The sequence below is a fragment of the Carassius carassius genome, chromosome 33 (genome assembly GCF_963082965.1).
Source record: "Carassius carassius chromosome 33, fCarCar2.1, whole genome shotgun sequence".
In the NCBI taxonomy this organism is placed as follows: domain Eukaryota; kingdom Metazoa; phylum Chordata; class Actinopteri; order Cypriniformes; family Cyprinidae; genus Carassius; species Carassius carassius.
This window is the reverse complement of record NC_081787.1, coordinates 11,804,002-11,910,483: the sequence shown is the minus strand read 5'-3', so window position 1 is coordinate 11,910,483 and position 106,482 is coordinate 11,804,002. Positions and strand designations below refer to the sequence as shown.

The following is a 106,482-nucleotide window of genomic DNA, read 5'->3' as shown; positions in this document are numbered from 1 at the left end:
CCTTGAAAATGAAAATTCATGTTTTTGTCAAAAAGATAATAATAATAATTAAACCAATTATAATTCAGTTAAACTTATGCTTATAAGTTTTTATTTTATTAATAAGCTGTAATAAGATATATTAATAAATTTATGTTGCATAATAAATTGTTTCTATTATATAATACCAAACTAATTAAATAAGAAAAGTACATAGAAGCTTATTATATAACAGAAACTTAATTTCCTGTTATTTTACACCTATTTATACTATTTGCATTTTTAAAACATACAGCTGCCTTTATATTTTAGGAAGGGGGTCCCTCGTAAGTGGGTTATCATATTTGGGGGTCCATGACATCAAAGTTTGAAAACACCTGGTAACCCCAAGATTTTACACTAGTCAACCCCCAAAATACATACAAATATGGCTGCTGTAAATAGTGACTCCCTAAAAATATGTTGGCTATAATGGTTGCTACACCCCTGTCAATAGATATCAAACACAGATCAGTGTGTAAACACATCCGCGATGTCTTTGCTCTGTTCCTTCCTGTCCAGGAGAATCTATCAGATCACTGTTTGCTTTGTTATGTCCTCAGGTTTTATGGGTTAATGAACTGTCATCTTCATGACAACTTGTGAACCTGCATGAAGATTACCCCAGTGACGGCACGCAAAGCCCGTGTCATCTTAAGTCACCACTGATGTCAGTCACATTGAAAGTCATTACCCAGAAGCACTTAGGAGCACGCCTTCCATCTTAGCAGGTAAATCGTCTGTAATTGTGTCATCCGGCCGGTCAGACATAATGCTCATCCCATTTGTGCTTAGTTGTACTCATGCAGCTCACGTATGCCGAGTTATTTACAGTCGTTTATCTATGTTTGTTGCTTTTCGTTATTATCAATGCGGTTTCCTAGCAGTGGTTGAACTCCCTCATTTGTCTCTGTTAAGGATGAACTTTGATCTTGAGTTGTATCACATTCCTCTGGTTTTGCATTTTCATTCAGTAGCCAACTTGAGAAGGACACTTAAAGGAATAGTTCACTAAAAAATGTAAGTTTATACTTTCCCTGCTAAAAAAAAAGGCCACTGTAAACCAACTGTTTTTCAGGTTTAAGCCAGTCTTAGATGGTTTAAGCTTGGCAATCTAGTATTTAGCTGGTTGGCCAGCTGAAAAGTCTCCAAAACATTGTTCCTGGATCAAAATAACAGGAATTAGCAGGGTTAAGGGCAGGTCAGTGTTCTGATTGGTTGGCAAAGAACTAAGATCTGTTCAGAAGTTTGGATTGGTAGGTTTTGTTATGTTTTTTAAAAGAAGTCTTTTATGCTCAGCAAGGCTGCATTTATTTAATCATAAATGCAGTAAAAACAGTGTTATTGTGAAATATTATTACCGTTTGAAATAACTGTTTTCTATTTGCATAGATTTGAAAATGTAATTTATTCCTGGCAAAGCTGAATTTTCTGCAGCCATTTCTACAGACTTCAGTGTCACATGATCCTTCAGAAGTCATTCTAATTATGCTGATTCGTGCTTAACAAACATTTCTTGTTGTTATCAATGTTGAAAACAGTTGTGCTTAATATTTTTGTAGAAACTGATTTCCATTATAAATGTATAAATAAATGTATTTTTTTTTCCAAAACAAAAAAAACTTACTGACCCTAAACTACCTTTAAGAATTACTTGGCCAGTAATTATTTTCATGCGTCATGTTTGGCTAAAACTGTAAATAACTAAAACTAAAACTGTATACAAGAAAGTATATTCACCCAAAATCTCAGAAACTAAAAAAAAAGGCTAAATGGCTAGATGGGTGCTCACATGTCTGGGTGTGAAGCAGTGGCTAATGTGTGCAGCGTGTGAACATGATCTTCTCTGTGAGACAGCAGAGCTCTCTGCTCTGAGCTCTTATGAAAGCAGCACATTAGTGCTGACACAAAAAGAGGTAGCAGACAAGGAAAGAGCAGAAAGAATGACAGGAGAATCGCTCTCACCATCTCCTGCTCTTTCTCTGTGCAATGCCAGTGTGCTGCAGCTGCCTTATGGAGCACAGGTGTGACAGCACTGACAGTTTTATTACCACACCATCAGTTCTGTGTCATCTCCTCACATTTTTAGGTCTTCGCATCTCACCCCATCTTTCTCTCTTTTTTTCAGTACTTATTCGAGTGTTGACGGGTCACCTCTGTCATTATCAACTCACTACTTTAAACCCATTTTCGTTATTGTTTTTGATTTAACTCACCCATGCTGTAGTATGAGGACCACAATTTAGAGCCCCAAAACTGCCATTCTCTTGTTTTAACAATTGTGTAGCTTTGAACCTATTTTGGGTCTTCCCTTTACAATCCGTGATCTATCAGTCTCTCTCCCTCTCTCTCTGTAATAATTCTGTGCCCTGTGTTTAAGTTCAGTGGTTGGTGTATAATAAAAGCTATTGTCATGAACCTTCATGCTTTGTATACAATGAGTGTATATGTTGAGTGAAGACTGCAGGGAGGTCTGAACACATATCATGTCCTCTCCAGTCATTTGTAATAGACAGTCAGTATGAAGTCTCTCTTTTCCTTTCCCTCTCATTTTTGCTCACCCATTAGCCTAGTTCTCTCGGTTGAGGAGCAACATTGCCCCCTATAGACCAAGCACTATTATTTAGCATCAGTCTTTAGCTGGGAAGTAATGTGAGAGATGTTCATGTGTGAGCCTATTTCCACCACAAGACTATGCTTTGGTAAATCATGATTATGACATAGAATCATAATTATGACAGAAGTTTAAAAACACAAGATTAAAATCATCAATTTTTTTCATAATTAAGACTTAGTAACTCATAATTTTTACTTTTTATCTCATAATTATTATTTACCAAAGCATGATTTTTTTTCTTATGTGGCAGAAATGGGCTTTTTGATTTGACATTTCATTTGACTGTTGCTTTTATAGAGAGCTAATGGTGTTTTTGACCCCCACCCATAAATCTAACTTTCACATAAATAGTTTTTTTTAATTTAAATATGGAATTATTTAGTTTTTAAACTTGATCCTTACAATGTAGGTGATCTTTGTGGAGTCATTTGGTCCCCACAGTGTCTGCTAAACCTGATCCACACATACAAACACACTCACAGAGAGATGATGGGTATGCAGCAGGACTGTAGTATGTTCAGCATGCAAAAGTTTGAACACGAATACCTTCAGATAATGCACAATCTTACTACTTATTTGAACATTTATATTTTAAGGGTGATATTTCCCCCAAGATAAAACTTGTCATCATTTATACACTCTCATGGCATTCCAAACCTGTCTGACATTCTCCTATTTGTGGAACACTAAAGAAGAAATCTTCAGTGATTTTTATGATACATTTTTTTCCCATGCAGCAAATATCTATGATCCCATATATTCTTGAAGATGAGTAAATGATGACAGATGATTGCAGGCTGTGCTATTAACTGTAATGATGAATGGTGGAAACAGTGTTTGGAAATTAAACCATCGCTTTCAGACCCAAATCTGTATGTTCATTCAAACAGCTCTACTGAGAACAAAATGTGAAACCCCTAGAATAACCAGTGAGAGGTTAGTACAGACTTTGTTCTGCACATGCACTGCAAAGGTGCATTTCAGTGTTTAGATTGCACAAGTGAGCTGCTAGACAGTCGGTACTTTTTGCCCCAGACTTCAAGCTACAGTACAAGATTGTATTTTTGCAGATTGATCCTTGTAGATACAGTGACTAGAGGCAGTGCATCTTACATATCTGATATGGCTGCTGAACATTCAGCTTTGCCATCATAGAAATACCAGTATAACTATTTTTACTGTATTTCTGAAAAAATACAGCCTTGGTGAGCATAAGAGACTTCTTTCAAAAGCGTTAAAAATCTCACTGACCTGCTGAAGCTCTCATACAAGATTTATGAGGAATACAGGGCATATCCAGGTATTGACATTTATTTGGCTCCTTTTATGCATTTTAAGCTTAAGAGCAGATGTTCATGTAATAGACAATTGCATAAAAAGACAGCATGTATTTTGTCTCATTGACTACCATAAATACCTCTAAGACTCTGAAGTTTGGATTTTGCCAAGAGCAACAGCCAAGAATATCAAAGTGATGCTGTGATCTAGATAGTGAGAGTTCGAGAAGCATAGCACGCAGAACAGTGAACAGTCCATCACTTGTCCAACCTATTCTGTACTGCAGTTTTTTGATGGAGATGCTCATATTCAGCATCCGTTTCACATTGGATACAGATGCATAAATGCTGCTCTGCAGAGGATAACATAAACACAGAGAAATGCTAGGCAGAGAAAATGGTTTTGTTCTCCTTCATCCAGACAGACGTTTTGTTCGCCCAGTCACTGACACAAAGAGGGCAGAGAGCACAGAGGATCAGCTATCACAGCCATTATCAGGAAGCCTCTAGTTCTTCCTTGTCTGAATAAATGAAAACGCACCCACACATTTGTTATGTATCACTTGCTGTTGATAATAATATATTTTGAAAAAAGGAAAATGAAATATCTGCTTTTCTTGGCACACACATATGCATGAAAGCGCACGCTTTGTACTTCCCACAGCGTTTTGTTTCTCTCAAGTGTAAAGGAACATAATACAATGGCATACGTCAATCACATAAATAGAGCAGAAATATGTCAATTTGATTATTCTTTTAACAAGCCCCACAATCACTGCCTTATTTTCTTCTGTCAGTGTGACACTCCAAAATGAAAAATTACCAAAAATTAAACAATCAAAAATAATATGTGAGGTCTGGGTTTATTATTTATCTTTCAACTGAGCATAATAAGCAGCTTGCATTGTATGATTTCTTATCGTCTGCATGTTAGCAGTTGGTCTCAATGCTTTTTGTTTTGCTTTTGAACTGTGTCCTTATCAACAGAAATGCTATGGTCATGGAACACTTCACTCAAAAACTTAAAATTGCTGAAAATGTACTCACCCTCAGGACATCCAAAATGTAGATGAGTTTGTTTCTTCATTGGAAGAGATTTGGAGAAAATTAGCATTACTCACCAATGGATCCTCTGCAGTGAATGGGTGCCGTCAGAACAAGAGTCCAAACAACTGATAAAAACATCACAATAATCCACAAGCAATTCACATGACTCCAGACTATTAACACATATTTTGTAGTGAAAAGCTGCATGTTTGTAAAATACAAATTCATCATTAGGGCATTATTAAGGTTTTTATCCAGTGAATTAGGAGAGAAATATGCACAGATGAAGCACTGTTTATGGATGGACTTTTTCTCTGGAGGAAGCATTATTATAAAGTATGGACTGGCATTTTTGCCCGAAGCAAGAGTTTAAAATTAAAAATCCTTGATGATGGATTTGTTTCTTACAAAAATTTATTTATTTATTTATTTTTATATAATGCAATAACATTCAACATTCATGAAAATGTAAGTTTTTTTTTTTTTTTTTTTAACTAGATTTAATTTTACTATTGGTTTGAATAAATCCGTTAGCATTTTAGCAGGCTGTACTTATATACACTCAATGATTAAAAAGTTCATGGTTAATCGCAAAGGTCTTCTTATGCCTTCTGAAAACACAACAATGTTTTTGCAGGTTATGCTTCAGTGAAAAATTGACATATTTCTGCTCTATTTATGTGATTGACGTGTGCCATTGTATTATGTTCCTTTACACTTGAGAGAAACAGAACCATGCTACAATCAGCTCCCACATTCAGCTTGTGAGTCACGTTGAAAACCTTGAGATTGTGGATAGTGAATGCATTTCACATAAAAACAAAGAACACAATAGAGTGCATGAATACACAACCAAAACCACAAACTGAAATCAAATATTTGATAGAAATGTTAACCAAGGTAACAGGAGTTTGAGAAAAAAAAATATATACTTATAAAGCATTTGCTTTTGACACTGTCTTACATTTGACAGCTTGTGAATGAAACTTAAAAAAAAATCACTTATGACATTAACATAAAATTTTATATTTGCCTTACATTTAAATTTGACTTCTATCATCATTTACTGACCCTCATGTCATTCCAAGCTGATGTGACTTTCTTTCATCTGTATAAAACAAGAGAAATTCTGATAACTGTGATGGTCACTCTTTTTTTTTATCACATTTTTTATCTGTTTTTGTTTAAGTTTTTTGTTTGTTTATTTGTTGTTGTTTTGTTTGTTTTTTTTGGGGGGGGGGTATCCTTTTAAGAATTTCTCAGTTTGTGTTTCATGGAAGAGAAAAAGTCAAATCTTTTAAAACTGGGTTAATATTTTTAAGCAGCATCAATAGTCTGTATAACCATGGCAAGCACCATTGAAAGTGTGTGTAAACACTTGTCTGTCTGCGTCCATTGTGCGTTGTCTTCTATTACACTGTTATTTTTAAACCTTGGAGGCATCACATTATGTCTGTTTCTCTGTGTAATGTATTTAATGACACAGCACACTTTCTTTCCTTTTGAGCCTTTACCAACCTCTAATCCACTGAAGAAGCTCCAAAGGTCACAGCACCATGGCAACAAGGTCTTCCCCCAGCCCAAGGTCAGCATGCTCAGGGAAAGACTGTTAATGATGTGCTTCTTGTGACATTAATAATAAGCTTCTTATTTAGAGTTTTAACATGTAATTTAATGCTTTTCTCATCACCATGTGGTGCATCGTCGCATATAAATGTGATAATATTTTGTAAGATTGCAAAAAAAAACTGATCAAATGACCAATGTAGTTCCTTCAATAGGTGCTTAGTCAAATATTGACATCTTAAAGCCTTTTACTGTCCTGTGCTTTCCTCTGTCCATTTACTTATCTATTAACCTCATTTTGTCACTTCTTTGGACACCTTGGAGAAGTGGTTCTCTTTCTAAAATGGGAGATCTTGGAGAGGCCCAAAGTTGCATGCCTGTGACAATAAGAGATTTTTCAGCTCGACACTTGAGAAAAGTTTTTAAATGTTTGTTTTAAAAGAATAGAAACTTGCTCTAAATTCATGGAGTTGTCCAGGTTTAAAGACTTCACATTGAGCTCAGCAGGTTGGAAATCAGTGTTTTTCATTTAATTGTATTAACATAGACATTTAGTTTGGTTAAAATATAATTCAGAATATAATAGATAAAAATTCAGTTGATCTACAGTTTTCTTCAAATGAAACTTTAAAAAAAAGGAACAATTAATGAGTGCACACGATATTAAGGTTTGATTGCAAGTGTGATGATGTGTTTGTGTTTCAAGAGGTAATGAAGTCCTAAATGGCACCAGAAAACAAGTTGATAAAAATCATGTGAACTCTACTGAAGTTACTTTATCTTTTCCATATTACAGGGATTGAAGAAAACTTCATAAAGTGGTTGTTCTAATCAGTAGTGTGTTGATGAGTATTTTTTTACTTTGTGTAATTTTCTCCACATTGCTGAAATTCTCTACTCAGCTCCATTTCTTTTCGTTCTCTCTCCAATAGACCTGCCTTGAGGTATTCTGTAATAACAGAGAGGATGGAAAAAAGTGAACTGGAGCACCTGTCCCCGTTTCTTCTGCTCTCCTTTCTAGCATTCAGTTCATTTCAGAGGTAATGATCCCTCTTCTCCACTTTAAAGGGAGAGACAGAGAGAGGACAAGAGTGTGCTAGGAGCTCGCAGGGAGGCCAGGTTAGTAAAAAGACCTTATCCTTTTTTTGTACTGAGGTGAAGAGGGGCTGCATCTGCTCACATGTGAGCACGTCCATCCTTATTTCCCTGCCAGCCCATGCAGCAAGACTCCATGAAAGAGTAGGGAAGAGAAGAAAAGAGAGATAAAAGAGGTGATGTGAACAGGATGTCCTTGCATCCAAGTGGTCTCTGGTGCCCTTCTTCCCCTTCTCCTACTCTGCCTTATAGGATAAGAGCATGGCTCTGATTTAATGCCTGAGAAAAGATGTTGAGGAGGAGAGAATGAAAGGACAGGGATGGTCAGTGGGATACCTATGGCTCTGGAAAAAAAATTAATAGTAAAAATCCATGGTACCTTGTTCTATACAAAAAGAAAAAAATGCAGAAAGGAAGTTTCAGAGGAAGTTTGTGTGTGTGTGTGTGTGTGTGTGTGTGTGTGTGTGTGTGTGTGTGTGTGTGTGTGTGTGTGTTGATTTTTATGACAGTTTAGCAAGGGATAGCAAAAGGTTAAAAAGATAACTCATTTATAGAATTATGTATACATTTTTTGACAGTCAATTATATTTTAAACTGTGCTGCTCAACATACTAATTTAATATTCTGCAGTACTCTAGACCACTTTTGTAGCAGATTTCTTTTTAGCACAAATTTTGGCATTGATTTTTATGCTTTTATTCAGCAGCTTGTCCATTTACATTTACATTTAGTCCTTTAGCAGACGCTTTTATCCAAAGTGAATTACAAATGAGGACAATGGAAGTAAATCAAAAACAATAAAAGAGCAATGATATATAAGTGCTATACTGTAACAAGTCTCAGTTAGCTTAAACGCAGTACACGTAGCAAGGGCTTTAAAATAATATAATAAATAAAAAGAAAACAGATAGAATAGAAAAAGAATAGAGCAAGCTAGTGTTAGAGGTCTTTTTTATAACTGTTAGAGGGTCAAATAAAGAAGGAAGAGATGGGTTTTAAGCCATCTTGTTGTCATTTTTTGTCCATACACTCACATACTGTTCACTCTCTTTTTACTAATTTTTAATAGTTATGTTATAACTGACTTTATCTGTTTTAACTTTATTTGCAACATAACTACACATTTGTAGTATACAGGATAGAGACATTTTTACGGATTGTGCTTTAGGACTTCCACTAGACATGTAAGCACAAGATCACGCACACATTCACACTTAAACCTCTTTAATTATAGTTTGCATGGAACGGTGAGATTGCATTAGTAAATCACATTGTGCATGCTCTTGTGTGATCTAAGGTAGCGCTCAGAGCCCATGGAGAGCATTATTACACATGCTTAAAGCACGCATAAACTACCGGCACTCACCGTGTTCTGTTTCAAAACTAGTCCAACTGTGAGTGTCTCCGGGAGGGTAATAACATTCAGCCTTCATAAAAGGGCTCAGTAATGTGTTGTACAAGTCTTCATGAAGTCTCAAAAATGAAACCAGTAATGTGCATCACATTTCCATGTGAGTGGTGTCCACAATTGCAAACTGTTTCAGTGGACCATCTGACCTCGGTCTGGATCTTTAAGGTTTACTTTCTCTGCACACACACACACACATGTGCACATGTGCACATAAACACTCACATGTGCATATACGAATTCACAACAAATGTGATGCCATAAAGCTAGACAAATAAAGGCAGAAAGCAGAATGAACAGTGGGTTTAAATCAGAGCTGTCTATGTCCCTTGAATACAGATTTTCTTTTCAATCCCTGTAAAGAAAGGATGAAAGATACAATCCAAACTCAGTTTTGCTTCCAAAAAAAATACATATGAATGGATTTATATCATGATTAGATCTCACTGCCTCCAAAAGCTATGTGTGTCCGTTTGCGTGTGTGAGTGTGAGTGAATGCTGGATGGTTTGTGGGGTCTGAAATAGCAGTGCAGGCTGGGAAAGGCAAGCAGAGTTTATAGAGTGATATTATCAGTTTATGGCTGTACATCATCTCCCAAATCAAATCACCCCCCAGGGGGCTTTTCCCTGGCCTGCCACCCCGCCTCGGGCCCCTCTCAGAGATGGAGCTTTTTCATTTCCGTAATCGCCTCGCTGCCATACGCCGTCTCAGCTGCCAAGAGCCCACAACTCCATTACTGTGGTGACAATGTGTGTATATGTGCAAGTGTGTATATGTATATGTGTGTGACTGTCAGAGAATCAGTCTCACAGGAGACAGAAGCGATCAGTTTATGACTTTGAATACCTATAGAGTGAGATTTTCTGAGACTCATTTAGACAAAATGGGAATAGGAAGCAACATACCAAAAGACAATGGTTTAAAGTGTAGTTCACCTGAAAAAAATGAAAATTCTGTCATAATTTACCCACCATTGTGTCATTTCAAACCAGTATGACTTTATTTCTTGTGCAAAACACAAAGTAGGGGATTTTGCTGAGAGTTTTCCATCCTATCGGATGCAACAGCACCATAAAGGGTCCATATGATTTATGCTCGATATTCAAAGTCATCTGAAGTTGTACAATATCTTTGTTTGTGGAACATACTGACATTTAAGTTGACAGAAATTACATTAGAAAAGTAGAAATGTCCTATCTGTGAACAAATCTATTTGAATCTTTGCAAAAATATAAATTGACCCAGTTCACAAAAGTGGTTTGATTTCGATTCTGGACTGTTTCTCCTAGTGTTATTTTAATATTATTTATATACTAATATAGTTTTTTATTAATATTTCTAATTTTTACATTTTAATTTAATTATTAGTAATTTGTTGTTCTTTAGCTATTTTTATATTTTTAAATAGTCTTAGTTTCATATTTATTTAATTTGGTAATTTTAGTACTTTAGCTTAAACGTATTTAAAAGCAACACTGCAAAAAACAAAACAATTTTTAAAAAAAATGTTTCGTATATTTGTGTAATAGTCCTATTTTATTTTATTTCAGCCTTTTTTTATTTGTATTTATTTATTATACATTTTATTATTATTATTATTATTATTATTATTATTAATTGCAACACTATGGACTGGACTGGACTATAATGAAAGAGTCATGTGAGCCACTTTTATGTGTCTTTTTTGCATTGAAAATGCAGCACAGTCTTAAAAAAAATTGTTTTGTTTTACATGAAAGAAAGATAGACATGAGGGTGACTAAATGATGTCAGACTATTATTTATCAACTGAAATTTTCCTTTAAGGACAGTTGTCTGTGTTTACATTGTATTTATATGCCTCAATTGTTGGTCACTAATCTTGCAGAAGAAAGAGTTTTGCTATTCCCAAGTGGAAGTTCCTCAGGTTGTAGAATCCCCCTGGGTATTCAGACAGCCTCCGAAGCCAAGAAAGACAGATTGTGTCTCACAAACAAATGCTCTGAAAGAACAATCCTTTAATTAAACAGCTTGATATCTAATGGCTGGAAGTGTGAAGGTGCAGTGGATTCAAACTTTGAATTAAACTAGTTTTTCAAACGCTACACAGTGGCTTTTAATGGAATGAGCTGTCGTGTCCTTCAGGCACAAGTATTCTTCTCCAGCTTTGCAGAATTGTTTTGCAAAGGTGGCCCGAATGAAGATGGAGTGTTGTGTCAGGAGGAGCACTGCCTCATTTTTAGGGTTAGTAATTCTTATGGAGTTGAAAATGGAAGGCCTTTCCCATTCTTTTATACAGAAAAGAGCTCAGATAAACTCAAAGCCATTTCCTTTTATGCTCTAATGTGTAAAGCAACCTCCACTGCCTCCAATGGGTTTCTGGGTACTTTTCTTTCTGATTTTCTTAAATGTGCTCTTAAATTCAAAAAGTGTTTAGATAAATATTATTAGTTACTTATGTTATAAAAAATCTAATCTTAATCATATAGCCTGTGACATTATGAATTCAGAATTAGTTGTGAATAAATATAAAAAGACAGCAGTTGATTTTCATATCTGATCTCTGTCTTATTGAAACATCTATGGGAAAGTACATTGGAAAGTGTTTTTTTTTTTTAGATGCATTTGGCAGAAGCATTTTTGGCAATAACAAATGTTGTCTCTGTATGAATGTGAAAATGAGCTTTAGAAGTGTCAAACAATGTAATAACAATGCTTCAGCAATGTTTTGAAAGTCTTTTTTTAATCCCAAAATCAAGACGTCTCTTTTTAAGTACTAAAACTAGCTATATGTTTTTCAAAAAAAAAAAAAAACATTTTTGCAATGTTGTGCTAGCTGGCAAGATTGCTGTGTAGTGTTGTTCTGTTGTGACTTGGAGATGAATTTCTATTCTGCTGTGCTTTTTGACAGTTCGTTTCACAGTTGAACAATGTAGTTATGTGAGCAAGGTTAATGCTGATCAACCCTGTCAGCTGCTAATGCAGAAAAATCGCTGTCTGTTTTGGAGTATTGATTCTCCTCAGTGTCTCTCAGTGATTACCGCTCATCACGCTTGGTGGCTGTCTTTACAAGGGCTCTCCTGCTGAGCCTGGCAGGTGACATTTGAATATTACTATACCATGCATGTGAGGAAACAACAGCAGCACTATTGTATGATAGAAGATAAAGATACATTGTTGATTATTGCATGCAGGCTCTTTGCTAAACATCTCTCTTGAGTTTGTGCTAGCACATCAGATAATTGCATGCTGGCTTGGTTTGGTGGGTAGTGCACTTGAACCCTCGTAACATGGGTTGCAGTTTTAGATCTTCTAACACTGAAGTATTTTACATAGATTTGACCTCAGTGCACGAATATGTAAATCTGTTACTAGCAGAAATTGTCTCTATGCTGACAGTGTTGCTAAAGTATGCATTCTTTGATGTTAACAAACTGTAAGCACCCAAGCAGTATCCCAAGGTCATGTGAGGGATATCTTGTCCCATGAGCACATTTATGGTCTAATTAAGTGTTGTTGTTTTTGTTTTTCTTTCTGACAGTCATCAGCAAGAAAACATTTAAGAGGCGGCAGCCGTGAAAACCACGTTTGCTGGCTACCTAGAGACATGAAGGGGCTGGCGATGAGGCGTTTTATCTTTTAACATTACTTGCAAGACTTTTTTAGAATATAAAGCATAATCATTTCACTTTGATCATACACAAGGGTAGTCATTACTGTGGCCCTCTGAGAACGAATGTAAGAATATAACCAGACTGTGGCTGGATCGAAACCATTCACACATCAAAACATTGCCATACTCAAAAAATAAAAATAGATTGAATTACAAAGGTGAGCATTCATAAATAAGACGCTAAATGCCATACTAAATGCACTACAAAGCAATGAGATTGCTACATTCATGCTGGTTGATCTTTGTGCAAACAACACAAAGGAAAGGTGCATTATGCTCTTTTCTATTAAATAAAAGGTTTTTTGTTGTTTTTGAAGTGCTAAATTGGTTGAAGCACAGGTAAACATATATTCCACTATAGGAAAAAAAAATAATAATAAAATGTGGTCTTAATTTATATTCACAGATATTTATAGATATTTATTAAAACAATGGAGTAGGATTTATTAACACTGCTGAAACAGTTTTCACTTAAAAATTGAAAAAGAATGAAAAACAATCACAAGTAACATGTTAAAATAAACATGAAAAGTGGAGGAAGACTGAAGTAGTATTTTCTTGTAAAACATATTTGAATAATCTTTTTATTTTTTACAATTTCATAAAGGCATACCGTATCCATGTTTTGACAGCACCTAACATGTAAATTACTTTATTATTTATTAACAAATTTAGAAATGTTTGTGGATCTTAGTTTATTAAACCATATGTTATATTTTTTATAAATTAGGTTAATGCAATGACATTTATTTAACACATTTTGCTAATGTAACACTATGGATTAATGATTTTGACTACTGTGACATACACACAGATCTGTTCATGTTAATATTACGGGAGCATCAACAATGTTTTATAGTTTGTGCTTTTTGATTATGCAATATAACTTATTTTTTTCCCATTTATAAATACATTTGCCACTGAAAAAGTTTTTTCTATCATTGTGACCCTAGACCACAAAACCGGGCTTAAGTCACTGGGGTATATTTTTAGCAACAGCCAAAAAAAAAACAAAAAAACTATGTTTGTAGATTTCCTACCGTAAATATATCAAAAGCCTTATTTTTGATTAGTAATATAATATGCATTGCTAAGAAATTCATTTAGACAACTTTGAAGGCGATTTTCTCAATATTTCAATTTATTTTTTACACACTCAGATTTTAGTAGTCTCTTGGCCAATTATTCAGCTTTCAGATGTATAAATCTCAGTTTTGAAAAATTGACACCAGTTCTCTAAAAACAGGCTGTGAAGGTATTTAATTTGCTTGTGAAACAAGAACAGGTGGTATATACAGTACATACAAAGATACCGAATACACATACAGACTAAAATAAAACTAAACTGACCACAACAATAACAAAACCTTCAAAATGATGTATTACATATATGGTATTCATTTCTTTAATGCATTTTCCTCTTCTTCTTCTTCTTCTTCTTCTTCCTAATAATAATAATAATAAAGATATTGATATGATTTGTCCATCAATAAGGCTATCCAAAAACTTTCCTTTGTTGTACATAAAATAAAATATTAAATATCAAATATTTTTGACATTGTCAACATGATGATATTTTGGGTTTCGGTGTCTGTTTAAACTTAGAAAAAAGGTTGCTACGTTTTACATATGAATACCTACAAATAAGAATGAGAACATCCTGAAACTGATCACTTCATTTGTATAGAAATCACATCATTGCAAAGCACTAGCACATGTACACGTGTACTATGCACATCAATACTCAAATGTATCCGCCACACATTTTCAAAATGTTTGAGTACTCATGTGCACATCACAATAACGGAGTGTCTCTGAATTGATTAAGGGCTCACCAGCGTGAAATAAGAGATTAATTTGGTTTTGAGGTGAAAATCACGGTTACCATAATTATGGCAGGGTGAGTAATGGAGTGTGTTGTGTTTGGGAATTGCTCCACAGCTGCAGAGTACCTGCCAGGCCTCTAAAAACTGTCAAATCAACCTAAACACACAACACACATTATTGCTGCAATTATGAAGTACAGTCACTGTTATACATCAAATTATTCAGGAATCCCTAAATGGGAAGACAAGTCATGTTCTTATTGGGTCTTTGCTTATAGACACTTGGTTGCTGAAGTAATCTGTCAGCATTAGTGTGAAAAACCAATTAAGTGTGAAGATTTATTTTGCACTTTACACTGAAGTATTCCAGGTTTAAAACACGTTAAGATCAATCAACAGCATTTGTGGCTTAATGTTGATTACCACAAAAATAACTTTGACAAGTCCATTGTTTTCATAAAAGTGAAATAAAAATGGAAGCGTTTAATTTTACTAGGCATTTACATTAATTCTTTTGTTAGAACTTGTCTATTATTTATCTGTAAATAATTGTTTAGTAACACTTTAGAATAGGGAACATTTTCATTTTTAATTTAGTTTTCCCTGACAAACCCCTAAATTACTGCTTATTAATAATTAGTAGGTAAATGTTAAATTTATGTATGGGGCCATAGTATAGAATATGCTCATGCAGAATAAAGCATTAATATGTGCTTTATAAGTACAAATAAACTACCAGTATGCTAGCAATGTAAGCAGCAAGTCAATTAAAAATTTGTTCTGAAAATTAAGAAAATGTCTGAAAAAAAGTTATTCCACATTATGCTACAATTGCTGTTGATTGAGATTAACTTGTACTAAACTGGAATATTCCAGTTCAGTACAATAATAATAATATTTAAACCATACCTCAAAGAATGGAAATATAGCTCCTCCAGACTCTGTGAAAACATCAAAGAGTTCCAGAACATTAACCCAAACGCATTACTTCTTCCATTTAAAACAATCATAGACCTCCTAGGGTAAAAGAGGTACATTTCTGTCCTAATCTGAAACCATCTGAATAGTTCATAAGGTTTCATATTACAAGAATTGGGTTTTTCATCTCATCTTATTTTGGAGCTCCAAGGAGTAAAACTAACTTTGGCCCATACAGAATTCAGTGTTTGATTGTCAGCAGTACAAATGAGTTAATGTGACCGTTTTGTAAGTCAAAAGCAATGCATGACCCCTGACAGAGTGACACTGAACCACCGTTGTGGAAAAAGCCTGATGAAGGGGAATGTATGTGATTTATAATTTTATTAGAGTGACTTATTCATCAAAAACTTTTGTCTTGGCATATTCCCAGAAAATGGATCGTCATTAAGGTAACAGGAATAGAGAATAAAATATTTCAATCAAATATAGATTTAGGTCATTTGAGGTGAAATGGGGTGCATGATACAGTTCAAAAAGTTAGTTTGTGTGTGTGCATGAGTTGTGGACACATACAAGAGCATATGTGTGTCATGCATAAAAAGTTCAGGTGCTGAGAAAAGGAGAGGAGGTCACATTGTCCCAGTCTAACAGCCATCAGCCTAATGTGCTATGAGACATCATTAAAAACCCATCCTAGCGACTGTCAATCATACCACTAACATAGTGAGGGAGGAGAGAGAGAGTGAGAGGGCTTAGGGAAAGAGAGAAGCTTAGAGAATAGAAAAGGAAAGCATTTTCTGAAGGTTATTCTCCTCCCCTTCACTTCTTGAGAAATGATAGTGTGATGGCTTATGGCTTGAGTGGGCTGATCATCAGTCCATGTGAAAGGCTTAAGATGCCATCAAAGAAACAGATTGTCTTAGGTCTGATCTCTCCATATTCACAGAACTGCATAGTAGATGCTTTTGATCATTCAGACCCTTAAGAAAAACTACTCTAGTGGTAGCTTGGATAATCAGTGATGTTTCAGATGACATACTGACATATATTTTGAGTTAATAACTTCTCATAGTCACACAGCCTGGTAGGAGCTATAAATACTAAGTGTGAGAATTAACTTGCGCTACTCTACGGATGCATGCGCAAACGCTGCACATACTAGGTGCTTCAGATCAAAGCCTCAGTGGTCTAAGATCGAGATAACCAATCAAATCAAAGTAGGCGGAGTTTATTGTTCACTGAAGCAGAGCGCAAAGTCTGAAGTGCCAGTTAACGTTAAAGAGAGCGAGGTAAGATGAAGCTGCAAATAATTTAATATTAGGCAGCTTTTAACTGTATAAATGTTAAATGGCAGTGTGCGTGTGTGTGTGCGTTTGCATGTGCGCATCAATTAAAGCAGCGCATTAAAATAAAACGTGACTAAACTGAACTGAACGGGCAGTTGGCACAGTGGATAACCAGAAAAATTTTAAATGGCACGTCATGCCGAAAATGTTGCCGACCCCTGCTATAGTCTTTGCGTCAACCAAGGTGGTACTAAAAAAAAAGTACCAGGTACTGTACCCTGTGGAAAAAAACCCAAAAGGGAACTGTACCTTCCTGTACCATGCAGTGAAAAAGCACCATTAGAAAACCCAGACAATATTGACATTGTACTTTTATTGTATAAATGTTCTCCACCATCTCCAATTGTCAACCATGTTTTAGCATAGTACAATATATCAACCCTTATACCACTTACATTGTGGACTTGTTGGTCAGTTTGTAGAGGATTTAACAGGATAAAGGGCTTCCAGCACAAAACTTAGTCATGTGTTGTGCATTGTAAATGTCAAAAGGTCATGTTTTGTTTATTTGTTGACTGTTTTTGTGGGTTTCCCTCCATCGCACTTTCGAAAGGTGGTCCTTAATACAAGTTTTGCTCCCTGTCATTAAAGTTTATCTGCAACGTAATAAGATTTATTGCGTGTGTTGTATGTGTGTATGTGTGTGAGTGTGTGTCTGTTGTAAGCTGATATTGGTCTCATTTCAGCATGGTTGTTTGGAGGTGTCCACACTGTCACCTGGGAATCCCATTAACTTCTTATCATTCAGTGATTAATGTTTGCTCTCAGGCAATACAGGGATTTTTATATCCACGTTATCTGGTAAATCGCACAATATGTTGACATCGTCTTTGACATTCTAATAAACAAAGCAATTACATCTCTGTCAGTCTATGTATTGCGTATGACGGGATCCAAAATGGTGATCGGGTCCACTCTCAAACTCAAACTGGCATATCATAAAGAACTTCAGAAGTATTTTGTGCAGTGCAGATTCATGTGTGTTTGCGTGTGTTGGCCGAGAGAGGCAGAGAAGGATGGAGAGACAGGGACACTCAGCCACAGACTTTCTGGAATTTGAAAGGTCAACAATGACATCATTGATTACTATCGTCTGGGGAAAGAGACGCTCCAAGGCAAAGACGAGAAAGTCTATTACGAATACTTGCACAATGAAAGCCAGAGAATTTACATCATATACTGAGCACTCACTTCTAAACCTATTACTGTCAATGTACATGGATGCGCAAACACTAAACATGAGTAGGATTAGCTAATGTTCTGTTTAACTGGCAAGGCACAGAAGAGGGCTATAATTAGAATGAAAATTCCATGAATCATATAGAATCGATTAGACATAGGTATTCATTATAAAGGAGAAGAAGCAAATTAGCAAGCCATAATTAAATGTTTATTAAACTAATTGACAGACTTGGCGCTTAAGACACCTGATACTGTATCAAAGTCGCTACATATTAGATACTAAACATTACCGCAACTCTATTTTAAAAGGCTTGAAATATTGAATAGAGTGGGACGAATAAAGCCTTGCAAATATTGCAATGATGTTATCAGATGTGGTGCTATATGGGACTTAAATACTGTATATACTGTACCAAAGTACAATGTGGTCTAGCGTAGGGTGAAAACATTACAGTTTATAACAACGTCAACTTTGTGGGAGTGTATAGATAGCTTTAAACATTCTGGAAGGAAGTTTCTTAACTGATTTGTGAACTGGACAGATTGTTCCTGTGGACAATAAGTTGTTTACTGCATATATATACCCTGTAATTTGTGTGGTTAATAGAAGCACAAGCTAATAGATGTTAGTCTACTACATACCAAAGAAGTAATTGCTTGAAAACAGCAAGATATCCAAAGACCTTCATCTATGTTTTGGGTTAATAAAATGTCTTACAATCTTGCTTTAGAAAAGTATAAAGCACATAGTTTGTCCAATAAAAACTCTTGGTGGACACCGGATATTGGATCAAAGTCACTGCATATTAGATATTGAATGGAGTGGGAGGGATAAAACCTTGGATCCTCATGTTATTCTATCATTATTTAAGTGTCAGCATCTGATTTTTTAAAACTTTTAGTTTGTGCTGACCCACTGTTAGGCTGAAGAACACAATAAAAACAGAAGCAAAGGCTTTTCACAAAGGACTAAGTAAGTAAAAGATAACTTTTATTTGGTTTACTTTCAGAAAGAACCGGTACAACTGTATAACTTTCAAACAGTCTGGGGCTGAGTGTGTGTTCACTGTACTCTTAAACTTATTGAATTTCCTCTGTAGAAATAGAGCAACTGAGAAACACAAGTGCTTTTCCAGGCATGTCTCACTGCACCATACAGATATATACTGCACAGTTCAGTCATGTCTTTCTCTATCTGTCTTTCTCTCTCTCTAACACACACACTTTTTCTTTGTATCTCTCTCCGCAGGGGAAATTTAATTTTTGGAATGGAGGGGTGTGAGAATAGGTCATGCGGGTGGATAGGGTGATGTCGGGTGAAATGATGCAGAGCGGAAAGGCAGAATGGGATGGGAATTACAGCCGGACTTGGTAATGGGAAGCCTGGAAACAGACCAAGTTAATAAAGCCACCGGCACTCTGGCCTGCACTCGAGAGTGATTCAGGCAAACTGCCCAATCCAGTCATTAGGCTGATGATACAAATGAGAAGCGAAAAAGGAGTGTGCTCGTGCAAGTTACCTGATTGTGTATCCCTGCATTTGTGTGTGTGTGTGTGTGTGTGTGTGTGTGTGTGTGTGTGTGTGTGTGTGTGTGTGTGTGTGTGTGTGTGTGTGTGTTTTAGAGAGACACCACACAGCAGACTGATTGGTGCCTCTTCAGCGTGAGGAAGAATAGTCTTGATTCTGGCTCCTGTGCATGTTTTTAGCTTGTGCATCTCATGATTAAATCCAATTACACTCTTGAATCCATCTTCCTGCCCAACCATATACGCAATATCAAAGTGTAAATGGCATAAGATAAATCTCACTTGATGGGAATTCTTCTTCAGACATTAGTGCAATGTATTAATTGATTGATTGATGGATGGATGGATGGATGGATGGATGGATGGAAGGATGGATGGATGGATCTATAAGCTGTGTAATTTTTGTTTTCCCATTTTTTTATTTTATAACAATGAGTATATTTGTGTTCATACCGATGGTCAATAACTTTCTGTTTATTCTAAGTTTTGTCACCTGCCGCTTTAAATGCTCTAAATTGAGAGGACTTGATTGGCTCTGAATGTTTTTATTGAGTGAATAAATTGAGTGAATCATTCAACGTCTCACTCATAAACACTTCATTCATTCATTCCTGAAAGAATCAGTGTTTTTGAACAAACCATTTGAGCAGTGAATGAATCACTGACCCACCATAGACTGTCACTTAATTTACTTAATGGCTTAACAGTGTTTGCTGAAAGGTGCGGACAGAAAATATCACACCACTAATGCCGAGTTAACACTGCACGATATTTAAACTCGGATCTCCATTCTTTTTACACTGTGTGACTATCTGGGGTAGCATTCAGTTTGCTGCTGTGTTCACATTGCACGAGGGAGATGCAGGGAACAGGGATTGGGTGTCCTTAAACTGATGTTGTGGCTGGTCAAGCAAATGTTTGTGCTTCTTTCTGTATGAATAATTGTTCATATATCTATTAAAATACTTATATTCTATTCTATCTCCTCCCCGAACTTCCCTTTGCCCTATATCCCTCTGATTTGGTCTCTCGTGGGCTGTAGGTCATCGCCAATGTATTTTTCAGTCAGAAATCATTGCACACAGCATGATTGTGAATCGCCGACAGCTCCAGATACAGGTGCATCTCAATCAATTAGAATGTTGTGGAAAAGTTCCTTTTTTTCAGTAATTCAACTCAAATTGTGAAACTCGTGGGTTAAATAAATTCAATGCACAGACTGAAGTAGTTTAAGTCTTTGGTTCTTTTAATTGTGATGATTTTGTCTCACATTTAACAAAAACCCACCAATTCACTCATCTCATCTCGACATCTCACTCATTTCAACAAATTAGAATATGGTGACATGCCAATCAACCAATCAATTCAAAAAACCTGCAAAGGTTTCCTGAGCCTTCAAAATGGTCTCTCAGTTTGGTTCACAAGGCTACACAATCATGGTGCAGACTGCTGATCTGACAGTTGTCCAGAAGACAATCATTGGAGGGTAATGCACCCTTCACAAGGAGGGTAAGCCACAAACATTCATTGCCAATGAAACTGGCTGTTCACATAGTGCTGTATCCAATCATGTTAAGAGAAAGTTGAGTGGAAGGAAAAAGTGTGGAAGAAAAAGATGCACATCCAACCGAGAGAAACCAACTGAGGATTGTCAAGCAAAATCGGTTCAAGAATTTGAGTGAACTTCACAAGGAATGGACTGAGGCTGGAGTCAAGGCATCAAGAGCCAACTTACACAGACTTGTCAAGGAATTTGCTGAACCACAGACAATGTCAGAAACGTCTTACCTGGGTTAAAGGTGCCATCTGTCAAATACATGTCAAATCAGCCTTCGATACATTTCTATGTTATAACTTCCCGAAAAAAAATACACAAACATATAAAACAAACTTCTAGCGAAATACTATAATACTAACAGCATCTAACTTACCAATCCAAAAGAAATGTTGCAAGTTTGGTGTCGGACCTCATTTCTTTCAGGTCCATCAGTTGGTTTACTCTGTTGTTTACTCTGGTTCGGCTCCTTTTCTTATCGGATTTGATTTGTGATTCCGAGCGCGGTTGTTTCCCTGTAGCGGGTGGTGGTCTCTTGCCAAGGGCTTAAGTCACATGAAGTAGTGGGCTGTACTTTCCACATGATTGACATCAGGTTAGATTACGCCCACAAGCCGTGCGAGTTGTTCGTGTATTGCAGGTTTGCTGGTGGTTATGTTGCCCGCATACCGCCTCCCATGGCCGAAACTGGTATTACGACACCTGTCGGGCCGGGGCTAGTAATGCTACTGCTAATTAAGGTTGATATCTCTGCAGCACTATAACTTGACATTTTTTTAATGACATCATCACCCTTATTTCTCCTCATACTTTTGATGCGTGTAGGTCATTTTTTGAATATTTTTAGCTCAATTTTTTCACATGGCACCTTTAAGGGAAAGAAGAACGTCTCTAGGTTACGTATGTAACCCTAGTTCCTCGAGGGAACGAGACGCTGCGTCGAAGCGCTTTGGGGAACGCGTTCAACGTACGCGACTCTGAATATCGTGTGTAATCAGTCCAATGGAAGGGCGTGACGTCACCGACGTGGTGACGTAAGCGACCAGGAAGCTATAAAAGCACGTGCCACGCAGCTGGCGTCAGCTTCGAGTACCAGAAAGCGCCGGCAGGGGTGCCGGGGGTATGGCTCCGAGACGCAGCGTCTCGTTCCCTCGAGGAACTAGGGTTACATACGTAACCTAGAGACGTTCCTCTTCAGGAACTCGAGCTGCGTCGAAGCGCTTTGGGGAACGAGTCCTAACGCCACCAGACTACCAAACCCCTGCCTGGTGTGTATCCGAAGAGCACAGCTCAGGACAGGAGGACAGAAGCGCCTGGAGTGACTGGCGTATTTAGGCCATAGAACCTAACAAATGTAGAGGGCGTGGACCACCCCGCAGCGTTGCAGATGTCCAGCATGGATACACCTGCTAAGAAGGCCTTAGAGGCCGCCATACCCCGAGTAGAGTGAGCCTTGGCTCCCGACAGCGGGGGATGACCAGAGGACTCATAGGTGACGTTGATAGCCTCGACTATCCAACGACTAATAGTCTGCTTAGAAGCAGGAGAACCCCTCTTGGGGGGACCGTAGCACACAAGCAATTGGTCAGTTTTTCTCCACAGGGCAGCTCTGTGGACGTATGCGTCCAGTTCTCGAACCGGACACATACAGTTTAGCTTCGCCTGGTCGGGCTCCCGAAAGGGAGGAGGACAGAAGGCCTGCAGCACTACAGGTCGTGGTGTAACAGAGGGAACCTTGGGAACATATCCCGCTCGAGGGTATATGAACGCTTTAGTCATGCCTGGTGCAAACTCAAGATAAGAAGGGGCCACCGAGAGGGCCTGAAGATCTCCTACTCTCCGCAGAGAGGTAATAGCCAACAGAAAAGAGGTTTTAAGTGTGAGATGTCTGTCTGAGATATCTTGAATAGCTTCAAACGGGGGTTTGCACATAGCCTCTAACACCACAACCAAGTCCCACAGGGGAATACGGGACCGTACTGGAGGTCTCAGCTTCAGTGCACCGCGGAGGAAACGTGTAACTAGGGGGTGTCTTCCCAGAGACTGACCGCCGAGAAGGGTGTGGTAGGCCGCAATGGCCGCCACGTAGACCTTCAGAGTGGGTCAACCCTGCAGAGAGCCTAGCCTGTAGAAACTCCAGAACTGTACCAACTGGGCAGTTTGCTGGGTCTAGCTGGCGGTCTCTGCACCATGAAGTGAAAAGCTTCCACTTCAGGGCGTACAGTTTCCTCGTAGAGGGAGCTCTGGATTGGAGTAGGGTCTCCACAACCTCAGTTGAGAGACCAGCTGCTACCAGTTGTGCCCCCTCAGGGGCCACACCCACAGCTTCCACAACTCCGGGCGAGGGTGAATTATCGTGCCCTGCGCCTGTGAGAGTAGGTCTGTCCTGATCGGTATCTCCCACGGAGAGCCGTCGAGGAGCGAGACTAGATCTGAGAACCATACTCGGCCCGGCCAGAACGGGGCTACTAATTACAGACGGACCCCGTCCCGGCGTACTCTCGCCAGAACTCCCGGAAGCAGAGCGATAGGGGGAAAAGCGTACAGACGAAGCCTCGGCCAGGTCTGTACCATAGCGCCCAGTCCCAGAGGAGCTGGATGAACTAGAGAGAACCAGAGGGGACATTGTGACGTCTCCTGAGTCGCAAAAAGGTCTACTTGAGCCCTGCCAAACACTCTCCATATCTGATCTACCACCCGTGGGTGAAGTCTCCATTCCCCGGGCCTCGGCCCCTGCCTCGACAGTATGTCTGCTCCCATATTTAACTTCCCAGGAATATATACTGCTCTTAATGAGAGGAGTTTGTTCTGGGACCAGACCAGGATCTGGTGCGCCAGCTTGTACAAAGGGCGCGAACGCAGACCGCCCTGGTGGTTGATGTAAGAGACCACTGATGTGTTGTCGGTGCGCACCAACACATGGTGACCTCTCAGGTCTGGGAGGAAGTGCTTCAGTGCACGATAAACTGCTAGCATTTCTAGACAATTGATATGCCACGTTAGATGGCGATCGCTCCACAGACCACGGGAAGGGTGGCCACTCATGACCGCACCCCAGCCGGTGAGGGACGCGTCCGTCGCTAGTGTCACACGGCGACAAGGAGCTCCCAGCACCGGGCCCTGATTCAAGAACCAAGGTTTCTTCCACATGTCGAAGGCACGGAGGCAGCGCTGCGTGACCTTGATAGTGCGAAGCGGATTGCCCCTCGGGGAAAATCCCTTGGTCTTGAGCCACCACTGTAGGGGTCTCATGTACAGCAGGCCAAGAGGTATCACGTTGGACGCAGCTGCCATCAGACCCAACAATCTCTGAAATTGTTTGACAGTGAGTGACTGGCCTTCTCTGACTCTCTTGACTGAGATGAGGATCGACTCGATACGAGCAGGGGACAATCGTGCCTGCATCGCGGTCGAATCCCATACTACGCCTAGATAGGTGGTTCTCTGAGCCGGAGAAAGTACACTCTTCTTGGCGTTCAGTCTCAAACCCAGCTCCCCCATATGTGCGAGAACGACATCTCGATGTCGAACCGCAATCTGCTCTGACTGAGCTAAAATCAACCAATCGTCGATATAATTGAGAATGCGGATGCCCTGCGTGCGCAGGGGGGCCAGAGCCGCATCTACACACTTTGTGAAGGTGTTTATGTTTGTTTCTAGGAATGATTATATGGCTGTTGTGGGCCTGAGTATGTCAGGCAGACTGATGGTCACCTAATTAACTTTCTTTTACATGTTTAATGTAGTTTACTTGCCTCAGCAATTTTTATTTCATTACATTTTGATGGACTTTAACATATAACATCTACAGACTGCTTAAGGAACTTACTCTACACATGCAGTCAATAGAAATATTTATGGTAATTTAACAATACCAACACCCAATTAGTCTTAATTGTTATTGGGTTTTTATTTTTTACTTAGTTCAAACCAAAATCCTGGCTGACTTGCTCTAAATAAAACAAAGATTATTGGATTATGCTTTATAAGAAAATACTATTTCAGTCTTTCCGCTTAAAATGTGTTTAATGTGTTACTTGGCATTTCTTTTTGTAGTTAATTGTGAATTTCTAGCAATTCCTGAGCAAGCGTAAATCCTACTCCAATTCTACACCAGCAGTTTTGTGTAATTTTGAAAATGGATTACAGATATAATTATTAAAAACAGATGTGAGGTCAGCCAAGCCATGATTGTCATATGACAAGGTCAGTGTCCAGCCTTGAGATTCAGCCTTTTAAAAATCCCATCGTATTCAGAGAAAAGACAGATGCCACAGTGTTAACCTATGAGTGATTAACAATCGCCTGTGTCAATGATCACGCAATGCTGTTAAAGCTAAACTTTGTACGCTGTTGCTGCTGCTTTTGTCTGCATAGTCTTTTTGAAAGCAATTTTTTCATCAACTATGTTCTGTCAATTGAAAATATGGACCTATTTTACTCTTTCTTTGAAGCTACAATCATGTTCAGAGAAGGTTTTTTCTTATATTTTCCAGAAATAATGGGATAAACAGATGTAGCATTGAAGAAGAGTTAAATTACACTTGTGTTATGTGTATGCAAGTGCATTGCATTTAATTTTGTCTGTGAATTCCAGCAGCTTTAAACCTTGAATTAAAATCAGCAGATAACTAATGGTCTGGTGCAGTATATAGAAAACTTGGTGCCTAAGAAATGTGCAAAGGAGATGTGGCAAATATCTGCCACAAGTAATTTTAGGCAGATATGCCTCATATTTCATCTTATTAAATCTAAGGTCGTTGCAAAAACATGCAAAAATACAAAAACCTAAATTGTACCTATGCATGAAATACACTGCCATCTCCATCTTAAATGATTACTAGAGGCAGTCAGAAGCCAACAACTGTCAGGACTCCAGGCTGATCAACCTGGTTCTGTCTTTTTCTGTCTGCGTTTATGGTTGTCAAGTGCATCTAGCACATGGTTTCTGACTTGTTTGCCATGTGCTCCTTTGTTTGTCATGTCTTGGCCCCGCCCCCTCCTTTTTATTAGTCCATTTGCCTCACCTATCGTTGCTCATTGCCCTGCTCACTTGTTGCCCTACCTATTCCCTTGTGTGTGTTTTTCTGTGCCAGATTGTTGTTTGCTCTTGAGCTTTCAGCATCAAGTTGTCTTTCTATGTCAGTTTGTCCAGTCTAGTTTTTTTCCTGTTGGCTCCAGGATTCTCTGTCTGTCCTGCCCTCCATCTCTGTCAACCTCCTGCTGGGCTTTTCCATGCTGATTTATTCTCCTAGCCTGCCTGGAATCCGGAGGTTTCTTGTCCAGAACTGGTTCTGTTGGATTTGTCTTCTGGATCTCCCTCCTACCTGACTCTGGCCCTCCAAGCCTGCACATCTGCTTGTTCCTGGAGACTTCAGTTTGTGTCCTTTGCCACTCATGAGGTTTCCCTGCTATGTTGTGACTGTTGATTGGCCAGTGATTAATTGTTTTTTGCTGAGTTTGCTCTTTCAAATAAACCATATTATTATTCACCTGAATTTGGGTTCTCTTTCTCTGTTAGTGTTTGAGACAGAAATTTAAATTCTTTTTCATACAGATTATGGCTTTTCTGACACATTTAACTTGCTTAGTAGCTCACCTTGTACAAGCACTCAAGCACTTGGTTGTGTGTCCTGATAAACAAGGTGTGAGAAAAGAGTTGTATAAGACTTGTAGAAGCAAGCTAAAATGACATGGTTACTTCAGCAATTGTGCTTTTATCTCACATTTGCTGTTTCTAACAGTATAGGTTGGGATTAGGGTATCATTTGACATTTTTTACACTATTTTTAAACTTTTAGCACCATTCATGGGACATTTCATTTCCAAAATGCTACAATATATACAACAACCAATGTAATAAAATGTCATATTTGTATTTTGTTAATAAAACAGAAATGCTTTTAGTGACACTCACTGGAAATTTCCACTTTGAAAGTTTCACAAACTTGCTAGAAGCAACATAATATAATTGTACACGTTTTAACATGTTTTCCCAATTAACCTGGTATAGATGAGAGATTGGCAGATGGGTCCAGACTCTTTCTTTTTTGTCAGTCCCACGTTACATTTTCAGGGTGGAAAGAACTAAAGGGTTTAGACCAAGAGATAGCTCTACATTCATTGTACATGACTTACTATGTGGTTTAGAGTCATTCTTTATCTTTCTAAATTGCATGAGGTAAAAAAGTTCTGTACTTGAGATTTACAAAACTATTTATCTAGAGGATCTCTGGCGTTTTGTTCTGTCTCTGTGTATTGCCTTTCTGCCTTAGAACATATTTGTAATCTTGTATAAATGCCCAGTTATGCACATGGTGTCCACAGCCCTGAAAATGGTTCACAAGACTTAACAAACTGACAAATCGCCACATGGACCAACAGTGCCATCTACTGATGGGATGATAGATTATAAATTGTAAATAAATGCGCTGTCTGCTGTATGTCTTTTGCTTGTTATTTTGTGGTTTTACCCCTGTTGTATTGTCTTTTTATAAAAGAAATTTGCTTTGGGTGTGTGTTTATTGTAATTCACCTCAGTCTTGTCTCTACTGGTTTTTCTCCATACCTAAATAAATGAATGGTATGGTGTAAAAAGACAAAGTCTTCATGCGCATAGAGAAGGGAAAAACAAGAGGTCATTTGTTTATCTTTTTGAAACACTTTTTGAAACAAATGATTGCATATACTGAATGTAATGACATTCAATGTTATTGAGATGTAAGATGAGTGTTAAAGCAACAAATTATTACAGAAAAGACTGTATCCTCATGTTGTGCACCAAATTTTAACATCTGAATTTTCGCCTCTCACCACTATGCATGTTCCCTCATCACATTAATGCAATCAAAAGGAGCACTTGAAATCCGTCAGATGCTACGTTTAGTCCCATTATTCAAACTAGTCATAATGAGTTTTCATAATGGAAGTGTCAACTGAAAAAAAAAAGTAAAAATTGGCCCACTTGAGTTATGCCAGCCATCGGTTCAAGCGCATGGGAGCTCTTGAGGTCATAACTAAAACTCCTGCTGCATGGATTCATGCATATTTGTTGAGTGTTTTCTCTTTTTCTTTAATCCAGATTGTGTATGCATGAACGATGGAGCAAGAATGCAAGAGGAAGAGATGCAGCAAACAATGACACATGGAAGTTGAATTTAAGGACAGTCTTTAAATGTGAGTGTGAGACATTTTTTGGAAACTGTGCTAAAAAAAATAACTGTTTCAGAAGTTGAAAGACAAAATGGAATGCTTATCAGCCATTGACTCTCAACATGAGGTAGGTCATTGTTACAAGGGAAGGAAGGGTGTATGTGGAGTTTGTTGGGGATGAGAGTAAAACTCTGTAAAGTTCAGATTTATCACATCGGGCAGATAGAGACACCTGTCGCCTGTGAAACCAGCATGTGAAGCTAAGACTATCTATGAGAGTTGCTCTTCTCTGCCCTGAGGGACGCACATGCACAAACACATGCCACTGCCTTTTTCTAAACTCTGTCTTAGTTAATTCTTACTGTTTGAACCCAAGTAGATTATAAAATATAATTCCTTTTCTTAATCTCTATCCCTCTGTTTTTGATATTGTCAAATGACCTTAGAGAAGTTATATATAAACTACCATACAACTTTTAGTGTTGGTACATATATTTGTTTGCTTGTTTAATTCTCGCTCACCAAGGCTGCATTTTTATGATCAAAAAAGTGTAATCATTCCAATCACATGGAAGCAACTTCAGAATGGGGAAGAAAGGGGATTTAAGTGGCTTTGAACGTGGAATGGTTGTTGGTGCCAGAAGGGCTGGTCTGAGTATTTCAGAAACTGCTGGGATTTTCACGCACAACATTTCTAGGGTTTACAGAGAATGGTCCGAAAAAAAAAATTTTTCAGTCAGCAGCAGTTGTGTGCATGAAAATGGCTTGTTGATGTCAGAGGTCAGAGGAGAATGGGCAGACTGGTAAGAGATGATAGAAAGGCAACAGTAGCTCAAATAAAGTAAAAAAAAAAAAAGTGAGTGGGCAGCTATCAGTGGTGGATGAAGTACACAAATCAAGTACTTGAGTAAAAGTACAGATACGTATTATAAAATATTACTCCAGTAAATGTAAAAGTTCTCCTTTTTCAATTTTACTTTATTTTGTAAAAGTAAAAAATACTTGATTTTTTAAGTACTTAAGTAAAAAAGTACCAAAAATAGATTTAGCAATTTTATATAGGCTACTTAATTTAATTTTATGTTAGCACATATTTTTATAATCCTACTGCTCAAAATACCTGGGATTTTCCATGACCTCTTCAAGATATATTTTTGTTGTTAATATGGGCTATGTTGACAAGAGCACTGTGAAGCTTACACTGCGATTTACCTTTTTTGTTTTAAAGTTTGTTGTTTAGCAGAACATCACAATTATATATGACATGAGAATAAGGTCTGAAGTTAGGAAGAACAATTTAAGGAAAATATCATTATATTTTCCTAATGATTTTTTTCTTCTCAAACCAAATGCCCCCAGAGGGCATCACTTCCCACTTTGATAATTACTGTAGTTACCATGTTCTGAACATCACATCCTTTCTTTTCCCCCACATGTAATCTATCTAGGTGGTTGAATGAAAATATTTGGACTTTATTTGTAAAAATTACCTCAACTTAGCACCAGCAAGCTTGTTATAGCTAGACAGCATCAGATAACAATATTTACTTATTTCCAGTATGGTCTACTCGGCTAGTTAATCCAAACAATATAAAAAATGTATACTGTTGATAAACAATATAAGTCATGGTATTGAGCCTGGAGATAGCATTGTACATTCACTCCCCCCACCTACAATTCCTGCCGGCTCAAGACTCGAACTAGCAACTTTTGGATTATGAGTCCTTATCTCTAACTATTATACCCTGATATTTTGTGCAATAACCACTCGTTACAAACTCTTTGTTGCTATGCACACACTTTTATCACCATTGCAGTTAATTTTATATTGCTTGTGATAGATATGAAGGACAGATATGAAAGCCAATACATTTTTGACTGGACCCGTTGTTATTTTTGCACATTATTTTGGACTTGAATTTTGTGATAGTTTTTATTAGATGCTTTCCCAATTTAATTAACTGTGTAGAAGTTTTTAATTTTGCAACACAAATGTGACAAATAAGCTCTTAACTTGAAAAAACTTTCTATTAATTTATTTTATTGCGAATGAAATGACTTGATTTGGTTTGTGATTTAAACTTGCTATTCTACAAAAAAAAAATCATATTGATGAAAAATTGTGATTCTGTCCATTTAAAGATTTTTTTAGAGGACCAATGTTGTACTGAGTAGCATTTAATAAATTAATTCACTCATATTGGATTGACAGTTTTGTGCTTAACTTTAAACTGCTTGAGTAAAACCTGAAGTTCTGAAGCTGCACTGTAAAAACCAAAAAAAAAAAAGTTGAGAGCTCAAAAACCTTCGGAAGCTGGTTGCCTTAAACGTAAGTTTTGTCAACTTTTTTTTTTTTTTTTTTTTTTTTTTTTTAAGCAACTTCAATATCAGGTTTTGTAAACTTATGGAGTTTTTATCATTTAAAAATATATTTCTAGTCAACTAAACACAAAATTGGAAGTTTAACTAAAAGTTCACTTAACTTAATATATTATGTTGATTAAACATGCACAACTTTTGTCAAGTTTGTACAACTAATTGACCTGTTGAGCAAACTAAAAAATCTGCTGAAGCTGGTTGCCTTAGTCATAAGTTGGGCCAACTTAAAATTTTAAGTCAACCAAACACAAAATTGAAAGTTTAACTAAAAGTTCACTTAACTTAATATATTATGTTGATTGAACATGCACAAAAGTTTGTACAACTTATTGACCTTTAAGTTGAGCAAACTCAAAAATCTGCTGAAGCTGCTTGCCTTAAAATTTTAAGTTGGCCCAACTTATGATTTTTTGACGTGTGTGTGTGTGTGTGTGTATGTGTATATATATATATATATATATATATATATATATATATATATATATATATATACAGTACAGAACAGACCAAAAGTTTGGACACACTTTCATGACTATGAAAATTGTAGAGTCACACTGAAGGCATCAAGGGCTATTTGACCAAGAAGGAGAGTGATGGGGTGCTGCGCCAGATGACCTGGCCTCCACAGTCACTGGACCTGAACTCAATCGAGATGGTTTAGGGGTGAGCTGGACCGCAGACAGAAGGCAAAAGGGCCAACAAGTGCTAAGCATCTCTCGGGGAACCCCTTTAAGACTGTTGGAAGACCTTTTCAGGTGAATATATAGGCTGAATATATATTATATATATATGTATATATATATATATATATATATAATTACAATGTCAAACAAATGTCACCCTATCCAAATTTAGCACATACAGAAACAGCAAACATTTTATATATTTCAGTTTGGTTTACATGATGGACAGTGTATTAGATTAGAGCACTTTATGTCTGTCTGGACTTTGCTTTTAAACATGCACAGACACACTGCAGAGATTTCAATCTTCAAGTCTCTCTTATCTGCGTTTCAAATATCTTAACCTGATTTACCCTGCATTCCCTTTTTTTCTCAGTGGCTCAAGCCGAGATATCTGATGCTTTGATGTTTTGTCACACTTTTATTCTCTCATTTAATTTATTTATTTATTTTACAAGTAAACACTTCACGCATCATCGTGGGAGAGAACATTTCAAACCATCTCATGCCATCAATCAGTTGTGCACTTTTAAATGGGGCAGCAGCTCCTGCCACACTCACTGCCAAGGCTGCTCATTCTCTACATTACAAAACATTAGCTCACCAAGCCCACTTAGAAAGTTGCCTTTGTCTGGTGATTTTCAGCTGCTGCGATCCAAACTTCTCTCAGGTGGTCTTGGTGAGAGCACTGTCGATATTTACCAAGCCTGTGATAATTTGGATCAGTCTGCAATCAATCCCAAGATTTTAAATGCCTTCAAACAGCTCAAATTATTGTGTTCGTCTGGTAGTTTTGACATTTTCCTTTCAATGTGTCTATGTGCTGTATTGCCACAGAGTTTCAATTGAACATGTCAGGAGAGCAGACAGTTATGTTCAGTGAGTGTCTAGTCAGCCCAATGTGATTTGTGTTACCAAAACACCTCTGAAAAGCCATTTAAACACCATTGTAACACCACCAGACAATATAAGTGTGTGTGGTGTGTGTGTGTGTGTGTGTGTGTGTGTGTGTGTGTGTGTGTGCGTGTGTGTGTGCGTGCGTGCGTGCGTGCGTGTGTGTGTGTGTGTGTGTGTGTGTGCGTGCATGTGCATGCGTTGTTGTAAGGTACTGAGCCATGCAAGCACTTGCTGGGAGTAATAAAACTCCAAACGGAACTTTTGAGCAATCCAAGAAGCACAAGGAGAAAACTGCACGATGCCAGAGAGGAAATGAGCCAGACTGTCCTATGGCTACAAAGCACTGTTAAATCACCTCCCACCATCAGACTACAGAGTGGGTGGATGCTGAGGACATCATCATCACAGATATCTGAGCAGGACTGCCAGGGGGCCACGGGGGTGGTGGGAGACCAATGTGAGGTTTCTCATCCAGCGCCAGATCACTTTGGGAATCCGCATCATGTGGAAAGGGAAGGAGGAGAGGAAACCGTAGGCACCTCCCCCCACCCCCATGAGCTTCTGCACACCACAGAATCTCATTTTTGATTTATGAAGAGGTTGCCATGATATTGAATTGCACAACTACTGAGATACAAATGGAGCAAACCAGTTAAACATAACAGGTCTTGAAAAGTCAGCCACAGTGAAAAAAGCCCTTCGTGAAAATCTAAACTGCAGTCAAAACATGTTGTCTCCTAGAATCAGATCAAAGGGATGGTTCACCCACAATGAAAATCCTGCTTTCATTTACTCATCCTCACGTTGTTCCAAAACTATATGGACATTACAATGGAAGTCGGTGGTGTCCAAAACGGTTTGCTTGCTATATTCTTCAAAATATGTTCTTTTGTGTTCAGAAAATAGTTATACAGGGATTTGATAATAATGACTGAAAATTTTTAGTTTGGGTGAACTATACCTTTAACATTTTAGTGTTTTTTGGTGTTTGTTGTTTAAGTCAGAATTCAGGATTTTGTTTTATTTTTTAATACAACCCTAACAAAAAAAAAAAAAGCCAAAGAAATATAGAAAATAAATTTTGGTCTTAGGCTAAAATATTAAAATACAATGAACTTTTTTATTAGTAGTATCTAAGCTCTTTGGGGCCCTCCAACAATATGAAATGTGATGTCCCTCGATGGGAAATGAGTTCTGATGGAGATTAGAGACATCACAGATAGTTTGAGCACCATCTAGTGGCGAAGAATTGTAATAACCGATAAACCAAGCCTACTCTGCCTCAGAACATACTTGAGAGGTGATGGGCTTGGATAGGGTTAAATGTTGAACAAGAGGGACAAAGGCCATAAAGTTGATAAAACAAAATTACACGCACCTTGGTTTACCGTTAAATAAATAACAATTATCTCTTGAATTTTCTTTAAAGGTGCTGGTAATATAAAATCTAAATAAAATTATTAAATTGGATCAAACAATGAATCGTTTATATGTGGTTATAGTATAATAGTGTAACTGGAGAAATCTACTACTTAATTTATACGGTGAAGCTTAGAGAAAGAAAAAAAAAAGAAAACGTTGCATAATTAACCCTACAGAAACTGTTAATTGATTTGTAGTTTTTCTCTAATGGTTATTGATTGCCATGGTGCCATGTGGTGGAGTAGTGTTGTCATCTGTCCGCATACAGGGGGTGCTCGAGTGTAATTTCTGCCGCTCTCCAGCTGTTGGCGTGTGACTCACAGCTGTAGAGCTTCAGTTCTCTCCACGGTCAGGGATGCTGACGGGTCATGTCAAGAGAAGAGGCGAGTGGAACCTAAGTACTCCTGAACTTTTCTTCTCCTGGACAATATACTGAAAAATCTGAAGACATTTCAAAGAAGACTTTGCAGCTCAAGTGTGTTCGTCTATATCGTGCTATAAGAAACTGATTAATCAGTAGTATTAAATCGCTTTCGTCGGACATGTAAGTAGATACTCACTGCCTGTAACACCGCATTTACTTTGCAAACGAACGCCTAAACGCGACGAGACTAACGCGACTAAGATTCGCGTCGCAGTTTATATGTAACGGTAATGTAAAACTCTGTCGTTGTGGTTCTCATGGTTTCTTTTAGTGGCGGGTCATCATAAAATGTTTCCAGAGAGAGGAAGCTTGACTTTCCTCACTTGGGTTTTGATCGTGACGCTGACATGTGAAGCGAGAGGTGAGTAATGTTGTAGGCTACATTACGAGGCATTCATTCATTAGGACATAATTAGAGGCCATTTCCTTTGACGATACCGGCCAAATTTAGCAGTCTAATGCTGATTTTATATTCTTGGTTCATAAATAAGGCATTTCAGTGTAACTTTTAGAAGATCGTTATTTGTATGTTTCACTTTTTAACTCTTGAGCTATTGCGCATGCAAGTAAGAAAATAAATTAAAAAAAAAAAATAGAAGTGTTCAAATATTATTACAAATAAATAAATCAGTAAAAGCACATAATTATTCATTATTTTACACAGGACTTTTGGGGGAAAATGTGAATGTGTTTTGCCCTGTAAAAACTATACTTGACTTTAAATTGAAATTTAATTGTTGCATTATTATTATTATTTGTAATAAATTTTAACAACATTCTGTAGTTATAAGTTCAATGCACTTTTTCTTTTTTAGCATATTTGAAGTTAAAACTGACAATAAAAATGTGTAGAAATTATGAGTCAAATATTAGGCCTATTATAATTATTAAAACTGATCAAATCAAAAATGTTATTGTAGGATAACAATAAAACTTTTTAACAGTGCTACTGAACCAATTTTAGTATCTTGTATGGTCAAGACATTAAAAAGTTACCTTTTGCATGCCCAGTTTGTTTATTGTCTATTTTTTAAGCACATCGGGGAACGGGCCGACCGTGTTCTGTGTTTACAGACACAGCAGACTAACCGCAGACACAAATTAAGTTATTCTTTTGAAGTCCGACATCTATATCTGCTCTGAGGTGTCTCAGACCAAACAAGAGGTCCCTGTTCCTTGAACTGTAACAGAAATTTAGAGGGACATAATTCAGTGTTTCCTGCCAAGTTGAAAAGAAATGTACATAAATCAAAGCCTAACTAACTGTGCTGGAGATTGTGTATTGGACAGTTGAGTCAGGAACGGTGTTGACCTTCTGCACATGTTCCATCATCCTGCTGCGAGCCCAAAGGACATTTTACTGTCTCTTAGAGGAAAATAAATATAAAAAGCATTTAAAAGAAAAAGCTATTTGTGTGTGTTGTGCAATATCTTAGTTTATTTTATCTTTGATTAAAATTCCTTTAAAATTAATGCATTGACTCATACCGGGATGCCAGAGCTGTTTATCTTTTATGGTGGCTTAGTCATTTATGGTCTCATTTATGTCCCTATTATCTGAAACAATATTATTGGGTCTGGTATAATAAATCTGGAAGAGCTAACTGTGCAGTTTACTCTGTTAAAGGTGATTACTATTATTGTGCCCATAAGAATGCCAGGTTAACCCACAAGTCTGAGCCTGACCTCTATTAAGTAAACAATCCATTGTCTCCTCTGTTTGTTGGTCCATTTGTTGACTCTATCGCACATTGTGTGCTATGAGCTCTTCTTAAGGGGGGTTCCTAATCTGTGTTGTCCTTGGATTGCTCTTCCTTTTTCCCCTATCAGCCATTCTTGGAATTCTGGGCCCCAGATTTCTGTGTGTTAAAAGTAGTGAATAAGGGAAAGAGGAGTGAGTTTTATGGCATGTGAGTAAACAGCCTGTCTGTGGCTGCTGAATGAGGTGTATTTCAGTTGAATTGCTAAAACTGACATGCTTTAAGATGTCATTTTCAATTAACAATTAGGAAATGTTTGAGGAAACCCTTTGTGAAATTGCTTTAATAGATTGTGTCTATTATGTCTTTAATAGATCTATTCATTGTTGGGTGAAGTGACTATTATGTTGTGGAGAAACACAATATGGAGCTTAAGGCAAGACAGTTAATGGATGTGTTTCCAGTGACACTTTGGCACTGTGTGTCAAGATCAGTACTTCGCGACACAAACACTTGTTTCCCTAGAATTCTGGAAGAGCAGACAAATGACTTCATTGTAGAGAAAGAAAGAAAAAACAGATTGAGCAAAGCAGGTCTTTCCTGATTATATTTATATTTCAGTGCTACTTTATTTGCCTGTAGCTATTTTACTTGTGAGAAATGAAGTTGGTGGTGAATCTGTATGCTTTTAAAAATCATGATATTCAATAAAATCTGGATATAAAATTTTAATTAAAAGTAAAAAATAAAAATAAACTTCAAAGCATGACAAGTTCCCACAATTTTGCGTAAAATAAAGTGCAAAAGTTAATGTAGTGAGCTTTTGCCATTGATCAAGATATCACTGAATATATTTATTGAATGGTCAACTTATCATTTGAACAACAATTTTTCTGAAATTAATTTAATCTAAGTTAAATTATATTAAATTAATGTAAATTAATGTAGTTTTTACAGAAACCATATTTATTTAATTATATTTATTTTATTTTATCCGGACTGTCAGTGTTCATTAATTGTGTGGCTTTTTAGTGATTCTTTCTGCAGGTTACATCATTTCTCAAGTAGTTGTCGACAACTTACTAAGTGCATCACTGACCCGCTAGATCAACCAGTTTATTCAAAAATGGTGATTCATTCAAGAACGAAACAAGAGACTTCCATCATTGTAGTCACTGAATCATCTGTTCAGCCAATTCTTCAGTTCAGTTCAATTCAATTCTGTTTATTTTGGTCCATACAGACACCTTTTCACAAAAAAATAAATAAATGAACATCATTTCCGAAGAAGGAATAGGCAGAATCGTTGCTTATTTACCCAATCCTTTATACATATTTAACCGATGTACATCACTTTTTCACTAGATTTGATAATACAAGATAAACAAGTTACATAATACATTTTCCAAAATGTACATACTTAATTACAAACATACATAATTTACAGAAGTACACATTCCAAATATTACTTTAATATGTTAAATAATACGTACACTATTTATTGATGAGTCATATAATTATTTACCACCATCTTTTTATAAATTTTCTTAAATTTGCAAAGTAAATTACATAACTTGAAGTCTTATCACAATTATTTCATAGATTAATCCCTTTGACAGATATTCACTTATTTTTTGCATTAGTTTTTGCCCTTACTTTTAAATTTATACATTTATACATTCCTCTTAGTTTATACTGTCCTTCTCTTAATTTGAACAGCCTCTGAATACAATTTGTAAGTAAATTATTATAAACTTTGCCTGTGCTGTATATAAATCAACTAAACCAGCTAATTTTAAAGTATGAAAAACAATTTGTATGTTGGTTCGTAATAATCAACCTGTTTAACAGTTCTTATAGTTTTTTTTTTTTTTTTGTAACAGATTTAATTAATTTTGTATTAGTTTTATATGTATGACCCCACACCTCCACACAATAAGTAATGTATGGAACTATGAGTGCACATTACAATATATATATAATGTTTTTTCATTCAAAGTATGTTTTGTTTTAATTAATATTTCAGTGGATTTGGTCATTTTTGTTTTTACATAATTTATATGCAATTTTCAACATAATTTATGATCAATTATAACACACCAAAATGTATTTTCATTGTTTCTTTCTATTTCCTCATTGTTCATCCTTATTTTAACTTTATTGTTACTTTGTCAATTACTAAATATTATAAACTTTGTTTTACTTAAATTGACTGAAAGTCTATTATCATCTAACCATTTTTTTAAACTGATCAATTCGATTTCCACTGTATTCAGAAGCTGTTCCAAATTTTTCCCCGAACAATATAAATTTGTATCATCAGCGAACAAAACAATTTTTAATACCTCAGAATTTGTTTAAAACATTTTTTTCGGGAAAGAAAACAACACAATGTGTGTTGCAACTTGCAACAGTTCTGTTGTGGTTTTGACCTGACCTCAGTTTTGTTGTTAGGAAATTAAGTTGTATATGATTAACGTTGACTACTGAATACTAAAATTTACTTTTACTTGTCTGTTCTGTTGTGTTCTGCTGCTGTTTGTTTGGAACTATTTTCATTAACCCAATTTTCACAAAAGCAAAAACAGTAAACAATGACAATAATATGTGTAGAATAGAAGTCACTTAATATTATGGCTGTCACTTTTGTGAAAAAAAGCATTTTCGATTTTTAAGACATAAGTGTTCATTGAATCGATTGTAAAATCGATTTTCCATGTCAAAAAAAGACTTTTCCTTTTTCAACGCCAAATAACAGATGAACGTAAAGAGAGTGCTGGAAACAAACAAGTCAGCAATATTTCTTATTTATTGGCATTAGAGCTGTAATCGGGCCTTAAAAGTTAGGCCCGACAGGACCCTAGCCCGACAGGTTTTCGGCCCGAGCCCGACAATACATTTTGATTGACAGCTTTTTAAAAGCCCGAACCCATTTACAGTCCGACATTCAAATATGCGCGCGCACACAGCCCTTTTGCCTTTTGTCAAGAATGAGTCATTTATACATGTTTTAACATAATTTATTCATAACTAACGTAGACTAGGCCACTTGGAAGTTGGAATAAATAAATAAAATAAGTCCTCTGTAACATCTTAACATCTCAGCACTCTAAATAGGCATAGGCTCATTTAGCCTATAAATAGACCAACGCACCAATAAAACGAGTCTTCTTTAACAAATTAAATTAAGATAAATTTTAAATTAAGATGGGTATTTGGCAATAACGAAATTAAGATAAAGGCTCCGCCGGATTTGCTTCGCCACTAGCAGCTGACATTTAATAAGAATAATGCCAACATTAGCATATATAGGCCTACTCTGTCTACATTATGCATTTAGGACTCAATGAATATTTAGTTATCATTTAAAAAACCTTAACTCACAGAGATTAGGCTAAGCCTACATGTTTTTGTGGAGGAAAATTATTGAATCCACTGTAGATGTCTTCAGCACGTTCCTGCGCTCACTGATGGTGCATCATTATTCACTCATTATTCTCATTATAAACATGCAAAACTTTTCCAAACCTCAGACTTTGCTTTAGTTGCTGGTGCAACCAAAACATAATCGCCAGAGGCAAGCCTCCGTTACACCTAGGGAGACCGGGGATGGTTGTAACAATTTTGACCTTTCTGTCTATAGCTTGTAGTACTTTGAAGTCAGTGTGTTCAAAATGTGATCCAAACTAGTTACAAGTGTCTGCTATTAAATGACATAGCTATTATCTTTGCAACACAAACAGAAAATGCATGGTTTAGTTTCAAACACGAGGAGTGAAATGTTACAATTCACCCCATAGTCTGGGTTAGTTGTAACATACCCTGGGGTGAGATGTAACATTATGATATCCACCGGGGTGATATGTAACATAATGAAATAAGGATTTTGACAAAAAAAATATTTTGAAAGGTTTTTATTCAACACTGACTTTTCAATATAACTAGTCATAGTAATTACCATTATAAATTGAACTTGAACTCAAAAATTGTTTGTTTGTAAGTGTTAGTATTGGCCATAATAAAATTGAACACTTGAACATTGTGTGTGTGTGTGTGTGTGTGTGTGTGTGTGTGTGTGTGTGTGTGTGTGTGTGTGTGTGTGTGTGTCTGTTAAAGTAATTGACCATAGGAACTAAATTAAAGAACTAAATTAAAGAATTAAACGTTTGTGTGTTACTCTCAGTCATAGTAATTGACCATAATTAAACTTGAACACTTGAACATTGTGTATGTGTAAGCACGTTTGTTACTGTTTGAGTATTGGCCATAATAACATTTAAATTAAATGTGTGTGTGTGTGTGTGTGTGTGTGTGTGTATATGTGTGTGTGTGTGTATATGTGTGTGTGTGTGTGTGTGTGTGTGTGTGTGTGTGTGTGTGTGTGTGTGTGTGTGTGTGTGTGTGTGTGTGTGTGTGTGTGTGTGTGTGTTAGTCACCATCAGAATCACAGTGGTGACAGATGTATGGCACTCCTGGAGTGCAGGCTTCGTGGGCCCACAGAGCACAGGTCAAACACTGAACCCAACCTTCTTTTGGCTTTGAGTTTTTGAAGTGTTCCATGCACACAATACAGAAATTTTCTTCAGCATCTGAGGAATCTGTGTCCTGTGGCTTAATGTTATGCAATTTCTGTTTTTTCTTTCTCTGTGTTATCTTAGACAGCCTAGGGCATTGAATTGACTTGACGTGTTTGTTGCCCTTGTTACCCTTTTTGGGCAAGCTTATTTTCCGTTTCACTTTTTCAGATCTTGCTCTCTGCTCTTCTTCCAAGGCCATCTTGACAGGTGTATCAGTGAGTATTGCTGTATGTCTCCTCTTTCTTCCTGTTGCTGTGATTTTTCTTGGTACAGCTTTTGGTAAGGGTCGCACGTCACCTGGGCTAAAGCTTGATGAGGCAATAGAGAAGTGGCCTAGAGGAGTGGTAAGAAGGGCAGCTGGAGGAGTGGCCTGGTAGGCAGGTGAAGGAGCAGTCAGGTGAGCAGCTGGAGGAGTGGTCAGGTGGGCAGCTGGAGGAGTGGTCAGGTGGGCAGCTGGAGGAGTGGTCTGATAGGCAGCTGAAGGAGCAGTCAGGTGGGCAGCTGGAGGAGTGGTCAGGTGGGCAGCTGGAGGAGTGGTCAGGTGGTCAGCTGGAGGAGTGGTCAGGTGGGCAGCTGGAGGAGTGGTCAGGTGGGCAGCTGAAGGAGCAGTCAGGTGGAAAACTTGAGTTGCCGCCTTTTGGGCAGTTGGAGGAGTGGTCAGTTGGGCAGCTGGAGGAGTGGCCTGGTGGATGGCTGGATCAAGACGATCTGTGACTTGTGAAGGTGTAAACTCACTCTCACTGAATATGTCTGGATTGTACGGCCAAATTCCACTGCACTGGAATCCAGCTTGAATATTCTTTGGTGTAGCTGCAGATGGAGCTGCTATCCTCACAATTCCTGGTATGTCATAAATTGTCATGTTCTTTCCTGGATTCATTCTCATCCAGCAATCACTTGCACTGTTTACCATCCTCTTGAGTGGGCCATATACACTCCTGTCGAGGGGTTGGAGTTTATGACTACAGTGCGGGGGGAATGTTAGCATCACAATTCCATTGTTCTTGCAGAAGTCAATGGCTGTAATTGACAAGTGTGAGCAATGGTTATCCAGGAGAAGTAGCAACTTTTTCTCAGGGCTGACCTTGGTGTGGGTTGCGAAGTGCTTCAAAAAGATGACAAAATCCTCCACCTGCATCCATCCTGATTTATTTCCACTTCCAATACTTCCTATTGGCCCATCTCGTACAAAGTGGTCTGCATAACGAAGGCGTGGGAACACAAACATTGGAGGAATTGTGTTGCCAATAGCATTGACTGCAAATGCGAGACTGACCAGTTGACCCCTTTCGCCTGATGTCATTGCCCCAACCTGTTTAGAGCCACGTTTTGCAATCACACGGACCGGAGTTTGCACAGTAGTAATGCCTGTTTCGTCGACATTCCAAATGTCATTGGCAGTTAAGCTGTGCCGCCTTATTATTTCATCAAGTTTTCCAAAAAACATCGCCACATTGTGTTTGTTAAAACTGGATGCCCGTGCAAGGCTTGTGGCCTCAGGGCTCCTAATGGACAAAGTTGGGTTTCTTTTCATGTAAGCTGAAAACCAGTCTGCTCCAGCCTTTAAAGATTCATCCCATGTCTTTGGATATTTGCACTTATATTTCACAGCAAGCTGATACGCAAGTTCTCTCACCTGTAATTTTAATCACATACAAACTTCAGTATTTTCAATATTTCCCCCATCTATCCATCTCTATATTTTAAACACTGCCACCATTCTAAATTGATGATTTTCTCTGAACTCCTATTATATCCCTATTTCTACTCTTTATTCTACTTACCTCACGTGGACACAGTCCATAAAATGCATCAGCTGCCTCCAACAGATACTCAGTCCTAAGTTGTTTTTCTTGTTCCTCAGTGAAGACCCTCTTTCCACTGTGGTAGCCTACTCTCGGAAGTTCACCTGATCCCTTCTCTTCTAACATCCTCCTCTTTTTACAGAATCTGTACAAGGTTACATGGCAAATACCATACAACTTTGCCACAGATCTTATAGACTTTCCCTTTGTCTCATCTGATGCTTTCCTCAAAATTGTGAGAGAAACCCCTCTGTCTGTCTTTCTCTTCCAAGACCTAGGCATACTGAAATTCAAATAAAACATATATAAATTTAACTAAATTTTCTTGGGGTAGGTTATAACGTTTCATTGTTGTTACAACTAACCCAGAGTCTTGTTGTTACAACTAACCCAGAGTCTTGTTGTTACAACTAACCCAGAGTCATGTAGCCATGAACTAGCTCACCTTACAGCTAACAGGCAAAACATTAGCACTAACAACTTGCATGGAAAATATCTACACAGACAGACAATAAACATAATAAAAGTTTGAGGAGTTTAACTACAAAGCAGAAATTCCCATAACAAAAACAAAAAAAGTAAAAAAAGTTACTTTCATACCTCAAAATTGTTTTTTCCACTCTAACATGTGCTGTGTCTCCAACAGGGCTCTACTTTTTCACATGTGGAATAAGAACTAAACTGAGCATGTGCGAAGTGAATCAGGTGATTTGTAACTAGTTCCTGATTGGACATATTGGAGTTGTTACAACTGACCCGTGTTACAACCATCCCCGGTCTCCCCTACTCAGCATCCATTTTCGCATCTTTCTCGCGCTAATCGAAACACATCACATGACCGCTCGTTTACCTCACAAACCGGAGCGCAAGCACGAGCCCGGCCCGAGCCCGCGTAAGATTGTTTAAATAAAGCCCGCACCCGACCAAACCCAAGATCTTCAGCTCTAATTTGCAAGAAGGTTCGTGCAGAATAACAAACAGCAACAAGAGTGCAACATTCTCGAAAAAATATATATGCAGAGGGGACTGCTGCCATAACATAAATGAAAAACATCACTGCAGGCTTCAACCCAGCTGCATTTATGATTTAGGCAATTCAAGGCAATTAGGCTGCGCAAGGTGGGAGTATTACTGCCAATCTTTCACCACAAAAGCCGGTCGCTGTCAGATGGCAATGCTGGCTCCTTTTCATAACTCAGTATCTCCTGTAAGAGGTCACTTTCGACGTCAATGGGTCTTATAGGCGCGTATTTGCTGGTATTTTCTGTCTAGCTTTTGCAACGCATACTGCACTTTTGGAATTCTTTATTTTCTTTTTCTGCTTGTTTGTGAGTTTTTAATTGTTTAATTATTAAAAAAAATAATAATAGTGTACATATTTGGTTAAAATTGATTCCCTATTTTCATTTTTGAAACCTTTTTTGGTTGGTCCGATCGATTGTGCAATCGATTTTCGAACGAAAAGTGACAGCCCTACTTAATATTAACTACTCGTTTAAACTCAGAGTAAAATTTGCATTAGTACTATATATTAAAGTCAACCCGGGCGGGTTGGAGGGTATTAATGTCAGCATATTTTGATGTAGCAACTGCAGATCAATTATGTAAGGCACACAAGAGTGTTTTGGGGAGACTGTTTTTGGCTTTCCTTACTCATAAAATGCTGTTGAATAGCAGCCATGCTAAATTTAGGTTTTCTCACTATAGTGATTTTATTATTTGATTTATTAATTATTAGAATATATTCCTGTCTATAATTCATAGAATTATATAGTCTAATCCATAGCTTTGACCAGCATAATTATGTGAAAATGCCTATATTTACATAGAATATTTCAAGAATCAAATCACAGTTGGGATAAATGCTGGGTTATTTCAACCCAACTTTGGGTCAAATTTGGACTAACCCAACGGTTGGATTAATCGTTTTTTTGACCCAAAGTTGGGTTGAAACAACTCGGTATTTTTTAGAGTGTAATCTCAGTACCTCATTGGTTTCTATGAGTATGGTCAGCTCAGACTGGCATGACATTCCTCCAGCAATTCTCACTCACACAAACACAGCAGTCAGTCCAGACAAAGTGTGAACACAACGGTTTGAAAAATGCTCTTGTATCCCTGTTTTCTCATGTGGGCAGATATTTACTGTTTCTCACTAACTTTCCTGCTGGTGGAAAGAAGCTGAATGCTTTCTCCCAAGAAAATGAGTTCCTGTGCAACAGCACCTGGCTGTTATGAGCAGCACAGCTTGATGTTTGTCTTTTGTTGATGTTGTTGTTGTTGTTGTTGTTTTGACATTTTTTCTGATCTGGCAGATGATTGCTGCTGCAGAGCGTATGCTTGAAGTTGAAGTGAAACAAACTGTATCCAAGCTAATAAATAAAGCTATTCGATTTATGCACTCTACTGGTCGTAGAGTTTGAAGAAAGACAGAAATGTGTATCCAACAGTCGTGACAGTTACCAGCTGTTTAGAGTGGCACATGTATCAAAGGCTTTGATTGTGCTCTTTAAAGAGGTCAGATACAGTAAAACGTGGTATATTTTGTTATTTGCAGCCACAGGAACATCGGAAAAGGGTTTATTTTTCTCTACTTTCAGATATTTAAATCAGTTCCAGACTCTCGGGTTGTAAGCAGGGAATGTTGGCCCTCATGCCCCATTTACCTCAATAATCTACCTTTTAAAGTAGAAATAGCTTTGATAAGAACAGGGAAACAGGCTGCAGTTGTGCATCTCTCCCTTCAGCTGGTCTCTCAGCAGGTGTCAGGATCTCTGGGTTTATTAGACAGATAATGCAGCTCTGCAGGCAGGCCATGCTTATCAAACAAATGATAATGGAGCAGCTCTGTTGGAGCCATGCTGTGTCTGTGATCTGCCTCTGCAGGACAACAGTAATGCAGGCGTCAGTCTCTGGCTGTTTTGGCCAAGTTACAGAGAAGCTGAACACAATGGAAAAGCATAGGCTGCTTCTTATATTACGTTTTGAATGATTGGTAGGCCTGGGCTTTATTTTAATGATTGAATGATATAAATATGAATGACAAGCTCTGAATAAATGACAGAAAAATGCACCAGGGTCTATAGGGGTGTAAGAAACGGACGAGTATCGCGATATTTAGTTTGGCGATACTGTATCGATTCTCAAAAACGGAATATTGATATTTAAAAAAATAAAATAATAAAAGCATACAAGATTCATGGCATTTGTTTCATGGCATTTTGAATTAACATCCCGACTGCTACATGGCAGTCTTCATCTCTGAACAACAGTGAGAGTGACAGGAAATACTAGCGTTAGGGCACGCCACTAATGTTAGCATTAATATTGTTGCTAGTAATGGAGGATGAAATAATTGTCCCTGTTCCTGGTTCGGTGTACAAAGCTGAAGTGTACCGTCATTTCGCCTTTTGTGGTAACGTCCACCGTGGGACCATGGCGAGGGCGCCACCTTGGTCCCGCCACATCCCGTGTGAAAAGGGGCTTGCGGTAAGGTTGCCGCGCGGCAGCAGATTTCTCTCATTTTGGGGTGTTTTGTGCAGTTGGGACAGTGTTCGCGTCGCGATTCCACGCGGAACATAAATACAAAATGAAAAACCTGTGAAATCCAAGTGGAACGTTTCGAAATCTGTATCTATTTTAATGTTTTAGAATTGTTTTATTTTCTTTAGGAATTGTGTAAGCACTTTTTTATTGATGTTAAGCAGATGAAATTTTTTGTTCTTATCAAAATGTTATGACGGTGTATTTTATTTTATTTATATATATATATATATATATATATATATATATATATATATATATATATATATATATATATATATATATATATATATGGTCTTTTTATAAAATACATTTTATACGTATCATACATTTAACTAAAGGATCCTGCAAGCCCTTTAATTCCCATCCCCCCACCCTCCCAACCTTTACTCGTACTGCACAAAACGTGGTTCAATGACGTTGAATGTTACAGGGACTGATTATTGCAAATGCAGATCCCACTGTGTTCTGGTTAAATAATTAGTATTTATTTATTGCTAAGGTTTGCATATGGTGGTGTGTTCTTACAACATACAGAACTACCCAATTTTGCTATAAGTTTGATTGCATCATATAATAATTGCTGTTAATAGTGTTCATCATCTGTTTGATTACGTCTTTAATAGATTTTTCTGTACATTTCTGCCATATGTACATAAACTGACAGTCACCACTGATAAGCTACTACTAAATATTGTAGAAGCTTAATTTTCTGTAAAGTTGCTTTGCAACGATTTGTGTTGTAAAAAGCGCTATTCAAATAAACTTGAATTTTAATTGTGTTCTTAATGACAGCTTTCCTAAAAAAATATCCTATTCCTAAAATGAGAAATATCCCAATATATCGTCTTGCTGACAGTGGGTGTGTTCGACTTGAAGCAAGGCTACAGACGGCGATCGGCAAGAGTAGCCGCTTGCAGCCGGGGGCAGAGTTGAAAACAGACATGTCAAGCCGGACATCTTCAGCTCCCGTTAGTGACACTCACGTGGTGTTTGCATACTTTATCACAGATGAAGTGAATTAAATGCAGTATTTGTAAAATACACAGACGTTTTAGAAACCTTTTCATGAGCAACAGAAACCGTGTTTACATACTGCTTATATTTTCGATATAAGCAGCGCAAATTTTCAAGAATAAAGTTCAACAAACATATAATATTTAAATACTAATACATTGGGGCATATATGCTTTCATCAGTGTTGTATGATAAACAGGACTCAGTACCACAGTGCGACTACATTTAAAAGCATTTACCATTCTAAAAACTCAAATTTGTTGCCATTATTGGAACTGAAAAGGTTCGTCTAACCCGAAACACACGTGATCATTATCATGTGCTGAATCTGGCCAATCGTGAAACAGCTGTGTCATCATCAGCACTCCTGCAGCCGCTCTGGAGAAACTGCTTTCGAAACGCTCTCACTTTACTTTGATGGCACACGTGACAGTCATGTGGCGTCGGCACCATTTCAAGTCGGACAAAATTTCTAACAAGCATGCACTGCTTCAAGTCAGACTGCGATCGGTTTCCGCAATGCTGCGTTAAGTCGAACGCACCTAATATCGCAGCATATCGTATTGGAACCTCTGTATCGTGATACGTATTGTAACGCCATATTCTTGCCAATACACAGCCCTACCTAGCAGGCATAAAACTAGTCAGTGTTTGTGTGCTATATTTCAAGCCTTCTAAAGCCATAGGTCCAAGTCCAAAATGTTAATCTTGTAAACCACACATCATTCTAATATTGCTCACATATTATTAAAATATCATTTTTATTGGTTTTGCAACCAGATGTAGACCATCAAATTGACATGTGTGCATATGCAAATTGCATAAATAATTTTTTATAGTTACAACATTATACTGGCCATCCAGTCTAGAATGTTACTGTATGTCCACTGTGATGAATCTCTGTAATGTAGAACATCTTTGGTGTAGTTATTTTTATTCGTTCCTCTTATAAATTCTCAATAACTTTACTTACATATTACCACAAGCACATTTATGTAATTTCAATGAACTGCACCTAGCACTGAGTTGTACATGTATTCTGTGTTAGATAAATTATGTACTTGGCAGAGAGTTAAAAATGCCTACGGATACAAACAGCTGTAACCAGAGCTGTTCTTATCTGCCTGTCTGTCTGTGTGCACTGGAGTCAACACAGAGTCTGAAAGAGCTGCAAACTGTATCAGTTAAATGCGGCACTCTTGTAAAAGAAAACCTAAAAAAAAAAAATTCTGGAAATGTCAGTATGAAGTTCTTTAGAGAGAAACATTGTTACATGTGTGTTTCCATGCATGTGTACATGTGTTTGTAATTTGGCCTGGTTTTAGAGCTAATTATAATGTTGATGGAGGTGATTTCACTATTAACACATTTTCTGATGAAGTTAGTCTTGCCACAGGAAGTGAGCATTGTTTAATTGTACTTATCTGGCAATTGATATTTCAAAAAAGGATTATTTGGCAAACACCTCTGTCTGCTTGTGTATACGTGCACACACGTGCACATGTGCGTGTGTTCCTTGGCATTGTAAATGCTGAGCGAGTTAACCAGCACATTTCAATCGGGAAATAGTGCAGTTGTTAAATCTGAACATGATGTTCATAATATCAGACTCTGCAGTGAGTCCAAACACATGCACACACTAGAACATTAATGTCAGGATAGCATGAACCCAGCCTGGCAAATAAAAACTGACGCTGTATTTTACCCCATATTTTTAAATCTCAGATGCAAACCAGAAACATTATCCCATTATTCTTCTCTGAAGTCTTGAGGGCTTTTCTTTGTAGTTTGTGATCTATGTCAAACGTGCACTCCCTGTTGCTTTTGTGAGTGAAAAGTCAGTTTACGTAAACAAAGCGGCTAATGAATTGCATTTGTCGGCACTGTATTGCATCGACGCGGCTCTTTGAGTGTCGGTATTTATGGAGGAGGCATTAAAACACAAAGAAAGCACCCTAAACCTTTGAACATTTTCTTATAAGCTTAGTTAAAAAGTTTCAGTGCTTGAATAGTTCTGGGAGTTCATCCATGTTTCATCCCCTTCTTGTATATGTACCTGTGACATACCGAGCTGGAGTGTTTGCACAGGTGGGAGAGGGCAACTCACTCTGAATGAGAGATTGAGAGCTGCCATGCCACCTTTGTTCTCCCCATTCCAGTGGACTGAGCTTGTTGGAGCAGTGTCCTCGTGCAAGACCAGGCCAATGCGTTCATCATGTGCAATTTGCTCTGTATGGGAGGTTCACTGTTTGGATACAGGAGACTTCTTGGGAGTTTCTTTATCCCCTTTTTTAAAGAACGATTGGCTTGTGTTTTACAGGATTACAGGTGTCCAACACAACCAGGATCAACCTCAGCTGTGAGAGATGCACTGTCCAAGAACCCATTTTGTGAGCTCTAGCATTCCAGGAATTTAAAACTTGGTAGGAAGGGCCTCTTTTCCTAGCTGTTTTTAAAGTTCTTTTACACTTATTGGTAATTCGGGTGCACTTTTCCTAGGGTCATTGCAATAGGTCAAAGATCGAGGACAGGAAAAGCACCGAGAGCAGGAATCTAAACAGATCAGTGGCCTTGAGTTTGTTTCAGCATCTGGGAAATAAAAGAAAATGGGTGAACTTTCCGTGTTCTTAGTGTAACATAAGGTCAGATGTGATTAATAACATGAGCTCAGCAAATGTGTTGTGTGCAGTCTTGTCTTTCGCAAACAGCTGTGTCTGCTCTGACACGCGATTCTGTTAGTGTCATTGCAACAGCAGTAGCTCACGCTGCAAGGCATAACTCTATATGTAAACACTCATGAGAAAGAAAGGCGAGAGAGAAACAGAGAAAAAAAAAAGAAGCAGCAAAAAGAGAGCCAAAGTAGAATTAGAGGCCTTGAGTGTGATGGCTGTTGGCCAGGATTTTTGACACAAAGGCCGAGCTTAATAAGCAGGTGCTCATTACGGTGCTCTAGACCAGGTTACTCAACATTCCCGCCGAAACCCTGCAAAGCTGCGGATTATTTATTAGGGTGGGTTTGGCGTGCTTCAGTGCCCTTCACTGTGGTCCAAATTGCTGATGGTCCATGTGAGGAGGAAACAAACAGGGAGCCTCACTTTGGGGGGTATGAAATAGTGAATAACAAAGCCGATAACATCATCATCATTTCAGCCAGCGTGAGCAAGATAAATCTCAGATCAGCTTTGTATCTTTAATGAATTGTACTGTATAATGTTCCCTGTAATTACAGCCCACTATGAAACACCGGTCATGCTTGAATAGGGCCTTTTCTACTGTATATACTATGGTAATCTGTGGTTTGAAACCATTAGCAATAATCTAAAATATCCTCCATTGTAGATCCTTTTGTTGAACTGCAGACTGGAGCAGCAAGGCAGCTTGATGACAGACAGCGACAATTTTGGTACATATACAGCTATGAATGCTACTTGTATCTCATCTCCAGCTCTCAAAATATCTCTGTCAGGGTGAGGGTTTGGCGAGCTCGATGAGGCTGAAGAATCTTGAACCAAATTCCCCAACCAGCAGTTTAAATGTCAGGGGTTCATCTGAGATCCTTGGCATCAGCCGCTTTCTAGCAAATGGGTTTAACAGGGTTATTGTTGTAAACTCAAGTAAAGCTATCATACAGTTAATTAAATTAAAACAGTCTTATATATTATATAATAAATAAAATATAAAATTGTAAAAATTCCAAAATCCTAAACAGCACAGACGGTTTCAACATTATTAATGATAAGAAATGTTTGTTTGTTTTTTTTTACAGCAAATCAGCATATTATAAAGATATCAGAAGGATCATGTGACACTGAAGACTGAAGTAATTGCTGCTAATAATTCAGCTTTGCATCACAGGTGTAAATTACATTTTAAAATACAAAAAAGCTATTTTAAATACTTCAACTTTCAACGTAGCAATAAAATAAAAACAGAATTTGCAAATGCAAAACTAACAACCTTTTGGTGCTTCATTTGATAAGATGTACATCAGAATTAAGACAAAGTGAGACCAGGTGGCCTGGGCCTCGCTGTGTTTAATTTAATTAATGAATCAGTCATGACTGGCAGCTGCTCCGTGTCCTCTTCAGGGCACAAAGAATGGCTAAAATCTACGAGGAGGTTTGTGTGAAATCGCACACACGATGTCAGACTTCTGCAGTGCCTTATTGAGTTAGCTTGGCTCCAGAGGCAGCAGTTGGTCGAGGTACAAAGTCTGGCTCAAGATCTGATTACACATAGTAGAGAGACAGCTGTGAGCAGTGGCGATGACAGAACCACAGCTCTGCGTTCACATTACCAGAACTAAAAGGGAGAGGTGTAACCTGTTTACCTAGCAATCCTGTGTTTGTGTCGGCATAGGAGGTAGGAGTGCAAACAGCATCAGGCCTCAATCTCTGCCCACTATCTCTGTTCCTGATAAAAGAGTCACATTCCATTGCCAAGACCAGTACTGCATTGTTTGGTCTATCTGTCTCAATCACTGATCACATGCTGAGTCCTATAGCTGCTCTCCTCCACTTTTTCAGTAGATTCATCATAAGAAGATAAAGCTGCTGTGTAGATCAAACTCTAGATGACCTAGCAGAAGTTGCCTTCTGATTGGCTGCCAGTGCTATATGTATTTTTCATAGAGGAAAAAAATGTTTTATCAGATCATCTAGATTTCTTAAAATGATGTACACAACATACTAAGAATTGCATTTAGTTTGCATTTTAACTTATTATTTGTTCATAAAATATTAACTTATTTATACAACTTGAAATGTTAAAAATATATTTGTATGTGTACACTACTGTTTAATTTCTTTTAAAGTAATGAATACATCTAGGGCACAATAATTTGATCAAACATGACTTTGACATTGTTACAAAACATTTCCATTTAAAAAATTCTCTTCCTTTGAACATTCTGTTTTTAAAAAAAACGGTTTTCCCAAAACTATTAAGCAGCACGACTGTTATCAACATTAATAACATTAAGAAATGTTTCTTGAGCAGGAAATCAGCATATTTGAATGATTTCTGAAGAATCATGTGAAACTGGAGACTGGAGTAATGGCTGCTAAAAAAGTTCAGCTTTGCCATCACAGGAATAAATTACATTTCAAATCTATTAAAATAGAAAACGAAAAGAATTGTTATGAATTGTTATAAATTTCACAATATGACTGTTTTTATTGTATATTTGATCAAATAAATGCCTTTGCAAGCATAAGAGAGATATCATGTCTCATTAACCTACATTAATAAATTATGTAAGGGCTGTTGATTGTTAGTTCGTCTAATGCATTAACTAATGCTAAAAAAAATTAGTTACATTTGTTGCAGTAGTCTATCAGAACCCCTTGAGCTTGATGTTAGTAGCACCAAGTTAAGTAACAGGAACTAAAATGCTGTTACGTGTTTTATTCAGTTCCTACTAAATATTTTTTAAATGTTGTCATAGGCTATGTTGAGCAGATTTGTAACAGCGGCAGGTGATTTACAGCTGAAATAATGCCTGGGAACGCTGACAGAAATGTGCAGAAGCAGTTAGTTAACTGGCTGCCATGCCTGGACTGTTCATCCAAGTCTTCAGTGTTATTCTTGCACCTTCTTCTCTTACACACTCGCCTCTATTTCTCTCTATCTCTCTTTCTCTATTCCTCTCTGCCTTTGAAGGTCATGTCACTTCCTCCATTCTAATCATGCAGCATGCTGTCAAGTTCTATTTGAAGCTCTCCCTGTGACACCGGTGATGTTCATCTAAAGCTGTGGAGGCTGCCCAGGCTTCAAAGTACTTCCACTGCGGTCTGTAAGGCCTGTTCAGAAATCCTTTGAGAAATCAAAAAACCATATCAAGATGTCTGAGACAAAACAGGACAGTGAAGGAGTGCATGCTCGATAGCTAGTAATTCACATAGTTTGGACTTCTTTTTGACATAGTAGGGATTTAACCGGTCATGTGTCTAGTCCAGTCTATAGATGCAGACAGTAATGAGGGACTCATGTCATTGTAGTCATTTATTGTACAGACAGAATGCCAATAAATGTGTACTTTATGGAGCTTCAGTGTATTGATCTTGTCTGCAAGGTTGTCTTGAATGTGGTGAGGGTGTTGCCTGGGAGGCCTGCATGCGACGCCTGCATATGGATGCAAGATGATGTCTCTCTTTCTCTTTGTTTCTGTCTTTGTCTTGCTCTCATTTTCTTTGTCTAGAGACACAGAATTCATAATTGTTACCAATAGAGTGGCATGCACATTAGTGTCGCTAAACTAAATCTGTTAGCAATCAAATTATTTATTTTAGAATGCACAGATATTGGGTGAAAGAGTCTGGTTTTAATTAGATTAATTAGACTGAAAAGAATTTAATTGACATTCGTAAAATCTCAGATTATTGTTTAAATGATGAAAGAAACTTTTGATGCTAACTGATGTGAAAACAAGAACACTACTGTTCTAAAATTTGGGGTTGGTGAGTGATTTTTTTCTTTGTTTTTTTTATGTTTTTCAAAGTCTCTTATTTCAGTAAGACTGCATTATTTTATTAAAATACAGTAAATATAGTAATATTGTGAACTTTCATTCAAATTTACAAAAGCTGTTTTCTGTGTATTTTAAAATTTACTTTTATTCCTGTGATGGCAAAGCTAAATTATCTGCAGTAATTAATTTGGTCTTCGGTGTCACTTGATAATTCAGAAATCATTCTAATATGCTTATTTAAAAAAAAAAACTTGTCTCTTTAATATGGATGTTGAAAACAGTTTGCTGCTTAATATTTTTGTGGAAACCATAATACACTTTTCAGGGTTTTTAAAGGTTCAGAAGAACAGCATTTACTTGAAATACAGTAGAAATATTTTGTAATATTAGAAATGTATTGTAACATTATAAACAAACAATTCAGCGCATCCTTGCTGCATAAAAGTATTCATTTAATTTTTAAAATAAATAAATAATCTTACTTCCTCTCAATTTTTGAATGGTAGGAATGAGTGGGCAAGATGGTTGACTACTTGATCCAACAAAATCAATTACTGACATAAACTACTGTATAAATCTTTTAAAAAAATGTTAGCTTGGGGAAGTCGTGGCCTAATGGTTAGAGAGTTGGACTCCCAATCGAAAGGTTGTGAGTTCGAGTCCTGGGCCGGCAGGAATTGTAGGTGGGGGGAGTGCATGTACAGTTCTCTCTTCACCTTCAATACCATGACTTAGGTGCCCTTGAGCAAGGTACTGAACCCCCAACTGCTCCCCGGGCGCCGCAGCATAAATGGCTGCCCACTGCTCTGGGTGTGTGCTCACAGTGTGTGTGTGTGTTCACTGCTCTGTGTGTGTGCACTTTGGATGGGTTAAATGCAGAGCACATATTCTGAGTATGGGTCACCATACTTGGTTGAATGTCACTTTCACTTTCAATATTATTTTTAAATGTGGTGCAAAGAGCATGAATTCAGAGATGCAACTTCTCTGAAAGTAGCCTGCTGTGATTAAGCATACGGTACTGTCTGCGTGCCAAACAGTGAACCCTTACCTTAATCTAAAATACTTCATATTTTGCCTAAAAAGACAAAGACAAATAATCTCTCAGCACACAGTGTGCTTATATTCCCCTCATGTAGGAGATTTATTTTGCCACCCTGTCTGCCATCAGCTTCAAACAGACATGTATTTGCTGTATGGGGCGTGTGTGTGGCCTCAGTCATCTTTTGTCTTTTCCAGTGTTATGGGCAATATTTGTCTGTCAGCACATATGACGCCTCTCTCCGCCTCACATCAAAGCTTTTTGGTCAGCTTAAACATGGCTCTATGACAAATAGTTACTGTGCATGATGGAAGGAAGCAATTTTAAATGACAGTCCCAAGCTTTCTTTCCCAGAGTCCCTCGGAGTCGCATCTTTCTTCTAACACCTTCTTTAACTGTGCATGATGCATGGTGTGTGTAAAGCGTGGCCTGTTGATGGAAAGGGAAGGAGCTATTTCAGATTCTGCTCTATGGTATCCACCGGTTTGTTTTAATATGCTTAAGCAAACTTAAGAGTTACCCACCTCTTTTCTATTCATTCAGCCACCAGGTTCATCAGATCTATCTCACATGCTCCATGCAATCTCTCTCTCTCTGCTAGTGAAAAGATCCATTGTTTGTTTCCAGGAGTCCACCGATTACATTAAATCTTCATTATAAGCATACAACTGTTTTCCTTTCCAAAGCCTCACAAATGTTTATTAAGCCACCAATTGTTTTATACACTTACATTTGTGAATTAAGTGAATGATTCATCTATCAAATACTTCTCTCCAGCTGTGATGTTCATGTCCACCTTTTCTGCTCTATTTCCAGAGAGGAAATTTTTTTGCCATTCTCGGCCCTTCTCAGTCTAACATTCTGGAATTTGCTGTAATTTAATTCCTGCACCAAAACAACCTTTTCTTTTCCCTCCTGCGTGTTCTCGTGGCACTTTCTGGATGGCAACCAGCAACTTCAGGTGAAATCACTTCACTCCAGGAGAGAGACTTGAAGGGAAGAAGGAAAAAAAGAATGAAAAAGTACATTTAGGGTCAGTGTCATTTTTCAATTTATAATCTTGGTGGTTCTCAAAGAAGCTGCTAGAGCAGCAACAGGATGTGACAGTACCAGGCATGAATGAGAGGTGCCTTCCAACGTACACACACGCCAGTGCAAAGGAAATGGAAAGCAAGTACTCATGGGAGTCTTCGCAAGCTGCAACGAGGGAATGAAAAGGACCTTGTGCACGCAAGGAAAGAAATTCCCCATAAAATGCTTGTGCCTAGCTTTCCCCCTCATAACATTTCTTTGTAAGACAAGATGTATTAGGAGCCGGTAAAAAAATAAATAATGTCTTCATATCACAGATTTTGTGCCCATGACATTTTTGGCTGTGTTGTTGTTGTGCTTATTGTGCCATAACACTTGCAAAGGAACATTTCAGTCTGTGGGGCGCATAAATCTACACATACTTTGCTAGTCTTTTCCCATAGCATGAGTATGCCGAGAATAAACAGAGGAAAACTTTTAACTCCTGGTACTGGAGTGTTACATACTGTATACAGTTTATTAAATAAAGCTATTAAATAAAGCAGAAGATATTAATGTAAAAAAAAATTGTCAATATATTAAGAATTAATATTTATTCTAATTTTAATGTGCACTTTTGCATTAAGCTCATATGGTGTGTGGTTATTGTTGGTTATGTAAAATGGAGAATTGCTGTGATTTTACCTAAGATCGTGTTTTTTGCACCAGGTCCTCCATGGGTGAGTCGCCAGGTAGAGGAAAGACAGACAGCAAAACTGGGCCGCACGATTCGACTACCATGCCCGGTGGAGGGTGACCCCCCTCCGCTGGTCCTGTGGGTGAAGGATGGGTGGAACGTGAATCCAGGCTGGAGCCGCTACAAAGTTCTAAAGCAGAGTCTGAAGATCAAAGAAGTGGAACTGGAGGATGCCGGCGTGTACATCTGCCGCGTCACCAATGGATTTGGCAGCCTCGCCCTCAACTTCACACTCATTGTAATTGGTAAAGACTGCCTCCCACACCATGCACCACAACCCTTTATATCTCAGTTCTTTATACTTTTGCTCACCCAGAGCATTTGTAAGCCACATCAGTCATCCAGGCTTAATCAAAACCTGCACTGTTGCACACACACAATTGTTTGAGGTAGTGTTTTAGTGACCCAGCTAGACATATGGCATCTCAAAACAGCAGATCTGAAGTATTGAGCTTTTAACTGCCATCCAAAAAGAGCAGGGCAGCTTTCAGATGCCCTCACAAAAGGCTAATTGTGGCACAGGAAGGCAGTCGGGCTCATGTAAAGCTGCTCCCAAATCATATTTGACAAAACTGACGTGACTGGCAAGGTACCTTAAATCAACCATGGTTTCATGAACGTAACATTAACTGAAAAAAGCACAAGAGAGCATTGTGCTGATGGAAATTTATGACTTGTTAGCATTTGTTGGAGCATATGGCACTGATGACATCTTGCATTATCCAATCTAGAGAACAAAGGGTGGTTTCATATCGTCCGTCACACAATACCTGCAGTTGTTTATGTGGGCTGTAATTTAATACCATATTCGTACTTTTACCCGGGTAGTGGAGGCTTTTTTCCCCGCTAGAACCTGACAGGAAAGGAAATTAATACACACCTTCCCAGTGTTGGGGAAAGTTACTTTTAAAAGTAATGCATTAAAATATTGCGTTACTCCCTAAAAAAGTTACTAATTACGTTACTAAGTTACTTTTTATGAAAAGTAGTGAATTACATTACTTTTGTGTTACTTTCGCGCTACTTTTTAAATATGAGCTGGGCTTGATTGTTTTTAATATAAGAAGTTCAATTCCTTGCAAATGTAAAAGCCCTTTCAAACCAAAAAGTGTAATGAATAAACCTCAGGCTGAAGGAAAAAAGTAAATTCACATATGTACAGTAGAACACAGGAGTTGAAGGTTCACACTCTTCAGCAATAAAAACAAAACAATGAATTATCAATGAACAATTGTTAGTTTATCTAAAGTCATTTTTGCTTATTAGTATGGTTGAACTGGATCATCAAAGGTCAGCAGCAAAGACATTAGCTAGTAAAATGGGATTAGATACATTTGTGCTGTTTAACATATTTAGTTATTGGAGGTTTACGTCATATTCTGAGTTTGCATTTCACTGTTTTAATACATTTTGATGAATACTAAATTAGTTTATTGCGAGTGGGATGAATTAATGCACATTCACATTTCGTCTAGAATTACACACAGCGCACACAACGCCTCTGTACTTCCGATATGGGGACAGGAGATTTCTCAGTCAATAAATGGGAAAACAAAGTAACTGGCGTTTGTAACTCAGATATTTTCTTGTAAATTAAAAAGTAATGCGTTACTTTACTATTTACTTGAAAAAAGTAATCTGATTACGTAACTTGTGTTACTTGTAATGCATTACCCCCAACACTGCGCCTACCTGAATGGATGGAAGGAGAATGAAAATAAGGTCCAGAAGCATGTAGCTGTTGTGAGGCTGATTGGAGCAATGGGGGGTTTGTGTTGGATCCTTGCAGCTTTGAGCTTGTGGTTCTCCTGATGACTGCTGAGGGATTGTGGGGCAGGCATTTCCAGCCAAAATGTTCTGTACAGGGAGATGAGACAGAGACGACCTGCCGGCTTCTCTGACATAGTTCTGAACTGGTCCAGTGAAGTTGAGAGGCCTGGAGGGCCTATACAGGCTCTTCCTGCCACATTTGGGGAGGCAGTTGAGGCAACTAGTGTGCAGATGCAAAGCATGATTATTCTGCAGAGCAAGGCAGCAGCCTAATTGGCTGACCCAGTGTTTTCAGGCTCCCTCCCCTTGATGTCTTTGCTCTGGGCCTCCTGTATGGGGAGTGTTGGTGGCCTGCTGTTTTCCTGTTTCATCCCCGAGAGCTCTGTGAGCTCAGAGTTATGGTGCATTGGACTGGTTCACTCCCTTTAGAATATAGCTGTAGAGTTTACTGAAGTCATTAAATGCAATGACCAACAGTCCCTGAACAAAAGGCCCATCAGACCCTCCTGTTGCAGTGTTTGAGTGTTTAAAGCTGTGAATTTTGCTGAGGGGAATGCCACTATTTGTTAACCAGAGAGTTATTAAGAAGCTGCATTGTTTTCAGTAAAGATTAGTAAACCCTGCTGCTGAGTTAAAGGGATAGTTCACTCAAAAATATATGTTGTTCCAAACCTGTGTAACTTTCTTTCTTCTGAACACAAAAGAAGATATTTTGAAGAATGTTTCCACTGTTTTTGCCAGTGCAGTGCAAGTCAGTGTGTTCTAAAACAACGCTTGACCACATACCTCATTGTACTGGCAAAACGGTCATTTTTAAGTTCAAAGTGTCATCTTTTCCATTCCACAGCAGAAACTAAGTCATAAAGTTTTGAAACAACAAATATTTCATTTTTATGAAAATGTTCATCTCTTCAACAAGGCCTCTTTCATGATAAATCGATTAGTTTTTACTATTTTTATTTTGACATTTTCATCTTTGAGTAGTGAAACATTCGAAGAGAAAAAAAATTCTAGTTCTTTCATACCAAAAAAAATTATAATAAAAATCATTGCCATCGGTTTCTTTTCTATCTACAGTATATAATGCTATTGAGCTCTTATGTGCTATTTTCAGGGACATGAATCAGAATTAAAGAATTGGTGTGCATCATTGTGCATATTTTCAGAAATTCAGAAAAATGATGTGCATGTCAGAGTGCATGAAACACTGATGAGTAAAAGTAATAATAATAATAAAACTGTTGGAGAAAGGTTTTGGCATAACTCAAACTTGAATGCATATCAAAATTACAAAACTACACCTAAAGGTTTTTTTTTTCAGAGATCCTCCTTTTAAGCAGCTACTTAATGTAAATGAATGTACAACAAAAACACAACAGTGGAACTCCAGCCAGGTCTGACTGAGGAGAGAGGAATCTGATGATATTCAATAGCACCTGTTGTCATCGGAGCAAGTCTAATCTGTAGCAGGATTTGCGCTCATGGCAAGCACCCATATTTTAATGTGCGTGCAATCTATACCCCACTTATTTTCTCATGAAAGTGTAATTTTAGCTTTTAGTTGATATTCTGCCCCTATCAAACCAGGCAGCTGATGTAAGCCTTCAGTTTCTCCTGACCACAGTCACCGAAAAGGTTTTGTGCTCTTTACATGCACAAATAGAAACACATTTTTTATTCAATATCATGTCTGCAATTGTACATGAGAACAACAACTCAAGTTTAAATATAGACAGAGATTAGCATAGCTTTACAGCTTTAAGGCGTTTTAATAAGATTGTTAACTTGCTCTCCACTGTTGATCACATTTTCAGTGCTTTTTTGCAATCTGGCACAGGGGACTCTGGGAATTTGGCAATGTAAGAATGGCATATTGGGCTTTAAAGGTCACAGTGAAGGAATTGTCTAGCAGAAGGTGTTGGAAGCTGTTGAAGAAATGCTTCACTACCATCTCACGCTGACCATTCTCACATTCTCTGATGTGTCACAGAGTCAAAGCTGCCTCCGTGTCATAAAACGCTGTACTTTAAAATGTCCCACTGCACCTTGGCCCTCTCCCTCTTTCCCCCAGGGTGGTCCCAGACCCTACACCCTTTCTATTTCTAAAGAGCTCCATACAATGCTGTTTTCTCACAGCCCTGCTCCGCAGGAGTCAAGGGCGAGGGATCTTGTGCTTTTCTCCTCAACATAATTGTCTATATTGTGAGAAAGTTTAAATATATGTTGGATGTATGATTCTGTGAGTGTAGTAGAAGATCTCAAGTTTGCCTCAGAAATTAATAGATTCTGCAATCAATTACATTGTTGTAGAGTCCTGGCTCTCGGGCATTGGCTCCCTCTTTTCTGTGTTTTTCACCTATCATATAGAAGGCTGTACTGTGTATGGATGCAGCGGAGGGAGACTGTGGCTTCTTCTCAGACGGTGGTTTGGGCTGCCTGTTTTATGAGGGGACTGGTGGAGAGCTTCCAGCAGTGGCCTTTTGTTCTTTGTTTGCAGGCCATGGGTTACATGTGTTGCAGTTTAGCCAGCATCCACCTCACCTAAATGGATAATTGTATCAAAATTACACTCGTAAGCCAACCCAAGACTGCGGAGGGACACGGTAGGTGGGATAAGGGAGGGGCGGCAAGTTTGAGACAGTGTGGATATGCCTTCCAGTCTTTGGGTCTTGCCACCTTGGCCAGCATTGGCTTGAGTGGGAATCTCAGCACTGACATTCATTCATTTGAGATGATTTGCTCATAACCTTTTCCCGCTACTAACTCTTACACAAGCTCTTTTCCATTCCAGTAGACATGCGTTTACTCATTTGCCATGGCTGGTCTGAGTGCAGAACAGCTTCACTGCTGCAGTAATTATGTTTAGTCTGATTTACACTTATTTTTCATGACAGTTACTCTTTTGGGAAATGCTTTTCTACTATTTAAACAATCCAAAAGGGAAGAAACATAAATTGGGCCATTTTATAAAATGGGCATTTTTTCAGTTTTATAAGTTGATTTGTAAAATATTTGATTGATTTTACATATATATATATATATAATCAGTTTAATAATCCATTAATTTAGTTTAGAAATTAATCCGTTTATATGTATTTGGATGTGTATGATTGTCCTTACATAATATTATGGCACTCCTAAGAAATATGGAATTTAATGCTGATAATTCTACAAATATCCACTTAATTTGTAATTGCATTGTAATTTTAAGATTGTTTGTACCCTGCTGGCAATCATAACAAAACATAAACTGATTTAATAATAAATTATCTTTTTTTCTTATTTTATATTATTACTTATTTTTTATTTATTTATTTTTTTGTATAGATAATTAAATGAATAGAAGTGAAAATATGATGTAACAGGTTTGGCATGGAGCCTGGGCACTGGAAGTTATTATTACTTTTACTATAAAATCTTATAATAGATTTAGCTTAATGCTAGCTTTTATTTTCATGTATTTTGTTTTCATTGTGAATACTTTTAAATATGCAGAGTAAAGTCTTTTTTTTTTTTGTACACAAATGGCAGCCGTTTTGTAGAATGAACAATGGTATCTTATAAAAAAAGACTAGAACTCAGCAGAATTTATTTGTCAAACATTTCACAAGAACCATCATAAGCATAAGCTTTTAAAGCCCTAATTTGATCATGCATCTCTGTAACACCGATGAAATTCATAATTCTAATTACTTGTAATCTGACACAGAGGTTCACAACTTAAGCTCTCAAGAGTGTGTTGGTTTTATTTCTTTCATTGTAGGGAAATACACTTGGGCAAGTTCATATTTTAATCACTGGTGGTGCTGCTTAATATTTTTGTTGATATTTCTTCAAGATTCTTTGAAGAATAGAAAGTTCAAAAGAACAGCATTTAGCATTTTAATGTATTTACTATCATTTTTTTATCAATTTAATGCATCCCTACTGAAAAAAGTATTAAGTTCTTTCAATATGAAGAAACTTACCGGCACCAAACTTTTGAACGGTAATGTATAATTTGCATTAAAGAAAAGAAATAATAATTAAATAAATAATTATATAAATATATATATATACTTTATACCCCATTTTATGTCAAATTATATCATCCAATAAATGCACAAAAAATTTTGACTCTAGTATATTTCTGATGGATCGCATGCCCACCCTGCCTTTCCTTCTATGTGCAATTCAAACCAGAACCTAATCACTTCATGGCTTTGGTTTCATGGCATACAACTGAGCCTTCTTTCAGCTGCACGGGGAGCAAAGGTTTTAATTAAACTATAAGGATGCAAATTACCCACCTTCATCACAAAGCCGCATTAAAGAGCCTTTCATCCACCTCATTAGAGGAGCCAGAGGCTGAGATGCAGGATGCTCTGGGCGCACTCCACTCACAACAGAGAAGGTTTGGCCAATTTCCTCCCGGGTCGCAATATGACTATTGCTGCAAACCACTTATGGCTCTAAAGATACAAGGAGACTTCTAATTACCCTTTCTCATCTGCGACTATCTGTCTTTCCCTGCTGTGAATCCACCAACAGTCTCTAATTTGCCTCTTCAGTCACCACATAGAGATATGCCAAATATACTGAAATGAGGTGTTAAGTGTAAAGCTATCAAAAAAAATTTAAAGGCATAAACTACATTACTCATCTGATTTGATTTTGTGTTTTAATTTTATTGGCAGGAAAGAAGCACTTGCTTTTTTTTACAGCCCAGTCTATTCTTTTGTATTTCCGTCTCATCTCTCTCCAGTGTTTTTGAATACATTTGAATACATGAAAACACATAACCGTGTAAGATTAGAACGCTGTAATGTTTTCACCAAGAAAAAAATTATTGGAATAGCTCAGCAGGACTAGAAAACACTCAAAAGTGCTAAATGTACCAGTTCATACTTTTTCCATCCTTGATGAACTTAGTGAGTATACTATAATCTCACTATACGAAACAGCACTGGCAGTGTTTTCCTTTGATTTACTGGAACAGACATGGTTTTAGTTAGTGATAGGCTATTACCTTAAAACTCTTAGCCAAACGTCTCAGTAAGTTTTTCCAGGATCTTCAATCTTCATTACATCTGTGATAGAATAAAGGTAACAAAACCGTTTTTCCTTTGATGTTTGTTTTATTTAGATGTCGCTGAAAATCAGCAGAAACGTTTCAGCCCGCTTTGTATTCCATGTTTGTTTTGCTTTGATTTTTTTTTTCAAGCATGTGGAGCTCTTCATGACAGATCTACAGGAATGTATGTTTGCTCACACAGGTATGAATGGAGAATGAACCTTTTTAAAGGTGTTGCTTTCAACTTCGTCCCGGTTGGAAAAAATAATATGTGAGCCTTATTAACACTGAGTCCACATGAAGATCATTTGTAAGCCGAGCTGCATGGTTGCATGTGGACCTCTCTGAACCAAACCCTACATTTTTACGCTGCCCCCTCTTAAAATGCATCTCTATGGGCTACAGTGGAAAAGGGGCCCCCTGTCCTTCAGAGATTCAAAGCCCCTTTTTTGCTATTTTCCTGTTCTAACGGCACAAATACATCAATGAGAGTTGTGTAAACGTTGAAATGACTCCATGAGAAACATTCATAGATAGATCCATAAAGCCATAAAATGCTTTGTCGGAAAGAACCTGTCTTTTTAGACACCTGTTTAAATAACTCGCCGTTCACAGACCAGAGAACAGGGAGTTTGGGGTCGGGCTCTCAGTAAGACTACTTTAGGCCATATAAAGCTCCACTGATTCCACTCTGCTGCTGCTGAATAGAGTAGCAACTTACTTTTGCTCTTACACCCCAGGGCCAAAGGTAACAATGGACTGAAGGCCGGTGAAAAACTTCTGCTTGCTTTGGCCTGGTTGTCTGTGTTGAACATGCAAGGCTTATGCTCAACATATGAGGGTTAGCAGGGACAAAGGTGCAGTGCTTAGTCCACACCAGTAGTCCACATCACAATAAAACAAAATAAAAAATATTAAAGAAAAAAAAACAATTGTAAATATTCATTATTAATTTTTATTTTAAATTTTATTTTAAATTTTTATTATTATTTATTATATTTATTTATTATTATTATTATTTAATCAAATATGGTATATACTGTGTGTGTGTGTGTATATATATATATATATATATATATATATATATATATATATATATATATATATATATTATAAAAACACTCACTGCCCACTTTATTAGGTACACCTGTTAAATTGCTTGGTAACACAAATTGCTAATTAGCCAATCACATGGAAGCAACTCAATGCATTTAGGCATCTAGATGTGGTGAAGACGACTTGCTGAAGTTCAAACTCAGCATCAGAATGGGGAAGAAAGGGGATTTAAGTGACTTTGAACATGAAATGGTTGTTGGTGCCAGATGGGCTGGTCTGAGTATTTCAGAAATGTTGGTGGTAGTGGTGTTAGCATAACATTTTAAAAACATCTATAACCAGTGGTACCACCAAGAAGCTCTTTTTTTGCTATTTATTGCTTATTTTACTTAAACATTTTACAATACCATCAAGTAGTGTACTGTATATGGTATCCAAATGTTCATATTGGTAACAAAATCATATTAACACTCCCATAGGCTTTAAACTCTGCATCATGGAAGAGGGAACAGCAGCCTTGTAAAATGTTTGGTTTCACTTTTTCTTCCTAAGTGAGGTTCTAGCTGTACCAACCACTGGGGACGCTAGTTGAACTGGAATATGGAAAGTATTCATAAGGCATTTTATTAAGTGGTTTCATCACCTGAATGTGAGAACCATTTGTTGCCAGTATTGATTCATGGCTTGTTGATTTGGGATTGCTCAGAATAAGTAATGTTATGTACATAAAGATGTTGTGCTGGGTTCATGTACACACCTGTGTGTGTGCCGATGATCGGTCTGCTGTGCATTCAGTGAAGTGAGAGGGTTCTCTGTGCTCTGCTCTGTCTGCACAGTTTAGGTTAAAGTCAGTTAACTGGTTTCCTGTCCAGGGTTAAGTCAACAAGGTGTTGCGTCTTAAACAGTGTGGAAACCGGAGAGAAGAAACAATATAGCAGTGCTTGTTCACCCCCAGCGCACACACCCCTCTAAAATAATATGTCAGTTCAGCCTGGTTATCATTCCCATGGAGTCAAGTCACCTTTATTTATGTAGCGCTTTTAACAATATAGATTATTACAAAGCAACTGAACAGCATTAAATAGGAAAATATTGTGTCAATAAAGCAAAAAGGCAGTTCATCATTGAATTCAATTGTCATCATCCAGCTCAGTTCAGTTTAAATAGTATCTGCTGTAATCAAGTCAACGAAAACGCTGGTAATTAAGTGTCCCAAACTAACCAAGCCAGAGGCGACAGCAGCAAGGAACCAAAACTCCATCTGTGACAGAATAGAGAAAAAACCTTGGAAGAAAACAGGCTCAGTTGGGGGGGCAGTTCTCCTCTGACCAGACGAAACCAGCAGTTCAATTCCAGGCTGCAGCAAAGTCAGATATTGCAGAAGAATGGAGATCTGAAACGTCACCAGTTCCAAAACAAAACACGAAATCCTTCACACACCACTGATCTCCAAGTAAAATCTGGCGGGCTTTATCAGCACAGAGGGGTTCTGTTGGCTCTCAAAGCACTACAAAATAAATCTCACCAAGTGGTGGCCTTTGCATTGACCCGCTTATTCAGCATGCTTTACATGACACCATTTGCAGACATGAATAGTCAGCATGAAGATGAATGAGCTCATATTGCTAAAGAAACATCTTTTAAAGTATGCCTGAGATCATGAGGATTTTTAAATTGACAATCTAGGCTGGGGTGCTTAAACACGTTTTAGTGGTTTCACTTAAAAATGTAACATTTTCATATTGAATTTAATCCATTAACACATAAACAAGCTGACATTTAAATTGTTCACTGAGTAGCAGATATTTGCCTGAAATCATTTGACAGTAAGTCTTTATAGATAAAACCATAAAATATTTTTACATTTTTGTATTAAAGGTTCGCACAACTCAATCCTTTGATATGATTGTTGTTCAATGTGAAGATATCCCTGCATTTATTATATATATTAGGCTTAAGGGCCACCATATATTTTAACGTTACAGTTAGGTAGAAATGCACAATGATTCATTTCTAAAAATCTCTTTCCTCCACAATTCCTATTGATTATTTGCATCTGCACATGTTGAATATTTTTCACGAATCATTTGTCTTTCAGATGATGCAGCGGTGACTCAGAACCAGCCTCCACCAGACGCAGCAGAATCTAATACAGATCTCACCCTGCAGGACCCCACCGGAGAGCCATGGGGTACGCATCTTTCACTCCATGTTACTCAATGCATGAGGTCATCAGAATGGGCCCGCATCCTGAAAGAGCTCAAGACAGTTCATTTCATCACTGTTGTGTTACTACCTAACAGAATATGTTTTGTCATCCAGCCGTAACCTCATGCTGTAAATGTTTTATTTCCTCCGCAGTGAAGCCACACTTCACACAGCCCACAAAGATGCGCAGGCGTGTGCTAGAGCAGCCCGTTGGAAGCTCGGTGCGTCTCAAGTGTCTGGCCAGTGGCAATCCAACACCAGTCATTTCATGGTGGAAAGACCAGAGCCAGCTGCCCAGCTCTCACAAAAGTAAACGCCCAGAGTGGACACTGACTCTGAAGAACCTGCAGCCTCAGGACAGTGCCAAATACACCTGTCTAGTCTCCAGTGCAGCTGGCCTTATCAATGCCACATACAAAGTGGATGTAATTGGTGAGTTTGGAACCCAAAGTGGATGTTTAGCAATGGAATAGATTTGGTAAGGATGTATAATTAATAATGTATGCTTTTTATATATATATATATATATATATATATATATATACACACATTATTAATTGGCATTATTTGGCTATTGCTAAAAATATACCCCAGGGACTTTTGTGGTACCAGTCTTAAGTCGCTGGGTTATACTTTTAGCAATAGGCTAAAAAAATATTGCATGTGTCAAAATGATTGAATTTTCTTTTATGCCAAGAATCATTAGGATATTAAGTAAAGATCATGTTCCATGAAGATATTTAGTAAATTTCCTACCGTAAATATATCAAATCTTAATTTTTGATAAGTAATATGCATTGCTAAGAATTCATTTAGACAACTTCAAAGGTGATTTTTTTTTTCAGTATTTTTATTTCTTTGCACCTTCAGATTGCAGATTTTCAAATAGTTGTATCTTGGCCAAATATTGTCCAATCCTAATAAACCACACATCAATGGAAAGTTTATTTATTCAGCTTTCTGATAATTGTTCTATATAATAATTAAAAAGATTGACACTTAAGACTGGTTTTGTGGTCCAGGGTCACATATATTTAAAGTTTAAATAATATAATATAGATTAGAATAATATTAACTCAATTGAAGACATTTTATATATATATATATATATATATATATATATATATACACACACAAACTAACTATAACTTTTAACCTAATAAACAAATGTTTGTGGTTTGCTTTATTTTTAATAATTAGGTAACAACTGAAATAATAATAATAATAATAATTTATAATAATTGTCTTTTTGCTAATTTATATGTTAATATACATTTATATTCAAATTATACATAATTCAAAATATTATAAATAATATATAATTATAAATACTATTTTAAATCTTTTACAAATAAATAGTTCACATTCTTTAAATGTTTTGCTACTTTTATTGGTATGGATAGTGTGGAGATAACAGAAAAGGATTGGTGGAATATGAATACATTTATTAGGAATTGTTGCGGGCCAGACTAAGGTTATAAATTAGCACCTCAGCTTAAGAAGTATCTAGTATGCCATGGTTGCACTCACTGTTTCTGTTTACTACTACACCATAATCAGTTAAAAATGTGATGTGCATAGGTAATCTCATGTTAGTTTAGACAAATTGTTCACACTGCTTTAAGTTTCAGTCTGTTTTCTCCACAGAGCGTACCAACTCCAAACCCATTCTGACAGGTACCCATCCTGTCAACACAACTGTGGAGTTTGGTGGAACAGCTTCCTTTCAGTGTAAAGTCCACAGTGATGTGAAGCCAGTAATACAGTGGCTGAAGCGAGTTGACCAAGGCTCAGAGGGGCGCTATAACTCCACACTGGAGGTAGGAGGCCAGCACTTTGTGGTTCTGCCCACTGGGGACGCGTGGTCCAGACCTGACGGTTCGTACCTCAACAAGCTGGCCATCATCAAGGCGCGTGATGAGGATGCTGGAATGTACATCTGTCTGGGGGCTAATACCATGGGCTACAGCTATCGCATTGCCTACCTCACTGTTCTCTCAGGTCAGCTCTCCCCTCAAATCTAGTTGGCTTTACAGCACTAAAATTCACTGTAAAAATGATCATAATATTAATGATGAAAGAAAGTAGTTCCCTTACTATATTCTGTGGAAAGCCGTCACTTATCGTAAATTTACAGTACATTATTGTAAATAATTTACAGTCTTTAGAAATGAGAAAGAACAAGTCATCTTCTAATTCACTGTAAAAAGAAAGTTACAAAATTGAGATTCCTGAAATTCCCTGATTGACGTTTCACATTTGATGGATTTTCATTAAAATGACAGTTTATTAGTTTTTTCTTCATCATTTATGCACATTAATGTTACATCTTGTGTTGTTAAATAAATGATTAATGCATTATTTTAGTGTCATGTTCTTGTATGAAACTATGTGCCTTCACTCTCAAAGTAAAGGGTACAAAAACTAATAGAATTAAGTAATAATAATAATTGTGTGTGTGTGTGTGTGTGTGTGTGTGTGTGTGTGTGTGTGTGTGTGTGTGTGTGTGTGTGTGTGTGTGTGTGTGTATATATGTGTGTATATATGTGTGTGTGTATATATATATATATATGTGTGTATATATGTGTGTGTATATATGTGTGTGTGTATATATATATATATATATATATATATATATATATAAACATATATAAGTTGCACTGGACTATAAGTCGCATTTATTTAGAACCAAGAGAAAGCATTACCGTCTACAGCCGCGAGAGGGCGCTCTATGTTTTCAGTGTAGAATACAGGAGCACTGAGCAGCATAGAGCGCCCTCTCGCGGCTGTAGACGGTAATGTTTTCTATTGGTTCATTTCTCTTAGTTCATTTCTCTTGGTTCATGTCAAATTAATTTTGATAAATAAGTCGCACCTGACTATAAGTCGCAGGACCAGCCAAACTATGAAAACAAGTGTGATTTATAGTCCAGAAAATACGGTATATGTTTATCTCAGCTTGTGGAAAAAAACTTGTGATGAACGCTGGTATAAAACAGAATTTTTTCTTCAGTAGGTTGATATCACGTTATCATAAATGTACATATATATCTTTTGTACATATGTTTTTAGTTCAGTTCGTAAAAACTAAAATGTTGCTACCATATTCTTATGATATAGTAACTTCAACCAAAGCTGCCATTTTTACCAGAAATCCTTACAGTGTAACAGTGAATAAATGACTCTATTTGTTTGCAGATCCCAAGTTGGATAAGGACATCATTCTCCGCCACATCAGCCCTGGTCTTCCCTGGCCGCTGATCATTGGGATCCCTGCTGCTGCTCTGCTCATGGTAGGAGCCATCGTGCTCTGGTTGTGCCACAGCCGCAGACGCCAGAGTGCTTTGCCTCCCCGACCGACAACCTATCGAGAACACCACATATCAGACAAGGAGCCCAGCTCGACCAACAGCACCAACCCTGACCTGTCCAACCAGAGACTAATGGGTATGGGGCCCCCAGCTCTCAGCGGTCCACCAAAGATTTATACCAAGGTCTACACAGACATTCACACTCACACACACTCCCATGCACACATGGAGGGAAAAGTACACCAACACTTCCATTACCAGTGTTAACAGGTGACCATCAGGTTACCGATGCTGCTGCCTCATTTCTCATGAGCTAAGGGCCACTACACGAGGACCACAACCGTACTGTTCTGATGGAGCCCATTTACCTTGAAATGTCTCAGGTCAAGGACTGTCTCACACTCCGTAGAGCTCCAGTAGACCTCAATTTTCCTTTAGGTTCTTCTGAGTTCAAAATTAAGTAACACTGAATAAAGGCAACCCGAGCAAGTGCTAACAGTCCAAGAAAAATACTTGGACCTTTTTGCTATTCAAAAGCCAAGCATTACACAGGAAGTAGAGCAGAGATATTTTATGTTTGGAGAAACTGTGATGATATGTGTTGATGTGTTCTGAACATTAATGTCAGGAAATTAGCAAAGATGTGGTGTTTTCTTTTTCTTGTTTGTTTGTTTTGCAACATTATATTGTAAAGAAATTATGCAAGGAAATGTCAGGGAAAATAGATGGATGACTAAATGGAAAGGGGGTAAGGGCTTCTGTTGTGTTACCATTAAAAGGTGCTTTGTGTGTATGTATGTATGTATTCAGCTCAGCTTTCTGATGATTGCAGTATTATGTAACACTATCAATGTCAATGCAGTCTCACTGTTTGCTAATTACAGTCGAGGAAAGTATTTTATTCCAAACACATTGTGTATCATTTCAAATTACAGATGAGCTGTAAACATGGCATTTCTGTTGGATGATAATATATTTTAACACACAACAAAAGCTAGTCAGCAGGTCTTTAGAAACCTCCTGTGAGCCGATATATAAATCTCATTAAAATCTATAAATGTGACATGTTTATCTGAGATACTGCATGCTGCGATTTGTACTTTGGTGCTCATGTAAGTGTATTTTAATAACATTTTTGTAAGAAATAAATATTTTTTTATTTTCCCCTATGTGTTTAGAGTTTGACCATATAAGCTTGCGTATTTTCGGTGGGAATTGAAAGCTCTCCTCACCCTCCCTAACACGGACTCAGACCACTGTTAGTTCAACAGGCTCAGGAATGCTATAAGAAAATCAAGTTATTCTTTTCAACACCAGGAAAGGAGGGAAATATTCCCAGCAGGATTTGATGGGTATTAATATTCGGATAGGGTTACAAAGAGAGGGCAAGAGTTCTAAAGGCTGTTTCCTCTGTGTTCCCTGTGGATGACAAAGGCAAGAAAAACTCTCCCGCAACACCAAATGCCCCAGAGGTGAGCATTGACTGAGTACTGGACATGTGAACTTTTAAAAGAAAAGGAGTGTAGACTGTTAATATGTGATGATGAATTAGGTTGAGGGACTGTCGGTACCTGCCAATCCAATTGTGCAGTAAAAATAGACAGGGCTAGGCTGCCATCTAGAGGCCGTAATTAGTATTACTACTCAATTTGCAATAATAGAGCCTTGTAGTAAGAAAAGAAAGTGAGAAAGTGACATTCAGCCAAGTATGGTGACCCATACTCAGAATTTGTGCTCTGCATTTAACCCATCCGATATGCACACAAACAGAGCAGTGAACACACACACACACACACTGTGAGCACACACCCAGAGCAGTGGGCAGCCATTTATGCTGTGGCGCCTGGGGAGCAGCTGGGGGTTCGATGCCTTGCTCAAGGGCACCTAAGTCGTGGTATTGAGAGAGAACTGTACATGCACTCCCCCCACCCACAATTCCTGCCGGCCCGGGGCTCGAACTCACAACCTTTCGATTGGGAGTCCGACTCTCTAACCATTAGGCCACGACTTCCCGTAATTAATCCCGTAGTAATATTAATTCTTTCCCAAAAATGTTTTATAAAGCTGTCTAAAACAGAACTGTCTCTGAGCTCAGAACTAAAATCATGTAAATTTCAATTTGAGATGTAAATGTATAGGCATCTTTAATGTGATAATTACAAGGTTAACTAAAGTTGAATGCTCATAATTTCTGTAAGTGCATAGGTCTTGCAAGTGAAAAGTGTGTGTGTGTGTGTGTGTGTGTGTGTGTGTGTGTGTGGAGACAGATCAATAGCTTCAAAGTTTTCAAGTTTTTCATCTTGAAAGAATGCAACAGGAACAGCTGCTATTTTTTCTGGCTTTCTGAATATGTAGCTAAAATTATGCTGCCTCTGCCAGAGGTTTAACAACCACACCTCAACAATTTGTCTACATACTCTAAAATTAGAAGTTCTGATAAAATGTTTTCCATTGCATTTCAAGAGAGACTAGGATTGGTGGTGTCTCAGGTGCTTATTTGAATTGTCGTAAACATATGCTTTTTTTAATGGTGATAATGGCATGTCAGGCAGGATTACCAGAAAAAAACAAATACTGTTAAAACAAACGATAGTATAAGAATAAACAGAAAACATCTGTGACAGACGAATAAGGATTTCATTTTTTATTTCGAGCAAACAATAGCTATATTGATTCTTGAATAGTTTCTATTTATTCAATATTTGTTTGTTTGTTTATAGTTTTTTGTGCTACATGGTTTTGACCTTGATCAGATTGAATAGATCATCACAGAGAACACTCCTCCTTTTTGTGGTTTTGATTTGTCCTTTGACAAAGTGACCATTAAAAACATGTCTTTCATTTATGAAACTGTAGGGTTATGTTTAGCACATTGAGCAGTTATTAGTGTAAAAAAAATGCATTATTAGTATTATTATTAGATTTCTATACATTTTTATTTTGCTCTGATACAGCTAATAGTCATGTGATGCTATGAAACTTTTAATCTAAACTAGAACGGAAAAAGGATGGGGCTTCAAGTTTTGACTTACATTTGGACATCTAAGCATCTTTTATCTGAAACTTTTCTATGTTCTTCTACTTTTGAGCTTTGTTTGTGAGTATCATCTTATAATGCTTTAGACCAAAATGAAAACAAATGAAGGATTTACTCATGGTACATTATACATTTAGAACATAATATTTTTACACTTGGACTGGAAGATTTTTCGGCATGAGAAATCACTTGCTTGTAAAACCAGTATGTTTTCTTTCAGGCTCTCAGACCAGCGGCTCAATATATAATATTTGTTATTATATAAGCACTATATGTTGCATACATAGGCACTAGTTATACATTATATATTACAAATGTTTTTACACGTGGGCTGAAATCTTATACATTTTTTGTATAAGAAATCACTTGCTTATGAAGCTAATATGTTTGTTTTTAGGCTCTCAGGTCACCAGCTCTGGTAAGGAAAAGTTTAATTCTAGAAGTATTTATATAAAAGTCTATCTATCTTGACAAACCTATCTGTTTCAGATGTTGAATGTATTCAGATGTTGAAAATATTATTATATTCCATACATATTTGTAATAACTTTCTGTGTAATAAGATTATTTTAGCAAGTATGAAACTATTTTCATCATTTTTTATGTCTTAGGTTACTGCAATGGAAACATTTACATTCCTATCATCGTAATTCTGTGTAATGCATTACTGCTTTTGTTTGCTGTAAATGTCTTTGTTTTTGTTTAGTTTTTTTGCATGAAAGGACACAGAGACTAGTGCTAGAACTTTTACAGTATGTAACTTTGTTTTATCACAGCTACAAAATAAATGTCATTTTTAAAATAAAAATAGCTATAATTATCATTTTTTTCCGTTTTTTTTTTTTTTTTTTTAAGATAATTATATTGCTGTTTGGTGTAGTGGAACAGCAACTGAGGCTGAGCAATCAGATGACTGGGTAAAAATTTTGCCCATACAATTTTTTACATTTTTTTTATTATTATTAAAAAATAAAACATTTCAAAGATCATGTGATTGATGAATATTAAATATACAAGAAGAAATACAAGCAGTTCTCTATTTCACATGAAACACTACAAAAGTCAAATAGCTGAAGTCTGAATTGTTTATTGCATAACTCACCTCATTCACAGATGACCAGGTTTGGTTGTTAATTAGAAGTGCATCTCAGTTTACTGTTGGTTATCATTTAGTATTCATATCTTCTTGGCTCAATGCAAATTAGTATTTAACGCATTTCTGTGCGATATATGCGGTTACTTACATGAGAAGTATACCATACTTCAAAAATACTGGTTGATGTCAGAAGTTCAAAACATAGCATATGCATTTTTCTTTCGATTTAACTTTCGTGTGAAGTAAGCTTTAATAATGTGATGTAAGTTTGTTTTCTTGTGTGCTGATCTTTTTTTACATACATCTGAAAATTTGTCTAGGCCAGTGCAGTGCATCATTAATGTATTGATGATGTTCATATAAATGTACAATTAAACAGGTCAGTTTAATGCTTTTTAAGCTTAAATGTTATGTCCTCTTACTGAAATGATCATGTTTTTGTACTGTATCGGTAACACCATAAATCGTGGGTCTCCAAACTCAGTCCTGGAGGGCTGGTGTCCTGCAGAGTTTAGCTCCAACTTTCCTCAACACACCTGTCTGGAAATTTCTAGTATGTCTAGTAAGACCTTTTAGCTGGTTCAGGTATGTTTAATTTGGGTTGGAGCTAAACTCAGCAGAAAACCAGCCCTCCAGGACCAAGTTTGGTTACCCTTGCCATTGGTTAACCAAGGGTTGTCGTTACCTGCAATCTCAGAGCTCACCTAATGGGGGCAGCAAAACTCATTAAATTAAAAATGATTGACCTCAGGACACGACAGACAGTTTTAACATCTGGATTACCAGCAGGCCAGAATAAAACCAGCCAAGACAAAAGGCCTTCCTTGTCTTACAGTTTTACTTTCTTTTCTTTTTTTTTCTTTTTTTTGACGACCTGCAGTATGTGTACATATAACTGTAACAGAATAAATTATATATACATGTTTTCACACCATTCTTAAAAATATCATACATTTTTTTATCAAGACCTACTGTACAACACATGCTAGAGTTTTTTATACTAAGATTATGTTTTAATATGTGGTGGTGGTGTGTCAGCCTTTGTTTCTTCTCAGTGGGGCAACTAAACTCACTTTAATTTTACATTAATAGATACAATTCATATGCAGTCCCAGGCTGGATGCTAAAGAAACCTTATTAGTGGTGATAATAATTGATCAACTTTTTTTTTTCTTCTTCAACTTCTCTTTTAGATTTAGGATCTTCAGACTAAAAGAATAAATAGCAACAGATGCGTAGAATGGAAACTTGTGGTTTCACTTTACCTCCTCCATCACACCTTGACTAATGTCCAATGTCTGGTGAAAGGTCTGTGAGAACAGGAAGCCAACAGCAGCAAAGGCATGCATTATACTGTCTTAAAACTAGTGTCGTGCTACAAATGATGATTGTCCAGATTATCCAGGCATTTGTGATACTTTATCTTAATATGTGTAAGTGACATCTTATCCTACCAAAATATTTCAGTTGGACAGCATAGACTTTTAAACCTGAAAAAATAATAATAATACTTTAATGCATTTTAAGTCAGTGGCTTATTTTTAAAAGGTATTGAATGAGTGCAAATGCTTGTAAATCTGTGTGAATGCTTTATTTATTTTTAATTGTGCTTGTTTGTTTCAGATTTTACTCACTGCACAGTTCTCCATCAGCCTGACTCTGTTATCGCAGTTGACCCTGGTGCCAACGTGACTCTGCAGTGCTTTTTTGCAGAAAACTACAGCATGTATGACATGTTTTGGTACAAACAAATCAAGGGCCAGCAGCCATTTGCTATAGTTAAGGCGGGAGCTGTTGCTGATCCCATTTTTCATAAAGGGTATTTGAACACACGCTTCAATATCAGCAGGTCAAAGAAAATACTTTCTCTTAGTATCATGAACATTAGTGCCTGGGACGAGGCGGTCTATTACTGTGGAGTGGAGATTTACTTTGATATTGAGTTTGGAAATGGGGTATTCTTACATATGTCATCCTTTAACACTGCAGGTGAGTTGTTGTTGTTGTTATTTTTTTTTGTTTTTGTTTTTTTGAGCTGAAATTAAATTATTTCCAATTTTTTAAATTAAACTGGCTGTGCTTCTACTACTGAACTTGTCAGTTTATTCCCATGAAGATGAAATCAGATACATTCACATTTCGTAAGCTCTTCAGTGGGCATGTTGTAAGAGTGATTTTAAGTCATTAAAAAAATAATAATAAACAACTGCCCTGTTCTGTTTTTTTGTTTGTTTTTCAGCTGTAGATCCAACAGAGAGAGATTATCTTAAGGCAGTTGTAATCTTTCTGTGCAACATTATTGGAATATGTGCTGTGTGGATCATATTTCTCTGCATCAGGATTAAACAACAAAAGGGTCAGTTTTGTTATACTTTATATTATGCGTCACATATATAATATATATCTTTTTTTAATGCTCTTCTGCACTCCTATAACCTGAAATGTAACCTCAAAACCAGCAAAGAGTGAATCATATATTAAACATAGTAGAAAGAGTAATGACATTTGATAAGAATAGGTATAAAACCACTGTTTACCTCAACATCATGCTTACATTAATCTTACATTGTTGTTGTTGTTGTTGATTTATATTGTTTAGAAAGGCAATCCTTAATCAGTGTTTAAAAAAATACATATATATCTTTTTTATAGCTTTATGTCCAGTTTCTTCTGTCTGTAGCCAGTGACATTTTGAAGTGTCTCATGCAAAGGTAAAGTTATTGTTTTGTGCTTTTCAAATTTCTGTTTGTGCAGTCAAAAGACGTTAAATTCAAAATTTTGTAAATTTTTAAATATATATGGTTTTGTACTAACCTGTTTTTCTTCTTCTTTTTAAATTTATTTATCTTGTTTTTGTTTTGGTTGTTTGAACAGTCATAGATCCAGTTTTTGAGCTAATCAAGATCAAAGCCGGAGACAGTGATGCCCAATAAGTCAAGATCATTCAAGAAGGAAACATCTTGGTCAAAAAAAATTGGCCATATTTCTTTAATTTACCATATTCACTACAATTACTGTACAAGTACTGTATATGTTTTGACAATACAACGTTGTTTGTTCAGTAGAATCTACAATTTGAACAAATGTGCTACAACAACTTATTATGTTCCATTTAAAATTGGAATGCTAAAGGAATTTTGTGTGAGGGTGGGATTGGGGAGGAATAAAAAAGAATAATTCTGTCATGACAATTGTATAAATTCAAATATGTTGAATGTACACAATGTTGTTACAAAATTAGATGCAGTAATGGAATTTGCAGAAAGACACAGCTAGTTAGTAAATAAATCACAAGAATCAAAATACAAAGCAAGTGTAATTAAATCTGCTGTCTATTAGATTCTACACACTTCTGTATTCAATCCCAGTATGGTCAATCACACTGGGGTTGTTGATTTGGCTGTACACACTGTCTTGAGGTGTTTCCCCCTTCCTTCGCACTCTTCTGTTATTTGCCTTCTTAAAATGCAAAGCAGCATAACTCAACATCACTGCATCATGGTCCTATGAGATTAAAACATGATAGACAGAAACACACAATTTAAAAAAGAAAGAACACTTAAAAATATGTTTTATATTATTATTTCATATAATTTAATGTTAAATGTACACTTTAAGAATATAATGTACAATGATCAGTATTTTCCTAATGACAATTTCATGATTGGTTTATAAAGGCTACTACGAACACCTTTTCCAATTTTTATCACAGAATAAGGCAGGAAATATATTTTATGGTTTCTAAATGATATGTCAATCAGTACTACATTTTTCATATAGTTTATGTGTACCTGGAGAAAACTCACATAAACCATATATTTTCGCAATCGTGTGTTTATTGTCTTCACGTTTCATCAGTAAAGACATTTCTGCTTTTTATTCAGCTCCTCATTTTGGATACTTATACTATCGGCTCTCTTTTAATCTATTTTAATTTAAATCTAGATTTATATCTAGAAACCTCTATGTGAAAACACCTGCCTGAATAAAGTGCGGGGGACAAATTTACATTTTATAAAAATAAAATATTCATTAAATGTTAAAAATGCAGTAGTTATACACATATCAATATAAATAAAGCTTGTTCTCTTTCGTTCTTGCTGTTTGATTGGGAAAGGTTTAAAGCATGTCGAGGTGTCTTGTCTTTTTTATGCTATCTGACTAAAAACTATTCATACTTTGAACTATTATTATTACAGTATTTATTTAAAAAAAATTGAGTGTCTTAAAAAAATGATTATCACAACACTGGTAAAACAGGCTTATACTGATTTTCTCATCCTCCAAATTATACTTATCAATCCTGTTTTTATTATCATTATTATAAAAAAACAGGATTAGAATAGAATTCTATTTTAAATAAGAGAAATGTTTTTCTACAACAACAGTAGAATTTACAACAGCAAAACCACTATACCCTGTAAACTAATAATAATAGTAGTAATAATAATAATAATAATATAATTCAATTTCTAATTCCAGAGTAATTAAGAGGTGGGAAACAAAGCAGGTTTTTTTTAAACCTGCATCACGGCATTTGCTGTTGTATTAATACAGAAGCATCTGTTTTGATACACATATCATCCAGGAGCACAGCCCTATTAAGAGCCGTATTCCATGTGCCCCTTTTATTCTTTGAGCACCAGCCCCTCCAAAGGTCTCTTCTGAAGACATAATTTTATTTGTAACCTTAAGGTTTCAAGGTTAGAAATATGGCCAGTAACAGAAGAGAATGCAAATGATTCTTCTACATCTGTGAGGTTTTTACCACATTCAAGCAACAGAAAAGTGACAGATTTTGTGGAAAAGGTCATTTGTAAACTTGCATGTACAGTATGTTAAGTTCTTTGACATTAGACATTACATTAATATACTTTTCTGCCCCTTTGCAGATTATAAGTGAATACTTCTTTATATACAGAACTTTTGAACTGTGAAAAATGTTAATTCTTATTTTGAATTATGAATTATAATTGATTTATGACACACACCTGACTGGAGGGATGCTCTTTTTCAGTGTCTTGTAGCATTTTTTCTGGGTGAAAGAAAAAAATTGTTGTAATGGAAGCCTTTCAGGTAACTAAAAAAGCTGAATATTACCCCATAGATTTTAATCATTCAGATCAGGCAGAAACATTCTTAAAACTTTTCCCAGGTGTGTTTTACTAGTCATTTTAATCTAATTTACATTAGAGAGGGATTTTTATTTAAGCCCATTAAATCAAGCACTTTTGTAAGGAGACAAGTTAAATAAAAAAGCTCACCTTTGCTGTTGTAGTATTTTTCCTTTTTAAAACTTGAAATAGCTTGAGCAGTGATCACAACCACACAAATGCCCAATAACACACCCAAGATAATGACTAGAGGATCCACTGGCTTTACTGCAGGAGAGTAAGACGAAACACATTGTGTGTATGTTAATTTACCGTGTCAGTTGCAGAGATGTACATTTATGATTCATATTAAACAGAAAAGACTTGAATGATTCTTACATTATGCATTAATTAAAATTTAAACATTTACTGAATATGCATATAGATGCTCTGTATTGTCTGTTGTATACAGCAAATATGTTTTCTTCATAAAAAAAAAAATACAGAAATATTTTAGTTCCAAATATTTTTTGTTCAGCCAGAGAAAAAATATCTATATATATATTTAGGCACTTACCCATATTTATTTTTGTTCCATTCCCAAACAGAATTTTTCCGCAGGTGACTACAGCGCAGTAGTAAGTGCTAGTGTCAATTTGACTGCTAATGTTTTTTGACAGTTTGAATGTGCAGCTCTGTGTAGAGTCAGTCTCACACTGATTAGAATGATTATGAGTATGAAGGATTTCTGGAACAGATTGTCCTGAATCTGATCTGAACCAGAACATCCTGATATCTGTGGTGCTGTGTTCATACAGCACAGAGCACCGCAGGGTCACTGTATCTCCAGACTGGACTGGCTCTGAAACGGGATGCTGAAGAACAGACACCTTGAATTCATATCGGTGGTTTTGTGACCCTAAACAGACATGGAGACATTTTATGCAGAGGGCTTTATCTGAAATATACAAAGACACATGTTTAAGCAAATGTCTTATTTTAGAATATAAAATAACATGGACTATAATTTTGCAAATAATTATATGTCACAAATAATTACTATTTAAATCCATTCATTTACTGAGGATTTTCCCCCCTTCAACTTAAAATTATGTTGTAAGAAATTTTAACAAGTAGACTACATTTTTTGAATCTTCAATAAATTTACTTCTCAGGGATAAAACACAAACCTTTCAAAGCCAAATATGTGCCTCCAGCAAAGTAAGTTTCATACTTTCTCCAGCCACAGTAATACATAGCTTCATCAGATGAAGTGACATTTGAAATCCTTAAATTACATTTTTCTGTGTCTGTCTCGATGCTAAAGCGTGAGGATTCAATGTTTTCAAAGAAATGAGGGGTTTTGGCTAATTTCTGCACCATTGCAACAGCTTGTGGTTGGTGTCCAGAAGTTTGCTTGTACCAAGTAATTGGATCACTGTGATCCATCAGAATAAAGCAACGCAGCGTGACATTGTCCCCAACAGAGACTACCATCACTGGATCTGGTTGATGAACAATCTTAGAATGTGATGGGTCTGTAGGTAGGGGGTGAAAGAGCAAATAAGTAAATCACATGTTTAAGGTAATACACTCTTTGATTAAAATTATTGCAGTAGACAGAAAAATATAGCCCTTATTAATTTTTTTTCAGTCATAGCCTATGTTAAAAATTATTATGTGATGTACAAATGTTCTATAAAGGGATAAAGTAACGTATATAATAGAGGAAGATAAAAATAAAATAGGAATAGAAAATTGGAGGCGAGTTACAATTAAAGATAATTATTAAAGAAATGCATTTAGATACAGTATGTATTGCACTTACACGTTTCCCATAGAAGCATGACAGATATCCACATAATCATCATCATCTCGGCAGTCTGTGAATGATTGGCTTGCCTTGATAAACTGCAAGATTATACTGTACACCTCTATATTGACTTTTTGTGACATCACATACTTCCTGTAACCTTTTCTTGTGAACACTACTGCTGTTTGTAGGACAGTCAGGATATAATCTCAAAGAAGCATCTCAGTATGTTAAAAAATAGTTTGATATATACAATTTGCAAACTTTTATTTAAAAGTACATAACTTATAACTGAATTTAAAAGAAAGTGGTTCAGCTGTTGCGGAGACACAAAGGCCCAAACTAACAAACAAATAACAAAACAACAGGAAGAGGTGGGAGATCAAAGAGGGGAAATTTGTACCACAGCACAGGGACAAAATTGTGAAAAAAGCGGTGAAAAGGTGGTGAAAAGAAAGTCAGCTACAGTGACCTAATTTTAGTTTTAATTAAATTAACCCTCTTAGTAGTGCAAAGAACATATCCCAAATATAAAAACTCAAAATATGTAATTTCCATACCTAAAATAACTATTTTACAGCCACAGTTATGCAGATTGTCCTTTAACCCAGCTAAAAGGCTTCCTACCGGTGGCCATCCTTCACAAAACTTAACATCCGCCCGTTTTTATGCAGTCTATGCATCTACCACAGTTTTATCATTTGTAGATTGCAAAATGTTTCAATACAAGCATTTCAGTCAAATGTAATTTATAAAATATATCAAACCTTTGACCCAGGGGAGAAAATCAACCTGCTGCAACAGTTTAAATTCAGAACAAAATCGTGAAGAAAAAAAAAAGAAAAAAGGCAGATTTGGCAACCCTGCATCCAACGAAGTTGAGCCAGCCCTTGTTTCTAGACAAACTTAAACAAAATTTGTGATATGACCACACATATTTGTAGATTTAAGCATTTTACTCACCCTGTGATGGAGAGGGGCACATGGAATGCTTGGTAACTACATTTAGGTTAAAAAAAAAACTGTGTTTTTACTGTTCAAAGTTATTTTTATACGTTCAAGGACTAACGTTTATTTTGAACAATTACAGACAAGTAATTATTTATATATATATTATATTATATCACATTTGTTTGTGCTTTAAGAGGTTATAGTATGTTAGCATGATGTGGTTTGCTCTAAACTGCTGGATGATACAAGTTTGTTAAATTGGTAGGAGCTGGGTAAATTGAGCCAAAGGCCCTGGGGTAAGGTGAGCCCATTCTTATGATTTTAAAGTATTATTTTAATGTAAATTGTATTTCATTATTTTGCACCAAACATGATTGTGATGTTTTGAACCTAAAATAACAACAACCTTGTGTCATATCATCATTTTATAAATTGCAAGATCTCATATTTTACAATGAATTAAAAAAATGATCAATGCAGGGGAAATAGATTGGGTAGCAGCTCCAATCTGACAATTTCAGGCATCATTCAGTAAGATTAAGAGTGTACTATTGTGGATCAAAGGTGTCTTATTATCGAGATTGGAACATATCTGATCATTAAAGGTAAAATTTCTAATTAAAATGATCACAATGACTGTCAGTCCTAAAACAAAAACAATGTTTGTGTTATAATGAATTAATTATATATTTTATTTATCCTTATACATTTTATTTATCCATTTATGTGATTAAATTATCCTTTTATGTGGTTGTCATTTATTTGTAAATTGAAGCAAAAAAAATGTTTTTTATATTTTTGCATTTCTAAAACAATACTTGAACTTCTAAAATATATCCTGATTCCTTAATTATTTTAAACCTTTGAATGATTGTAGGTCAGAAAGTTTTAGCATCAAAGATCTCAAAGTCTGATCATGATCATGTGAAACAGGTGAATAATGGTAAACATGCATTGCTTTAATTTAATAACTTTTGTGACATAAGTATTTATAATACCATTCTTTTATGTGTTCATACTAAATCTAGAAACATTTCATGTGTATACATTTCAGAAGAAAGGCTCTGTCCAGCAGTGCTTAGTGTAGCGGGGCTCCCTCGCCTACACGAGGAGCGATTACCGTGGCACTACCTCTAGCTTAAACATGACTACGCCACCCTGATTACCAGGGAAAACATTAACACTCTGTATCTAAGATTTTACACCAGGCACACAGGAACGAAAACTTTCAGGAAAGGCTAGAGACGTGGATGCCAATAATCAGGAATATTTATTTAAGCACAATGATTTTTTTTAAAACAGGTATCAAAATTTGGGTTATCAACATTCACAATAAGAAAAGGAGAGACCACAAGATAAAAGGACACCGAGGCTTAATGGCAGACACACGACCTTAATAAGCACAAAGCTTCTATATCACTCTCAACCCGTGTACGAATATCAGCACACACACCGCAATAACATCAAGAAATCACCACGCAGCACTCGGTGACACGCCCTCCACCGCATAAGGGCCCACTAGTGGCCTGCCTTCAAGCCTCGGCTCCTGTAACGAGAGCAACACGTTACTACAGGTCTCAATATACCACAATCACACTCACACCAGCCATACACAATAACATTTAAGTTAGTAAACCCAAAAAATACTATAATGAAGATATGAAGGCTCAGGGCCAACGCTATTACCCTCGCTGGCCTTCTACCAACAGTTTAGAAACAAAACACAAATAAAACGAAATTACTAAATACGATAGTGTCAAACACTCAAAGTAAACCAATCAAATCCATCAGCACAAACAGTGAAAAAAATAAATATAAATAAAAAAGAAATACTGAAAACAAATAATGGTACAATAAACAAAAATCCGTAAAAGTGTCAGGTTGAAGATACCCAGCGATCACAATGACACACACTAGAGGACGAGCGAGCGTCACACGCCCACCCAACACATAAACTGTATGCACGTGTGTGGAGAACAGTTTTGGGATCGCGGAACTCTTAATATCAACAAGCAGCAGCGTCAGATCGCGTTGCTCCCCAGACGTCACCCAACATTAATTCCTCCTTTAACTCATAAACCCGTCGCCCATCCACACCACGCCTACACAGGACACGGGAATGCAAGAGGGGCACGAAAAGCTCACGCCGTAAACTCAAAGCATCGTGAGACACGGGACTGCAAGAGAGACATGAGATGTGCTCTGGAGCCGCCAACAGCCGCAAACTATCCCGAAACTCGGGGCGGAAGAGCTACCGGAACAAGGGGCGGTCCCACGGCAATGACGCGACACTCAACTGGTAAGCACACGCAAGGAGTTGTTTTCATGCCATTTTTATATCGTCCCCTCCTGTTCGTGATTGGACTCACACTACCCCAAGCACATTTGGACTTAATTACGAGCCACAATACATCCCAATACAGTCGGTTGGCATGTACTTTAGGGCTTGGTGGAGTTCTTGTTCTTGTGGGTTTCGTATTTAGGAGAAGTATGTGTTAACAGTCTGGTAGTGTTTTTATTATTATTATTATTATTATTATTATTGCATTTATCTTTGAAAATACTTATTTTTGTAATGCATCTATTTTTAGAGGTTCTAGACAAGACAACCTAGTGAGAAGGCAGTCACGTGCTCAGATTAGAGGAGGATTTTATTAAAGAAGAAACTATACTTTTAGCAATTTAAATCTCATTTTGATTAGTTTGTGCTGTCAAACTAGGCAGGATGTTCTTTTTTGTAAAAGCACGTGAGGTGGAACGAGCGTCAGCTTCTAGGAATGAAGCGAACTCTGGCAGGGATGCTGGAAGTATGGCTTTGAGACGCAGCGTCTCGTTCCCTTCGGGGAACCATGGTTACATACGTAACCTGGGACGTTCCCCTTCAGGAATTCGGGCTGCGTCCGAAAACGCTACGGGAACGAGAATGCCCACGCCGCCAGACTTGCAAGTCCTTGCCTAGTGTGTATACAAGGAGCAGAGCTAAGGCAAGAGAAAGAAGAGCCGTGAGTGTCTTGCAGATGTAAACCATAAAATCTGATGAATGTGAGGGGTGTGGACCATCCAGCTGCGTTGCAGATATCCTGTATAGACACACCTGACAAGAAGGCCTTGGAGGCTGTCATACTTCGGTTCAAGTGAGCCTTGACTCCCAATGGTGAGGGGAGATCATAGGACTCAAGGTTTTAGGATAGCATCCTGATCAACCACTTAGCATAAGCTTCTTCTGGCCGGAGGCCTCAGCCTCAGTGCACCGTAGAGGAAACATGTAACCAGAGGGTGTCTGCCCACTGAATGGCCACCAAGAGGGGTGTGGTAGGCTGTAATGGCCGCCACGTAGACCCTCAGGGTTGAGTGGGTCAACCCTGCAGAGAGAAGGGCCTGCAGGAACTCCAGAACTGTCCCAACTGGCCAAATAACTGGGTTGAGCTGGCAGTCTTCGTATCAGGAGGTGAAAGGTTTCCACCTCAAGGTGTACAGTTTTCTCATGGAGGGAGTTGGATTGGAGGATGATCTCAGCAACCTCAGTTGAGAGACCAAAAGCTACGAGATGTGCCCCCTCAGGGGCCACTCCCATGACGTCCATAGCTCCTGGGAGCAGAGCGATCGGGGAAAAAGTGTACAGACGAAGCCTCTGCCAAGTCTGCACCATGGCATCCAGCCCCAGTGGAGCCGGACGTGTCAGAGAAAACCAAAGGGGACAGTGTGATGTCATCTGAGTCGCAAACAGATCCACCTGACTAAATATTCTCCAAATCTGCTTCACCACCTCCGGGTGAAGCTTCCATTCTGTCTGAGACAGAAACACAGAGTTGGGGTGGTGTTAGCGCAGTGGACAAGACGCATGCCTGTGGTGTGAGAGACCCGGGTTTGAATCCACTGTGAAACGCCAGTGTGTCCCTGAGCAAGACACTTAACCTCTAGTTGCTCCAGAGGCGTGCAACCTCTGACATATATAACAATTGTAAGCTGCTTTGGATAAAAGCGTCAGCTAAATGAATAAATGTAAATGTAACACAATTTCAATTCTCTGTATGTATGTGCTGTACATCTGGAAGAATTGAGAAAATAAAGCAGACTTTGACTTTGACTAATATTGGCCATATTATAGTTCTAAAACTTAATGTGGGCTGGTGGTAGGTTTAGGTGACAACCACCAGAAAGGAAAGGGATCAGACATTTATCTGGTTGAAATATGGCTACTTAACAATAAGGGAATTAGGCACACATTATTATTTGTATAAATTTATGATAAATACAAAACACAAGGATGCCGGTAGCCATATCACCCTGGAGCCCAAGACCGGTTTCCCACTGAAGCTAAGCAGGGCTGAGCCTGGTCAGTACATGGATGGGAGACCTCCTGAGAAAACTAGGTTGCTGAAGGAAGAGGTGCTAGTGAGGCCAGCAGGGGGTGCTCACCCTGTGGTCTGTGTGGGTCCTAGCGCCCCAGTGTAGTGATGGGGACACTATACTGTCAACAAGCACCGTCCTTCGGATGAGACGTTAAACCGAGGTCCTGACTCTCTGTGGTCATTAAAAATCCCAGGAAGTCTTTCGAAAAGAGTAGAGGTGTGACCTCGGCATCCTGGCTAAATTCGCCCATTGGCCTCTGACCATCATGGCCTACTAACAATCCCCATATCTGCTGATTGGCTTCATCACTCTGTTTTCTCTCGACCAGTAAGCTGGTGTGTGGTGGGCGTTCTGGCGCACTATGGCTGCCGTCGCATCATCCAGGTGGATGCTGCACACTGGTGGTGGATGAGGAGATACCCCCTGACAATGTAAGCGCTTTGAGTGCCTAGAAAAGCGCTATATAAATGTAATGAATTATTATTATTTTAATTTAGAATTCAGAAACAGGACCGATTATAGTTTCTGACGGTGAATAATGAAATTTTCCCCATAGCCTTAAAGGGGTCATATGATGCGATTTCAAATTTTCTTTCTCTTTGAAGTGTTACAAGCTCTTGGTGCTTAAAGAAGTTCTGTAAAGTTGCACAGACTAAAGTCTCAAAAACAATGAGATATTCTTTATCAAAGTTAAGCCTCTGCAACACCCCCCTAAAATGGCTCATTCAAACACGCCCCCACATGTCTACGTCACAATGTGGAAATATTTGTGTAATACCACCCAAATGTTCACACAGAGAAAGAGGGCGTGGTTTCAGTAACTGCAGTTAGTATTGAAGCAGCCATGTCAGGGAGATGCTGTGTGTATCTAGGCGAAAACAAAAGCACTTTATTTGGCCCTCTGAAAGTAGATACATTTAGGAATTAAGTTTACTGACAACAGAACAACAACACATTTTATGAAAAGGGGTATTACATTTCCAACGAGTACTTGCGATGTTCAGCCAATCACAATGCACTGGGTCAGCTGGCCAATCAGAGCAGAGTAGGCTTTTTGCATTTTCTTTTTCTATTTCAAAATTATACTTGAGTATGTTACATTGTGCAAGCTATTGATGTTAAGATTTGTTTAATTTATTTGTTTGGAATGTTTTCTTCCACTAAATAATGAACTAAGAACAACTTCACAATGACCGATGCACACTCTTTCTCCTCCTTCTCCCTACTCTCAGAGATGGACGTTTCCAAACTTCTCCTGTCCAATCATCCTACTACTTGTCCACTTGATCCGATCCTCACTCACCTTCTTCAAGCAATCTCTTCTTCAGTCATACCTTCACTTACTCACATTATCAACTCCTCTCTTCACTCTGGAACATTTCCCTCAGCATTCAAGCAGGCTCGAGTAAGCCCACTGCTCAAGAAACCATCTCTAAATCCAGCACTGAAAACTACAGACTGGTATCCCTTCTTCCATTCATTGCAAAGACACTTGAGTGAGCTGTGTTCAACCAGCTTTCTATGTTCCTTGTACAGAACAACCTCAGGAACAGCAACCAATCTGGCTTCAAAAGTGGCCACTCAACTGAGACTGCTCTGCTCTCAGTTACTGAAGCCCTGCGACTAGCAAGAGCAGCTTCAAAATCCTCAGTACTCATCTTACTGGACCTGTCTGCTGCTTTTGACACTGTTAATCACCAGATTCTCCTGTCCACCCTCAGAAAGATGGGCATCTCTGGAACCGCTACCTCTCTGACAGATCCTTCAGTGTGTCTTGGAGGGGTGATGTTTCTAAGTCACAACACCTTGCTACTGGGGTTCCTCAAGGCTCAGTACTTGGACCACTTCTCTTCTCCATCTACTTGACGTCATTAGGATCTGTCATTCAGAAGCATGGCTTTTCTTATCACTGCTACGCTGATGACACCCAACTCTACTTATCATTCCAAGCAGATAACCCGACGGTAGCTGCTCGCATTTCAGCCTGTCTGAGTGACATTTCTAGCTGGATGAATGACCATCACCTTCAGCTTAACCTTACAAAGACAGAACTCCTGGTGATTGCAGCTAACCCATTGCTTCATCACAACTTCTCTATACAGCTGGGCTCATCAACCATTACTCCTTCAAGGACAGTCAGAAACCTAGGAGTTGTGATGGATCATCAGTTAAGCTTCACAGACCACATTGCTACAACGACCCGGTCCTGCAGGTTTGCCTTATACAACATTAGGAAGATTAGGCCCTTCCTGTCAGAGCAAGCCACCCAACTTCATGTCCAAGCTCTTGTTCTCTCCAGACTTGACTATTGTATTGCTCTCCTGGCGGGCCTTCCTGCATGTACTGTCAAGCCTCTGCAATTAATACAGAATGCAGCAGCAAGGGTTGTCTTCAATGAGCCAAAAAAAGCTCACGTTACTCCTCTCCTCATCAGGTTACACTGGCTACCAGTAGCAACTCGCATCAAATTCAAGGTACTGATGCTTGCCTACAAGACGACCACTGGCACGGCACCAATATACCTAAACTCACTGGTTAAATCCAGTGTTGGGGAAAGTTACTTTTAAAAGTAATGCCTTACAATATTGCGTTACTCCCTAAAAAAGTAACTAAATACGTTACTTAGTTACTTTTTATGGAAAGTAATGTGTTACATTACTTTTGCGTTACTTTCACGTTACTTTTTAAATATGAGCAAGGCTCGATTGTTTTTAATATAAGAAGTTCTATTTATAGCAAATGTAAAAGCCCTTTCACACCAAAAAGTGTAATGAATAAACCTCATGCTGAAGGAAAAGTAAATTCACGTCTGTACAGTAGAACACAGGAGAAGAAGGTTCAACAATTTCAACAAAAAAAACAATGAAGCACAATTGTTAGTGTATCTAAAGTCATTTTTAAATTATTAGTATGGTTGAACTGGATCATTAAAGGTCAGCAGCAAAGACACTGTTAATAAAATGGGAATAGATACATTTGTGTTATTTAATATATTTAGTTATTGCAGGTTTGCGTCATATTCTGAGTTTGCATTTCACTGTTTTGATTAATTTTGATGAATACTAAATCTGTTTTGTTTTGTTTTTTTGTGAGTGGGATGAATTAATGCACATTCACATTTAGTCTAGAACTACAGTAACATCATGTTCACACAGTGCACACAACGCCTCCATACTTCCGATTTCTCCCAATATGGGAACAGGAGGCTTGTCAGTCAAAAAATGGGAATACAAAGTAACTGGCATTACTTTTTTGAAAAAGTAACTCAGATATTTTCTTGTAAATTAAAAAGTAATGCGTTACTTTACTAGTTACTTGAAAAAAGTAATCTGATTACGTAACTCGCGTTACTTGTTATGCATTACCCCCAACACTTGTTAAATCGTATGTGCCCTCCAGAAGTTTGCGCTCTGCAAGTGAACGACGCCTTGTGGTGCCATCCCAAAGAAGTTCAAAATCACTCTCACGGACCTTTTCCTGGACTGTGCCCAGCTGGTGGAATGACCTCCCTATCTCAATTCGTACGGCTGAGCCTTAATCATTTTCAAGAAACATCTAAAGACTCATCTTTTTCAACACAACTTAACCAACTAATACTAGCACTTTTCCTTTTCTTGTCTTTTCATTTAAAAAAAAAAAAACCTGGCTATGCGTTCTATACTAGACTAACTGAGACTTGTCATGGCACTTGTATACTGTTATTGTTCTCTTGTTGACCTGACTGCTTCTATTGTTCTCATTTGTAAGTCGGTTTGGATAAAAGCGTCTGCTAAATGATTAAATGAAAATGTAAATGTAAGAATATTTCCTCACCTTATAACCTGCAACATTTACTGCCCAAACCCTAAATAAATAACTTATTTCAGTAATTTCCCAATGGATACAATTCTCTTGCAGTATAGTTTAGAGATTATAGATTTTCTCTTAGAGTTGCCCCCCCCACCCTGCATATGCTTACACAATATGCCTCCAGAGTGTGGACTGGTAGACTTTATTTATAATTATATGTGGGAGGGATAAGATTCAGTCTAGACTTAGGCTCCGCCTCCAACAGAGTGGCTATCTGAAACACTCATGTTGGTTTCTAGTGTTTGTTTGCCTGTCCTGAGTTTCTCAGGCAGGCCATTATTAAATGTAATGTATATTAGAGAAATAGGCATCACAACAGTCATGTTAGTTAAAGTTGTTAAAAATTCATCCTTATATCTGTGTATGAATATCATTTGTTTAGGCTCCAAAATACACTAATAAGAGATTTGGTATCTCTTGGGACCATTAAATGTATTATCTGCATCAAAGATATATTCAATATATGCATCAACTTGTATTTGTGTTTAGTCTGCAGTGTTGAAATAGATTTGCATGTGTGAGTGAATGTGTGAGTTTTTATTTGCATGTATGTGTGCAGAAGTGCATCTGTGCTTAAATGTGTGTGTGTATAAGGTGTTGTGCAGACCTGTTATTTTAAGTGGTTTCTCTGTACCACTCCTTTCTTCTTGTTACCACCATCCTCGCTTACATTACCCATGACCACTCATATCTACCGACTTATACCATCCTCAGTGGGTTTCTCAATAAACAACTCACTTGACGCAACATATTTTAATATTTCCACAGGATGTATAGTTATTTTTGTCACTGTTAAAATAAGTGATCAAATGCATGTTCTTTTATGGAATACTCAAAAAGGTAATCTCTAGGAAGCACTAAATCAAGTATAGTTTTATGCTTATAAGTTAATTTGAGATTAAAGTAAAATTGCAGTTGCAACACAATAAATATTGCATTTAAAAATAAACATGTTGTATTGTTCTTTGAATGGAATACCTGGTCTGTGTTGGTTTTTGTGTGGAAGTGTATCAATCTGATCAATTCTAAAACGCTGTGCAAAAGATAAAGTCAAGCTTAAGGGTTTTTTTTATTATATGTTGTTGATAATCAGGAAGACAGCTCGTGAGACCTTATATCTCTCAGGGATAAAACCACAATGATGCACAATAAGTTTCCAAACCATGCCCACTATGTGCAGAGACAAGTACTGCTGCTCAATATGATGATTCAAAACCATGGCCATGCAGACCACACTAGTTGTCACATATGGAATTTGTTACAAAATTAAACTTTCTGTAACTTTTTTTTCTAGCAGTGGTATGGTATGATGATTTTAAATAGCTAGTTGAGTCTAGTCAAGTTGTCACATTTGTATTATTCATGTCACTATAAATGAAATTAAATCACACAAGTTATGAATTTGGCTCAAAAGCTAACAGACTGTTAATAACGGTAGTTTCCATTGTGAGAAAAATACCTAATGTAGTATAACAACTATGTCCAGCTACCGCGTGAAGTCACAAAAGTCAACACGTGTTCACTGTACTGTGGATTTGACTTCTAACACCTGTGTAAATATTCAATAGCTTTTATATGGCCAAGGCTGTACATTCAACCTGAAATAAACGGAACTCTTCAATATTCTTCATCTATCTGTTGGTGAAGGCTAATGTGTTATTTCTCTGACCGGGAAAAATCAGATTTTCATTTGGATTCAGATAAATAGCACAATTTCATTTGGCTTCGAGGTAGATAGCTATATAAGTTTTACAAATGTCTGTTTGCAACATTATTACTGTTTTTTTTTAACGACGGCTCTTTATTATGCTACCGTCTACAAAGGTTTATCTATCCCAAGTACATGTGTTGATCTTTCTCGTTTGAAACTGCACTGCTGTAACACGTTGATTCTTATCTTGAACGTGACTACGCCTGCCAGGCAATAATTGAGGATGAAAGGGCATTTGTTCAGGTTTCCTTTGTGGGTAAACATTAATTCTCTTTAGGCCTAATCCCCACCCTAAGGTGATAAATCAGCCAAGGCTTATATAATGTGCCTCATCGCCTCGCCCTCCTGCAGTCAGAGTTTTTCTACTCGATTATGTGACAGCCTCTCAGACCATATCCAGCTCCAGACAGCTTCATCGTCATGTTGTTCAGTCAGTGGGCTCTTCTTTTGACCGTGTGTATGCCTCAGCCACAGCGGGTTTCTTCTTTTAACCTGGACACGCAGAACGTGATGAAGAAGAGTGGCGAAGCTGACACTTTGTTTGGGTTTGCTATGGCCATGCATCATCAGCTCAAGCCTTCAGAGGAGCGCGTGTGAGAAACCTGTTGTTGTTGTTTATTTTTTTATTTTTAAGTTATAAATGTTTAAGACCGATACAAACTGTTGTGCACCTGTAGCAATACTGCATTAAGATTTTCTATTAAATATCTAACAGTTCAAACCTTAACACTGTATAATAACATAATTTAATCATTAATAATAACATAACTTATTAATATTGTTAAAATATGAAATTATGATCTGCTACACAAATAATGAAATGATAATGAAAGGACATCACTTGCATCTTCAGATTGCTGATTGGAGCCCCTCGTGCTAAAGCATTGCCTGGTCAAAATGCCAATATATCTGGAGGTCTGTACAGATGTAAATTCACACAATCTAATGATTGTGAACGCATTCAAGTTGATATAAAAGGTTGGTTGTGCTTTACTTATTATTAATTTAGTGCATATTTCTAATTTTCTAACAGTCAGTTAAAAGTGCTGCATATGGTAATAAGTAAATTCTTTATTTTTTAATAATGCAAGAAGTTTAAGTATCTTAAAGAGCTTATTCTAATCCTAAAGAACGTTCCACAAACAATCCTGGAAAAGATTATAGAGAAAAACAATGGCTGGGCGTCCGTGTCCGAAGTCAGGGACCAGGAGGCAAAGTAGTGGTAAAGAAATGTCTTGAGTTGTTCATTTTAGCTGGTTCTAATTCATTGTGAAAACACTATAAATTTCTATATTTTTGTACATGTGATAGCTTAATGTTTTCCTGACATTATGTGTAAAGTTGGTGTTCTGTTTTATCTAGACTTGTGCCCACAGGTACCAGGATTGGAGTTTTGAAAACCAGCGTTTATTGGGCAGATGTTTTGTCCTGGAACAGGACCTTACCTTGATGACGGATGGAGAGTCCACAAGAACAATTTGTAGGAATCGGGAACCAGATAAGCACAAGTTTGGCTACTGTCAACAAGGCGTCTCTGTAGCATTTTCCAAAGACAACAGATATCTTGTCTACGGAGCTCCAGGAGCATATGACTGGAAAGGTACTGCAAAACTTTATAGGAAGGAGGTATTTTATTGACAATGGAAAACTTATATTTATTTGTAATTTCTTCAGAACTCATTGTACATTTTTAAGAATGAAATATTGAGTATTACAGTCTATCATTTATAATCTCTGTTCCACACTTAAGGCATTGTGCACATGGAGCCTGTTGATGACTTCTCTATAGAGACCTATGAAACAGGAGATCATAATCAGCGTGAACCCAAGCTTATTCCTGTGGACATCAGCAGCTTTTTAGGTGATTAGGGTCAGCCTCTTGTGTACCAGAGGCCAACCTAAAGTACAACTGTCTTGAATGCAGATCTATTTAAAATAGTATATTACTGTAAAGATAGATGCTTCATGTTGTGTGATGCAGTAGTTAGAAATGCTTCAGCAAATATACAATTATGAGGACTTAGGTGTACAATGGAAACACACTGTAACTTTTAGAAGTTCCAAAAAAATACATTTATTAAAACTAAGCAGCAAAAAATTACTCATTTTGAATGTATTAATGTGTGTAAGTGGACCCTAGGGAAAAATTCAATGATACTTTTAAATCTAATATAATCTATTTATCAACAGATTTTCTTTTGTTCTCTGTCAGGATTTGTTGTCGATACTGGGATGAACCTAACGAAGAAAGGAGAGCTGAATGTCGTGGCTGGGGCTCCGCGCTCAAACCACAGCGGGGAGGTTTTGCTGCTGAGAATGGAAGAAAAGGCAGAAATAAGGAACTTGAAAGCGGCGTACATCCTTCAAGGCCCAGGTTTGGCCTCCTCCTTCGGATATGACCTCACTGTTCTTGACATAAACTCAGATGGGTGAGTCTTCACTTAACCAATTACAAAAATGACTGAACAGAATGTAATTGTGAAATTTTGTGAAATTGTGAAGCTTGATTATGTATCAGGGAATTAATGTCTTCGATGCTTCAGGTGGGATGATCTTGTTGTGGGTGCACCGGAGTTCTCCAACATAAGCATGGAGGAAGATGTAGGAGGGGCTGTGTATGTTTACATCAACCAAGCCAAAGGGCAACGCTGGAACCAAATCAAACCAGTATGTCTGTATGGGAAAAGGGACTCCATGTTTGGACTAGCAGTAGCACATATTGGGGATATCAATCAAGATGGATACCAAGGTTGAATAAAAGGTTATTTTTTACCTCAGTCTGGAGCGACAGCCTTGTAGTGCATCTTACAGATGATCTTTTCTAATGAACAGATTTTGCAGTGAGTGCTCCTAATGAGGATGCAGGGAGGGGTCGAGTGTACATATATCATGGTTCAGATGCAGGGTTTCATAAAAAACCAGAGGTTTGTAAAAGGAATCACAATTATAAACTTTTTTTTGTTTGTTTTTCATTACATTCTGAGGCCATTTATTTTTTAAATTTATATATTATATATTATATTATTAATCCCAGTATGAATCTTTATGGAGATCTTATATGCCCTTTGGCATTTGAAACTCATTTCAAAGCGACTCTGTTGAAACAGTCTCTGTTTATAGGTTTTAGATGCTGGACACCCTGGTATCAAATCATTTGGCTATTCTTTGGCTGGAAACATGGATATAGATGATAACGGCTATCCAGACCTTGCTGTGGGTTCACTTTCAGATACTGTGCAAGTTTACAGGTTAGATGCTTCCTACTTTCATAACATCATAGATTAAATGTTGATCAGGTGTTTTGCAATCATATCATTCATATGAAGAGATAGGTTAACCATGTAACCAGACACACCCCACATTATAAAAATACTTGAATTAAATGTTTGTTTGTTTTTTGTAGGATCTGAACATTTCAGAATACTGAATTATTTCTATTTTAATATAATTTTTTTTAAGGTCTAAACCAGTGGTAAACCTAGAAAAGACCTTAACATTAACACCAAATGCTATTGATTTCAAGGCCCAGGACTGCAAGAGATCTTCATGGTGAGATAACAGCAAAATCTATCTATCTAAATTATTTTGTTTTTCATTTTTTTCTTTTATGCTTAATGCATTTTGAAAATCTTTTAGCTATATTACAGCTCAGTCCTGCTTCACTTACACAGCCCCGACAACTACATACAATCACAAACTGAGTGAGTCTGTTTTTTGTTCCTCATTCCACATGCTTAAATATCACAACAATAATGAATGTCCCAGAGCAATCTTTATGAGTCATTCCAGATGGGTGTGTTTGGTAAGTGATAATATAACTTGGCAAATACCTTCTTGTAAGACCAATGTTTTGGAACTTCGTGGCATTTGAATCATTTCTGATAACCCTAACCCTTTCTTCAGGGATCAAGTACACACTAAAGGCTGATACGGTGCGGATAGAGAGGGGTCTACCTTCACGAGTGGTCTTTGTGAATTCTGAGGCTGCACAGGGAGACCAGGAACTGTCTGTCCAGGGCAAACGAGAGTGTATCCAGACCAAGCTTAGGCTGCTGGTACTATCAACTCACACTCCGATTTGCTGCTTTTAAGAATTACAAGTGAGAATTCATGATGCAAAAAATTTCATTGTATTTTAGGGAGATATACAGGACAAGCTGACCATCATTTCCATCAGTCTGTCTGTTTCTTTGCCGTCCAACAATCCGAAACAGACATTCAGAAACCTCCCTAGCTTAGAGCCAGTTCTGAACGCTCTGCAAGAAAATGCAACCAAAGCAGAAGTAAGTTGTAAAAATCAACCATTTCCCTTGCTGTATTGCTTTAATATTTAACAGTCTCAAACATGGCTTGCTTTGTCTCCCAGGTCACTTTTATAAATGCCGGCTGTGGAAGTGACAACATCTGTAAAAGTAACCTGCAGCTCCAGTATAGCTTCTGCACCAAAGACCAACAGGAAGACAAATGTGACCCTCTAGCCATGTAAAACCATTATCTATGTGGCTTGTGCAAGATTTAGGACTTAAACTATATACTGAGGTTTTTCTACAGCTCAAAGAGCACTTTGATATTTGGAATGAAGATTGAATAAAGCTAGGGTTTTGTAGCTGTGTCTGCAAAACAAGTACTGACAAATCTGGGCCTTTGAGTTTTAATATCTCGGGGGCAGTAATCAAGTAATGATCGTATTGTGTGGGAATTACGCAATACAGTTTGCACATTAGGCCATCTTGTGATATAGGCTTTAAAAGAAAAAAACTTCCTTGGCATTCCTGAATTGGGGCGTATCTTTGTGTGTTGAAGGGAAAATTATATTCCTGTAATTTCTCCTGGTGATGAGAACATTGCCCTGGAGGTCACTGTAACCAACAAAGGTGGAGATGATGCACACCAGAGTCAACTTTCTGTGACGTTTCCAGAATTTCTGCGCCTCTCATCAGTCGAACTGAAGAAGAGTAGTGTGAGTGTCCCATTTTACTGAAATCCAAAGAAATCTAAGCTTTTTCACTTTCATTTCTGTGTAATTCTTGACAGGTTTGCATCAGAAAGTCTGATTATGTTTTGCTTTTTGCCATAATACAGGCACATTTGTATCAGGCTTTATTGCATCTGTATAGAAGGACTGTCATATTCAGGCCTAGACATGTACGCTAACTAAAATAGAATGACGGATTTAAAGAGGAGTATCAAGTTGTTCCTAACAACTGTGTAAAGTATTCCCTACTGTCCTCAATGAAACTCTATGAACTAAAGACAGGTTCAGAATCAGATAACTACTAACTAGTGGTGCATGCTAAATCAATAAACTTTGCCCACACACCTTGCAGACTTCTCCAACAATATTTTTATAAATTTGTTGATTTTACTCGATAATGACTGAGCAAAGTTTTTTGTGCACACAGTTTCCGATTTTGCATATACGTGGTGTTTTCAAATACCTTTTGTTTTTATCACGGTGCAGGAAACACAGGTGCAGTGTAACCCCAATGAAAATAAAACACAGGCCAACTGTCAGCTTGGAAATCCCTTTAAAAGAGATTCAGAGGTATGAAGAATTATTAAATTTTACTCACACATCAATCCTATTTTCAATCTAGAATCAAATTTGTCAGCCTCCTAATTCAGGTTCTTTTCAACATTTCCAGGTCTCATTCTTCCTGATACTTGCCATAGAAAGGCTTTCCTTGAGAGTAACAAGCACAAATGTGACTATGTCCCTTAAAACGTAAGACAATTCTAGCTGTAATGATATCTTACCTCTAGTTTAACACTTAATCAACATAATGCATTTATAGAAGTCGTATAAAGGTTGATAGCATAAATAACAGTTTACAAAGCAAATGTGTTTCGAAGTTTAAATGTTTGATTTTTTCTCTTTTCCTTTTTTTTATTTTTTTTTTGGCAATAGGATCAGCATTCAAGATATTCCAGTAGTCATTGCAGAAGTAAAAATTGCCTTTGAACTGCATCTGAAAATCGTTGGGTAAGTCTTGTTAATAGTTAAACAAAAAGTATAAATTTATTTTTTTAAAGAAATTATCTATTTACCAAGGAGAAAAAAATAGTCAAAGTAGCATTATATAATGCTACAAAACATTTATATTGCAAATAACTGCTGTTTTCTTGAACTTTCTGTTCATCAACCATGAATATTGTTTTCAATATGAATTATAAGAAATGTTTAAAATATAAAAATTTATCATTCATGTGAATTCCGCATTTTTTATTTGAAAGTTCTTGTTCTTGATTTAAATTATTTTAAATATTACTGTTCTCTTAAAAAGAGAATGCTTGTTTTTTTCTGATGTATTTTGTTCTGTATTTGTAATTGTGTAGTCTTGCTAAACCTTCCCAATTATTCTTTGGAGGAGAAGTAAAAGATGAGAAAGCAATGAAATCAGAAGATGATATTGGCTCTTCGGTCCAATATGAGTTCTGGGTTGGTGTTTCAGTCTCCTTAAAGCTACAGTAATTAATTACTATGCTTTATTATTCATTACAATTAACAAGACATACCAAATAAATGATTATAATAATATATTGCCGATAGTAGCAAGTGTATTAGCATATTTATGCCTCAAAATAAATCAGCAGCTTTTCACAGAGAGAGGTAGTGCATCTCTGTCTGTGAATGTACAGTATTTGTCAGTTGTCAGTATATTTTATTTGCATAGAGAGTCCAGTACAATTGAAGCCTGTTGATTTTGTGCGAATGTTCTTCTGTGTCAGATCAGTAACCTTGGTCGGCCTCTTAAGTCCTTCGGTTCTGTTGTGCTGAACATTCAGTGGCCAAAAACAACAAAGGATGGAAAACGGCTCCTGTACCTTGTGCAGATCAAGGATCAAGGAAAAAATATTATTCACTGCACACCAGCAGAGGTCATCAACCCACTCCGATTTATCAAGGTGGTTCCTTCATGGGATATAAAGTTAAATAATGATCATTTAACTTCAGCTGTCACTGGTTCTACTTTGCAGCTCTCTGTATATGATCTATGATAAATGATAAATATGATCTATGATAAAAGACTCAGACACAGTGTGACTTCTGGCATTGTTGGAGAGGTCACTAATGTTTCCTATGTTCACTCTTTAGGCGTCATCCAGAGGACGGCGTGAAGTAGAGCGTGAACCAGGCCTGAAGGCTCTTGTTTCCGCATCAGATTTTATCCCCTTTTTGGGCAACAAAAGAATGTATCAAATCCTGGTAATTTCACAGAACAAACGATTTTATACAATTTCATTGACCAGTACTTTATTTTCTTTTCACTACTATCAGTAGTTACACTAGTGTATATCAAATGTTTTAAGGTGCTTAAGTTTGTCATTCTTGCAAATGTTTTTTCTACCTTTCATGTTGCTACCCAGACATGTGCTGATGACTTGAGATGTGTGGATATAAAGTGCCCTCTTGAGGCACTGGACAGCACTACTGTCGTTGTTCTTCATGCACGCTTATGGAACAATACTTTTCTTGAGGTACACTTGCTGCACTTTTCTCTGCACTATAAGACTTAATGAATTGAGTTAATTTCACTAAAATATTAATGAAAATTCATTAAAGTTAGTAGAAATTTCCAACCAACTGATTATATTAAGCAAAATTCATACTGATGGGGTTACTAGAAGTTTTGATATTTTCAATTTAAAGACTTTAGTTACTGTCATTTAGTCTACACGGCCAAAATATATATTTTTTTACCTGTGTTGATTAATGCAGCAAAAGTCCTCATCATTTAAAGGTTATGGTAGCAATATGCAGTGTTATTGAAAGTTAACTGTAAGAGATTTATTGAAAGATAACTGTAAGAGATTTGTTTGAATTGATTTTGTTAAAGTAAAAATATTTTTTACTCAAGTCAGTATAGAGAGAAATAACTATGAAAATTTAATGTATTTGTAAATAACTTTAATTGGTCTGTCAATATATATATATGTATGTATTTTTTTTTTTTTTTTGCATTAAAGGAATAGTTAACCTAAAAAAAGAAAATTCGTTCAACATTTACATGACAGATAATTTTTTTTTATTTTTTTTTATAGGAGTATAGTTCATTGAACTACTTGGATATTGTACTGGATGCATTTTTGACCCTTAATGGGACTCAGGAGAATATTAGGATGCAGCAATCTGATACTAAAGTTAAGGTTAGCTCACATTTAAACCATTTTTTATTAGATATATTAGTAGTATAGTGATAAAGAGTGCAATGTATAGATGAAATAAACTGAAATGATGTTTCTGTGACTAATATAGGTGAAGCTAACTGTTTTTCGTGAAATAAAGCCTGCTTTGTTCAGTCGAGTCCCATGGTGGGTCATTTTTTTCAGCATAATGACTGCACTGCTGTTACTGGCTCTGTTCCTTTACCTGTTATGGAAGGTAATGTGACCCTCATCATCTCCTAAACTAATTTTAATATTTGATCTAGAAGAAAGATAAGAGCTAGATAGTTGCATGTGTTGCTGTGAATTTTGGCTGAATTTCTTTTTTTGTTGTTGTTGTTGTTTTGTTTTTTGCTCCTCAGTTTGAATGCTTGAATTGTGGAATTTGTGCAAAAGAAAAGAACGTATAACAAGAATTGGGGCAGGAACATGACAACCAAACAGAGCTGAGTCTCCTCAGGAAGATGGACAAAACTGTTTTCTGATTTTGTGGAGATTTTATTTTTTCCTGCACAGGTCAAAAAAAACTTTCTTTCTTTTTTTTTACACATTGTTTATGTTGTCTTAAATTAAAAATTTAAGAATGAATAACTCAATTATCTACAAACAAAAAGTTCTAAACAGCATGTTGTAATCACTAAGGAAAAAGGATGCTACTCTGTGCATATAACATTTTACTAACATTGCTGGTCATCTTATAATGTTAATCATAAATTATAAATCATAAGTTTTTAACGCAGTGAAAGAACACTACTTTTATACAGTAATGTGCATTGTCTGTAATATTGTTGGAGGTACAGTAAAATACCCTTTTGTGATGTGATGGATTTGACTGTGATGACTCAATTGTCATGGAGAGGGAGGTGGAGGTGTGCGCAGGAACATCATGAGGGCAGGTGTAAAGATGAGGATGGTGCCGAGCACAGAGACGGTGAGGAATGCCCAGAGAAAAATCCTGTCCAACACCTGAGCCACAAACTTCCAGTCTTGTACTACCTGGAAGAGGCAAAGAATGTTCATTATCATCATAACTATCATGACCTGCATCTTCATAAATTAAATAATGGTCAAAACTAAACAGTCATTAGTGCTTAAAAAAAAACTTTTTATTTCTGTATGATTATGTTTTGCTTTTCACCATAATACAGGTACATTTGTATTATGCTCTGTTGCACTTGTACACAAAAAAAGGGATAGTTCACAAAAAAAATTAAAAAAAATCAGTCCATGATTTAAATAAATAATGTAAATAAAGGCCTTCTGAAATGAATCGATGCATTAGTGTAAGAAAAATATAGATTTTTACTAATTTATAAACTGTATCTCCAGCTTTCGGTCACTTAAGCAGGCATGTTCACGACAAGGCGTTCGAGCGTATGACGTAGGTGTAGAGGAAGGCAGAACATAAGCTCAGGGGAGAAAAGTGTAGTCTCGCAATAACCAAGTTTTATTTACAGCACAAGGAAACCACGTGAACTACATCTGCAGTTTGTGCCACCGGCACTGCAGCCTCCTTTATCTCGCAAAGTGTAAGATTACATCTTACACTTAAACGCCTTGTCAACGCAGCTGCTTGAGCGACCAGAAGCTGGAGATTACAGTTAATAAATATTTTTAAATCAATATTTTTCTTACACTAATGCATCGTTTCACTTCAGAAGGCCTTTTTTAACACCCCGGAGCCATGTGAAGTATTTTCATGATGGATGGATGCAATTTTTAGGCTTCTAAAACGGGCACCATTCACTGCCATACAGCTTGGAAGAGCCAGGACAATTTAAAATATAACTGCAATTGTGTTCGTCTTAAAGAGGAATGTCAGCTACGCCTAGGATACCCTGAGCGAGAGTAAATCATGGACTAGTTTTCATTTTTGGATGAACTATCGCTTTAAGAGAATTTTTAAGTTGTTCCATACAACTATGTAAATACTGTGTAAAGTATTCCTTACTTTGGAAATACTGTGGAAAATGTCACAAATTAATGCATATTTTCTGAATAAAAAACATTTTCATTCAAACTTAATGACTTTCAATTTTAGTTTATATCTGAAAATAGTTCTATTTTTATTTATATATGCAGTTATTCATTAGGAACTTTACCTTTATCTTAGGACTTCTTAAAGCTCATACCTCTCTAATAAAATGTTCCTTCTTAATGTGACGTGAGATGTAGCGAACTGAGTTGGTGGCCTGCTCCAGCAGATTAATCAGAGCTTGACCTTCTCCTTCAGGGCCAGGTGGCCCTTTCTTGTTCCTGGGCTTGAGGTCAGGGCTCTGAGGCTCCATATCTGGGTAATGATAGCGGTCTGTGTTTCCCCTCATGCAGAGCAAATGAGGCAGCCGCTGGAGAAACAGAGAACGCACCCATGGAGACATAGGATGGTAATTAGCTGAAGAGCGGTGGTGTACGTTGATCACAAAAACTGTTACGATGATGGAAAGAGTGACAAAGATCATGATAAAAAGCAAGTACTCTCCAATCAGTGGGATAACCTTGGAGGAAGAAGGGATGATCTCCTCGATGACGAGAAGGAAGACAGTGAGGGACACCAGGACGGAGGTGGAGAGAGAGACTTTTTCTCCTTCATCAGAGGGAAGATAGAAGACCAGCACTGTTAGGAAGGACAAGCCCAGGCAGGGAATAATGAGAAAGAGTGTGTAGAAGAGAGGAAGGCGTTTTAGGATGAATGAGTATGTAATGTAGGGGTAGGAGAGGTGGCCATCTCGTCGACTGCCTCTGACCCCAGTGGCGCTAAGAATCTCCCACTCTCCATTATCAAAGAAGTCCCGTCGGTCCACCTGCTGGTTGATGAGCACTAGCTCAACCATGTTTCCATCATATGTCCAAGAGCCAAACTTCATAGAGCAGTTCTGCCGATCGAAAGGAAAGAAGGTCACATCCATGGTGCAGGCGGACTTGTAGCTGGCAGGAGGTGTCCAAGTGATCATGCCATTGTACCGCACAATGGCTTTGGTCATAAGGGAGCCTTCAAAACGTCCATCTGCACTAAAAAGATCACAGGATTACATATATTTAATAATATTTCAAAATGAAAAATTATTGTTATATCTGATTTTGCCACACAAACTTACTTCTCATATAAAACAATGTCTGGGAGCCAGATGCTCTCTGAAGGGACTCTGATAGAGGTGATACCACCATAATTCACAGGGTTCCAGCGCAGTTTATAATCCAGCCATTCCTACAAACCCAGATTATAATTTTTTATTGATTTGGACAACAATGTTTGATTTCTTCAGTTTTTGTATACAATTATACTTCAGTTGAGTTTTTGTTGTTAAAAAAAAAGTCTAAATAATTTTTATATTTTTTTTTTTCAGTTCATTTTTAGCTATTTTAATACATTTTGTTAAACTAAATGAAAATGAGAAATGTTGCCCTTGTAAATATCTTAAATAAAATAAATAGGAAAAAAAAGTTAGTAAAATAAGTGTATAGGTAGTAAGCAAGAAAATATGTAAATAAAGTAAGTTACCTTTTTTTAGTTAAACTGAATTTAAAGTAAGAGGTTTGTTTATTTGGTTTTTATGGTTTTGGTCTACTTTTAAAAATAGCCCTGCTGCATTAATGCATTTATCATGTGCATTTTCTATTATTTTCCTCCATGCACAATTTTAAACGGTTAAAAAAAACTGAAAAACAATAAAATAGAATCAATTATTATTATTATTATTATTATTATTAAACAATAAATTTAGATGTTACCACATACAGCCCATTCTTAATTTCCCAGATGAAGCATTTTTACAGTGATATTTGTGGTTAAATACCTGCCACAGCCATACATTCGTGGTCATGAGTTGGTTTTTCTCATCCTAAATTTATAAAAAGAGAACAAAGAAAGATAATATCATAAACGACTAAAATTTATGTGTGTGAGAGAGATTCAATATATGTCTTAACTAATAATTATGAGTTAATTCTAGTGGTTGGATTCTGACAAACAAACAAATAAATAACCACATTAGGAAAAGCCTGGTCATGCGTATTTTATTTTTCTTGAGATGATGAGATATTTGAGAAAGAGCAGTGCTGAGAGGCGTGACTCAGGCTGCATAATAATAGCTGTCCTTACTTATTTTCCATAACCCTCAAAATTATTGGCTATATCTTTTGATAAATGTCCAGAATAACCACTTTTAAAGCTATCTAATACTGTGAATTATGCTTGGGCACCTGTGCCTTTAGGCAGGTTTTAAATCAATAATATCAAACAACAGTAAGTTGACATCATCATTTTTTTATTTTATTACTCATTGAGGGTCAAATCAGCTTGGATCACTACTGTGCTGAATGTTAGTGTGTCCAATGCTTGAGCACATGAGATGAAATTAATACCTGCAGCATTTGCTGAGCAAATACAATTTCATCAAAATATGCTGAATTCCTATCAATTCAGTTTGCATAAGTAATCACAGAAAGAAATGGTACACCAAGGAATTTTTAGGTTGCACATGGTTAAAGATGCTACAGCTCACAGGATCTCTGCTCTGTTAATAATTCAGCCTCCCATCATATGAGTCTTCTGAACAACAAAATCCTTTCAGATAAAGAGCCAGGCAAAATAAACCAGGAGAATAGTGAAAAAGACGGAGTAAAGCAATATTTTCTATATATAGATTCAGATGCCCCTAATATATGCCTAATATGAAGAGATATAATGGCTTCAAAAGCCAATGGCATTCAAAACCATGGACAGCTACATATGTTATGTTTCAGCACCATGGACAGAGACGAACCCACGGCCATTAAAGTTGGGCTTCCAAATTAGATTTAAAAAGGACTAATCTTCATGTCCGTCTTACCACATCCACTAGCTGAGATATCTTCAAGCCAAAGCGGACCTTCACAGAGTGGTTTGCATGCTGAACAGGCCTGACCCAGCGCTGGTACCCCTGAAACAAATCCCTGAGCAGCACATCTTCTCTTTCTGCCAGAGATACAAACTCTCTAACTGCTAAAACACACACATCATTATTATCATCTTCTTAAATTCTTGATGTTATTTCTTATAGCTTACAACAATTGCTTAAACTACCATTCTCAATTGTGTAGGTATTAAGTTACCTTTTATTAATTAAATGCTAAATACCTGTGTTATAAAAGTGAATCATATGGATAGAGTACACTAATGACATACAAACAAGGACAAACAGAAACCAGACACTTCATAGACATAGCAGTCAGCAGAAATCTCACTGCGTCCTTCGCTAATTGTTTACTGACCTCAACTGAGGATAAGTACATTCAGCAACGCATAGCGAACAAATTTGGTGGAGAAATCTATGTAAATAATAATTAAATAAATAAATAATATATCGATCAGTGATAAGACTTCATAAAATTTGTAAACATATTGCAGACACAACGATCCAATAAACTTTGATTAACGACTCATTAAAAATGTTTGGTACCCAAGGGGATAAATCATTTAAATCACATAAATTACTTTGACTTCAATTTATTTCAGATAATAAGATAACCAACATTTCCAATGCTTTAGTCAAATGCATTATAGTCTATGACTCAAAAACGTAAAAGTTTGTAACATAAATATTATTACGGAAGAGATAATGATTGGTTTGCACTTACCAGGCATGGTTGCGATGATGCTGGTAAACAGAGTAAAAAAAACGATGACTGCCAGCGTCATTTTCAGACAAAGTATTTGAAATGGACCTGGCACTACGTAAAATGAGTTTAAACACAACTGCTCTTTAAAAAACAACTTTTCGTGACAAGCGATAAAAGTTTGTTGATATTTTGCAGGGAATACGTTGTTAAAAGCAGAGGATGAGAGTAGATCTCTCCCAGAGAGAATCCACCCAGGCGCGCGCTCAGGTCCCACAGCATAGCAGACGCGAAGCGCATGCGTGCCAGTTTAAAGGGGCAGATGAACATATCGCTTCACCAAAAGACCATAGTGCAATTCTAACTGTTACTGGCCATGGTAACCAACAGCACAATTATTCACAGTTCCGAGTGAAGAATTAGCTCAGTTGGAAAATAAGACATAATTTTCCGTCGGGTCTTATTCACCAACTGAACTAATTATTCACTCAGAACTATACATATATTGTTTTGTCTACTTAACACAATTTAATTTGCCGTAAGAAAAGTAAAGTGTGCTGTGGCTGATTTTATCCAAAAATAATTATTTTTATGTTTTTCTTCAGCTTCAGACAGTTTTGTGTCCTTGGGTTTTGATTAAACATTTGATACAATGCACTTATTGTGTACATACGTTTTTACATTGTATTTATATTTTTTAAAAAAACCTGTTTGTAATTACATCTGTAATTAATTTCTGTAATTACATTTATAATTACACTGTTGAGCCATCACTTACTTAACCATCACCTTAATCCACCCTTAAACTTACCCATACCACCAAACCTGTCCCTTACCAGTACCCAAACCTCAATAGCAGCAAAAGTGTTTTGCAATACAATATGAACACAATGTGCATTGTACTTATTTTCTGATGTAAGTACATGATAGTTAAAGCCACTTAATATAAAATGGGACCAAACATTTGAATTTTTTTCATATTAAGGTGATATTCAACTTGGTTTTGCGGTGCACTGGTCTAGAGTGTTTGTTTACAACCACACGCACATATTAAAATAAAACCTCAGTGGCACTGTCTCTTGTGTAAACACTCACACTGAGTCCAAGCAGCAGCTTAGGCAAACATATCTCTTCAGCATTCATGGCTACCGTCTGAGCTTAGATGATTTTCTGCTCCAGTTGGAACCAGCTGTGGCCTCCGTGAGGGTCTGTGTCGCTTTTCTCTCATGCTTATTTCATTCTCTATCATTGAAATATGGCAATAAACTTCACTGGATAACACAAAAACATGGTCCAAATGTTCTAATACACATCAGTCAAAATGAATAATGCATGGACAGAATCAGAAAAAATGCATATAAATAGTAAAAAGTAGTGAAGTCACTGGGATTTTCAAATTTGGCATTATGATTTAATGGTTACTGACTCACATTCTGTCCTGATTAGCTTCCTTCATCCACAGTGCATTTGCATATCTGCACGTATCTGCACATAGACTGCTGTC

At 37.2% G+C, this 106,482-nt stretch overlaps 4 protein-coding genes and 1 long non-coding RNA gene across 7 annotated transcripts; 3 read left to right on the top strand and 2 right to left on the bottom strand.

Annotated features, from left to right (window-relative positions):
• The first annotated feature begins 33,908 nt into the window (after positions 1–33,908).
• Positions 33,909–70,463, top strand: LOC132113743 (fibroblast growth factor receptor-like 1). Its single transcript, XM_059521709.1, has 7 exons — positions 33,909–34,115; positions 34,267–34,356; positions 55,889–56,161; positions 65,894–65,986; positions 66,157–66,435; positions 67,651–68,004; positions 69,202–70,463. The coding sequence occupies exons 2-7, from the start codon at positions 34,284–34,286 to the stop codon at positions 69,579–69,581; spliced, it is 1,452 nt and encodes a 483-aa protein (XP_059377692.1). The 5' UTR covers positions 33,909–34,115; positions 34,267–34,283; the 3' UTR covers positions 69,582–70,463.
• A 4,314-nt stretch (positions 70,464–74,777) lies between these two features.
• On the top strand, positions 74,778–76,402 carry LOC132114233 (uncharacterized). Its single transcript, XR_009425269.1, has 5 exons — positions 74,778–74,880; positions 75,071–75,436; positions 75,687–75,803; positions 76,100–76,158; positions 76,322–76,402. It is a non-coding gene; the product is annotated as an uncharacterized LOC132114233 (long non-coding RNA).
• Positions 76,403–76,782: 380 nt separating this feature from the next.
• Positions 76,783–80,430, bottom strand: nitr13 (novel immune-type receptor 13). Its single transcript, XM_059522344.1, has 6 exons — positions 80,369–80,430; positions 79,731–80,078; positions 79,118–79,459; positions 78,712–78,828; positions 78,439–78,482; positions 76,783–76,951 (listed from the first exon to the last, which is right to left on the bottom strand). Exons 1-6 carry the CDS (start codon positions 80,412–80,414, stop codon positions 76,790–76,792), a joined length of 1,059 nt encoding a protein of 352 aa, XP_059378327.1. The 5' UTR covers positions 80,415–80,430; the 3' UTR covers positions 76,783–76,789.
• An 11,150-nt stretch (positions 80,431–91,580) lies between these two features.
• On the top strand, positions 91,581–99,909 carry itga6l (integrin, alpha 6, like). The gene is made up of 24 exons (XM_059521705.1): positions 91,581–91,810; positions 92,071–92,195; positions 92,348–92,439; positions 92,580–92,817; positions 92,968–93,078; positions 93,430–93,646; positions 93,761–93,966; positions 94,050–94,141; positions 94,338–94,465; positions 94,677–94,766; positions 94,854–94,918; positions 95,121–95,272; positions 95,357–95,500; positions 95,584–95,699; positions 96,021–96,177; positions 96,679–96,762; positions 96,863–96,942; positions 97,126–97,200; positions 97,554–97,656; positions 97,947–98,123; positions 98,314–98,696; positions 99,261–99,365; positions 99,475–99,600; positions 99,746–99,909. The coding sequence occupies exons 1-21, from the start codon at positions 91,638–91,640 to the stop codon at positions 98,497–98,499; spliced, it is 2,811 nt and encodes a 936-aa protein (XP_059377688.1). The 5' UTR covers positions 91,581–91,637; the 3' UTR covers positions 98,500–98,696; positions 99,261–99,365; positions 99,475–99,600; positions 99,746–99,909.
• Positions 99,910–99,950: 41 nt separating this feature from the next.
• On the bottom strand, positions 99,951–105,380 carry LOC132113741 (neuronal acetylcholine receptor subunit non-alpha-2-like). 3 transcript variants are annotated; one of them, XM_059521708.1, is made up of 7 exons: positions 105,000–105,380; positions 104,213–104,364; positions 103,178–103,222; positions 102,479–102,588; positions 101,879–102,392; positions 101,516–101,728; positions 99,951–100,379 (listed from the first exon to the last, which is right to left on the bottom strand). In XM_059521708.1, exons 1-7 carry the CDS (start codon positions 105,058–105,060, stop codon positions 100,233–100,235), a joined length of 1,242 nt encoding a protein of 413 aa, XP_059377691.1. In that variant the 5' UTR covers positions 105,061–105,380; the 3' UTR covers positions 99,951–100,232. The 3 variants fall into 3 exon arrangements, with proteins under 3 accessions (XP_059377691.1, XP_059377690.1, XP_059377689.1); XM_059521707.1 differs by having other exon boundaries at positions 101,516–102,392; positions 104,213–104,361; positions 105,000–105,379; XM_059521706.1 differs by having other exon boundaries at positions 101,516–102,392; positions 105,000–105,377.
• Between the last annotated feature and the right edge of the window lie 1,102 nt (positions 105,381–106,482).

What these genes read in the sequence shown, in the direction of transcription:
- LOC132113743 (XM_059521709.1), top strand. Translation starts at nt 34,284, where the DNA reads ATGTTTCCAGAGAGAGGAAGCTTGACTTTCCTCACTTGGGTTTTGATC. An exon ending in GCTGACATGTGAAGCGAGAG is followed by an intron (nt 34,357 to 55,888) that starts GTGAGTAATGTT and finishes TTTTTGCACCAG; the next exon opens with GTCCTCCATGGGTGAGTCGC. An exon ending in CTACCTCACTGTTCTCTCAG is followed by an intron (nt 68,005 to 69,201) that starts GTCAGCTCTCCC and finishes ATTTGTTTGCAG; the next exon opens with ATCCCAAGTTGGATAAGGAC.
- nitr13 (XM_059522344.1), bottom strand. Translation starts at nt 80,414, where the DNA reads ATGATGATGATTATGTGGATATCTGTCATGCTTCTATGGGAAACGT. An exon ending in CACATATTTGGCTTTGAAAG is followed by an intron (nt 79,460 to 79,730) that starts GTTTGTGTTTTA and finishes ATGTCTGTTTAG; the next exon opens with GGTCACAAAACCACCGATAT. An exon ending in AAGAGCATCCCTCCAGTCAG is followed by an intron (nt 76,952 to 78,438) that starts GTGTGTGTCATA and finishes TTAATCTCATAG; the next exon opens with GACCATGATGCAGTGATGTT.
- itga6l (XM_059521705.1), top strand. Translation starts at nt 91,638, where the DNA reads ATGTTGTTCAGTCAGTGGGCTCTTCTTTTGACCGTGTGTATGCCTCAG. An exon ending in CATTCAAGTTGATATAAAAG is followed by an intron (nt 92,196 to 92,347) that starts GTTGGTTGTGCT and finishes CTAATCCTAAAG; the next exon opens with AACGTTCCACAAACAATCCT. An exon ending in GATACTGTGCAAGTTTACAG is followed by an intron (nt 94,466 to 94,676) that starts GTTAGATGCTTC and finishes ATTTTTTTTAAG; the next exon opens with GTCTAAACCAGTGGTAAACC.
- LOC132113741 (XM_059521706.1), bottom strand. Translation starts at nt 105,060, where the DNA reads ATGACGCTGGCAGTCATCGTTTTTTTTACTCTGTTTACCAGCATCATC. An exon ending in CATCATCGCAACCATGCCTG is followed by an intron (nt 104,365 to 104,999) that starts GTAAGTGCAAAC and finishes TGTGTGTTTTAG; the next exon opens with CAGTTAGAGAGTTTGTATCT. An exon ending in GACATTGTTTTATATGAGAA is followed by an intron (nt 102,393 to 102,478) that starts GTAAGTTTGTGT and finishes TGATCTTTTTAG; the next exon opens with TGCAGATGGACGTTTTGAAG.